Source organism: Canis lupus, chromosome 12, assembly GCF_011100685.1.
Source record: "Canis lupus familiaris isolate Mischka breed German Shepherd chromosome 12, alternate assembly UU_Cfam_GSD_1.0, whole genome shotgun sequence".
In the NCBI taxonomy this organism is placed as follows: domain Eukaryota; kingdom Metazoa; phylum Chordata; class Mammalia; order Carnivora; family Canidae; genus Canis; species Canis lupus.
This window is the reverse complement of record NC_049233.1, coordinates 44365148-44509326: the sequence shown is the minus strand read 5'-3', so window position 1 is coordinate 44509326 and position 144179 is coordinate 44365148. Positions and strand designations below refer to the sequence as shown.

Genomic DNA, 144179 nt, shown 5'->3' with positions numbered 1-144179 from the left:
GATAGTGAAGTATAAAAAATATAATTGGGAATGAGAAAAACTGGGCAGTCATTCTGTGCTTATATATTTCAAACACTTTGAAGAAATGAGATGATTACTACTCTGCTCTACTATATTTATAATGCTAGGGACAAAATCCAAGGCAATCCTTGGACTGTACTGAATACATCAGAATATATTCCATTTCAAAAGCTGTGCAGTGGGCTTGCTGTCAGTGTAATCATACAACAAGGAATATAAATGTGCAAAAGCATACTGTGAAAGTGAAGCTCTGTCAGTTGTGTAATCATACTCCAGGAAGATGATAATTTGGGTGTGTGTTGTTTTACTATAGCATAGGTTTTTAAAATTTCCAAGTTTAATGTACAACTGGTTTATTTTAGTATTTTGGTTTATTTCCTTAAAAATAAAGGCAGAAAAAGTCCACAAATGCTTCTACCTTGACCTCACCAACACCAACCACATCTCTAATTATAAAACAAACACAAATAGGACCTCTTTATGAAGTCTTGGTCTTGGAAGTAGGTAGGTCTCTTCCATGTCAGAAAAATACATCTTAATGTATGGTTCATCCAAAGTTTCCATTATCAAATGCAATCTCAGGCTCATATTTTAAAGTGATTTTTTTTTTGCTTTTTTTAATTTTTTAATTTTTTTAAAGATTATTTATTTATTTATTCATGAAAGACACAGAGAGAGTGAGAGAGAGGCAGAGACAGAGGCAGAGGGAGAAGCAGTCTCCATGCAGGGAACCCGACGTGGGACTCGATTCCAGGTCTCCAGGATCAGGGCTGAAGGCGGCGCTAAACCGCTGAGCCACCGGGGCTGCCCGCTTTTTTTTTTTTTTTTTTTTTAATTTATTTCAGTAAGCTCTGCACCCTACATGGGGCTCAAACTCACAACGCCGAGATCGAGACTCCCATGCTCTTCTGACTGAGCCAGCCAGGTGCTCCTCAGGTTCATATTTTACATCTAAAGGCTTGTACAAACACCCAAGGCCCCATGCAATCATTTCACTTGTCATAATTGATCACATTATCCGTAATTGTAATAAATTATCATATGACTTACTGGGAAAATGAATCAACCAGAAATACTAATGTCTTCTTTCAGTTCAATTTCATATTGAATCTACACCAGAGAAATAGGATGAAACGCCACAGAAGTCAGACCCAACTAGGCTGAACTTGCAGTGAAACATACAATAAACCTTAGGCCATGTACTCATCCTCATTAAATCTTTGTTTCCTCACCTATAGAGGAGGAATAATAAAAACAACATTCCCTAGAGAGCTTTGAATTATGAATAACCTAGAAATTGGTAGCACATGGTGCCTGGCACATAATAGATTTTCAATAGGTTGTGTTGTGGTTTTTTAAATCATGGTTTCATTTGCCAATCAATATTTTATACACCTTACTTCAAGTTTCCTCAGCCTGGAGCACACTTGCCCCTTTATACAGTGCCCGAATGAGGTAAACTCATCTTGGCCCTTCAATACCAGTGTCAGCACACCCTGAGAAAACTTTCTGACTTCCTCCCATTTCTTTAGGCTAGTTAGTCACTCTTGGGTCTCCTGGCTTTACATTCTAGGCATACCTCTGTCATTGTCTTTATTACTGCAATAGACTATTTATTACCCTTTTAGCTCCCCTACTTTTAATTCTCCCCTCTTGAGAAAAGAGATTGTGTCTTCATCAGTCTTCACATTACTATCTTCTAGCACCATGTCTGCATTTAGAGGGGAAGTAAAAATAAGGACTCTTAAAATATTTTAATTCACACAGCTAAAATTAAAAGAAAGTATAGGTGTTACTGGTGTTTTGATTAAGAATTCAGAAGGAAGTTTCTTATTATGCCAAACATTTAAATTTTTTGAAGTCCTGAATTAGTCTTATCTTTTCTCAAAAAATAGAAGTGTGGTGCTTTTTTGTTCACCTAAAGAAACTCAGGGGCACCTGGATGGCTCAGTTGGAAGAGCACACAACTTTTGATTGTTGCGAGTTTGAGCCCCATGATGGGTAAAGAGATTACTAAATAAAAAAATAAACTTAAAAAAATAAGAACCTCAGATTCTAGGTCTAGGGGAGGTTTTGGACTGCCATTTAAAAAAAAGTCAACACTGCCAGAAGCAAATTCAAGAATATGAAAAATGTAATGTCCATAATATATGTCCATATGTCCAAAGTTCATAACAGGTTCTCAACAAGCCTATGCATGAATAAAAAGTGAATGAGAGACTTTCTGTTTTAGGTGAAGTTAAGGACAGTTTGAAAGAAAAGTTAAAAAGCATTTGGTGATGAGTGTTTGCAAGCTGATCCTATGTATTTAATTCTCTGATGAACTATGTTTGAGAGTGAAGTATTGCTGGTTCCAGAATAGGTCTGGAAAGATGCAAGAATTCTCATTATCCACCCCTCCTTGAAGCCTCCCTTAATACACAAATGATTTATCAATTCAGATTAATTTCATTAATAAGCTCATCTTTCAAAATGGAAAATACCACTATGGGATGGGAAGAGGAATAAGAGAAACAATCATCTGAATGCTATAATCAAGTGCTCAGTTCAAATCAGAACCACACCTTGCTAATTAAGGTTGGAAGCAATCTTACACTAGAAGGAGGAAAACAATCTGACTCTGAAAGCCTCAGACTCTTAGTCTCATTCTCTATACTTTTGGTGCAGAACAGCACATCCAGCTTTTGTTATAGGAATCTGGAGAGGTGCTCTACTTCAACAGCCAAGAAACCTGGTTTCCACACCAAACACTTGCAGAAATAAAAAATATCTCATATAGTTTTTAACACAAACAAGCAAACAGAGAAGACAATTTTTATATATGAGTACCCCCTATGATCTAAGGAGGAAGTATTCTGGTAAGTGAAGGATTTTATTTGTGGAGCACAAAGCCATGAGTATGGTGACCTCTGGCTTCCTTCAAAGAGAATTTGAGGAGATGAGTGTGAGGCCCAGCTGGAAGAGTTTGCAGCACCCTCTGTCAATCTAAAAATGGAGATGTGGAGGGAGTTGAGGGTACCCAAAGGAGGGAAGTGCTGGAGAGAGGGGGAGTGGTTCAGAGAGACAACAGGGGAGACTGCAGCTGGCTACAAAAAAGACAAGAGGAAAATTGCCCACAGTGGAGAGGAAGGGAAAGGCTCTGAGCTCTCTGAAGTCAACCAGCTTCCCCATCAAGCCTGCAGTGAAATTTCCATTTCTCACCAATGTTTGAGGAAGAGGCTTTTTATTTGGAAAAATGAGGAGACTCCAGAGTTCTGCTCCAAGCCAGTCATGAGATGAGGACAAAAGTTGTCCACAGGGCCCAACCACATCTGTCACACAATTATTTTAGTCTTTTGGTTTGCTTTAACTTCAAAGGGGATCATCTAATTTTATCACTGATAGAGATGAAAGGAAAAGATAAATGAACCCCAACCAACATGGGCTATGCCTCCTACAGCAAACCCATGGCATGGTCAAAAATAGTGATGTTACTTGGAGTCAGTAATGGAAAAACTCTTCAGAAATCACTGAAATCGAGTTTATAGGGCCATGCTGTCACAGTCTCAACTGGAAGAGCTATACTGACTGAGCTGTAAATATTTTCCTTTGAAATCACAACAGTCCAATATAGGGTGTTTCTGTAGTAAAATCCTCCCTCCTGGCTGAGGAAATTGGTTGCCATGGTAACAGAGTTAAAGCAGCAAGTGGCTGAAAATCATTTTTCATTCCCAGCACGATTCCTTCCTTTTTCACAAAATAACACCAACACCCTGACAGACAAAATAACACAAAAGAAAATCTCTAACTGTGGACACTCTAGAATTCATAGGTACAATCTTATTTGCTCCATTAATCCATCTCTCCACACCACCCTATCATCTGATCCCTACCAAAAATATTTTGATTCATCCCATCTCCTACTATAAATCTCCTCTTCTCTTTGGACAGATGCGATGGTACAGTGTCATTCCATAGTTCTTCGCAAATGTTTACAGGCAGCCAGGAGCCAAAACAGGGCAAATAATGCTCCCAGTACCGTTTATACATACACACTGTGTCCATTTACAAACAAATCTAGCTGGATTCTTACCAGCAAAGATATATGCATTGACTTCCCCCCCAATCTGGCCTTCCTTACCAAGTTCCACATTTCATCTCAGAGTGGGGCCACTTTCCCTAGTCCCCGACTCCTAATTCTGGTGTTATCTTTGATTTCACCATCTCTTCTGTTCTTCAGGCCCCATTAGCTACTAAGTTAGTCAAATACTTCTTTATCATGTTGCTTGACTTTGACCCTTCCTCTGCCCTCCCTAGCAACTTTTCAAATGCAGGCACTTCATAACATACACTTTATGTACTGTTCTCTCTCTCCTGGCATCATATTCTTTTTCTTTTATTTTCTCTCTGACCAATTTCCTCACCTTCTAATTTTAATGTAGAAATCCAAAAGCATTTTTCTTTTCTTAGCCTTGAGAAACAGCGAAGTCCTTTAGGACAAGACCTGACCTTGTTGAGGAAATAATCTGAATCAGAATCAGCTGCTTTGGGGGAGAAGCACAGCCTGAAGGGCCCCAAGGTGAGTGGAACTGTTATGCTTGAGGTGAAGAGAAGAATTTGTTGGTTGCTCCAGCAGAAGAGGAAGGACATAGAGGCCAGCAAGAGAGCAGAAGGCTTTGCATCCCAGGGTCTCCCAAACTTTGGAGAAGCAAGCAAAGTCACAAAATGTTTTGGGGAAAGTAGATTTTGGTTTTGGTTTTGTTTATTTTGTGGGTGGTTTGTGTGAGAAAACTGGTGAAGGTCCTATGCTTAACATCCAGATTGACATAGCAAGATTCATGCAGCTAGTTGTCTCCTTTAGGCAGACAGAAAGCTGGAACAAAAAATATGATAAATGAGTAATAGGAAACTCTCAAAACCCTTAGAAGGGCTCTGAATTCTCATTCGTCATGTGTTCAAGTGTCAGATGTATGTTTACAGAAATATCTGAAGAATAGGAGGTCCTAGCTGGTGTCCAACTTACATTTTACTAAATTTATGTAATTTTATATCCTGTCTTTAATCTTTTCTGGCTCAAGGGAGAGCATAAAAATAAATAAAGTTCAAAGAATGTGAAAAAGGACACTATGTATACATGTGATTATAACCTTCTCAAACTATTCGAGGAAAAAATAAGGAAATATATCAAAATATCAATCAACTATGTTTGGTAGTAGGATTATGGGTAACTTTCTCTTCTTTTTTTCCAACATCTGTAATATGTTATATTACTTTAGCTTTACATTTTAAATAGGTAATTTAAAAGGCTATGTAATGTGAGGAAATGTTCAGAATAGGATGTTAAGTTTAGAAATTAAAAGTACCTGGGTATGTCTGCAATATAAAATAAACATACTATATATGTAGACAAGAGGTAGAAAGGTTATTCAAAATTGTCACAGTTTGATTTTTCTGGGAAACAGACTCTAAGACTGAGTTGGGTTCAAGATGTTTCTCAGGAAGCCCTTCAGATCAACAAACTCTGGAAAAGAGAAAGCAAGGAGGATGGGCAGAGGGAGAAGTCTAGATGAATTGGTCTATCAGAGTTGTCCCCTGGTGGGCCAGAATAGCTGTTCTGCATTCTCTCACCCACCTCAGTCCCTGGAGCACCTTCAGTCCCTGGGCACACTTCAGGGAGGGGTGACCTTGGGAAAGGCAGCTGTCAGCCTGCAGGGGCCTCCACCTGAGTTCACCTGTTGTCTGCTGATGACACTCCTAGTAGCTGAGCCAACAATTCCTTCCTTGAAGGAGCCACATATGTTCATATCCAGGACAGAAATGAAAATATTTTCTATGGAACGATAGGATAAACGTCATTTGAAATATTTTTGTAAAAAATCACTTTTAATTTTGTTACATCAAATTTGTATTTCTATAAAATGGGTATTTTAATAGTACTGATCCCCTAGCACTGGTGTGAGAATTTTAAAAGATAACAATTGTGAATATAATGCTTGACATAAAGTGCTTGATATTGTTCTTTGTCTCTAACTTTTCCTAACTTACACCCTGCTAAGGAGCTAGTCCTCTTCCTTTCATTCCTTGTATAACTAGTCCGTGCCAAACCACCTCTTTTTGCAGCTCTTCCTTATCTTTCTGCTTTCTGGCACTGAAAACTATGTAAAGGATGTGATGCTGAGTCATGCCAGTCACCTTATGAGCATTCAATGACAAGAGAACAATGGCAACACTCTAGAGATGGTGAAACAAAAGAATCGTCTGAGTCTTTATTGGAATTATTGAATTATCAAAAACCCTGACACCATCTACTTCTGGGCTTGTTATAAGCAAACAATAAATAGCCTCATGATTTTTTTAAAAAAATTTTTTTTATGATAGTCACACACAGAGAGAAAGAGAGGCAGAGACACAGGCAGAGGGAGAAGCAGGCTCCATGCACCGAGAGCCCGACATGGGATTTGATCCTGGGTCTCCAGGATCGCGCCCTGGGCCAAAGGCAGGCGCCAAACCGCTGTGCCACCCAGGGATCCCTAGCCTCATGATTTAAGCTACACTTTGTTGGGCTTTGTTACCTGCAGCTAAAAACATTTCTAATTCATATTTAGGAAAGTAGGGAAAGCTGGAAGATTGGAGGACAGAAATACATAGGGTTTATAAGCTGGCTTGAGTTCTGTAAATTGGAAGAGTTGTGGGACTTTGGATACTTACATAACTTAATGATGAGATCACTTCTGACTATGTCTATTTCCAACTGATCCACAGTTTAATTTTCTGAATACTTCTCTGTTCATGATACAAAGCAAATTAATCCTGTGCCTCTAAGCTAAATGGAACAGGTGTGTGGGGAAAGAAAGGATACTAATGAGATTTTCTGTGCGGCCATTGAAAAACAAACAAAAAAACCAATCCCTTCATTCAGTACATTGAGTATTCCCAGAACTTTTGTAAGAAGACTTGCATCCTGACAATTCCCAAATGTAAGCTGTTATTCTTTATTATCCAGTGAGTAGGGTTCCTGTGCAGTTATGGGAAGACATGGTAATCTCCATTCTTATGACCGCTGTGAAATGATTCCCCCAGTAACTGGCTGTGGACCACAGGAAAAGACATTCAGGAACTAGTTTAAATCACTTGCCAGAATTCTCTGAGCAAATAAGAACTGGAGATAGGAATAAACTTTTGTGCTTCCCAAATTTTTATCCTTCATCGTCTCTGAATGATGCTGCTTGGGAGAAGTAAACTTCAAGCTTTTACATTGTCATATATAAAAAGAGATAGCTACAAAAATAAAAGCTCCCTGATTTATCATTTTAGATGAGTTTCAAGAACTGTAGTTTTGAACTGGAACATTATGAAAAATAAGACTGAGCACCTGGACTGGCTTTTAAAAACAGAACAAATCCATTTCCAAAGGAGATGGATGACATTCTCCAAGATATGGATCACACATGCTAGTACACATTTGGAAATGTCAGTTATTTAGCAAGATGCTCCCCCAAGTTGGCAACACATTTTTGGTTATACTTCTACCCTAAATTCTGTTTTGGTATGGCTCTTAAGTTTATGTGGATGGCTGCACACTTGTCGCACTGAAATGATTTCTTGGCTCATGGTTGAGATCCCCCGGATTAGCAGAAAAGCTCTCTGCCATTCTTTGCTAGAATTGTGCTTCCCTTCTACATCTCAATACTTTCCAGCTCAAACATCCTGCACATCTTTCCAGAACTATCTGTTGGGTGCTTATATGATTGTGTGTTTATCTTTGACCCATCAAGTGCTTTGCATAGAAGTCCACACATACTCTGTCCATGTAGCCTGACTCTACTATAAGGATCTGTCTGCTTCTTTATCTCAGTGCATTAAGTGACAACAGAACTATGAGGGGCAATGGGGCAACTGGTAAGTTCAGAACAAGAAAGGCTTACTAGGAACTGAGTGCTCCTATGCTCAGACCCACTCTCATCTCTTTTGTTCATGCTTCACTCAAACCCTCTACTCATCAGAAATGCCTAGCATCACACACAAGGTAAGCAAGCACAATCCTTCCCTACTGGGTGCTTATGAGTTATTAAATCAGATTAGGTAATCAGAGCAGATAAAAGGCCTACACAGGCACAACCTTGCAAACCCCTCACAGATACATCAAATTCATGGTAGACTTTGAGCAAATGAGAACTTTTTAACCCCAAGTCAAAGAAGTTGGCATCGAAAACATCAGTTTAAACTGGGATGAGAAAGAGTAATAGTTGGCAGAGAGACAAAGTAGTTCCTTAAAGCTATAAGACACTTCCCCCGAGATTGTAAACTATTCTTAGAATTCCCATTTTAGTCTAAATGGAGGTATGACAACACCTGGCAGTGCTTCTCCAAGTGTGGGCTGAGAGCCCTTTTCTTCAGAATCACTGAGGATGGGAAGCTTCTTTAAAAAGCAATTTCATGGACACCATCCCAGAACTAAATCAGAATTTCCTGTGGGGTGGGGAATGCTGGGAGCGTGTATTTCAACCAGATCCCCAAATTTGAGACTCAAGATATAGGGAATATGGAATTTTACTAACATCATCTATGTTTCCCAAATATGCCTGGAACTCTGGGGCCTCTTGTCCAGTGCACTCCCAGGAGCCTTCCGTGGACATGCAGGTTCAGGAGGTCTGATGCTAGGCCCTAGGAACTGTATGGTGGACTAGAGTCCCAAATGAGTCCTGGGATGAGGCAAGCTTGGGGGGAAACTGTCATAGGAGATAATGGCTTAAGCATATGTCAATCAGACTCTATAAAAATGCAGGTGACACTTATTGAGTCCTTACCACTAAATACTACTGAATATTTTCCTACGTGATTCACTTGAAAACAATCTTATGAGACAGGTGATACTATGATCTCTATTTTATGGAGGAGGAAAATGAGACTTAGCAAAAGTCATTTGAGGTCACACAACCAGTGAGTGTTCATCATCTCTGAATGATGCTCAAGTCACAGGAGTCGAAGATTCTTGTTATTCTCCATTGGACCAGTCTGCTGTCTTGCTTTCTTTTTTTCTTTCTTTCTTTCTTTCTTTCTTTCTTTCTTTCTTTCTTTCTTTCTTTCTTTCTTTCTTTCTTTCTTTCTTTCTTTCTTCTTTCTTTCTTTCTTTCTTTCTTTCTTTCTTTCTTTCTTTCTTTCTTCTTTCTTTCTCTCTCTCTCTCTTCCATTTTAAAGATTTTATTTATTTATTCATGAGAGACACAGAGAGAGACAGAGACAAAGGCAGAGGGAGAAGCAGGCTCCCTGCGGGATGTCCAATGTGGGACTCAATCCCAGGACCCTGGAATCATGACCTGAGCCAAAGGCAGACACTCAACCACTGAGCCACCCAGGTGCTCCTGTCTTTCTTTACATACCAGGCAACTACCCACCAGAATGGAGTTTTCTGCTGTGTTAACACCTCAGAGAATCTCCTCTATGTGTTCTTACAATTTCTGAACCAGAACTTAATACTCAGGGGTATAAAATCTAGTCCTCTTTATTTTTTTCTAACCAAAGGCTTATTTTTAAGTTTTTAATTTTAGAAATTATTTTGCTGATATTCACATTATATATCAAATTCATTTCTTTATCAGAACATCACTTTCTACACCATTTGCTTCCCTTGACCTTGCTGACTTTTCCAGAACTCAGGATTATTACTGCCAAGAGGCTGGAACGGAAGTCACAAAAATCTCCTTCTGAGCAGCTGCAACAAAGATGCTTTGGTCTTAGGTGTTCTTGATGGTTTTTTTAATTAACTCTGCGTCATGTTCACACCTAAATTCCAAGTCAGGCTGATTCCTTGAGCTTGTGAACTCGTTTTTAAGTTTACAGAAGAAAATTTGTAAAAATCGGGATCCCTGGGTGGCGCAGCGGTTTGGCGCCTGCCTTCAGCCCAGGGCGCGATCCTGGAGACCCAGGATCGAATCCCACGTCGGGCTCCCGGTGCATGGAGCCTGCTTCTCCCTCTGCCTCTCCCTCTGTCTCTGCCTCTCTCTCTCTCTCTGTGTGACTATCATAAATAAATTTAAAAAAATAAAAATAAAAAAAAAAGAAAATTTGTAAAAACCAACCTACTTCAGGAAACTACTTCCTGTGGGCACACAGTGCTTGGGACCATGGCACATCAAAGCAAGGGTTGTATCAGGGTTAGAGAAGGACACGGGAGGAGGAAGAAAGGAGAAGGAGATAAAATTGGTCTTGTGTGAAGTTATGGATGTTTATGACATTTTTTCTCACTCAGATGCAAAGGTGGGAAGAAGAACTTACTGGTGGCTACAACGAATGGGCACAGCATGCTCAGCCTGATTTGGAGTATGGTCACCTTCCTGCAGGGTTAGGAGGTGCTGCACAGTCTCTTAGCAACTAAGCAATGCATCAGGAGTAGTCCCAATGGGCCGGAAAAACAAAACAGGAATTGTTCTTAAAAAGTGATTAAATTTTTGTCACCAGATGAAACAGTGGCCTGTTTAATTATAGGAAATGCTTAAGGCACCACTCAGAACTGCCTGCTTCAGAGTCCTTTTTGTCTGTTTTTTCCTTTAAAAAAAATTTAACAGCTTTATTGAGGTATAATTGACATAGAATACACTGCACATATTTAAAGTGTAGATAAGTGTTGGCATCTGCATACAACCTTGAAACCACAATCAAGATAGTGAGGTAGGCAGCACGAGAAAAATCCCCAGCCTTTCAGAATACCAGCCTGCCTTCTCAGGAGACCCCTTAGCAACCACTGATCAATCTGCTGCCTGACACTATTGATTGGTTTGTACTTTCTAATATCTATCATGACCCTATGTAAATGGAATCATATAGTATGTACCCTTTTTATCTGGTTTCTTCCACTCAACAAAATTATTTTGAGGTTTAATCCATGTCACTATATTAATAGTTACTTTCTTTTCATTGCTAATATTATTTATTTTATTGGTAGTATTCCATTGTATGGATATACCAACATCTTATTAATTCACCCGTTGATGGACATTTGTGTTGTTTCCGGTTTGGAGCCATTATAAATAAAGAGGCTATGAATTATTGTTTTCAAATCTGTGTGTGAATATGCTTTCATTTCTCTTGGGTAAATACCAAGCAGAGGAATGGTGGGATCATACAGTAGAAACATGCCTTTATTTTTAATAAAGTGCTAAACTGTTTTAAGTTGTACCACTTACACTCTTAGGTGTTGAATGCCTACTGCTACAGATGCCCAGCCCTATGTGAGAAGAGCCAGAGGAAGCCAGAGGATGTCCCTGCTGCTGTGAGTCAGTGCCTAAATGTTGCATTAGGTTCAAGGCAAGCGGTGGAACAGGAACAGGCTGTGGGCAGGGGAGATGGGGAGACAGAACACAGGCATTGGGCTAGAGGTGCTCTCACAGTATCTTATTTCATTTTCATACTCAGTGCTAAGTGCCATTGTTATTCTGATTCTATAGCAGCTTGCCTAGGGTTAGAGAGTTTGCAAGGAGCAAGGCTTAAAATCAAACTGTGTGTGTCTGACTATAAAACCCATGTTTGTTGCTTTTTCACAATGCCACCCTGCCTCCACCACAGCCTTGCATGACCGTGGGCTGGTGTGAGTGGAAAAGACAGGCAACTTAACGTAACCCAGCACCAGCTCAACAAGTGTTCATTGAACTAAGATATTCCAAACAATAAAAACGACATATGTAAGCACAGACCTAAAGTGAATGAACAGTGATTAGGGTTCATGGATATGGCAAGGCCAGAGCTGAGGGCAAATCCAGCTGAAGTTTGTTGACTACACAGGCATAGATGTAGTGGGCGTACATCTGCTCACTGAGCTCTAGAATGCCCAAGGAGAGCAGGAAGGCCATCTATGCTCAAAGTCTGCACACAGGAGTCACAGAACAAATGAAACAGCCCTGCTCACTGGGCAGGAAATGGGTGACAACTACAAGACTCAAGATAGATTTAGGTAAGTTGACGGTGAGGTAGAGCTATAAGTGAAGAGAGAGAATTGGATGCATCGGAGAATGTCTCCAGCCTTCTGTGGAGACTGTCAGAGGAAAGGACTGCCGTGCTGTTCTCACTCAACATCAGATCAAATGCCAGGCAAGAGAGCCTACTGGTGAGACAACATTTTTAAATGTTGTTCATGACCCTACACCTGAGGGACAGAATGTAAAGGGGACCCTAATGTCCCTGCAGGTGGGCACAGATCATACAGGCTGTCAGTTTCCTCCAGCCACTGGAGTCAAGTAGGGAAGTCAAAGAACAGCACCAACATTTATTAAGCACTTGACCTATTAACTTGCAGGTTGAAGTCACTCTTCACAGGCACCCTGAGGCTTTCTATAATCTCCTCCTTCTACCCCTGAGCAGGCTACCCTGCAGCATACTCTTGCCAATGGTATCTCTGTTGTTACAGTTAGTTTGGGCAGGTCAATGAATTAGAGTCATGTTATCCATTGGCAAATGCCACCATTCTAGCATCTTCTCAAATGTTTATTGAAGACCACCCATTCTTCAAAGGCGAATTTAGTTACTGGCATTTTCCTGTGTAAAAAAAAATATGGTAGATAAAGCATATGAAAGATACCTATTTTAAAATCCGTCTTCTGACAATGGCTGGTTCCTGTCTGTAGGGCATAATAGTTCCATGAGACTTCTTAGGCTTTTGGGGCTTATTTAAGATAATTTTTCTTTTAGTCCAACTCTGAAGAAGAACATTATCCTCATTAACAGCTCATAGGAAATTAAACACATCTAAATTCCAGGTACTATGGCTTAAATAGGAAAAAGAAAAGATTTGCAACTGATCCAATTTGAAGTAATTTAAAAGCTCAGCCAACATGATGGGACTAATTCAAATGTATAATAATTACCCACTTCTATTGAACAAACTATAGCCAAAGATGATGTACTTTTAGTAGACAAGCCTTCTCAAGGCTCCTTCATGGTGTCTGACAGAGAGAACACTAGACAGAAAAGATTTGTTAATCTTTTTAAGCAGGGTAATTTTTCCCAACCAAACAACTTTGTAACATAATCCAGAAATGTTTATTATCAATCTGAACTTATTTTCTTCCCTTCTTTTGTTTCTTTGAGTAATTTCTGTTCCGAGAGAATGCTCTTCTCATCCTTCTTTTGATCATTTTGACATTTATACACAGTTGGGAAGGAAACGTCATAAAACATGCCTGTCATATTTGAAGGGCAGTCATTTCACTTGTCCTAAATGTGGAAATTTTGTTCTCTAGGTAGGATGGTCCTTCTCAAGATGCAGACAGATGCAATCCAGTTGGGGAGATTGAGGTAGTCTGTGAGGAGCTAGGCCTTGGGCCCAGAGAGCTGCTCACTGGTGCAAACAGGTGCTAGAGGAAGATGCTGGTACCTTGAGACCCCCAATCCCACCCCATTGTGAACCAAACAGGCCTCTAAAGGAAAAACAAGACATACTGTATTTGTTAATTTTAAAATGTATTTAATAAACTTTTACAAAGAGCTCACTATGATCAGGCACCATTCTCATCACTTTAAAGTGATTAGATCAAAAACTCACTCATGAGATGCTCATAATCACCCTGTGAAGGTCATACCATGGGGTATGGTTTCACATACCAGTGTTCCTGTGTCTCCAGTAAAGTGTCACACATTTGTCCCAAGGATAAACCATAGATTCAAAAAAGTTATCCAACATTTTGAATATTTTAGAGCTGTCGTGGCTTGTGGCCAAGCATTCATATAAAGGAGCAAACATCCTTTTTGTGCTTAGTGCTGGTAGGAGATCCATGTAGCAGGTGCCATTTGTTTCATGTCTGCAAATTGCTCTGATGTAAGGCAAACATGCGGTTCTGCAGAGGAGTTGTTAACTCAGTCTTCATGTTTGTAGTGAAGTCTTCAGTTCACTGAGTTGCTGTAACACTGGGAAGTGGTACTTCTGTTGTTTGTTTGACTTACTTTTCCCCCAAAAAGCATTGAGATATGTCTGATTATAAAATTATTGAAGGCTTTGTCTCAGAGTTATTGTTTCTATTCCTCTAGTTTCATAATAACCTAGAAGATGCTTCATGGAATTTTCATTTCTAAAAAAACAAAACGTTGTAACAAATAATTCTGGGCATTTAAGAGCTCATCAAATCTACATTTAAAATATCTGATTATTTCTGCTTTAAATTCTGAGTTACAGGTCTGAAAACTAGCAACTCCACATTGGCAATATAGAGTGATGACTTGACACTCCATAATACCTGAAAATTTTCTGTTGAATAAGAAAGACCCAATTGGCAAATTATTAACATCTATAAAGTGAGGCAAACAAAGCTTTTGTCATTGGTTTCATTTATGGTTTTGCACAGTCTCTTTAAAAAATAGAGGATTCTCTATTATTCAGTTTCCATGTTTTTTTCAGCATCTTTAGACATGGATGTTACAACTATGAGTTGAGAAAGCAGATCTTCTAATCTTTTATGTCAGTACTCTTCTTTAAATATTTTATAATTTCTTATCTTGAAAAAGATTATTTTCTTTTTTCAAGTTTTTATTTAAATTCTAGTTAGTTAACATATAGTATAATATTGGTTTCAGTATAATTTTTTAATTTTACAATAAAATTATTGAACTCTACAATGGTTTTTTTTTTTAATTTATGATAGTCACACAGAGAGAGAGAGAGAGAGAGAGAGAGAGAGAGGCAGAGACATAGGCAGAGGGAGAAGCAGGCTCCATGCACCGGGAGCCCGACGTGGGATTCGATCCCGGGTCTCCAGGATCGTGCCCTGGGCCAAAGGCAGGCGCTAAACCGCTGCGCCACCCAGGGATCCTCCTACAATGGTTTTTTAAATAAAAATTTTAATTATAGGTTTTCAATACAATTTTTTAAATATTGCAAAATTTCGGGCAGCCCAGTGGCTCAGTGGTTTAGTGCCGCATTTAGCCCAGGGCATGATCCTGGAGACCCTGGATCGAGTCCCACATCGGGCTCCCTGCATGGAGCCTGCTTTTCTCCCTCTGCCTGTGTCTGTGCCTCCCTCTCTCTCTCTCTCTCTCTCTCTCTCTCTCTGTCTCTCATAAATAAATAAATAAGATCTTTAAAAAATATTGCAAAATTTCAAAAAACTTTGCAAAATTGCCTATATAATATGATCTCAATTATATAAAATTGTATGTGTGTGCATATAAATACATAAAATACATGTTAGAATGATCAATGATGTGTTAATGGTGTCTGTCTTTGAATGGTAAAATTCTTACCTTTTTTGCTTTTTTCCTAATACTTTGTGAATTGCCTAATTTTTCACCATGCATTATTATAGCATTTAAAAGCTATTTTTTCTTTGTCTGCTACAGGGAGGGAACCCCATTCCCAGTGGTAACTATGCAAACGCCTTGGATGCTGGGAAGGGATACATTGGTCTGGTCAGATGATCTGATTAGTCTGTCTGGATGTCATTTGGGAGAACTTGTCCATGCTAACAAAAGCCCACAAAGGACTTGAATATGAAAACATGAATATTTCAATTTCATTTACTGGAAGAACTCAAAGTCTACTGGAATATCATCTCATTTTCTTCCAAATCATAGAGCTGACCCAAGAATATGAGTTACAAAGTAACAAAAGACCAGAACTAGAAAGGAACTTTGAGATCACCTGGCCCAATGTTGTCATGTTACAGACAAGGAAATGGGGATCCAAGAGGAGGAAATATGTCTTCTAGGTCACAAAGAAGTCTCAGAGTGTGTGTGTGGAGAAGACCAGAGCCATCCAGGAGGCCTGGGACTGAGTCCTCATTACAGCCATGGTTTGTCAGCCCTGGAGAAACAATGTCTTATCTCTTAGTCCCCATTTTCCCCTAATTGACATTGCCAAACTTCCTGTAAGCTTCTTGTCACAGCTTCTAAGACTTCTGTCCACCCTGCTTTTAAATATGTTTCACTCCATAAACTTCTGCTTTCCTTCAGAGATGTTACCTCATTCTTACAAACATATTATATCTAAATCCTGAGGCAGAATGGCCAGCATGTAGGCCATGTTAATACTTCTTAGTATCAATTGCAGACTAAATCTGGTTTCCAGATTCCAGGGTTCAGTCTGCCGAACCCATCATTTCTATTCTTTCAATGCATTTGCTATAGGATCATCAGATGGGGTAGAGAGGGCAGTGACTTGTGCACAATAAGCAGTGAACTGGGAGGAAAGAAAGGAACCACTCAAACCTATTGAAGGTTCAGTCATTGCTCTAAAAAATTGCTTAAACCTACAGAATGTAAATCCAGACTATACTAAAGGTGGTTGCTTAGCCATTTCAAAATACTTTTGGAAATAGTTGGAGTATGTATTAGGGTTCTCCAGAGACTGGAGCATCTTAGATTGGAGCAACCAAGAAAAATGCAATGCAAGTCAAGCACTAGGATGGAACAAATCTTTATTCGCGTAGAGAAGAGACAGAGCAAGATTAGCTCCAATAGGGCACACTGGTTCCTCACAGCCAGTGGGCCCACCTCCAGCACAGCCAACACAGGGCAATTGGCCTATGAACATCCCCCTCCTGCCACACTAGAAGGACCCTGACCCATCCCCTGTGGAGTCTGAAATACTGAAAACTGGGGATGTGCCTGAGGGCCACTTCCAACACATTTAAGCAGAACAAAGGAGCACTCACAGAGCATGAAACAGGAAAGGTGCTCCCACACAAGGTGATGAGCCTGGTTGGGCTGTGTAGATTCTTCATCTCAAGGGCCCAAGGGCCATTCTTACTTAGTCAAATGGGGGCCAGAAGACTGCACGAGACAGCCTTTGCCAACATTTATTTTAAGAACTGGCTCATGTGTCTGGAGCTGGTGAGTCCAAAATCTGTAGGGCTGACTGGCAGGCTAGAAATTCAGATCAAGAGTTGATGTTGCAGTCTTGAGTCCAGGGCATGCAAGTAGGCTGAATATTCAGGCAGGGTTTCTATGTCACAGTCTTGAGCAGAACTCTTTCTTCTTCAGGAAACCTCAAGGTTAAGTCTTAAGGCCTGCAGCTTATTGCATGAGGCTTACCCACATTAAAGAGGGTACTCTATTATTTAAAAATACTGATTAAATACTGATTTAATCTACTGATTAATCACATCCAAAAAACAGCATCATAGCAACATGTAAACTAAATATTTGACCAAACTGGGCACCAAAGTATAGCAAACTTGATTTCTAAAAAATGCTTTGATAAACCAGCCATGTTTCCTAAATCACTGGCTTTTCTCTGGAAGAGTATCATTTATCACTACTTATGCTCTCATCATGCCATTTTCCTGCTAGAAATCATTTAAGGGGTCTCCACTGCCCTTAGTTATATACAAACTCCTTATCTTGACACATAAGATCCTCTGTGATGTGACTCAAACTTTACCCGACGTCAAGCACCCTTCCATAAGCAGCCAAACTACACCTGGCCCTTCCAGGCCACTCTATTTGCTCCCCAGCCCTGCCCATCAAAATCTACTACCTGACAAAGGCCAGTTCATATACCAAATCCACTCAAAATCTTGTTTGATGTTCATAATCTAAAAGAGTTCCCTTATATGTTTTCCAAAAAATAGGTTACTTAAAACTTTTATCTTCTAATATTTGGCCTTATATGGAAATCCTTTAAATGCATTATTTCCCTTCTAGGTGTAAATGCCTTGAGGACTAGAATCATCTCTAAATCCTGACAGAACAGGTACTCATATATTTAGTTAATTTCAGAGTGAGAAAAATAGAGAAGTAGAACAATTTTCTCATGGTTATCGAGCAGTATGTGAATAAACTTTGAGGTGAAAAAAGCAGAGCCCTGCTATAACTATCTGCCCCCTCCATACTCCTGCACTCTGCCATCTGTGGCCTCTTCATTCTCACATGTGCAAAATTCCAGCTGCGCTGACTCTGGTCTTGAACTTGGCTGAAGTTCAATTTATTGGCTTGGTGTGAGCTCCTCTGACCTTGGACTCTGCTCTCTCTTTGGACCTGTATTGAGCTTCCCCCTCCAGTGAGGCCCTACTTGGCATGCCAGACCTTAAAGGATTAGACCTCCTACCCCACCTGGATCCTCTTAGAGCTGAGGTGAAGAGAGGATTATAAGAATTACCTACAGCCATGGTTTGGGGGAGGGAAAGGAACAACGGCTCAGGAGAGAAGATCTAGGCTTGACTTCTGAATGTTATGCTTGCCAGCTGAGGAACTGGGTTAGTTACGTAATGTCTCCTAGCATCTATGCCCCATCCACAAAGTAAGAATTATTAATATAGTGGAGCTAATAGGGTTAGCGAGGAATAAATGAGATGTGGTTCATATTGCCTTGCAATATTTGCTATAGACCTGTTATTCCTGTGACTGGGTCAGCCAGGGACTACTTATTGCAGGTCCTTCATCCAAGAAATCCTTCGGATCAGGGACTTGGTCCCAATTTGCCAACCTTTCATCTGGGGCCAGATTAAGATCTTTATATAAACTGATGTAATTGTAAGAAACTCTAACACAATCTTCTTTTATTTCTTATGGCAAAAACTTTGAAGTTATTTTTGAAACAGAACATTCTCTGAGAATGTCAGGTTCCCTATTTGCTTTTGCTACCCTCTAAGCACATGGTGTGGTCAGCCTGCTAGTAAGCCAGCATGGCTGTCATCCATGTTCACATCCTGAGGTTTGGCTTTTTCCTGACTGGATCAGTCTAAGCCCCAATTTCCTACCACTCTGGTCTGACTTAGTTGATACTCCCTTCTAGAAATGACAAGGTAGGAGAAAAAGTCAACAAATGGCATGATATAGACAGGGAAAGAGATCTTATCTCCAAACCATTCATCTGAGAGCACATGCAGATGGCAAGCCAGTCAGGTGAGATGGGAGCAGATGGCTCATCCTTGGACTGTCTCTGGTTGAGAGAGGTGGCACTGTTCCTTTGTGTAAGACCTGAATGTCTCCTGTGCTGGAAGGCACCACCAGCCATTCCAATTAAGACAGGTATGCTCCACTATTTGTGCCCTCTTTTCCTCTCTTGCCTCCTTCCTCATTCCTGGAGTGTTTTAGTAGATAAGAAAACTGACTCCTCCATAGATGTAGTATCATTACCTTTATACCGCACCACCAATCCCAGAATCCCTCTGGCCTTAACTCCTCTTACCCATCCATGACCACTTTGAAAGAGATTCTATCTGCTTGAGAACCTAAGCTTCCATTCTTCCTCCAGGAATCCTGTTATGACTCCTTAAGGCTGAGTGAGGGATTCTCTCTCTGCCTCTCATTGCATCCTTTCCATATTTCTGATATAGCATTTATTGTAATGCACTTCAATTGTTGGTCTACTTATTTGTGCACATTAAACTAGGAGCTTAATTTTTAAAAATCCATTATATTGAGAGAGAGAAGTATCAGTCCAAAGTGAGCTCATATGACATCAGAAATTCTAACTATGAAGGGGATCAAATTGGTGGGTGACAATAAAGACTTCATGAACAAACTCTTCCTACTACTTCCATAGTAGCTGGGTGCATGCTGGAAGCAAGGAAACTCTTGCCATTTGTGTGGGTCTTGGCTGCATGTGCTTAGGAGGTCATCAGGTAGGCAAAATACCAGATAACTAAAAGAATTCAGTCCATACACTGTGACTTACAAATAAATTATAGAGATAGTGCTTTCTTATTTTCTTCTCTCTTACCTGCCATGTTGCCATGTAGTGTTTATGATCTCTGCAATGAATTATAGCATATAAATAAAATAGAAGATCCTTTTCCTTTTGCCTCTAAGATTGCATAGAAATTTGTTATGCAATAAAAACAACATTAACATTCTCTGAATACACCCCCCCCCCTAGAAAATACCTTCTGGGGCTTTCCAAGTAGCTCAGAAGCAGGGTTTCAAAATTTCCCTTTAAAGAACAACTTAAATCTAGTACTTCTCAGAGGAAATGCCAGCATCAATTTTTCTTGGCTTAATTTCATTTCAGGAATAGTACATTTTCTTCTCTGTCCTCTCAGGCTCTGCTCTCTAATCCCAGAAGAAAAGGAATCATGATAAAGCAGCCACAGTTAGTAGATATTAAAGCTAAAGAGCAAAGGTAATGACAAAATGGCCTTAACTACAGGTAGAGAAGCAGTATCAAAAAGAAGAAAATACTTTAAAAATTATTTTAAAGATTTTTACTTATTTATTAGAGACACAGAGAGAGAGAGAGAGAGACAGGCAGAGGGATAAGCAGGCTCCATGCAGGGAACCTGATGTGGGACTGGATCCCAGGACTCCAGGATCACGCTCTGGGCTGAAGGAGGCGCTAAACCGCTAAGCCACCGGGGCTGCCCCCCAAAAAAGAAGAAAATACTTCGAATAATTTTTCCCAGCAAAATTTGAAAAGTTAGATGAAACAAACCATTTTGTAGATAAATATGTTAGCAAAACTAACTCAAAGAAAAAAAAATAATAGAATTCTTGCTGTGGTTTGAATGTTTTTGTTTCCCCCAAGTTAATATATTTAAATCCTACCCCCAAAAGGTAATGGTATTAGCAGAGGGGACCTTCAGGAGATATGTAAGCCATGAGGGTGGAGCTCTCATGAATGGGATTAGTACTTATAAAAAAGGCCCCAGAGAGATCCCTATCCTCTTCCATTATGTGAGGACACAGTGAGAAGGTACTGGCTATGAAAAAGAAGAGGGCCTCTGCCAAAGTATTACTATGCTGGTGTCTTGATCTCAGACTTCCAGCATTGAGAACTGTGAACAGTAAATGTCTGTTGTTTATAAATGACCTAGTCTGTAGTGTTTTGTATAGCAGTCTAAATGGACTAAGAAAACCCTAAGTATACTTAAAAATATTAAAGACAATCAGGAATATAAAACCCAACCTTATGAGATGAGTGGAAAGGTGATGAAACCATTTACAAATGAGATTTACCAACTGTTGAAGGAACAGATTCCTGCCATATAGGCATTTTTACCTCAAAAAAAAAAAAAAAAGATGAAGTACTGCCTATTCCAAAACACATGTTATATGACCAGCTATTACTTTGATATTAAAACCAGGCTATAATGATTAAAAAATAAAAAAATAACATGCTAACCCCACTTATGAACTTTGACATAAAAATCCTAGATAAAATATTAGCCAAGCAAAGTCAATGATTAAAAATATACTAATAATTATCACCCAACTGGCCCCAAGAATTTAAGTTCAGAAAAAAAATTTTTTTAAATCTATGTCTATATTTTATCAATGATCCCATTAGATGATTAACAAATGAAAAATAATCAGATTGTCTCAGTAGATGGAGAAAAAAATGTTTAAAAAATATCTTATGATTTTTAAAAAAGAGCACATTTCTTTACAAACTTAGAATAGAAGGAAACTTCCTCAACTTAATAAAACTTTTAACATAACAATAAAATCACACTCAATGTAGAAAGGAGAATTAAAAACTCATCTGATAAAATCAATGTCACTAAACATTAAAAACAAAACTCTTTTCAAACTAGGAATAAAAAGAAATTTCTCTGACCTAATAAGATTAATAAAACTACAAATATCTTAACTAAGCAGGCTTAACTGGGAGAGATAGGGGTGATAGGAAACTGAGTTCCACCTGTAAAGTGTCAGAAAAATGAATAACTCCACCCAAGACACAGTACAGAAGCAGCAGTTTGAAAATTACCTGGGGTATAGTGAAGAAGATTTATTTACTAATCTCAGAATGTGGGCTGGAGGGGCAGGATTCTTCAGAAGTCAAGAACAAAAGTGTTGCAAGTGCCGAGGGGGGCGCTTGACGGGATGAGCACTGGGTGTTATACTATATGTTGGCAAATCGAACTCCAATAAAAAATATACAAAAAATAAAATAAAATAAATTTTTAAAAAAGAAAAAATCTGGAAAGAACACGAATATATGGAGGCTAAACAACATGCTGCTAAACAATAAATGGGTCAATCAAGAAACCATAGAGGAAATAAAAAAATACATGGATAGAAACAAAAATGAAAACATAATGGTCTAAAATCTTTGAGATGTAGCAAAAGCAATTCTAAAAGGGAAGAATATAGCAATACAGGGCTACCTCAAGAAACAAGAAAAACCTCAAAAAAAAAACCCCAACTTTACACCTAAAAGAGCTAGAAAAGAAGAACAAGCAAAGCCCAGAGCTAGTAGAAATGATAAAAGAGCAGAAATAAATGAAATAGGGACACACACACACACACACAAAAAAAAGATCAATGAAAGTAACATCTGGTTCTTTGAAAAAGATAAACAAAATTGATAAATCTTTAGCCAGACTCATAAAAAAAAAAACAGGATTCAAAAAAGAGGACTCAAAATAAAAAAGGAAAAAGGAAAAATAATAATTGATACCATGGAAATAAAAAGGATTATAAGGGAAAATTATCATAAATTATATCACAACAAATTGGACAGCCTAGAAGAAATGGATAAATTTCTAGAAATGTATACTCTTCCAAACTGAATCAAGAAGAACTAGAAAATTTTAATAGACCCATTACTATAATAAATTGAAACAATAATCAAAAAGCTCCTAACAAACAGAAGTCCAGGGCCAGATGACTTCACAGGTGAATTCTAACCAATATTTAAAGAAGAGTTAATACCTATTCTTCTCAAACTATTTCAAAAAATAGAAGAAGGAAAACTTTCAAATTCATTCTATGACCCTGATACCAAAACCAGATAAAGACTCAACAAAAAAGAAACTACAGGCCAATATTTCAAATAAATACAGATGCAAAAATCCACCATAAAATATCAGCAAATTGAATTCAATAATACATTTTTAAAAGTTATTCACCACAATCAAGTAGGATTTATTCCAGGGATGCAAGCATGTTTCCATATTCACAAATCAACATGATATATCACATTATAAGACAAAGGCTAGAAACCATGTGATCATCTCAATAGTTGCAGAAAAATATTTGATTAAATACAGCACCCATTCAAGATAAAAACTTTCAATAAAGTAGGTTTAGAGGGAACATACATCAACAGAATAAAGACCGTATCTGATAAGCCCACAGCTAGTAACATACTCAACGGTGACCTGAGAGCTTTTACTCTAAGATTAGCAACAAGACAGAGATGTCCACTCTTGCTACGGTTATTCAACATAGTACTGGAAGTCCTAGCCACAACATTCTGACAAAAGAAATAAAGGCATCCAAACTGGTAAGAAAGACGTAAAACTCACTAATTGCAGATGACATAAAGCTATATATAGAAAACTTCGAAGATTCTACCAAAAAACTATTAGAACTGATTAATGTATTCAGTAAATTTGCAGGAAACAAAATTAATATACAGAAATCTGTTGTGTTTCAGGGCACCTGGGTGACTCAGTAGTTGAGCATCTGCCTTCAGTTCAGGTCATGATCCTGGGATCCTGGGATCAAGTCCTGAATCAGGCTCCCCGGAGGGAGCCTGCTTCCCCCTCTGCCTATGTCTCAGCCTCTCTCTCTGTGTCTCTCATGAATAAATAAATAAAATTTAAAAAAAAAGAAACCTTATGTGTTTCTATACACTAATAATAACAAAGTAGCAGAAAGAGAAATTAAGAAACAATCCTATTTACAATTGCACCAAAATTAATAAGATACCTAGGAATAAGCTTAATCAAGACCTATACTCTGAAAACTATAAAACACAGATGAAAGACATCAAAAATGACACAAATAAATGGAAATAAATTCTATGCTCATGGATTGAAAAAACAAATATTGTTAAATTTTCCACACTACCCAAAGCAATCTACAGATTCAATCCAGTTCCTATTAAAATACCAATTGCATTTTTCACTGAACTAGAACAAATAATCCTAAAATTTGTAAGGAATCACAAAAGACCTCAAATAGTTAGAGCAATCTTGAGAATGAAGAACAAGGCTGGAGGCCTTGATTCAGATTTCAAGTTATATTATAAAGCTATAGTATCAAAACATTATGTTAATGGCACAAAAATAGACACGTACATCCACAGAACAGAGAGCCCAGAAATAAGCCAATGCTTATAAGGTCAACTAATCTGTGACAAAAGCAGTAGGTATATATGATGGGAAACACAGACTCGTCAAAAATGGTGCTGGGAAAACTGATCACTACGTGCAAAAGAATGAACTGACCACTGTTTTAAGCTATATATCATAATATCTCAAAATTGATTAAAAACCTAAATGTGAGACCTGAAGACATAAAACTTCTAGAAGAAAACATAGGCAGTAATCTCCTTGTCATCAGCCTTAGCAACACTTTTCTAGATAGGTCCCTCCAGACAAGGGAAATAAAACCAAAATTAAACTATTGGGACTACTGTAAAATAAAAGGCTTTTGCACAACAAAGGAAACCATCAATAAAATGAAAAGGCAACCCACTGAATGGAAGAAGATATTTGCAAGTGACATATCCAATAAGGGGTTAATGTCCAAAATATATAAGGAACTTACATAACTCAACACCAAAAAAAAAAAAAAAAAAAAAAAAAAGCAAATAATCCAGTTAAAAAATGGGCTGAGGACCTAAGTAGACATTTTTCAAAAAAGAAAACAAAATATTTAGATGACCAACAGACACATGATAGATGTTCAATGTCACTAACTAATCAGGGAAATGCAAATCAAAACCACAGTGGATATCATCTTACACCTAGCAGAATGGCTAAAATTAAAAAGAGAAGAAATAACAAGAAGTGTTGGCAGGATGTGGAGAAAAGGAATCCTCATGCGCTGTTGGTAGGAATGTACATTGGTGCAGCCACTGTGGAAAACAGTATGGCCATGTCTATGTCTTCCTCTGTGAGATTTCTGTTCATGTCTTTTACCCATTTCATGATTGGATTGTTTCTTTGCTGTTGAGTTTAATAAGTTCTTTATAGATCTTGGAAACTAGCCCTTTATCTGATACGTAATTTGCAAATATCTTCTCCCATTCTGCAGGTTGTCTTTTAGTTTTGTTGACTGTATCTTTTGCTGTGCAGAAGCTTCTTATCTTGATGAAGTCCCAATAATTCATTTTTGCTTTTGTTTCTCTTGCCTTCATGGATCTATCTTTCAAGGAGTTGCTGTGGCCAAGTTCAAAAAGGGTGTTGCCTGTGTTCTCCTCTAGGATTTTGATGGAATCTTGTCTCACATTAAGATCTTTCATCCGGGATCCCTGGGTGGCGCAGCGGTTTGGCGCCTGCCTTTGGCCCAGGGCGCGATCCTGGAGACCCGGGATCGAATCCCACATCGGGCTCCCGGCATGGAGCCTGCTTCTCCCTCTGCCTGTGTCTCTGCCTCTCTCTCTCTCTCTGTGACTATCATAAATAAATAAAAATTAAAAAAAAAGATGTTTCATCCATTTTGAGTTTATCTTTGTGTATGGTGCAAGAGAGTGGTCTAGTTTCATTCTTCTGCATGTGGATGTCCAATTTTCCCAGCACCATTTGCTCCGCATCACTTGCCATCAGGGAAATACAAATCAAAACCACAATGAGATACCACCTCACACCAGTGGGAATGGGAGAAATTAACAAGGCAGGAAACCACAAATGTTGGAGAGGATGCGGAGAAAGGGGAACCCTCATACACTGTTGGTGGGAATGTGAACTGGTGCAGCCACTCTGGAAAACTGTGTGGAGGTTCCTCAAAGAGTTAAAAATAGACCTGCCCTATGACCCAGCAATTGCACTGTTGGGGATTTACCCCAAAGATACAGATGCAATGAAACGCCGGGACACCTGCACCCCGATGTTTCTAGCAGCAATGGCCACAATAGCCAAACTGTGGAAGGAGCCTTGGTGTCCATCGAAAGATGAATGGATAAAGAAGATGTGGTCTATGTATACAATGGAATATTACTCAGCCATTAGAAACGACAAATACCCACCATTTGCTTCAGCGTGGATGGAACTGGATGGGATTATGCTGAGTGAAATAAGTCAATCGGAGAAGGACAAACATTATATGGTCTCATTCATTTGGGGAATATAAAAAATAGTGAAAGGGAATAAAGGGGAAAGGAGAAAAAATGAGTGGTAAATATCAGAAAGGGAGACAGAACATGAGAGACTGTAACTCTGGGAAACGAACTGGGAGGGGTGGAAGGGGAGGTGAGCAGGGGGTGGGGGTGACTGGGTGACAGGCGCTGAGGGGGGCACTTGACGAGATGAGCACTGGGTGTTATTCTATATGTTGGCAAATTGAACACCAATAAAAATTAATTTTATATTAAAAAAATAATAAAATAAAAAAACAAAAAGAAAACAGGATGGGATTCCTTCAAAAAATTAAAAATAGAACTATCCTACAATGCAGTAATTCCACTACTGGGTATTTACCCAAAGAAAATGAAACACTAATTCAAAAAGAAATCTGCACCACCATGTTTCTTTCAGCATTATTTACAATAGTCAAGATATGGAAGCAACTCAAAGGGTCCATCAATAGATGAATGAATAAAATGAGTTATCCATCTATCTATCTAGCTACACAATGGAATATTACTCAGCCATAAAAAAGAATGAGACCTTGCCTTCTGTAACAGCATAGATAGACCTAAAGGGTATTATGCTAAGTGAAATGTCAGACAGTAAAAGAGAAATATCATATTATTTCACTTATGTGTGAAATATAAAAAACAAACCAAATGAACAAAGAAACAAACTAAAGAACATACTCTTCAATACAGAAAACATACTGGTTGTTGCCAGAGGGGAGGTGGGTATGAGGACAAGTGAAATTGATAAAATGGGATTAAGAGATACAAACTTACAGTTATTTAAAAAAAGTCATGGAGATGAAAAGTACAGCATAAGAAATATAGTCAGTCATATTGTAATAACATATGATGACAGATGGTGACTATACTTATCGTGGTGAGCACTGAGTAATATATAGAATTGTTGAATCAGTGTTGTGTACCTGAGATCAATATAACATTGTATGTTAATTATATTTCAATAAAGAAACAAAAATTTTAAAAAGAAGTGCATTTTATTTTACAAACCAAAACAGTGATGTGTATATACAGGAATATATACAGACGACTGAAACAGAATATTCAAGAGAAATAGTTACAATTACTATGCGGCATGCATTCTGGTATTCTTCTATTCATCCCATTTTGTTAAAAAATACTTCCTGTTGCAACCCACAAAACTGATTCCATAACCACTTTGAAAAGCTCCACTATACAATAAGTTTCTTGATAAAGAGTTCTGAGCAGTAGCGTGTTAGTATGATAAAGAACAGTTTCCCCAGGTTGGAAGGGGAGTTCAGTTGTAGTGTTTGCCCACTGCTGTGGTATAAATATTCCTGTTGTGACCACTATAAGCCAGTGATGTGCTTACAGCCAGACTAACAAAATTCCCAAGGATTTAGCAATGGACTCTCATGAGTTGGTAAGAGGCAACCCCAGTACACTGATTGTAGGAAAACTGGTTACACGTAGGAAAAAAAATAACGGTGGACCTTGTATCACACCACATTTGAAAGTCCATTCACATGAGCTAAATACCTGAAATGTGAAGAACAAAGTTACATGCAAATGTGAAATGCACAAGTTAGATAAATAAAATACAAGTACAAATTTCTGGGTAGAAAAGGATTTTTAAATGACACGAAAACTACTACTCAAATTTAAATTTAGTAGAAGCTTTGACAACCAGAAGGTAATGCAACCAGGAAACATAATTGCAGGAACCCCCAGGCGGGAAAGCAAAGAGAGATGGTATTTTCAGAATCCAGGGCTCAGGCTGCCCAGCAGTCACTGAAGGGAAAGAGGGCCATTGGGCAGAGGTGTAGTCATTAGGGGGACCGAACAAAAGAAGCTAGGATGTTGGAGGACATAAAGCCCTGCTGGAGACCGCACCGGAAGCAGAGTACACAGGGAGAAAGAGCCTGGCTTCTCCCCTTCAATCTCCTACATGTGCTTCCCATTTGCTGAATGAAAATGGAAGGCAGCTGGCAAGGGACCTTGGGAAATGTTTTTCAGAGATGAGCTCCCTCCAGGATAGAAAGAGAGAAAGGTTGAGTCAGGACCTGACAGCAAACAGGTGAATAAAGGCCCAACACATCAGGGGGTTGCATATAAAAATGACACTGAGACTATTTAATATCCATCAGATCTGGAATATTCCTAAAGTCAGACAAGTCAAAAGCATCTTAAGGATACAGATTGAAGAGAACTCTCATACGCTGGCATTGGGCAGGGAATCTGACACAGTCAATTTTGAAAATGGACTTGTTTGCCTTGGCAAAACTGAAGGTGCACACACCCTCTGTGACCTAGAAATTCCACTTCTAGGTATGGATTCCAGAGAAAATTCTCATATGTATGAACAAGACTGACATGTACAATTAACCATTTGGGGATGGTAAAAAATTGGAAACCAATTAAATGTCTAACAATGGAAGAACTGACTTTTTAAATGTTATATATTTATACAATAATGGAATACTGTATCACAGTTAAAATGAATGAACTAGTGCCACATCTATTGATGTGCATTAATCCCCTAAACCGTGCTATTAAAGCAAAGCACGTAGCAGAAGACCATACACAATGTTATTCACAGAGTTTTAAAACATAAAGTATAATTATGTTCCATGGGTTATTGTTTAAGATTATGTACATACGCAGAAAAGTATAAAGACATACATGGAGTTTTTAAAACATATTTTGGATATTAACCCTTTATTGGATACATCATTTGCAAAGGTTTCCTCCCATTCAGTAGGTTTACTTTCAGTTCTATTGGTTGTTTCCTTCACTGTGCAGAGCTTTTTATTTTGAAGTACCAATAATTTATTTTTGCTTTTATTTCCCTTGCCTCAGGAGACCTATGTCAAAAAATGTTGCTATGGATGATGTCAGAAAAATGACTTCCTGTACTTTCTTCAAGGATTTTTATGGTTTCAAGTCTCACATGCTGGTCTCTAATTCATTTTGAGTTTATTTTTGTGTATGGTGTAAGGAAGTGGTCCGGTTTCATGCTTTTGCATGTTACTGCCCAGTTTCCCCAACCCTCTGTTGAATATACTGTCCTTTTCTCATTGTATATTCTTTCATTCTTTGTCAGAGATTAACTGACCATATAATTGTGGGTTCATTCCTGGGTTTTCTATTCTGGTTCATTGATTATGTGCCTATTTTTGTGCCATACCATTCTGATTACTACAGCTTTGTAATATGACTTGAATCTGGAATTGTGATGCCTCCATTTTTTTCTTTTTTCAAGATTACTTTGCTATGCTGGGTTTTTTGTTGTTGTTGTTGTTGTTGTTGTTGTTTGTGGTTCCATACAAATTTTAGGTTTGTTCTACCTCTGTGATAAATGATGTTGGTATTTTGATAGAGATTGCATTAAGTGTGCAGATTGCTTTGGGTAGTGTGGACACTAACAATATTTGTTCTTTCAATCCAGAAGCATGGAATGTCTTTCATCAAAACCACAAAACTCTTTCATCAGTGTTTTGTAGTTTTCAGAGTATAGATCTTTCACTTCTTTGGTTAAGTTTATTCCTAAACTGAACCATTCCTGGCTATCTCTGTTTATGAAGCAGTTGTAAATGGGATTATTTTCTTAATTTCTCTTTCTGCTGCTTCATTATTAGTGTATAGAACTGCAACACATTCCTATATATTGAGTTTGTACCCTGCAGCTTTACTGCCTTCATTTATCAGCATAGTGGTTTTTTGATGGTCTTTGGGATTTTCTATATATAGCAGCATATCATCTGCAAATAGTGAAAGTTTTACTTCTTATCAATTTGGATGCCTTTATTTCTTTTTATGGCCTGATGGGATGGGTGTGGCTACAGCTTTCAGTAGTATATTGAATAAAAGTGGTGAGAGTGGAGATACGTTTGTTAGTCTTTTCTGCCCGTGGATGCTGCCCAGTAAGCATCCTTAAAGTCTCCCCTACCACCACCATCATGTCTAAGTCAGAGTCTCCCAAAGAGCCTGAGCAGCTACGGAAGCTCTTCATCAGAGGTTTGAGCTTTGAAACAAGCAATGGAAGTCTGAAGAGCCATTTTGAGCAATGGGGAATGCTTGCAGACTGTGTGGTAATAAGAGATCTAAACACCAAGTGCTCCAGAGGCTTTGGGTTTGTCACGTGCGCCACCGTGGAGGAGGTGGATGCAGCCATGAATGCAAGGCCACACAAGGTGTATGGAAGAGTTGTGGAATCAAAGAGGGCTGTCTCAAGAAAAGATTCTCAAAGACCTGGTGCCCACTTAACTGTGAAAAAAGATTTTCGTTGGTGGCATTAAAGAAGACACTGAAGAACATCACTTAAGAGATTATTTTGAATAGTATGGGAAAATGGAAGTGATAGATCATGATTGACCGACACAGTGGCAAAAAGAGAGGTTTTGTTTTTGTAACATTTGCTGACCATGACTGTAGACAAAATTGTCATTCAAAAATACCATATTGTGAATGGCCACAACTGTAAAGTAAGGAAAGCCCTATCTAAGCAAGAGAAGGTTAGTGCTTCATTTAACCAGAGATCCAAGTGGTTCTGGAAACTTTGGTGGTGATCATGGAGATGGTTTTGGTGGGAATGACAACTTTGGTCGTGGAGGGACCTTCAGTGAGTGAGGTGGTTTCAGTGGCAGTTGAAGTCATGGTGGATATGGAGGCAGTGGGGATGGCTAAAACGGATTTGGTAATGATGGAAGCAACTTTGGAGGTGGCGGAAGCTATAATGATTTTGGCAATACCACAATCAATCCTCAAATTTTGGACCCATAAAAGGAGGAAATTCTGGAGGCAGAAGCTCTGTCCCCTATGGTGGTGGAGGCCAATACTTTGCCAAACCACAAAACCGAGGTGACTATGGTGGTTCCAGCAGCAGCAGCAGCAGCAGTAGCAGCTATGGCAGTGCCAGAAGGTTTTCATTACGCCAGGAAACAAAGCTTAACAGGAGAGAAGAGCCAGAGAAGTGACTGGAAAGCTACAGGTTACAACAGATTTGTGAACTCAGCCAAGCACAGTGGTGGAAGGGCCTCGCTTCTACAAAGACATGTTTTAGACAATACTCGTGCGGATGGGCAAAAAACTCGAGGACTGCATTTGTGACTAACAGTATAACAGATTATTTTAGTTTCTGTTCTGTGGAAAGTATAAAGCATTCTGACAAAGGGCTTTAATGTAGTTTTGTTTTGTTTTGTTTTTGCACCCATGCTGTTGATTGTTAATAGGCTGATCATGACACTGAATATGTGTGTATTTAAAAAAAAATGGTGAGAGCGGCATCTTGTCTTGTTCCCGACCTTAGCGGAAAAGGCTTTCAGTTTTTCACCTTGAGTATGATGTTGGCTGTGGGTTTTTCATTTAAGGCCTTTATTCTGTTGATGTACGTTTCCTCTAGACCTACTTTGTTGAGGGTTTTTATCATGAACGGATGTTGTATTTTGTCAAATGCTTTTTCTGTATCTATTGAAATGATACGATTTGCATCCTTTCTCCTAAGAAATGAGAGGACACAAACAGACATACAGATGGCTTCTTCAGAGAGCTTCTTTAGAAGTGAGGCCACCCTATTCAGAACACCTGGCTCTGATGCCCTGAAGTAGCTCCCACCAGTTGCGTGACTTCTAGCAAACCAACCAGACCACCTGAATTCTAGTCCCAGCTCCACCACTTCCAACTCACAACTTAGCTTCTGTAAGCCTCATCACAAAACCTCATCGCGTTTGTTCAAGTTAAATGAAAATAAGCACAGTTCCAGGTCTGTAAACTCCCTGAGACGGTTACCCTCTGGGCAGAACCAATGGTGCCCATCTTTTCCCAAATCCACATTCGGTCACCTTGCATTTGAAACTGACCATAGTGGAAAGATTTATACCACAGAAATTGACAGTTTCTGCATCCCAGGGCTGTTTGTTTTGAGAGCTGTTGTTAAACATTTATCAGCACCCCCTGCGAGTGTTGCTGGAAGTTGCTTTGTTGATTGAAAAGCACTATATACATATTAGCTACTACTATTTAAGATTTCATGACCAACAGAACAAAAAGGAGAACTTTTAAGGGTGAAAAAATCTCTCACAAGAATATTGTTCCACAACTCACGGAAAACCTTGTGCAGTACCCGAATTTAAGGCCTTCCCCTGCAATCCAATCTAGTGCGGTGGGGTTCCAAGGAACAGTGTTTTTTCCCGGGAGTCCGTTCAACTCAGTGGGGCAGAGCTCTAGGGTTTGGTTAGGAGAGAGCTGATGGGATCTGCAACATGTTGCTTTTGACTTTTGTGCTATGTTCTTCCTGAAAGCCCAGTGAGAACAGAGAACCCGATCTTTGGTTTCCTTTACCACTCCCTAACTGGGTGAGGGAGACTCCTTCTTCTAAAGGTTTATTGGGCAGAATTTCTACTACATCAAAGGTTTTGAATAATAAATTTAAGATTGAAAATGTTAAGTATATATATATTAAAAATGCCGCACTTAATATATGAAAGGTTAATGATAGAAATCTAGATGTGTAATGATTTCTGGAAATTTTTTTTTTTCTGAAAAGCACAAGAACGTGGCTGCTCTGAGAATTGCCTTGTGACATTTCTTGTATAAATAAAATATTAACTTGCTCAGAAAGTGGGAAATCCTCAGCATAACAAACACCTGAATATATTCTACTAAAAATTTCAGCAGCCTCTTCCCTTAGACGTATTTAAAGAGCAATTGCCGAACACAACCACTTTCCTCTGCATGGTCTAAATGCGAGGAAATGGAACTGTAATGAAGTCTACGCAGGCTACTTCAGCCAACACTACAAATAAAAACACCCCCTTTCCTGTTCTAATCACCACGGGCTGACATGGCTGATTAGGAATCCCCAACTCAGAACATAAGCTCTTTGAATTGGAGAAAAACTGTTGCCAGCTCATTTTCAGATTTACCTCCAAGGGCCCAGTTGCTATAAAGCAATGGACAAAATGTTCTACGTATAAGTGGTTTGTTCCTCCTAATGGCCGAGCTTACAGGAATTCTGGATGGTTTCTATTTGCCTTCACCATAGCAGAGTTATGATGCTCAGTATGTAAAGTGTTTTCCAGTGAAGCAGAATTGCAGGTGCTGCATCATGGCCCTAATTGTCGGCCTGGCCCCTCTAGAATCTAGTGTCCCCCAACTAGAGGTATCTTCCTAGAAGTGTAGTCATTTGCAGATCAACTTCACAGTCACCTCCTGTACTCTTATTTATTGTACATTTTTATTTTGGTCAAATCTAAATGTCTCTAAGCTTGTTTTTGCCCTAAGCACTAATAGCTGTGAGAACACACATGATTTGCTGTCACGCAGTGGAAGAAAATACTTGCAAAATATATCTGAGATGTGTGTGCACAGGGTATAGAAAGAATGCTTACAACTCAGCAACAAGAAATCTATCCAACTTAAAAATGGGCCGAGAGGGAAGGGGCAGGATGGCGGAAGAGTAGGGTCTCCAAGTCACCTGTCTCCACCAAATTACCTAGAAAACCTTCCAATTATCCTGAAAATCTATGAATTCGGCCTGAGAATTAAAGAGAGAACACCTGGAATGCTACAGTGAGAAGAGTTTGCACTTCTATCAAGGTAGGAAGACGGGAAAAAAGAAATAAAGAAACAAAAGGCCTCCAAGGGGAAGGGGCCCGCGAGGAGCCGGGCTGAGGCCGGGGCGAGTGTCCCCAGGACAGGAGAGCCCCGCCCCGGAGACGCAGGAGCTGCACCGACCTTCCCGGGCGGAAAGGGGCTCGCGGGGAGTTGGAGCAGGACCCAGGAGGGCGGGGATGCCCTCGGGCTCCCGGGGACACTAACAGACACCTGCGCCCCGGGAGAGTGCGCCGAGCTCCCTAAGGGCTGCAGCGCCCACGGCGGACCCGGAGCAGCTCAGGGGGGCTCGGGGGCGGCTCCGCGGAGGGGGCTGCGGGGCGGGAGCAGCTCGGGGGGGCTCGGGGGCGGCTCCGCGGAGGGGGCTGCGGGGCCGGAGCGCGAATCCAACAGCGCAGGCCCCGGAGCACAGGGCACCAGGACACAGCCCAAGATCCGGCCTCCCCCGGGACAGGCAGAGGCCGGGAGGGCCCAGGACAGCGAGGACGCTCCTGCCCCAGCTGAGCAGATCAGCGGCCCCGCCCCGGAGCCTCCAGGCCCTGCAGACGGAGAGCTCCGGAGTTCCTGCGGGAGCTGAATCCAGGTTTCCAGAGCTGCCCCGCCACTGGGGCTGTTCCTCCTGCGGCCTCAGGGGTAAACAACCCCCACTGAGCCCTGCACCAGGCAGGGGCACAGCAGCTCCCCCCAGTGCTAACACCTGAAAATCAGCACAGCAGGCCCCTCCCCCAGAAGACCAGCTAGACGGACAAGTTCCAGGGGAAGCCAAGGGACTTAAAGTACACAGTATCAGAAGATACTCCCCGGTGGTTCTTTTTTTTTTTTCTTTTTTTTTTTTTTTGTTTTGCTTTTTGATTTGTTTCCTTCCCCCACCCCCCTTTTTTCTCCTTTCTTTCTTTTTCTTTCTCTTTTTCTTCTTTTTTTTTTTCGTTTTTTTTCTTCCTTTTTTTTCTCTTTCTCTTTTCTTTCCTTCTTTCTCTCCTCTTTTTCTCCTTTTCCCAGTACAACTTGCTTTTGGCCACTCTGCACTGAGCAAAATGACTAGAAGGAAAACCTCACCTCAAAAGAAAGAATCAGAAACAGTCGTCTCTCCCACAGAGTTACAAAATCTGGATTACAATTCAATGTCAGAAAGCCAATTCAGAAGCACTATTATACAGCTACTGGTGGCTCTAGAAAAAAGCATAAAGGACTCAAGAGACTTCATGACTGCAGAATTTAGAGCTAATCAGGCAGAAATTAAAAATCAATTGAATGAGATGCAATCCAAACTAGAAGTCCTAACGACGAGGGTTAACGAGGTGGAAGAACGAGTGAGTGACATAGAAGACAAGTTGATAGCAAAGAGGGAAACTGAGGAAAAAAGTGACAAACAATTAAAAGACCATGAAGATAGATTAAGGGAAATAAACGACAGCCTGAGGAAGAAAAACTTACGTTTAATTGGTGTTCCCGAGGGCGCCGAAAGGGACAGAGGGCCAGAATATGTATTTGAACAAAATCTAGCTGAAAACTTTCCTAATCTGGGAAGGGAAACAGGCATTCAGATCCAGGATATAGAGAGATCCCCCCCCCTAAAATCAATAAAAACCGTTCAACACCTCGACACTTAATAGTGAAGCTTGCAAATTCCAAAGATAAAGAGAAGATCCTTAAAGCAGCAAGAGACAAGAAATCCCTGACTTTTATGGGGAGGAGTATTAGGGTAACAGCAGACCTCTCCACAGAGACCTGGCAGGCCAGAAAGGGCTGGCAGGATATATTCAGGGTCCTAAATGAGAAGAACATGCAACCAAGAATACTTTATCCAGCAAGGCTCTCATTCAAAATGGAAGGAGAGATAAAGAGCTTCCAAGACAGGCAGCAACTGAAAGAATATGTGACCTCCAAACCAGCTCTGCAAGAAATTTTAAGGGGGACTCTTAAAATTCCCCTTTAAGAAGAAGTTCAGTGGAACAATCCACAAAAGCAAGGACTGAATAGATATCATGATGACACTAAACTCATATCTCTCAATAGTAACTGAATGTGAACGGGCTTAATGACCCCATCAAAAGGCGCAGGGTTTCAGACTGGATAAAAAAGCAGGACCCATCTATTTGCTGCCTACAAGAGACTCATTTTAGACAGAAGGACACCTACAGCCTGAAAATAAAAGGTTGGAGAACCATTTACCATTCGAATGGTCCTCAAAAGAAAGCAGGGGTAGCCATCCTCATATCAGATAAACTAAAATTTACCCCGAAGACCGTAGTGAGAGATGAAGAGGGACACTATATCATACTTAAAGGATCTATCCAACAAGAGGACTTAACAATCCTCAATATATATGCCCCGAATGTGGGAGCTGCCAAATATATAAATCAATTATTAACCAAAGTGAAGAAATACTTAGATAATAATACACTTATACTTGGTGACTTCAATCTAGCTCTTTCTATATTCGATAGGTCTTCTAAGCACAACATCTCCAAAGAAACAAGAGCTTTAAATGATACACTGGACCAGATGGATTTCACAGATATCTACAGAACTTTACATCCAAACTCAACTGAATACACATTCTTCTCAAGTGCACATGGAACTTTCTCCAGAATAGACCACATACTGGGTCACAAATCGGGTCTGAACCGATACCAAAAGATTGGGATCGTCCCCTGCATATTCTCAGACCATAATGCCTTGAAATTAGAACTAAATCACAACAAGAAGTTTGGAAGGACCTCAAACACGTGGAGGTTAAGGACCATCCTGCTAAAAGATGAAAGGGTCAACCAGGAAATTAAGGAAGAATTAAAAAGATTCATGGAAACTAATGAGAATGAAGATACAACCGTTCAAAATCTTTGGGATTCAGCAAAAGCAGTCCTAAGGGGGAAATGCATCGCAATACAAGCATCCATTCAAAAACTGGAAAGAACTCAAATACAAAAGCTAACCTTACACATAAAGGAGCTAGAGAAAAAACAGCAAATAGATCCTACACCCAGGAGAAGAGAGAGTTAATAAAGATTCGAGCAGAACTCAATGAAATCGAGACCAGAAGAACTGTGGAACAGATCAACAAAACCAGGAGTTGGTTCTTTGAAAGAATTAATAAGATAGATAAACCATTAGCCAACCTTATTAAAAAGAAGAGAGAGAAGACTCAAATTAATAAAATCATGAATGAGAAAGGAGAGATCACTACCAACATCAAGGAAATACAAACGATTTTAAAAACATATTATGAACAGCTATACGCCAATAAATTAGGCAATCTAGAAGAAATGGACGCATTCCTGGAAAGCCACAAACTACCAAAACTGGAACAGGAAGAAATAGAAAACCTTAACAGGCCAATAACCAGGGAGGAAATTGAAGCAGTCATCAAAAACCTCCCAAGACACAAGAGTCCTGGGCCAGATGGCTTCCCAGGAGAATTTTATCAAACGTTTAAAGAAGAAACCATACCTATTCTCCTAAAGCTGTTTGGAAAGATAGAAAGAGATGGAGTACTTCCAAATTCGTTCTATGAGGCCAGCATCACCTTAATTCCAAAACCAGACAAAGACCCCACCAAAAAGGAGAATTACAGACCAATATCCCTGATGAACATGGATGCAAAAATTCTCAACAAGATACTGGCCAATAGGATCCAACAGTACGTTAAGAAAATTATTCACCATGAACAAGTAGGATTTATCCCCGGGACACAAGGCTGGTTCAACACCCATAGAACAATCAATGTGATTCATCATATCAGCAAGAGAAAAACCAAGAACCATATGATCCTCTCATTGGATGCAGAGAAAGCATTTGACAAAATACAGCATCCATTCCTGATCAAAACTCTTCAGAGTGTAGGGATAGAGGGAACATTCCTCAACATCTTAAAAGCCATCTAGGAAAAGCCCACAGCAAATATCATTCTCAATGGGGAAGCACTGGGAGCCTTTCCCCTAAGATCAGGAACAAGACAGGGATGTCCACTCTCACCACTGCTATTCAACATAGTACTGGAAGTCCTAGCCTCAGCAATCAGACAACAAAAAGACATTAAAGGCATTCAAATTGGCAAAGAAGAAGTCAAACTCTCCCTCTTCGCCGATGACATGATACTCTACATAGAAAACCCAAAAGTGTCCACCCCAAGATTGCTAGAACTCATACAGCAATTTGGTAGCGTGGCAGGATACAAAATCAATTCCCAGAAATCAGTGGCATTTCTATACACTAACAATGAGACTGAAGAAAGAGAAATTAAGGAGTCAATCCCATTTACAATTGCACCCAAAAGCATAAGATACCTAAGAATAAACCTCACCAAAGATGTAAAGGATCTATACCCTCAAAACTATAGAACACTTCTGAAAGAAATTGAGGAAGACACAAAGAGATGGAAAAATATTCCATGCTCATGGATTGGTAGAATTAATATTGTGAAAATGTCAGTGTTACCCAGGGCAATATACACGTTTAATGCAATCCCTATCAAAATACCATGGACTTTCTTCAGAGTTAGAACAAATTATTTTAAGATTTGTGTGGAATCAGAAAAGACCCCGAATAGCCAGGGGAATTTTAAAAAAGAAAACCATATCTGGGGGCATCACAATGCCAGATTTCAGGTTGTACTACTACAAAGGTGTGGTCATCAAGACAGTGTGGTACTGGCACAAAAACAGACACATAGATCAATGGAACAGAATAGAGAACCCAGAAGTGGACCCTGAACTTTATGGTCAACTAATATTCGATAAAGGAGGAAAGACTATCCATTGGAAGAAAGATAGTCTCTTCAATAAATGGTGCTGGGAAAATTGGACATCCACATGCAGAAGAATGAAACTAGACCATTCTCTTTCACCATGCACAAAGATAAACTCAAAATGGATGAAAGATCTAAATGTGAGACAAGATTCCATCAAAATCCTAGAGGAGAACACAGGCAACACCCTTTTTGAACTCGGCCACAGTAACTTCTTGCAAGATACATCCACGAAGGCAAAAGAAACAAAAGCAAAAATGAACTATTGGGACTTCATCAAGATAAGAAGCTTTTGCACAGCAAAGGATACAGTCAACAAAACTCAAAGACAACCTACAGAATGGGAGAAGATATTTGCAAATGACACATCAGATAAAGGGCTAGTTTCCAAGATCTATAAAGAACTTATTATACTCAACACCAAAGAAACAATCCAATCATGAAATGGGCAAAAGACATGAAGAGAAATCTCACAGAGGAAGACATAGACATGGCCAATATGCACATGAGAAAATGCTCCGCATCACTTGCCATCAGGGAAATACAAATCAAAACCACAATGAGATACCACCTCACACCAGTGAGAATGGGGCAAATTAACAAGGCAGGAAACAACAAATGTTGGAGAGGATGCGGAGAAAAGGGAACCCTCTTGCACTGTTGGTGGGAATGTGAACTGGTGCAGCCACTTTGGAAAACTATGTGGAGGTTCCTCAAAGAGTTAAAAATAGACCTGCCCTACGACCCAGCAATTGCACTGCTGGGGATTTACGCCAAAGATACAGATGCAATGAAACGCCGGGACACCTGCACCCCGATGTTTATAGCAGCAATGGCCACAATAGCCAAACTGTGGAAGGAGCCTCGGTGTCCAACGAAAGATGAATGGATAAAGAAGATGTGGTTTATGTATACAATGGAATATTACTCAGCCATTAGAAATGACAAATACCCACCATTTGCTTCAACGTGGATGGAACTGTAGGGTATTATGCTGAGTGAAGTAAGTCAGTCGGAGAAGGACAAACATTATATGTTCTCATTCATGTGGGGAATATAAATATTCCCCACATTTATATTCACTAATATAAATTATAGTGAAATATAAGGGAAGGGAGAAGAAATGTGTGGGAAATATCAGAAAGGGAGACAGAACGTAAAGACTGCTAACTCTGGGAAATGAACTAGGGGTGGTAGAAGGGGAGGAGGGCGGGGGGTGGGAGTGATTGGGTGACGGGCACTGGGGGTTATTCTGTATGTTGGTAAATTGAACACCAATAGAAAAAAAAATTTTTAAAAATGGGCCGATTTAAATGGACATCCTAACGAAAGACAATATACCGATGGCCAATAAGCACATGATGATATGTTTAATATTACCAAACATCAGACAGATGTGTATTGTTAAAACCACAATAAGAGGGATGCCCGCGTGGCTCAGTGATTGTCTGCCTTCAGCTCAGGGCATCATCCGGTAGTCCCAGGATTGAATCCCATGTCGGGGTCCCTGCATGAAGCCTGCTTCTCCCTCTGCTTGTGTCTCTGCCTCTCTCTCTCTCACTGTGTCTCTCATGAATAAATAAATAAAATCTTAAAAAAAAAAACACACAATAAGATAGCATGTGTTTTTTTAGATACCATACACTAAAATTTAAAAGACTAATAATTCAAAGTTGGTGAGGATGCAGGATAAACAAAGTCACACACAACACTGTATGTAAAATGGCACAAATACTTTTGGGGCAAAAAAATCCTGGCATTTTCTTCAAAGTGTGAAACAGTATATTCAAAAGCACAATAATCCAACTAGTAAATATTTGTCTCTACATTAGGCATAGAAATATATACAGAAAACAAGGTGGTATTTTGGTAAAGATTTACTTTTTTGAGGGCATGTAAGCAGAGGGAGGGGCAGAGGTAGAGGGAGACAAGCAGACTCCCCACTGAGCGGGGCTCTGTCCCAGGACCCCAAGATCAGGACCTGAGCCGAAATCAAGATTTGGATGCTTAACTGACTGAGCCACCCCACGTATCCCTAAAATAGTTTTTTTTTTTTAATTAAATATATAGTTACCATATGACCCAGTAATTGAACTTCTAGTTATTCATCCAAGAGAAATTTAAAAATACATGCACAGAAAGATTTGGACATGAATGTTCTGAGGACAGGGACTGTTCTGGGGAACAGCAAGCTTTTCCAAGTGACACCCCATTCTGAGAGCTGAGTGCTTGGGGGAGGGGGAGGAATCAGCTTAACGTGCCCTCTTGGCTTGCCTGGTATGGAGCCACTGCCTCACCGGTAGGATCCCAATCTTGGTGTGTTGCATCCTATGTAGAGCCTCCACACCACGAGTGGTGACTGGGTGACAGAAGAGAAAACCCATTTTTGCATTTTAGATCGCTCTGCCATTGATTTGAGGTCTGCCAAACCGGCAGCCCAGGGTGAAAAGATTCACCGGTAAGAGCAAAGCAGAAAGAAACCAAGAAATTGGGAATGGTTAAGGTTTGCGTTTCCTTCTTGTTACTAGCCAGAATTTTAGATATTATAGACCAGAGTCTGGCTCATCTGGTTCATCATCGATATAGCCCCAAACAGGCCAAGTTTGTATGGCAGAGGTGATGGATCATGGAGGGAGCAGAGCCTTTGTCAGCACAGTGAAGCTGAGCATTCTGGGGTACGAGAGCACCCTATACTCTTCTCACATTCTATCACATTAAGGTAAAAAGTAAGAGGCCACAGCAACATCCTCAAAGAACACAATGATCTTACCTTGGACAAGTTTCTCTCTGTTCTTTGTAGACTGTAGAAGGCGGGATGTTTCTCACTGAATGCAACAGCCTAACACTTGCAAACTTTGAATATGTTACATTAAATGGCAAGAGATTTTGCAGCAGCAAGCATCAGATTTTACAATTGGGAGGTTACTCTGGGTTATGTGGGTGGGCCCAATGGAATCACGTGGGCCCTTAAAAGCAGTGAGCTTCTCCAGCTGGGGCAAAAGATGTAGCAGGAAAACTGGGTGACATTGGGAGCCTGGGAGGGACTGAACCGGCCAGTGCTAGAGGAACCACATAGACAGCATGAGAGGAACGTGGGCAGCTTTTACAAGCAAAGACTAGCCCCTAGCTGACAGCTAGCAAGAAAACAGGGAACTCCATCCCACAACTGCAAGGAACTGAATTCGCCAACAACCTCAACACGCCTAGAAACACAATCTTTTCCAGAGCCTCCAGGGAAGAGCACAATTCAGTGGATGAGCTAATTTCAGCCTGGTGAGGCCTTCAGCAGAGGCCCAGCAGAGGCTCCTTATGCTCAGACTTCTTCTCACCCATAAAACCGTGAAATAATAAATGGGTGTTGTTATAAGCCACTACGTTTGTGTTAATTTGTTCTGGCAGCAATAGAAAACGAAAAAACTTTTTTTTTTTTTTTTAAGAAGCAAGCAAGCAAACAATTCTTAAGCAAAAGTGACTTTGAATATAATCCCCTTTCCTCATTGCAAACATGTGGTGTAGGAGTCTTGGAGTTCTTTGATCAAAAAAAGTTACAAAAAAAAAACAAAAGTTACAATCTATGCCCCTCAGTATAATATGGCTGTCTACAAAGGGAGACTGAAGCTTTATGTAGGGCATTTTCTCTCCAGGGCTTTCTGGAAGACTCAAGAGTGGAGAATGGATTTCAGTGAGATCAAGACTCTAACCAGGATACTGTCCTACTCCAGTTGAGGAATGACAGGGGAGAGTGAGCTAGTGTGTGGAAGTCAGGTTGGAGAGGGAGACATCCATACTGAATGGTTCTGGAAGGGCCGGAGAAGCAGAAGGTAGGTCCCAGTGAATCCAAGAATGCAAGAGGAGAAGGGGACTTGGGAAGAGAAGCCTACAGTGGGAGTTGAAGATGGGAGGCTATGGAACATCCATGTGGCACCAGGAGGTGCCTGGATATTGAAAGGTGAAGCTCGGTGATTCTCAATTAGAGACTCCAATTTGGGAATAATTAACGTATAGGTCCAGAAGATGCTTATGGATTTCCTTTTGCTTTAAAATACAACAAGAGGAATGAGGAAGAGATACATATAAAGAGTGACAAACAGGATTTTGTGCGCTTGAGGTAACTAGAAAAGGACTGGAGAGAAATGAGGTTAGAAAAGATGAGAAAACTGTTGGCTGAGGTGGAATTAATTGGTATATTTACAAATAAACTAAAAAAAAGGTATGCCCTAAAGAGTTCATGATCTCTCTTAGAGAAGAAAAAATAGGTGTTGGGGTGGGGCGGGGCGTGGGGTGGAGAAGGTAGAGAATGTTCCTGTTTGCCTCCAGGGAGCACTGCCAGTCAGGGCAGCTGGATCCTGCTGGGCCCAGTGAATGTCGATGTGGGTAGAAATGGCTGCAAAAGCTGGAGGCACAGGAAATGAGTCCCCCAGGCACCTGCACACGTGCAGCTTCATAAACCGGGAGTGTCATCTCAGGAATATTAATAGTGTGTTCCTCTTGAGTACATCATTCAGTGAAGATTTTAGCTATTTCCAACATCGTTTTCAGGGAATTTGGAGACTTCTCCCACTCCCTTTATTTCTCTGAAAACAGTGCTGCTGTATTGGGTAAGATGGAAAAATCTAAGCTCCTGCAGTAGCCACCTAAGCATTCAAGAGCTTCCTCATGAAATGCTCACTGTGACTTTTCTTGATACCCTTTGCTAAATTCCAATCTGTGAAAGTATTTGAAGGCTGCCTCTAAGCAGCAGGGGCAGACAATAAATTGCCTGCACACCGGGCTTCCTGCTGAACTGCCAGCTGTGGGGAAAGCAGCCAGCCAGGGAAGGTGGCATTTAGGACACAGTGTTCCTCTAGAAAGGCTAAAAAAGAATTAAAATTTAACTCATTCTAAAGCATAAATGATCATTTTAGGTCTTGGGACCAGATGCCACACTTTTGTGATCTTTCCTGACACCTCTAATTTTGGCTAAGAATCAAAATAGTTGTTAAGTTTCTCTCAAACTCTCTGACGCATCTAATGTCTAATCAAAACCGTATATGTGAAATGTCTCCAGGATCTTATATTGTTGCCTTTTAATTCCCTTTAGACGGATATTGTTGCATTTAAACACATTTCTACCACAAGAATTAAAAAGTACCTGAGTACTTTTATTCTACTCTGTATCACTGCCATACACACACACACACACACACACACACACACACAAAATGTTTGGATCACTTAATAAGTTATAACATTCCATGTTTTAATAGTAATACAAGGACATAAATGATCATTTCCTGAGTTAACAGTGCAATGTAAAATTTAATCTGTATTGCTAATAAGACATTGTACGGCATAGAAACGTGATCAAAATGATCATTTACTTTATCATGTCATAAAACACAAGAGCTTACTGTAGAACAGTGATACACTTTAAATGGTAAGGAAGTTTGTGACTCATCACAAAAGACTCCTGTATAGACTTGTTGCCATGATTGATTCCAGGTCAAAGATCAGTAGTAAAATAAGTTATGGTACAAAATAAAGTCAACAAGTCATCTATACTGAAGGAATAGTTGATTTCATTGAAGAAACGGAAACCTGGATTCTAGCTGACCTTTTAGTTGGTATGTACAAAAATGTTCTCTTAAAAAATCCTAAATAATCACAAATTTAGACAAAAACAGTTGAGTAAAGGACAATGACAGCTCTTCATTATGCTGTAAAACTATGGATCTCATCTTTGGAAAAGTTCAGATCCTGCAGCAACCTGAAAAACAAATACAAAGTACGTGATCCTTTGGGAAAATGTTTAAAAGAGGTAAGACCAAAGTTTACCATTATAACCATAGTGCTTTTCCATTTTCCCTGCTTAGTATGTACTTTCTTAAAACAAACAAACAAACAAACAAACAAAAAAAACATTTCTTTAAAAAAAAAGAAATTATCACTTCTAAAAAAACTAACATCATTTCTTAAGATCAAGTATCTAGTCAGTGTTCAAATTTTCAATTGTCTAATAAATACCATAATTATTTTTTTTAAAGATTCCATTTATTTATTCATGAGAGACACAGAGAAAGAGAGAGAGAGAGAGAGAGGCAGAGACACAGGCAGAGGGGGGAGAAGCAGGCTCCATGGAGAGAGCCCCACGTGGGACTGGATCCCAGGACTCCGGGATCATGCCCTGAGCCAAAGGCAGACACTCGACCCCTGAGCCACCCAGGTGTCCCTAAACACCATAATTTTAAAGTCAGTTTAATGCCAATTTAAAGTCTACTCATTGTGATTGGGTGATGTCTTTTAGGTATCTTTTGATCTAGAATATCCCTTCTCTCTTTCTCTCTGTCCTGCAATTTCTTTGTTGACAAAACCATATTTTTAAGTGCTGAGAATCCCAGAGTCTTCATTTTGCTGCATCTTTGTGGTATACTTTAATAATATGTCCCCATGCCCTCTTTTATGTTCCTCTGTCCTCTTTTTTTTTTTTTTTTTTAATGTTCCTAGTCCTCTTTTTTCCCACAGTTTAATAATTGGATCCAGAGGCTTTCAAATACAGGTTTGATTCTTTTTTGACAAGACTACTTCATTGGTGGTATTCTTCTGCCAGGAGGCACATAATACTTGACTGCCTCTCTTTCTGGATGCTAACAACCACTGCTGGTCTACATACATTTCCATTAGTTCATTAGTAACTGAAGTTGTGATACTACTATAATTCTTTCTTCATTTTTCAGCTCAGGAATTCTACAGAGAAAAACAAACTTCTGCTATATGCGGTTACCCAGTGGTACAACTCATACAAGACAGAATAAATGCCTGGGTTTCCCCCCCTTTATTCATCAGTTTTCAAAGTAAGGAACTGATCCCCTTAGCATTCTATTTTCATTCTCCCAAACTGAACAAGACAAGCAGAAATACTCTTAAGTATAATTCAATTTGGAAAACACTGAGACTGAAATCTTAGAAGTACCTCTGTTTAAAATGCTGCTGAAAACAGAGAAAGGTAAATTCCATATGATTTTCACTCATGTGGAGTTTAAGAAACAAAATGAACAAACAAAAAAGGAGAAAAAATAGACCTTTGAATACAGAGAACAAAAGGGTGGTTGCCAGAGGGGAGGTAGGTGGGGGGATGGGTGAAATAGATGAAAGGGGTCACAAGTGCACTTATTGTGATGAGCACTAGGTAATGTATAGAAATGCTGAATTATCATATCATATAATGTATATTATATGCGTGAAACTAACAACAGTGTACATTAATTATACTTCATAAAAAATGGTGAAAATAAAAACATTTATTTAGTACTTACTGTATATAGTCACTGTACTAAGCACTTCACATGCCTAAGTATTATTTTTTATTCCCTTGTACAGGTGAGTGCACTAAAGCTTATTAGAAAGGTTAACCGGCTCTAGGATGCCTAATTAGTGATTGCAAGATGACTCTTAAGTGGTAGAATTGGGATTCAAACTCAAATTAGAAGCTTCTACACATACATACATATTCAAAGTACCAGTATGGTACAGGAGTCAGAGGGCCAACCTGGTGTAGCTGTCACACCTCTCGCTGCCTGGATTCATCCTACCTTTCCAGCCATACGTGCTGCCCCTCACTGGCGAGTGGCTTCATTTTGACCACGCTAGTCTAGATTTTTGAATACTTGCATCCTCCATGTGTTTATTTGGTCCTCTGCCTACCCTGCCCTTCTCTGCCTCAGACTGGCAATGTTTTTGCCATCATTCAAAGAACAGGTCTTGGGCAGCCTGGTTGGCTCAGTGGTTTAGCGCCACCTTTGGCCCAGGTCGTGATCCCAGAGTCCCGGGATCGAGTCCCACATCAGGCTCCCTGCATGGAGCCTGCTTCTCCCTCTGCCTGTGTCTCTGCTGCGCTCTCCCTCTCTCTCTCTCTCTCTGTGTGTGTCTCTCATGAATAAATAAATAAAAATCTTTTAAAAAAATTAAATAAAAATAAATAAAGAACAGGTCTTCCTGACCATGCAGCTCCTCTCTCTCCCAATACACAGCCCAAGGTAAAAGTAAATTGCCTCTTCCTGAATTTTCATGACACTTTTCTTTTACTTTTCATAAGAGTGCTTATGATATTCTGAGTCATATTTTAGTTATCAGTGTATGCATCTGTTTCCACCACTAGACAGTGTCAGCTTCAAAAGCAGAGACTGTTTTATTGATCTCTGTAATAAACAAGTGGGTATTTAGTAGATGAAAGCACCTTTACTACACAAATAATTATCTTGCTCTTTATCTGTATTAAAATAAAATCCATTTCGGAGTCCTTCTCTGTTACCATATCATATAAATTTAACAAAATTTCACCAAATATGGAGAATATGTTTGAAATGTTTATATATATGCAGCAGACATGAGATTAACATGAGATTAACCTTGGAGGGCCTTAAGGAGTGGGCATCACAGAGTCACTTTTCAGGATAGCAAAAACTGTGACATATTAAGAGACCCATGTAACTGCCAAGTAAGAGATACACAACATCCATTAAGATGGTCAAGGCAAAAAAAAAATCAAAGAAACAAGAGTCCTAAATTAGGTGTCACAAGGGCAGATGCTATGAATTGCAAGTATAGGCACTCTTTAGAGATGATGTGGATTCGGTTCCACACCACTGCAATAAAATATTACAACAGGGCAAGTCAAATGAATTTTTTGTTTTCCAGTGGATATAAAAGTTATATTTACACTATACTCTAGTTCAGTAATTGTGCAATAGCATTACGTATAAAAAATGTATATACTTTAATTAAAAAACATTTGATGGCTAAAAAAATGCTAACCACCATCTAAGCTCTCACCAAGTTGTAGTCACTGATCACAGATCATCATAACAATAATGAAGAAGTGTGAAATAGTGTGAGAATTACCAAACTGAGACACAAAGTGAGAAAATGCCATTGGGAAAATATGGACTTGCACAATGCAAGGTTGCCACCAACCTTCAATATGTAAAAAATATAAAAAAATAAAAAAGCAACATCTACAAAACACAATCAAGGAAAGAGCAATAAAATGAAGAATGCTGTGAATCAGGCTAAATCTCACAAGGCAACTCCATGTAGCATGTTTGAAGGTGAGCAAAAGCAGACATCCCTATATAATGATCAGTAATACTCCTGAGTGGGATCCCTGGGTGGCACAGCGGTTTGGCGCCTGCCTTTGGCCCAGGGCGCGATCCTGGAGACCCGGGATCGAATCCCACATCGGGCTCCCGGTGCATGGAGCCTGCTTCTCCCTCTGCCTGTGTCTCTGCCTCTCTCTCTCTCTCTCTGTGACTATCATGAATAAATAAATAAAATCTTTAAAAAAAAAAAAAAAAAAGTAATACTCCTGAGTAATTCTAGGCAAGGCAATTAATGCAGGACAGAAAGATTAGTGCTAAGGTAAAGCTGAGAAACTAAAGCTGTAGAGATTACAGTCAATATTAAAATGTGACCTTCTATTCAGTTCCGCACACAGAGGCTCCGGTGTGTAAGGAAGTGTGCTAAGCCTTGGAATGAGAATGAGAATGGAATGAGAATGAGAATGAAGAGCCCACAAACAGCCCACCATTCACAGGAGAAAACAACCCATTTCTTTAGGAGGCTGGACCAGGGATTCATCCTCACTCAGGTAACTGTGCTAAGTGGCCTTAAAGACAGTCTCTTTCAATGCTGAAGACTACAAGATTCCCATCATGTAAAAGGATTATTATGCTGCGATCTATAAAGGAAGCATTAAGATTATATTATTATTATTTACTGGCAGTGCCAGTAAAATAGAAGAATGTATCTTTTAGCTTTTTTCTTTTTTAAAAATTATTTTACTTCAAACCACACTGTTAGTCTTCACTATCATTTTAATAGTTATGTTTTAGCTTTGAAAGATTAAAAGTTTAAATCATAATATTTTTTAAAATTTAAGTTGAGAGTACTTAAACAAAAGAGTATTTTTCTGAAGGTATTAAAATCCAGAAATACACTTAAATTTAATTAAAATACTTTTTAAATACAACATGGAGAGAAACACTTCTCAATGTCTTTATCTATTGAGGTCAATCTTTTTCTAAATTAATTCAATTAAAAAACAAAATAGCAAAAAAAAAAAAAAAAAAAAAAAAAGCAAGAGAGAAAACTATCCAGAAAATGAGAAAATGTTAGGTTCAGTCATGTATCAAATAAGGATGAACAGGGCATTTAAGGCAGTTGTATTTTAAAATCACCTAGCCACCCAATCACAGCGACATTTAACAAAATATTTTAAAGTTTCACTTTAGATTTAAATCAGAGCAAGATGAATTTTAAATAAGACGAACACTACCACTGATATTTCATTATCCATAGTCAACTCCTAGTCTTTGCTTATTTATGTCCTAGTCTCTCCTTCTGTCTTGCCATCTGGCTTTCAACTGCTGGAATTTACTAGCTTTTGTCTAATTGCAGAGAATGAAGAAAAGTCGAAAGCTACAGTGAGATGAACAATGCTTATTAATTACCATATGTTAGAAAGCTTTGGTGGAAGAAAAGTGGAAGAAAAGAATCCAATGTCCCACATAAGACTGTGGCACCAAACCCATGAATCTGTATCCACACTGCCGGTCATTAGCAGAGATCATCATTCACATCTAACCCCATGCATAATCCTGGCCTCCAACCTCTCACCTGCATGAAAGTTAAAAACTTTACTATCTTCTTAGGCTGTACCAGACTATTACAGTGTAAGTTTGTATGAATGGGAAGAACAGATAGCTAAGGCTATTGCTTTTCATGGAAGATTTTCATTTCACAGTGTTGGGTTTTCTTTTCCCTAACACATTGCTACTCACCTTATTCCTTGTTCTGTGAATGGTGTTGGGCCACAGATGCAGATGAGGACTTTGGATCTGTCTAAACTCCTTTTCAGAAATTCAGAAAGAAGACCTGGTGAAATGTGTCCCTGCTTGCCATTCCACTCAGAAGTAGGTGCTGAGAGAACAAATTCAACCTGGAATCTAAAGAAAAGAAACATTTTTTAAAAGTCTATTATTTTAAACATATTATTAGTATGTTTCAAGTTCATGAAAATGTTTTCTTTTGTTCCCTTTGAGAACAATTTAATACCTGAAGATTGATACACTGGCTAGAAAAGCACCAGAAGAGATTGTAAGCAAAAATTTAACAAAACCATATAGGTAACTCCATATTTACTAAGGATCAGCTTTTGCTACGGATAAGAAGAGTAATCTGGCATTATTTACTGAGTTCCAAGGGATCTCAGAGAACTCCACATTTCTATTAATAATCTGCTTGTATAAATCACAGTTCAGAGCAATTACCAAAGACATGTGCATTTTAATCTCCGACCTGAGCTTCTCCAAGGAGTTCCAGACCCCAGAGAGCCAATTTGACTACTTACTATTGCTGTCTCACTCACTTCAACCTCAACTTGTGATCTCCCTACCCTACACTTGATGTTCTCCTTGTGAATGGCACCATGGAACTTGGTTGCAAAGGCCAGGAGCCTGGGATTTATCTTCAGGATCTTTCTCTGCCTCACCTCCCATATGGACAACCTCACCAAGTCCTAGCTCCTAACTAGGTGTCTAGTTGTCTCAGTCTTCAGATGCTGCCCATCCTTGTTCTTCCTATAATGTTTCTATCATGCCCTACTCTTCGGTTCTCAGCTCAAGCATCATTTCCACAGGGGGAAGCACTGCAGGCCCATCAGTCCTCTGATATATGGGTTGGAGAAATGTCTTCCTTTCCCTTTTCTTCAGCTTGTAAATATGTGGTCATCATGACGATTATTCTACTGACGTCTGCCTTCCCTGCTAGATCATAAGGAGAAATGTCTTCCTTTCCCTTTTCTTCAGCTTGTAAATATATGTGGTCATCAAGACGATTATTCTACTGACGTCTGCCTTCCCTGCTAGATCATAAGCCCCATGAGAGCAAGGGCCATGTTTGCTGTGGCTGTCACTACATCCCTAGTGGCCAACCCACAGGAGGCACTCAAATACTAAGAAATGAAACGTATGAAAGAAAAAGTAAGAATTAAGATGAGAAAGAAGAACATCAAACTAAATCTCACAATGTAACTACAGGCAAATTTTTCCCAGATTTCTGTCATGTTAAGTGAACTGCTGGTAAAGGATCATAGTAAATTACAAACTTTCTCCAATGTAGCAAACACAATTAATTCTTACCATTTTTTTATAGCATCAGATCAAAATATTTTCTACATTTTTCCGGGGAATAACTGAGGTATTTTCTCAAGACTAGCAGAAATTAATCATCCATTCATGTCAATCTTAAGAAAGAGCAGAAATAAACATTTTCTCTTGTGAAGGGGCCTGGGGAGCCAAATAACAGAAACAAGATGTGGCTGGTGCTGCTGCCCTCACATTGCTGTGCTGCAGCTGAGATGAAGTTCCCCGAAACTGATGAGCACAAAGCAGCACATACCAACTCAGAGTGCCTGCCAGGGGTGAGAGAACCAGTCCTAGCTCTCACCCAGACCCCAGCCTCTCGGGCTTATTTGTCCATTTAGAACAAGGTGGAAGAGCCATATAATCTCTATAGAAATTCTGATTTTATATTTAAAAGCCCTACAGAGTTATGTTCTATTTCTTACCTTTGAGGCTCCCATGTAGTTTTAGCAGCAATACAATCTACTCTATATAAAACAATTTCCCCAAATACTTTCACTGATTTTTTCCTTGCTAGCATTTAAAATGAAGATAGTTTTGGATAACTTTAGCTAATTTCAGAATGTCATATTTGTCTACTGCTCCAAGAGGGCAGAATCCTTGTCTGCTTTATTTAGTACTGTATCCAGGCTTGGCTTGAGGTAAGTGTGCAAAAATGCTTGATGAATGACTAAAGAAATGTATTTACAAAGAAGGCATACTGGCCAAAACTAAAAAAGAACAAAGTCATGTTGGCATCTATGAAATCACATTAAAAAATCTACATGAATTCGTAAGTACATTTTTCTGGGAAGACCTTTCATTGGATTATCAAAGGAGACCCAAAAGCAGCTGCAGAACTACTATCTTAAGACATTTCCAATTACAAAGAGACAACTAGATAAAAGACAGCAACTGTCTTGTTAAATTAAACATAAAAATGTATCTTCTCTGGCTCTATTTCCAACAAGTCTGTCACTGGAATAAAACTACTAAGAAATATAAACCAATACTGGTATCCCTCTCATCTGAAAAAAAAAATCGTAATTTTCCTTTATACCGAGATGTTTAAGAGAAAAAAAACAAACCTAGTCATTGGCAAACTTTCTGCAGACATCTACTAACGGGTAGTAAATAACTATGATCCTAACATAAACAGTGTGAACGTCTTATGCATTTCATATTTGTTCACACACTGCCTGGTCCCCTGGCCATAACTTTTGGGCACTCAATGGAAAACGTGAACAGTCACCTGAATGCAATTTTTATGTGTATTGTAAAGAGGCTGATGTGCTGCTTTACAGGAACCCCTTTACAGGAACTAAAAGAGCTTAAACTGGAATAGGAACAATACCAAGTTAAGACTCAAGAATACTTTTAAAAAAGGATTCCTTCTTACCATATCAAGATATAGATGGTTACTATGGAATCCTCTCTTCTGGATTATTTTGAAAGAAGACCAACTTAGTATCTGAAATAATTAGAGCTTTGAGGCATAAGGGTAAATGTCCTAAAATTCCTTTCTGCCCTATGATTTCAAAATGCAGGAAAGGACCAGAAGTCTTGAAAATGTTACCTGAAAACAAATTTAGATAATCCATAAAGTGAAATCGACATAAAAAGAGAGTGAGAAAAAAAGATCTGCTTCTGGGGAATGCCTGTATTGTCTAAATGTCAATGGAAGTAAATAAGCTTGTGGAAAAAATTATTTTAGAGGAGACTGATAATGATCTGAGATGAAAAATCTTGAAATATAAATATATTTATTCAGTCTCAATCCTATGCAGAGCCTGCAGTCATCCAACAACCCATTCCCTCCCCTCCAGCCAATCTGCTTCCAAAAACTACTTCCTTCACATTTCTTAGACACGTCCCCTACCTTCCTATATTTACTGCCACAACTACACATCAAGCCCTTAGACCTCTTGTATAAGTAAAAGACTGCTCTAATACCACGAACCCTAATCTATCTGACACATCATTGCTATATTAGTTCTCCTAAAAACCCCAATCCCATCTTACAACTTATTGTTTACAAAGCCTCTGTGATTTGGCACTGCCTAGAGAAAAGTATTTCAGGGTATTTGGGGCCTAGATTTCTATAGATAAAGAAAAATACTAAAAAAAAAATAATAATAAATAAAAATAAATTTAAAAAATAAAGAAAAATACTAGATGATATAGTATTTGTCTTTCTCTAAGTGACTTATTTTGCCTACCATTATACCCTCTAGATCCATCCATGTTGTTGCAAGTGGCAAAATTTCATTCTTTTTTATGGCTGAATAATACCATATGATTTCACTCATACATGGAATTTAAGAAACAAAACAAATGAGGAAAGAAAAAAAGAGGAGAAAGAGAGATGAACCAAGAAGTTTGTCTTAACTACAGAGAACAAATGGATGGTTACCAGAGGGGAGATGGGTAGGGGGGTGGGGAAAATAGGTGGTGGGGATTAAGAGTACACTTATCACGTTGAGCACTGAGTAATGTACACAATTGGTGAATCACTATATTGTACATCTGAAACTAATACAACACAGTAGGTTAACTATACTGGAATCAAAATGAAAAACAATAAAAAGAAAAAGAAAAAAGCTAGAAACAGCAGGAAGACTTGCTATATGCTCACAGGAAAATAGCTCACAAAATAAATAGCTAGGGGCTAAAATTTCTAACATATACATATTATGTAAACGTATATCAAAATAAATCTGATGGAACACTATTAGTCTTCCAGATATTAGTGGTAATCCACAAGAAAAAGCTAACCTATCAAATGAATTTGGGACTACTGGGTTAAGAAAAGTTATAAATAGATTTCAAAATTTCTCAGAACCTTGAACATGCTAATTTCACAGCAAACCTTCAAAGAGGTGATATGGTACACATTGTTTCTCAAACTTATTCATTCACAGAGCCCTTTAGAGGGGATTCCATGAATATTTCAAAAAATACATTTCAAGAAACCCCAAATGAGGAACATCTGGGAGGAACAGAGTGTTTCAGGCTCCATGTTAGGGGCCCATATCCTGAGCACAGCATAGGCTAGAGAAAGAGAAAGGGGTTTGGGCACATTTTCAATTTACTTGTGCCTCTGAGGTCATCAGCTTTTGCTATCTCAATTGGACTGAAACACTGCTAGTCCTAATGCGGACACCAGAGTACAGAAACATAGCCAGTCATTACCTAGAGAGCCTGTTGGTAATAAAGGGAGATGAGCTTCCCATGTTCTTGGAGCTTCCCATATCCACTTCATAGATACTTATTTAATATATGAATTACACTTAAGGTCTCTCATTCCCTGATTTTAACCTATTCTGTTTCTTTGGCTGATAGTGATCTAAAAGATGATTAGAAGTGATCACCAACCACTAAGATTCCTTCTAATATAATCAATGGTTTTGTTTTTTGCAAAATTATTTCACATTTTTCTCCATTAGGCTCTGTATAGAGTTCAACAAAATTGGACTGTGCTCTTTTGGTAAATCACTCAACATACTGGTCCTCATGTTTTTTTAAAAGATTTTTATTTATTCATTTGAGAGATAGGGCGAGTGAGCACAACCCAGGGGGAAGGGCAGAGGGAGAGAAAAAAAAAGCATAGTCCCCGCTAAACAGGGGACTGTAAACAATGATGATGAAGCAGGGTTCCATCCCAGGACCCCAGGATCATAACCTGAGCTGGAGGCAGATGCTTAACTGACTGAGCCATCCAGGCGCCCTTGGCCCTCATGGCTTTTTGCTCCTAAATTCCTATTACCCAAATTACTTTTCCTGTTCACAGAAATGCTAATTGCTTCCCAAAGCCCAGTTCAAAAACCCCTTCTTCCCTGAAGCTTTGCCAACCCCGCACTCACAAAAACACTCTTTCCTCTTCCTAGACCTAACAGGATTTGTTCATCTCAACGCACAGACTTCACAGTTACTGCTGACCTTCAGAACTTCTCCACCATGAGGGTATCCTTACTCACTCTTTCCCAACATTAAGCACATTTTGCAAATAGTGAGCACACAAATACCTGAAGTGGTGCACGTGATCCATTGGTGCACATAACAGGGTACACAATCCCCTGTCCATTGTGGCCCACTTCTTTGCCGCTTGGGATTCCTTTCCCTCTTTCCCTTTTGCCCTAAATGTTAACCTCATCCTTTCTAAAGGAAAAATAATGACCCAACATATTAAATGTGTAGGGTATAATATTCTGTGCTGGGTACTTTCTAGAGGCTATTTGTCAAAATGTTACCAATGGCCTTGGTATTCTTTGACCTTATGATTCTTCTGCTGAATTTTTACCCTGCACAGAGAGGTACAGAACAACTTCTAATCACTATGCCCACCAGCGGGGGATTGGCTAAATACGTCATGGTATGCTTACATGACTGAATATAATGTAGCTATGAAAACTCATAGTATAGTGCAGGTTTTCCCAACTAGCACTACTGGCATTTGGGGATGGATATTTCTTTGTTGCGAAAGGCTGTCCTGTGTACTGTAGGATGTTAGCAGCATTCCTGGCCTCTACCAACCAGATGCCCTCAGTTGTGGTGATAAAAAAATGTTTTCAGACATAAATGCCTGTGAAGTCATGGGGATTAGGGTGAAGAGTTGACGTCACAGACAAAAATTACTCCAGATTGAGAACCACTGGTTTAAAGTATTCTATACACAGAATAGGTGTAATACACTAAGTAGAAAATGTAGTTATAAAATGTATAGTTAGTATGACTACATTATTTAAAAAATATGAAACAAAAAAGATGAGTATGCATAAGAGCATGCGTGTTGGGATCCCTGGGTGGCACAGCAGTTTAGCGCCTGCCTTTGGCCCAGGGCGCAATCCTGGAGACCCGGGATCGAATCCCACGTTGGGCTCCCTGCATGGAGCCTGCTTCTCCCTCTGCCTATGTCTCTGCCTCTCTCTCTCTCTGTCTCTCTCTGTGACTATCATAAATAAATAAAAATTAAAAAAAAAAAAAGAGCATCCGTGTTTGTGTGTTAGAGCCAGAGGTAGCTTTACTAAAAGAAGGTTATTTTCTCTAAAAATGACTGCTCTGAAGGGGAAAGAAAACGCTGGTTATATTTATATATTACGAAATATTGCCCAGAAGTCAATCTCATTGTCAAGCTATCCCACCCCTCAAAAATCAGTCTGCAAAAGCTGAGAAACTCACAGAGCTAGGGAATTCTGCTGAGATGGGACCTCATGCATAACACTGTGCAGTAGTCAAGAGAAAGATGAGTGAAATCCAATTTGCATTCTAGTTTACATAGTAATTAGCTACATCTACTACCATACATGTTTGCCTTCTGTTTTCTCTCAATTTTTTTAAGGAAAATAAATGTGTGGGATTTTGCTAGATTTGAAATGTTGTGAATGGAGTCTTACCTAACTGGAGTTAAGAGTCAAGTGTAATAACATATTTGGATAAGAATCAAGTAAGCAGTTTTCTGTTCAAATTTTATGCTTACTGGAAACTTGACTGAAACAGAAATATCCAAAAAAAGTACTTATGATATACCTGTGTTACAATTCTATTAAGTTTAGCCATGTAGGTAAATAAAGAGGTACATTCCTTGGATTGCATGAGAAAATAAGCCCACACAGTATGCCTGTATTATATGGGCACAGGGTAAAAGCTCACGTCTTTTTTTTTTTTTTTTCACATGTCTTTAATGAATAAATGAATGTTACAAATATGCTAATTCTGGCTAGGTACCTACTATCTCACTGGCTCCCATGCCCAAACAATTCTATGACGTAGGTATGGATATCCCTATTCCACAAATGGAAAAATTGAGGCCTAAAATGCTAACTGAAATACAGATGCGACCAACTAAAACAACCTTAGGTTAAATCTAGACTTTCACTTTCCTTTTCTGTGTGGGACTCAATAATCAATCAATAGTGCTACAAAACCCACCAATAAGCCCTGAAGCCAGGCTTCTCATAAAACCTCAGAATACGAGAACATTCCTGATAAACATGGCAAAGCCATCTCTACAAGCATAGCCAGCCTTTTTGTTTTCCAGTGAGGGCCTGACAGGAGTCTCCAGGGAGTATAAATTATATGCTAGAAGTCAGTGCCAACAGAGTGCTTCAAGCAAGGACAGCTATGTCTCTGGGAAGAGGAAGGAGGGGGTTAGTGAGGAGGCAGAGGGAGGGAGAGAGAGAGGGAGGGGAGAGAGAGAGAGAGAGAGAGAGAGAGAGGAGTGCACACACAGGAGCCCACAGCAGAGCAAGAAGAGAAAGAGAGGGCGCAGAAAAGGGGGAGATAAAGGCAGGCCAGAAGTCACAACACATCACTTCTTTCTGCAAGGTGGACAGTAGGCCTCATCTGGTGAGAGCTATTAGAGCCAGTCATCCACATGTGAAAGAAAAGAGGTCTTTCTCCTTGACTGTTCATCCTCAACATTCTAGCCTACAAGATCCACCAACCCAGGTTACTAGAGACCAAAACAAAACAAAACAGTGTTATGTTCAGAGGCTGTCAACACATTTCTTTATACCAAATACTTCTTAAATCAAGTTTAACTCCTACTGAAAGACTACAAGTACAATGTCTGTTCATTAAAATCATGGTAAATGGATCTTCTTATATAAGGGAACTATCTTAAAATATAACTTTATCAAAACACTGCCAGAAATATTAAAAAAAAAAAAAACCTCAAGTCAAAAAGCCCAGCTATGTTGTTTTAATTATTTTAAATGTTTGTTTAGAAAATGGGAGCTCATACAGGTAATACAGATATGAAACTCATGTACATAGAGTTCTTCTAAGCCACAGTTCAATTATCTGAAGCAGGGCTTCCCAGTTTTCAGAGTAGTTATACAATTTTCTCTAATTCTCGCATTAGCCTTATGAAATAAGTAGGAAAGGCATCATTATTTTATTTTGAAGATAAAGAGATGGGCCCAAAGAGCTAAGTAATTTTTGAATAAGTTTCAAGCTGGTGAAGAGTAGAATGAAAACTAGAATGTAGGGCTTCAAGCTTTTTGATTCATGCTGCTTCTAATTTTCCACTTTGAAAATAGTGAAAAACACACTTGTAAAACCAGGAATTTGTATTTCTTTAAACCATGCTTTGAACTGCCATATAGCTACCTAGATATAGAAAATACTCTTAGGTTTATGGTTTAAGTATGTAAGAAGACTAAATACCTCAAGGATAAATAAGTTCAGGTCATCCTTAACTTGTGAATGTTATTTATGAAGAGTAAAAGAGGAGGAGGGCTAGAGGAAGGAAAAGCCAGTGGTGGCCAAGCATTGCCTTAGATAGGACACTTCCAAAGTATTCACAAGAAAAGGGAGCCCCAGAACAGCTGTGTTTCTGATGTCTTTAATTCCAACTTTCAAAAGGTGTAGAGTTTTATCTATACTATATGATCCTCTACATATTTACCTCAGATATTTTGTGTGAAGTACTTATGAAGTCCAGAATCTCTTAAAAATAGCTTTAGAAACCTTTGGAAAGTATGACAGCTAGTCCCATTCACTCTTCTAAAAAGTTCCTTCAAAATTTCTTACTGCTTTTAAATCTGTTTACGGGACATGAGGCATATGCCCATTTCAATCATCTTATTTCAGCTGACTGTACTAGGGCTTTTTGCAATGAAACAGATTTCCGTGCTTTCTATTTCTACCACAGTTCAGCCTGACTCAAACTTTCTTCCATTGCCTATCCCACCATTTCCCAAAGTGTGCACTGAGGACCACAGCCATTAAGTGTTAATGTAAATAAACAAAAATGAAGAAAATCTTAACCATGTATAAAGAATCCCCCCATCTTGAAAAGTCACAATGGACATTAGCATATGAAAGGCCCTAAGAAATTCCGTAGTAAAGAAAAATATTTTTTGCTTTGTCCATCTCATCAAATTTATTTGATTTGTACCCACTATAACTAGAAAATCTTGAATTATCAAATTATCTATGCCAGATCATTTTCAATGAAACCCAACTTAGTACAGGTCACACAAATGTAAAACTCAGTATATATTTTATTAATACATATATGATGTCATATTAATCTTATCAAACAAGATTTCTTTGGGGGAGGGGTCTTAACATTATTTACATTGAAAGAATTATTGATTAGTTTATTTTGTCTTTGAAGGAGCTTCCTGGCCAATTAAAAACTCCAATCAAAGGAGATAAGGCCTAGACTGACTATACATTTTTAAATATTTAAATACAGAGCTATTACCAGTTTGATACCTTTTATCTTTAAATGCTAATTTCTCCAACTGGCTTCTCCAAATTATATCATCCTCTGTTTTATTGAAGAACATCAGCTTCACTTTCCTTAAAAGAAAAAACAACAACAACTCAAAAAGAACTATTTCGATTACATTTAAAATATGCATGAATGGAAGAGTCTAAACATAAACGGGCATGAAATGCTTCTTAGTGCCAATTAAGTAACAAAAAATATCAAAAATAAAAGAATCAAGTTAATAAGACAGCTAGGACTGGAGGACGTAGGGTAAGAAATGATAAATGAGGGAATGAGAATATGTCTATTAAGGTCCACTGAGTATTTAATTAATTTAGAATACCTTATACTAAGCTAACAGCTTCACAAAGGACAGTAATTAAAGATAAAATTACATACCTGAGACTGGGTATGTTAGTCAAAGCATAATTCAGTATTTTAACCATTGGTGTGAAGCCTGTTCCAGCTGCCAATAAAAAGAGATCTTCTAATTCTTGGAACTGGGATATTTTAAAATTGCCCTCAGGATTGCTTACGGAAACAAAATCTCCTAAACAATGAAATATAAACTAAATCAGAAAAAAAAATCAGGGAAACTGAGGTTAAGCTAGTTGAATTTAGAACACTGATGAGTAACAGGGTGAATGCATAACGTTCAGACTACACCTTAGTTTTTTAGATGTATAAGGAGTTTTGGGAATAATCATTAAGCCCCCAAGTATGTTCAGATTATATCATTCTAACCAAATTAATAATGAGGTTTCATTACACTCATTTCCCATCATCATTTTCCCAAACCACCTGGAGCCTCTAATTTACAAACTACTGACAAGTATTTAAGTATAAATTATCAGTAAAGGATTGATTGCTAAACTAAATTATAAGCACCTCAAAAGCAGAGTCCATGTATACCTGTCTAGCACAGTACAAGGTGGAGAATATACACTCACTACTTTCATATTGATTCTTAGCCTCAGCAACAAAAATAAGAGAGAAAATGGAAATAAAAATGTATTCTAAAGTCTTATGTTAGTAAATGTGCTAACATCACCTTCATCAAATCTTTGAAAAGACCTACTGATTAAAAGAACAGCTGTTCTGAATTTAATGCCTATAAAAACAAAGACCAGAAACTGTACTTAGAGCATTCTATCTAGAATAAGAATATTTGAGAAACATTTTTTCTGCAGTGCATTTGATATAATCACTATGTATCACTCATATAAGAGAACTGCCTTTAGGACATTTCAGAAATTTTCGATGTAATTTTAAAAATAAAAAATGCAGTTAAACATTTTAAAAACAATTTCAAATACTTTGCTTTATTATTTTTAATGCTCATAATATTTTCCTTCTTGTCTATAGTAAGCAGGATAGTAAGAATCTTTTAGTAACTGATGAATTAAGTATTAGAAAGGAACAGATGCTCCCTGTTCAAAAGGACCATAAGATCAGAATATCTTCAGGAAAAAGTCAGCTGATTGTTTACTAAAGATGCCTCAAAGAATGATGTTAACTTGATAACTTTTGTCAGCAGTCCAGTCCTTCGAATGTCAGAAAACTGATTAGACTCAGGCAAGGTACCTGATTTTAATCCAGTTCACAAGATAAAATACACCTGCCAGAATGGCAACTGATTTACAGAAGGCAACCCTCACCTCGTGACCTGAACATTACACACCCCATCCAGGGCATCCCATTCCCAGTATCAGAACATTTGGAAGTCCAAAACAGTCATATAACAGTTGCTCAATGAACATGGAATTGAAACAAAGAAGCGGATAATTTCATAGGGTAGCTCATTTAGGCCATGATGAGGCTTCATGAGTTATCACTACCATGCTGGTATGTCATCCTCTAAGTGACACAAATATTTGTACTACGTCTAGCTCCCCAGGATGAAGCTGAAAAAACACTCATCTAGTCCTTTGGGCTTTCCTTTTCCAAGCTCTAGGCTAATTCTCCACCCTGCTCTTCACACTATCTCTATCAATAGGTTATGAGAACATCAGTTTAGTGTCCGCATGCTATATTACAATCATGTCAGTCTACCACAGGATGAACCTCTCACCCTCACTAGATTTGCAGGCATTTCAAGATTCTTTAGGTTCACATTTATATTCAGTATTTTGATTTATGTAACCAAAGAGGACTAAACATATCCATTATGTATAGACTGGCTTAACTTTCAGAAATCAACAAACTTTCTTTATTTTCAAATTTTAGTGATCTACTTCACCGGTACCTGGATGTTACTGTGAATGCTGTGTTAGAAATAGGAAAAGCACTTTTACTGTGAAACAGAAGGCAGTGAAAAGTTGAAGATACAGAAAAAGGGTCAGAAATAAGAATAGGGGTCTTGAAATCTTAGTAAATTTCATTATAGTCTTTTTATTCTTCCAGAGCACATTTATTGAGAGCCTATTATGTGCCAAGTGCCATGCTAGGTACAGGAACTACAAAGATAAGTTAAGATGGTCTTTATCCTCAACCTCAAAGTTACAGTCTGTAAAGAAGGAATGTTATTTATTCTTATCCTGGAGCTATGAACAAAATGTTCTCCTGAGGGGCTCAGTAGAAGGGAGGCTTCATAAGGGACTGACATTTTGTTTGGGTCTTTAAAAAAAAGGCTCCTTGACAGGTAGAGAAAGGTAGAGAAAGGGGTGATGGGCGTCCTACGTGAGGCGCCTGCACGTACCTATGCATGAGGATGGCAAATTTGTGGGACTCTGAGCAGCACAAGCACTCTATATTTATACTAGTAGTTACTGCGAGAGAGGAAGCTGGAACAATCATGAAAGTCTGTGTAGGCCATGCAGAGGACTTAATGAGTTAAGTGATGGATGCCCATCAGAAATTTCAAAGCTGCAGAACAACATGATTAAATGTATCCCCAGGGCAGTTGGAAATGCAGATAAACAAAAAAGAGAAAGACATTGTTAGAGGCAACTGCGAGAGAACAGCGGTCATGAAAGAAATGATGAAGGCTTGATCTGACAGGGTGGCAGAAGGGATAGAAAAAAAAGAAAAAAATCACTGGGCGGCAGACTCACTAGAACTTAGTGGCTGACTGGACCGGGAGGGAGAAGATGGAGTCAGAGATGACTCAGGCCTGCAGACTGAGCCAAGGATGAACAGTGAGGCTATAAATAATAAAGATGAGGAATGTGGTAGTGAGGATAGGTTGGGTGGGACAAAGAGAATATGACTTTGGTAGTAGACATGTTGAGTTTAATTATTTGATAGACTCTCACGTGTACATAACTAGAGGACAGTATAACATGGGATTCAATCTAGAACACAAATGAGGTTTATAAAGAATACCAACCAATCTGAAGATGATCAAGCTCTGGTGTGAAGAGTCCAGCAGCATAGATTTTGATCAAAAAGTAGATGTATTTATTGTTGAGAACTGGTTCCTTGAGCTCTGAGAGTAGGAAATCTGATACAGGTGTATATGGCTTCACTATTTCAGTACCTAGAAAAAGTCATGACAAAGAAATTCAATTCTAAAAATTTAAACAGCTCTCAATAAAGATGAAACATTCTAATTTTATGATGCCAGCAGTACATATTTAAAACAGTATTTTTAATGTGTATATAATTCTAACTATATTTTCTATATGTAGTGTATATGTGTGTGGATATATATACATACACACACAAGCCTATGTGTGCTCAAATAATTTACACAAATCAATACTTTACCCATCATATAAACAATGTATTTTTATTAAGTGTGGCTTAAGATGATAGAGATTTATGGTAATAAATTTAGACAACCATCTGTTTTATTGGAACATAAACTTTATAATGGGCCTACAGAAAAAAAAAAGGAACCAAAGTTTACACAGAGATGTAAGAAGGTATTTACATAATAACTAATTATTCAACAAATTTTTAACAATGGTTACTGATGGTCACTGGGATCATTTGGGTTGAGAAGGGGAAGAATTTCACTTTTTACTTTACACATTTTGAATTGTTTTAACATTCTGATATGTGATACGTTACTTTGGCAACTGAAGGAAAATATGTTAGTCTGACTACTTCTAAGAATATAATATTAAGAAAACAGGATAAATTTAATAAGAATTGATGTTATATTTTAGCTAGCCAAATTCCAAAGAAAGAGGAGTCACCACACACTGGAAAGACCAACATTTTATATGTGGCTCTGTGATATATACATAATTCATCTACCTGTAAATGATAAGTCATCAACAATAACTGCACTAGGGAGGATGCCAGGGATTGAATGACAGCCTGGCAGTGGTGGTGATGTAGAGAGGAGCTCCCTAGTGTCATGGTAACATGCTGCACCTACCAAGTTCTGGCTGGCAGTCAGCTGGCCTGACTGATGTGAGAATGTGACCTTCTGCTGCTTTGAAAGACCAAGAAAATGGTAGATGTGGTGAAGAAGGGTATTTAAAACAAGTACATAAAGTAACTTTAGGATGAGAATGAGGGGGAAAATTCAGTCAAGAATATCTTCATAGAGCTTCTTATTCCAGTGGCATATGTAAGGAAATCATTTATGATCACCTACTCATTCTGAAAATGACACAATCTGACACGGTTACTAAGATATAGTTTATGTGTTGCCGGTAGTTGTCTCCCCAAAGAAACACTTGGGAACTCCCTCACCTCTTTCCTTTACAGTTTCCTGAGGAACACATTACAATGCTGATGGAACTCTCTTTCTCTGACAGTGGCAGCTTCTCTGTTCCCTAAAGTGATGAGGCATGGCTATGGCTCCCACATGGAGGAACACTGGATCTACAAACCTGGAATTGGGCTATCACTCACTCAGCTGACAGAAACCTGTATTAGTAACTTAAATGGTTACTTCCTAAAAGGACAGTACTGATTTGAAACTGCTCGTAAGTAAGGAACATGTTTCCCCAAAGCCTCTATTCACCTTACCTGTAATAGTTAGCTTGAGGTAAACATGTTGCCCAATGGGCACCTGAAGGTGAGTGCTTGGTGGCAGCATCAAGCAGAAAAGCTTCGTATCATGAGTAACACATTCCTTGGAAATTAACTGGCACTTTCTGTAGTTCAAACCTAGAAAGCAATTCATTTTCTTATTGATGAATAAATAAGAAGTAACACTAGACCCACTAAGTGAAAGCAGAGACCCAGCTTCTATGCTTTAGCAAGCTTGAATATCACTAAATAAAATGCCTGTTGTGCTTTAAAAATTTATCAGGAGTCTGAAAATCTTACAGTAAGAATTTCATTTTATTTACTGAAATATCTATTTTCTAAAACATACCAATACTTTTATAGTTTGAAAAACAAACTTTATTGAGTCTTATTTTCTCATGTTTGTAATTATAGCATATTAAAAGCATTACATTCTAAGAAGTCAAAACCTAATTCACCTCTCCATCAATTCACTTTTTAAAAATTTCACCTTTTAAGCTTTATATTCACAGCTATATAACTACATTACAAATGTGAAAAATATTTGATAATCAAAAAAAAAAAAAAAACTACATCCTAAAGTCTTTTCTTACAGAGTGGTCTTGGAATTCAAATATTTCAGGTTTAACAATATTAGTGCTATTAAATAATTTTAGAAAAACATCTTTGATAAATGCGGGAAAAATAAACATTCTATTTCTCCATGTGTATGAATGAATTATAGAGCTTTTTAATTCTCAAGAAATGATTAAAACAAAAAAATAAATTTTTATGTTTAAGAGTGTAAGTTTTCATTATCTGGAAAATTAATTTAAGTGAAAAATGAAAATTCCCAGTTTGTTCTACTAATATACAAATAAACAAAAGAAACAAACTGTTTCTATTCATACTGAAAATATTTGAAATTAATATCCCAAGCTCAGGAAATATACATTTGCATACAGAGCAAAATAATAGCATTTAGGTTAGAAGAACTTGTTACAGAAATTCCAAAAGCATTAATATTTTCATTTATAAAACTCTTGTGAACATAAACAGCATGCCAGACCAGACTGATGATATTGGCTTATTTCCTCTCTTATAAAACAGCATTTACAGAAATGATTAGGAATCAACTCTGATAATGTATTTCTTTTCCTAATTATCCTTTTTTTCTTAACCTAAAAATATTTAAGTAGGTACAAATTTACTCCAGATCTTAAATACCTAATAATCAATGGTTTGTGGAAAACTGAAATTCACTTATAATCCTAAGAAATCATTTTGGCCATGGTTTCACCCAATTCTCTTCCTCCCTTGTCCCTTTGGGCCCTAAAGACCCTGGTCACTAAATCTTTCCACTTGTTCCCATGGTAGCCCTGTACACACATACCTTCAGAGTGTAGCACTGTACAGCAAAACCAAAGGGCATTACTGAAGTCACCTCATTTTTAGTGCCAGCATGTAGCTTAGACCAGATTATAGCTAAAGGACTCATTTGTATATCCTAGAACACCTAATCCAGTATCAGACTGACAAAGGATCAATGAACAAAGTCTCAGCTAGAAGGAGAAATGAAGGTTCAAATGATCTCCTTGTCCTTTCCTTTCTGGGACCCAGAGTGAGAATATAATCAGAGACCCATATATTATATGTCTAAACATTTGAATATATATATTTACAAATACCACTTTCATGTCTGGGCCACTTTGAAAGAGATGAAAATAAGACAGCAAGATGCCAAAGCATTGCATGGTTCCTGAGTACGCACAACTTCATGTGTGCAGGGTAGAAGAGATAATTTAAGAGAACAAAGCACAGGGAAGTTTTCTTCGCAGTATTTCTCTATTTATAGTAATTTTGAATGCTTATTATAGGCAGCAAAGAAACATGGATGTACAGGCAAATGTTGGGGAGAAGTGTGAGGGTAGCTCTTCTTACACTTGCAAGAAGGTCTGTTCCATTATGAGCAAGTAGCTTGGCTGTGGAATCAGAGGCCCCACAAAAAAAAAGGCTGAATTAAATGATTGCTTACATTGTGTCCACAAGCATATTTATGAGCACAGACAGTACCTCAGAGTGTGTGTATGTGGGTGTGTGTGGGCGTATAATGTGTGTGGTGTCTGCAGTTAAGAAACTATGACTAAAGTATGAGTCAAAAAATAAAAAATAAAAAATAAAGTATGAGTCAAACCATGCAAAATTGTCAGCTTTCTAGGTTAAAAACTGTAGAATATCAGCAATTTTATATAGCTCAACTTAGATTAAAAAGACAAATTCAATACATATATTTAACATATAGTTTTATATGTGGCTGCTGACATCAAAATTGTTCAAAATTTTTAAAACTCTTCTTTATAATTTTGTATCTTGATATTCATTTACTGAATTATTTGTTGGTAAATCTATAAAACTAACTTTATCTGGTGATCTAAGTCCCCACAGTAAAGGCAACTGCAATTAAAATAAAATTTTAGGTTGGATACAGAAATAGTAACCCAATTACCTATCAGTTTCTGACCCTTGATAGACAAGTTCCTCAGCCACACACACACACACACACACACACACACACACACACACACACACACACAATTTACTCATCATTGTCACCTTTCGGGGGGAAAAATGGGAAGCATGCAATTTATAAATAGTAGTCTAGTTCCACTGATATAGCTTAAAATATCACATACAACATTTGGATTAAAGGTAAAAATAAAATAGTTTCTCCTCTATAATTATGTTCTTTGCTCTATTTTAATCTTTTGTAAAAGTAAATCCTAGATCTGATATGAGAAGGTTATCACATTAAAAGCTTTCAATTTACAGGGCGCCTAGGTGGCTCAGTTGGTTAAGTGTCTGCCTTCAGCTCAGGTCATGATCCCAGGGTCCTGGGATTGAGCCCCACCTACATTGGGGCTCCTTGCTTCTGCATCTCACTCTGCTGGCCACTATGCCTACTTGTGCACACTTTTTCTCCTTTTCTCTAATTAATAAATAAAATCTTTAAAACAATTTTTTAAAAAATTAAAGTTTTCAATTTACATGCTTATTTTCAAACAAAATTCAGGTAGCCAAGAAATTTCAATTAGAGGAAGCCAGCATTTTAGCATCACTAAAGTCAGTCATTTCAACATATTGAAAACCTAGGAATCACATGACAGACTGGAAACATGTGACATTACTGCCAGCAAGTTAATCATAATAATTTGATGATGTAAGTGTTCAGCTTTGCTAGTGAATAAAATAATCTACAATTTCTGTCATGATTTAAGGAGTGGAAAGGACAAAGAAGAAATCACCTTTGCTGATTCAGTCACATAAATAAAAGTGTTCCCTAAACTCTGAGTCATTTTCCAAAGTGGAAAACCCAATTCAATGAAAAATACTCGCATGGCTCCAATTTCAGACCAGAAAGCTAAAACTAGCTTTCTTGGTGGCTCATGACACAAGCAGAAATTTATGGCAGAGGCAAAAGAGTTCATTGGAAAGCCTCGGGAAATTACTGAGAAAACCTGAGTGATGCTCATTCTAACAATTTCCAAATGGAGGCTGCCCTTTGTTCTTAGTATTATCTCCTGGACTTGGCTTTTATCTGGTTTGCTATGATTTTTCAACCACTAGATTGATAATTTCAGGGCAAGAGGTTTCACTTTAATAATACCTCTTTTCGGGGATCCCTGGGTGGCGCAGTGGTTTAGCGCCTGCCTTTGGCCCAGGGCGCGATCCTGGAGACCCGGGATCGAATCCCATATCGGGCTCCTGGTGCATGGAGCCTGCTTCTCCCTCTGCCTATGTCTCTGCGCCTCTCTCTCTCTCTCTCTCTCTCTCTGTGTGTGACTATCATAAATAAATAAAAATTAAAAAAAAATACCTCTTTTCATTGTCACTGGCTTTATCTATTTTCTTCTGATCTGCTAGATCACACTATTATTCCTCTATGTTCTTGCTCCCTTCCTAATACCACAAAATTTGGACCTCTGCTCCTATAAAAGAAGTCTATTTGACCTTTCCCTACTTGTGGCTTACACTTTTCTTTCTCTATAATCTGCAAAATGCCTGGCACAATAAGTACCTAGTAACAATTTGAAGCTCTTCCTGGAAAACCCTTCATAGTTTTTTGTTATCTGTTTGAAAGTTATTTTCACAACATTGCCTGAAATTCACTTCTTTGAGGGAGTCATTCACAATCAAACTGATCCACATCTGTTAGCTTGGGGTTAGCTTAGAATATGCTCAATTTGTACTATAGAACTTGTTCTTGCTGGTCTTTTGCTTTATAAAAGTATTCTTCAATCTCATGTCAGTGTATATTCTTTCATTTGGGAAAATAATTAACACAGTGCTTACAACAGTCTTCTACTCACAATGTGTACTCAAAACAATGCTACCTGATACCTTTTCTGAAATCATGTATTATCCACAAATATAACTTTGTAATTTTAAGTAGTTATAATAATTTTAAATATTTAAAGATGCTAATACGAATATATGCAGTTAATTCCTTCTAACTCCCTTAAAGTAATAGCAAAGGTGTGTGTGTGTGTGTGTGTGTGTGTGTGTGTGTGTGGTTGTTTTTTGAGGCATAAGCCTGCAAGAACAGAAAGAATGGAAATAAGGAAAAGCAACAAAACTTTAGGAGCTGACAAGGCAAAGAGAGCCTGGTAACTGACTCAGCAGACTCCATAAAGCTGAATCTTAAATTAGAAATAAAGAAAGCCAAAACTCAACTCATTTGTAACAACAACAACAACAACAAAATCCCTGAAGGCTCAGAAATTGGCAGGACCAATTATCTCTGGATTATAATCACTCTGGAATCATAGTGAAGGTGGAGCTGAAACCACTTTCTGGATGAAAGTTCATTTAAGAAACCTAGATGCTACCACCCCCTATCTTTTCTGAAGTCTTCCCCTACTTAGTCTAGCCACATGACGGACTCTCTTCTATTCTGGCAAAGTATTAGAAAGGTATTCTCTAGGGTGGGTAAAACAAAGGGTCTCTGGATTGGGTAGATGTTATAGGCTGAGTTGTGTTCCTCTCAATTTTCCTATGTTGAAGCTGTAACCCCCAGTACCTCACAATGTGACTACTTGGAGATAGGTTCTTTTAGAAGGTTAATTAAGTGAACATGAGGTCATTAGTGTGGGTGATCCTAATACAATATGATTGATATCCTTATAAGGAGGCAATAAGGGGCATAAACACACAGAGAGAAGACCATGTGAAGATGGCCACCTATAAGCCAATGACAGAATCTTCAGAAGCAACCAACTTTACCAACACCTTGATCTAGGACTTCTGGCCTCTAGACTGGGAAAATAAATTTCTGTTAGCAGACCATCCAGTCTGATACTTTGTTATGACAGCCTTAGCAATAATATAGTATGCTAGGTAACAAACAAACAAAGGAAATTAATTTTACAGACACCCAGTTTTCTTTTCCCATAAGACTTCTGAAATTCTGGATGCAAAGTAGGAGACTGTCCACTCTCCAGACTCTGACAAAATAACTGTCATTGAATTTTTCCCAAAGAAACATTCCACCCATATAGTTAATATTAATGTTAATAAGGCACACACATATGCACAACGTTTCTGAGCAGCTTTTGCGAGTTCCACCCCCAGAAATAGGAGTAGATAGTCAAGGAGTAGATAGTCAAGGATGAGCAGACATTTAAAGAAACATCTAAAATGAAAGAATAAAACAAACAAACTTTGGGGATGGAGGTTACACAGGGAGAGGGAAACTCAAAAGCTCTATCAGTAATTATTAAAAAGATATCAGAGGCTATTAAGTATAGGATGCTAGGGGTACCTGGGTGGCTCAGTTGGTTAAGAGTCCAACTCTTGATTGTATCTCAAGTCATGATCTCAGGGTTGTGAGATGGAGCCCCATGTTGGACTCCACACCGGGTGTGGCACCTGCTTAAGATTCTCTCTCTCTCCCTCCGCCCCTGCCTACTGCTCTCTCCCTTTCTTAAGAAGGAAAAAAAAAGGAAGAATAGGATGTTAAAACAAAGGAATATAAATTAAAAGAGTTCTCAGAAGTTAAACATAAGAGTTGAAAATAAGTAACTCAGTAGAAGAGCTGAAAGACACAACTAAAGAAATCACCCCCAAAAAAGAACAAAAGGACAATCAGAAGTTAAACATAAGAGTTGAAAATAAGTAACTCAGTAGAAGAGCTGAAAGACACAACTAAAGAAATCACCCCCAAAAAAGAACAAAAGGACAAAATTGAAAGTATGAGAGAAAAAAATGAGCTGTTTAAAAGTTTAAAAGGTTTCAAATAAGAACACTTTTAGACAGCAAAAACAGACTATAAAGAGAAGGAAAATCAATATTTCTCAAAATGGAAGGTCATTAGGTTTCCACAATGAAAAGACAGCTCCAAGTAGAAAGAGCCAGCATGAAAAATGAAAACAGACCTACATTAAGGCATATCAAATTGTGAAATTTCAAAATTCTTGGAACAAGAAATAAATCCTACCAATTTCCAAAAAGAAAAAAAAAAGTGTACATTCATTGAAAATTCATCAGGTCGAACATTTATAAAAGGCATACCTTTTGGAAATGAATAAAGAAATGAAATGAAGAAGGAAATGAATTACATCCTTTAGGAGTAAATTGAGATAATGGCTGAGATAAGCAGAAAAATAATAAACATGTCTTCCTTAATATAAAAAAATGAGATGAGCATAAAAAGTATAAACTTAAAACTTGGTTGTGCACCTTTTATAAAAAGGAACTTGAAGGAGTAAATGGTTGAACAATCTAAGCACAAGTGGGCTTCTACATTCAGGTATCACTACCTAACAACTTTGTAATTCCTAAACATTGGATAGTAGATGCTGAAATTTAATCTCAATTAAAAAAAAAAGGAGTTTTCCAAGCAAGTAAAAGCTAAAGGAGTTCATCACAACTAAACCAGTCTTACAAGAAATGTTAGAGATTCTTCATTAAGCTGAAAAGAAAGAGCAGTAATTAGTAATAAGAAAATATATGAAAGTATAAATTTCATTGCTAAAGGTAAATATATAGTAAAGGTAGTGGTTAATCACTTATAAAGCTAGTAAGAAGGTTAATGACAAAAATGATAAAAACAACTATAATAATTATTTAAGGTTTATACAAGAAAAAGTTCTTATTAAATGTGACATCAAAAACATAAAACATGGGTCTGGGGGAAGAGGAAAAATGTAGAGTTGTAGAATGCATTTAAAGTTGTTATCAACTTAAAATAGACCGTTACAAATATAGATTTTTGTATGTGAGCCTCATGGTAATCATAAAGCAAAAACCTACAGTAGATACACGAAAGTTAACAAAAAAGAAATCTTCTAAGTGTAACACTAAAGAAAGTCATCAAATCTCAAAGGAAGAGAGCAAGAAAAGAAGAAAGGAACAAAGAAGAACTACAAAACAGCCAGAAAACAATGAACAAGATGGGGAAAAGTACATACCTGTCAATAATCACTTTAAATGTAAATGGGCTAAATTCTCCAGCCAAAAGACATAGAGTGGCTTAAAAAACAGGACCCATCTATATACTGCCTACAAGAGACTCACTTCAGATGTAAGGACACATACAAACGAAAGCAAAGGGATGGAAAAAGATGTTTCATGAGAATGGAAACCTAAAGAAAGCTGGGATAGCTATACTTATATCATACAAAATAGACTTTAAAACTAGGGTTGTAATCAGAGACAAAGAAGGCATTACAGAATGATAAAGAGGTCAATCCAACAAGAGGATATAACATTTGTAAATATATATGTATCCAACAGAAGTTAGAGTACCTAAATATATAAACCAAATATTAACAGACCTAACTGAAGACATTGACAATACTGTAATAGAAAAGAACTTTAATATCCCACTTATACCAGGAAAGAAATCAATAAGGAAACACAGGCCTTAAATGACACATTAGACCAGAGTGACTTAAGATATACACAGAACATTCTAAACAAAAGTAAGTAACAGAATACACATTCTTTTCAAGTGCACATGGAACATTCTCCAGAATAGATCACATGTTAGGTCACAAAAAAATTTTAATACATTTAAGAAGATTAAAATAATAACAAACTATAATGGTATGAAACTAGAAATTAATTACAAGAAAAAGTGAAAAATTCACAGATGTATGGAGATTAAACAGCATGTCTGAATAACCAATGAGTGAACAAAGAAATCAAAGGAGAGATAAAAAAAAAAAACAACTTTGAGATAAATGAAATGAAAATACAACATACCAAAATTTATTAGATGCAGCAAAGCAGTTCTAAGAGGAAGTTCATAATGCTAAATATCTACCTCAACAAACAAACAAACAAACAAACAAAAAAACTCAATTAAACAACTTAACTTCACATCTCAAGGAACTAGAAAAAGAACAAATGAAGTACCAAGTTAGCAGAAGGAAGAAAATATTAAATATCAGAGTGGAAATAAATGAAACACACTAAAAAGACAATAAAAGAGATCAATGAAACTAAAAGCTGGTTCCCTGCTAAGTAAAACTGACTAATCTTAAGCTAGACTCACCAAGAAAAAAAAAAAATAAGGCTCATATAGATAAAACCAGAAATAAAAGAGAAGATTTTACAACTGGTACCTGAGAAATAAAAGGATCATAAAATAATTCTATGAACAATTATACATCAACAAATTGAACAACCTAGAGGAAGTGGATAAATTCCTAGAAACATACAATCTTTCAAGACCAAATCATGAAAAAAATAGAAAACCTCAATGAGGGCAGCCTAGATGGCTCAGCAAACCTGAAGGCGTTTAGTGCCGCCTTCAGCCCAAGTTGTGATCCTGGAGACTCAGGATTGAATCCCATGTCAGGCTCCCTGCATGGAGCCTGCTTCTCCCTCTGCCTGTGTCTCTGGCTCTCTCTCTTTCTCTGTGTCTCTCATGAATGAATAAATAAATAAAATCTTTTTTTTTTTTTTTTTTAAAAAAAGGAAGAAAACCTCAATGAACCAATTAATAGAAAGGACTGAGTCAGTAAGTAAAAACCTCCCAACAGACAAAAGTCCAGGGCCATTATATATATCTTTACTGGTGAATTCTACCAAACATTCAGAGTAAAATTAATGCCACGCCTTTACAAATTCTTCCCCCAAAAAGAAAAGGAGGAAATACTTCTTAACTCATTTTGTGAGGCTAGCATTACTCTGATACCAAAACCAGACAAGGATACCAGAAGGGAAGAAAATTACAGACTAATACCTTGATGAATATAAATATAAAAATCCTCAACAAAATAGTAACAAACTGAACTCTACAATACATTGAAAGGATCATACACCATGATCAAGAAGGATTTAGTCTAGGGACACAAGAATGGTTCAACACCTACAAATCAATGAATGTGATACACTACATTAATAAATGGAATACAGAAATATGATCATCTCAATAGATGGAGAAGCATTTGACAAAATTCAACACTCATGATTGAAAATTTTAACAAAGTGGGTAGACAGGGAACACACTTCAACATAATAAAGGCTGTGAATGAGAAGCCCACAGCTAACATTACACTCAATGGCAAAAAGTTGATCAGGAACAAGACAAGGATGCCCCCTCTCACCACTTTTATTCAACATAATACTGGAAGTCCCAGGCAGAGTAATTAGGCATGAAAAAAAAAAAATAAAAAGCATCTAATTAGCCAGGAAGAAGTAAAACTGTCACCATTTACAAATGACATAGTTTTTACATATAGAAAACCCCTAAAGACTCCACCAAAAAGCTGTTAGAAATAATAAATGAAGTTGCAATATCAAATCAATATACAAAAAAATCTGCTGCATTTCTATACGCTAATAATGGACTACAGAAAGAGAAACTGAGAAAACAATCTCATTTACAATTGCCTCAAAAAGAGTAAAATACCTAGAAATACATTTAACTAAGGAGGTAAAAGATCTGCACTCTGAAACTGTAAGATATAGATGGAATAAACTGAAGATGACACAAATAAATGGAAAGAAATAATACGTTCACAAATTGTAGGAATCCATGAATATTGTTTTTTTTTTTTTTTTAAATGTCCATACTACTCAAAGGAATCTATAGATTCGGTGTAATCACTATCAAAATACCAATAGCATGTTTCAGAGAACTGGAACATTTAATCCTAAAATTTGTATGGAATCACAAAAACTTCAAATAGTCAAAGCAATCCTGAGAAAGAACAAAGCTGGAGGCACCACACTCCCAGTTTTCAAACTATACCACAAAGCTATAGTAAGCAAAACAGTATAGTAGCCATAAAAACACATTTGATCAACAGAACAGAATATAGAGTCCAGAAATAACCCTCCCATATATATATGTCAATTAATTTATGGCAAAGGAGGCAAGAATATATACAATGGGGAAAGGACTGCCCTTCAAATAAATGGTGCTGGGAAAACAGGACACTACATGCAAAATAATGAAAATAGACTATTATCTTATACCATAGACAAAAATTAAAGTAGATTAAAGACCTGAATGTAAGACCTAAAACTATATACTCCCAGAAGAAAACAGATGGTAAGCTCCTTGACATTGATCCTGGCAATGATTTTTTGGACCTGATATCAAAATCAAAGGCAATAAAAACAAAAATAAAGTGGGACACTACATCAACTAAAAAGCTTCTACACGGTAAAGAAAACCATCAACTGTCAACAATATTTGCATATGTCTTACCGAAGGGCTAGTATCCAAAATCTATAAAGAATTTATCAAACACAACACCAAAAAAACAAATAATCCAGTCAAGAAATGGGCAGAAGACATAAACAGACATTTCTCCAAAGAGGACATGCAAATGCCCAAAAGACACATGAAAAAATGCTAAACATTACTCAGTATCAGGGAAATAGAAATCAAAACCACAATGAGATACTATGTCACACTGGTCAGAATGGCTATAATTAACAACCCAGGAAACAATAGATATTGGCGAGGATGTGGAGAAAGGGGAACCTTCTTACACTCTTGGTAAGAATTAAACTGGTGCAGCTACTCTGGAACATTATGGAGGTTTCTCAAAAAGTTAAAAATAGAGCTACCCTACAATCCAGCAATTGCACTACTAGGTATTTATTCAAAGGATACAAACATAGAGATTCAAAGGAGCCCATGCATCCTCATGTTTATAGCAGCAATGTCCACAACAACCAAAATACGGAAAAAGCCCAGATGTCCATTGACAAATAACACACGCGCGCGCACACACACACACACACACACACATACATGATGGGATATTACTTAGCCAACAAAAAGAAAGAAATCTAGCCATTTGCAACAACATGGATGGAACTAGAGGGTATTATCCTAAGCGAAATAAGTCAGAGAAAGACAAATATCCCATGATTTCACTCATGTGGAATTTAAAAAACGAAACATGAACATAGGAGAAGGGAAGGAAAATAAAATAAGATGGAAATAGATAGGGAGGCAAACCATAAGAGACTCTTACCAAACAAACTGAGGGTGGCTGGAGGGGAGGTGGGTGGGGGGATGGGTATTTAGATGATAGGCATTAAGGAAGGCACTTGATGCAATAAGCACTGGGTATTATAGACAACTGATGAATCACTATATTCTACCCCTGAAAACTAATACAATATATGTTAACTAAACTGAATTTAAATAAAAATTTTTTTTGAAAAGTAAATTATCAACAAAAAGGAAGCCTACTGAAAAGGAGAAATTATTTGCAAATCTTATATGTAATCAAGAGTTAATATCCAAAATATATTTTAAAAAACTCATACAACTCAACAGCAAAAACACAATCTCATTAAAAAATAGATTAAAAATCTAAAAACAAAATTTGAAGGACTCAGACATTTTTCCAAAGAGAACACACAGATAGCCAACAAGTACATGAAAAGGGGCTCAACATCACTAACCATCAGGGAAATGTAAATCAAAACCACAATGAGCTATCACCTTAAACCTGTGAGAATGAAGTAACAAGTGCTTCTTCTGAGAAGAAATAACAAGTGCTAGCAAAGATGCAGAGAAAAGGGTACCCTTGTGCACCATTGAAGGGACTGTAAATTGGTGCAGCCACTATGGAAAACAGCATGGAAGTTTCTCAAAAAATTAAAAATAGAAGTACATGTGATCCAGTATTCCACTTGTGGGTATTTATCTAGAGAAAATAAAAACATTAATTTGAAAAGATATATGTACCCCGACCATGTTCACTGCAGCATTATTTATAATAGCCAAGATATGAGAACAATTTAAGTGTCCATTGTTAATTGAATGAATAAATAAGATATGGCATATATTATATATATACATATATATATATACACACACACACACAAAATGGTATGCTACTCAGCTATTTTAAAAAATAAGAAGGACTTGCCATTTGTGATAACATGGATGGATCTTGAGGATATTATGCTAAGTGAAACAAGTAAGGCACAGAAAGACAAATACTATATGATGCCACTTATATGTGGAATCTAAAAAACAAAACAAAACAAAACAAAAAACCCAAGCTCATAATACAGAAAACAGACTGGAGGTTGTCAGAGTAGAAGTGGTAGGGTGGGCAAAAAATGTGAAGAGTGTGAAAAGGTATAAACTCCCAGCTATTAAATAAATAAATCATGGAGACATAATATACTGTAGGGTGACTATAGCTAATAATACAGTAACAAATATTTGGAAAGTTTCTAAGAAAGTAGATCTTAAAAGAGCTCACAACAAGAAAAAAAGTTTTTGTGACTGTTCAGTGACAGATGTTAACTAGACTTAATTTCATAAAGTCTATAAATATGGAATCATTATGTTATATACTAGGAACTAGCATAATATTATATGTCAATCATACTTCAATTTGAAAAAAGGAGGAAAACAGATACAATGTTCTTTTTCAACTTCTTACAGGGAGATACAAGAGAACCTTTGGCTCATCCCAAAATGGCCTTCCAAAATCTGGTACAACTGCATCACTGATACAATTTCATGAACACAGAACTCAAAATAGTAGCACAGCATACCTGTATCTTTCTTTGGAATAAGTGAATTGTGATTCTCCAGGGGGTGACCAAGTCGTTTCCAAGAAGTATTCTCTTTTTTCTTTAGGACAATCTCTATTTTTCCCACATTCTCAATAACTCGCACTAAAAAGAAGATAAGTTCCATTTGTATTCAATTAAAGTAAATCTAATACATTTTAAAATCAATCTCAAACAATACAAATGTTGTGATCTGATACGAATAACAGGGACCATTAGTAAGTTAAGACTTTGTATATATATACATCAAAATTGTTTATGCCTTAAATGATTTTAAATCCAGCTTATTTTATGATTCAAATTAACTTCTTTCAAACTACTTTATCAAAGGCCAAATTAATACGTATTGCTAGTTTTCATTCAAGCTTAAATACAGCCATGGCAAGTAATTCACACATAGCTTAAAAAAAAAAAAGAAGGGGGTTGACATATACAAATTATCACTGAGTGGACCTATAAAAGCAAATTTAATTTATAGTCTTAACATTTCTTAATTGGGACCTGATGGGTTCTTATGAATAATTCAGTAGCTCAATACTGAGCCAACTAAACAAAGAAAAAGCCTCATGAATCAATAAAGTACATATGAATCTTAATTTAAAACCTTTTAGGATATCTTAAGTTTTTACTAAGTTCAGAATATACAGGTATAGTAATAAAATACAGACTTTCCTATACTGGTTATATTTTATGAGTTGAATATTCTTTTGAAGACCTAAAAATGTATTTTAGTTTATCTTTAGAAATAATATGTTCTTCCTCAAGGTAAATACATAATTCAGCAGCAATTTAACAATACCTTTTTAAAATAGATTAGTCAAATACATTCATTTCAATGAGCATTTATTTGAAGCCTAACAAATATAGAAACATGGTCCTTGATTTTAATTGATAGAATTTACAGAGCTTGCTATGGTATATAGGAAAGAGAAGGCACAGTACCGGCATAAGGTATTCTGACAGTACTTTAAAATAAGATATGATATATATTTTCTTAAAGTATATACATTTACACATGTGTGCACATATCTCTATCTATATTATGAAATATTATTCAGCCTAAAAAAAAAAATCCTTCCACTTCCAACAACATGGATGACACTGAAGACACTACACTAAATGAAATAGGCCACACAGAAGACAAATACTGCATGGTATCACTTATATGTAGAATCTTTAAAGAAAGAAAAGTCATATACTCATTAAAAAGAGAGTAGAATGGTGGTTGCTGGGGTTGGGGTTAGGGGATGGGGAGATGATAAAAGGGTATAGAATTTCAGTTAAGGTCTGAGGATCTAATATATAACTATGGTGACTACAGTTGATACTATTGTATAATTACAGTATGCTAAGACAGTGGAACTTAAGTGTTCTCATACACAAAAAAGTAAATATGTGAGGTGATGGATGTGTTAACTCAATTGTGGGAATCTTTATACAATGTATACATCTATCAAACCATCATGCAATTAAATATATTACAATCTCATCAATTACACATCAATAGAGCTAAAAACAAACGACAAAAAAAGAAAGAAACCACCATTCTATGAATCTTCTATTATTAAACAGCTTTGTGAATTCCACACTATATTTGTATATGCAGAAATATTCATTATTTAATATCCTGTCAACATCACACATTTAAATATATACACCTAAGAAAAATTTGTCTGATCTAGTATATTTCTACATGTTGCATGTCAGGAGGAGGACAGAACTAAAGAAGGAAGGGAAAAAGGAAAGAATACAAGAATTTTCTTCTAAGGAAATAAAAAGCAAAGGGTAAAAGAATTAAAGGAATAAGGAGGAAAAAAAAAAACCCGGGAAACCAGTGGGAGAACATATTTATAAAAATTATGTGTATTTGTTTATATAGAAAATGTCACCTTTGTTTTGCAATATAAAAGTATACATAAGAAAAATAAGACAAATGCTTATTTTCTCTTTCCCTCTGTCTCTCTCTTCCTATGTATTTATATATACATGTGTATGTATACACACAATTATTTTTGGTAGCTTACCAGAAAAATCTTCTTGAATTTCATGGCTTAGCCCTAGGAAATAAAATATGCTTAGTTAATAGCCCTAGGAAATAAAAATATGTTTAGTTAAAATACAACTTCAATTCATACAGTCTTTGAATACCATGTAAGATCATCTAAACAAGTTCTTAAACATACGATTTCAAATCTCTCAGGATAAGTAAAACATATTCTGATAGCCAAAAGAAAGAAATTGTACACAACCAAAATCTCCAATTATTTAAATACAGATAAAGTTTTTCAACTTTTCAATTTCTCTCCCTATTAAAGAGCAAATACTCAATTGCCCACAAGAGGGTAACCCACACTAGTCTAAACCTACAAACCACAAAGCGAGCAGGGTTGGTAAGGATACAATACCTGAAGTGCTTATTCTCTAATGTGTGCACAAGTACAGATGTACATACAGACCAGGCTTGGGGCTCAGTTCTTCCTTTCTTATGGTTCTCTAAGGTTGAATATTCATTCAGTTATTGAAATAAAATTATTGAGTATCTATGTGTTACTTTCTAGGCATTATGGATACAACAGTTAATGAAAGAAAAAACATTGCCCTTATGGAAATTGCATTCCAGAAGTGGAAGATGTAAGAAATGTTTTTATAGACAGCCATTCTAAGCCACTTCATGGTTATCTGGAATTTACAATTCTGCATTATTTTAGTTCTTCCAATCCAGTATCAGCATCTACGAGTCATATCTTTAACTGTGGAATTTTTGTTTCTTTTGTATTGGGTGTTACATATTGTTAGGTACAATATGAACAAAATCAGTAATAAAGTATTTGAAAAATAATAAATGGTGACACAGAGGTTTGACTTAAAAAATCATGCAGTGCTAATGAGTAACCTATACTTTTCTAGATATCTGAGTGTTTGGTTAAAACTCTCCCCTAAAGGCAATATATATTAGTATTTTATTTTAAGATTTATTTATTTATTTATTTATTTATTTATTTATTTATTTGAGAGAGAGAGTGAGTATAAGCTGAGAGAGACAGAGGGAGAGGGAGAAGCAGACTCCCCACTGACCAGGGAGTCAGATCCCAGGACACTAAGATCATGACCTGAGCTGAAAGCAGACACTTAACCGACTGAGCCACCCAGGAGCCCCTATGCATTAGATCTTATGTGAAGAAAAAACAGGACAGGTTATTACTTCTAGAAGAAAAGTTTAAGGTTTCAGTTTGATTGATCTACTGAATGGAGAATATAGGAAAGAAAAAATACTGAAAACTCTGATCAAATTGAAGACAAAAAGTACTTCATCGATACAATAAAGCAGTGAATAGAATCCTGAGTCAGCTGATGTCCAGGGAATCAGTCTGTTTTGCAAAAGTAAATGATATGTTCTTAATATAAGAATGCCTGCTTAAAACACAATTTTCTTGTTATTGTTTTTATTGGTTTCATCTCTAACTTCTAACCAGAATAATATTACTTTCATTAGAGAAGAAAAGGGTGAAATTCTAGAGTAGTTTGGGTGAAAAGTAGATTAAGAATCTGGTAGACCTTACAGTTCATGCTGCTTTGGTGTAGCCTCTGACTTCTCACGACAGAACTGGCAAAAAAAACCCAGGCCAATGGAACTACCACTTAGTGATGGCTGCTCAGTAGGAGCATGTGGCAAGCCTCCAGAGATCTGTTTGTAGGTGTCAAGTAAAAGACACTTAACAAAGCCAAGGCAACAAATTATTTCATATTATTGATTTCAACTGCATTCAATTCTTTCAACTTGGGAAAGGTGAAGTCATGCTGCCTTTTGCGAGCACTATCATTAAGCATAAGGAAAAAAACGAAAAAAGATCATCAAAAATGACAAACCAAAATAATATCAGATAAAATATTATAGCTACCTAGACTGTAGACCAAGTTATTGCCAAACTTAAAAGAAACTGGAGTTATTTCCATTAATAAAGAGTAAAGTACTTACCAATATGTATAATGTATGAATAATCCTTGATAATTGTTTCTGCTCTAAAGGAATCATCTTGATGATCAACTATTACTGAATCTAAATTAATATCCTTAAACAGAAGGCAAAAAGAGAAAGATTAAAAAGTAAAATTTTCCCCAAATTTCTACAACTATACTTTTAAGATAATCAATGGATGTTCACATGGTACTTCTGTATAGTACCCACAAGATAAATAAAGGTTACTCCTGTTAAAGCACATACTGCAATTTTAATTATACATTTGTCTCTGCTTAATATCTACCTCACCCACTCATCTCTAAGCTCTAAATGTATGGGACTGTCTAGAATATTGCTTGGTATCTAGTAGGTGCTCAATAAATATTTGTTGAATAAATAATTTGGAAAAAATTTAGAATCAGACCAGCAGTCAAGATATGTTCATTCATTTTAATCTTTCTACTATTACACGATGCTGGACAAATTACACAACCTCTGACTTCAGCTTATAAGAAAAATTCACTAACAAATGTTTAGATATCTCTAATTTCTACAGAGCATCAGTGTAAGTTATTTTGGTACCTATCATTTATACCATATTGACCACATTATTCCACATAGCAATCTTCCCCCTTCCCTGTCATTCATCCTCTGTGCCTAACTGATATTACCAAAGGGAGTAGACCCCAACCTCCCTAGCTGTTCCCTCTTGGTTTTGGACTGTGTGATGAGGAAGCGTAACGAGAGGGAGTGCAAGTGGTTCAAGCAGTGCCTCTAGCCCTCTGGACTGTATCAGGCAGAGAGTCTGCTCATATCATGCTGCCACAGTCAGTGGAGCTTTCTTACTACAGAAGTGGCATACAGTCTCAGAAATTCCTAGCTGCCAGAACTTGTCTTTAAATCACATGATGCAAAAAAAAAAAAAAAAATTTTCACATGATGCCTCAAATGTGGGAACCTTGCCAATTGCTGAAAGATGTATTTGGAGATGTTGCAAGTTGCCTGTTATTTATCTGATCTCCCAGACAGACTATAAGCCCCATAAAAGCCAAGTATTTACCTATCTGGCTCATCATTAGGTCCCTGAATTTTCAAATAATGTTGCAAATAAAGTAGAAATTCAAGATACTTAATAAATTATCTCCTTAATTTTAGTTTCATGAGGGCATTTGAATCCCATTAGTGGTTTAAGCTTACTAAGTCACAGTGATCCATCCAGTCTCTACGGTCTCTCAAATCCCAATTTATGCATAGGAAATTAGTTCTTCCAATAAGGTTAACTGGGATTCTCACTTTTGTTATCCATGCTTAAAATATACACACAAAGTATATAAAATATTTCCTAGTTTAGCTTTTTTAAAGAGGCTATAGCATGGTTGTTAAGAGTATACACTCTGCAGTCAGCCTGTCTGGGTTCAAAATGCTAGATCTGCCACTTACTGTGTGACGCTGGGTAATTACTTAATCTTTCTGTTTTTCTCACCTATAAAACAGAGATAGCAAAAGGATCTACCCCACGAGTTTCTGTGAGTAAATAAGTTAGTAAAAGAAGAGTGCTTAGAATATAGCTAACATTATCGAGCATTTACTTTTTTTCTGATTTTACAGTTTACCTTCTGTTTAGTATATATGACAAGGGTGACTAAAGAGTCTGTCTGGAACCAGTCATAGCTGTAAAATATTAAAATAATGAATAATTACATCAGCAACCATGTACTAACATATATTAAATCATTAAATATAGGATTTAAAAATATATATGGTTTAAAATATATAATATGACAACATAAGTATATAATTTTAAATATATAGCTTAAAGTCTACAGTAAAAATATATTTCTCTAGGTAAACTTTTTTTCTAAATAATGGGGGGGTTACCATTATATAAGTGATAATTATTTCCGATTTTAAAATGCCTATACTAAAATGTATTCCAACTTGGATTAATACAAACAATACCCTTGACAAGATATTTTTAGAAAGGTTACAAATTCTACCAAAATCTTTTATAAGAGCAATAATATGGCATATTTTCTTAAGAAGCATGACAAAATCTATGTGCTTATTACCTTCACTTCTTCCTGTCACAAATGTTATTATTCAACATAGTAATTCATCAAGGTCTTTTAATGGTTCAACAGTAAAACCTAAGGTAAAACTAAGTCTTCTGTTCTGTAATAGCTGTTCATCAAACTGATATTGTTTTTGCACTTATTACATACATTAGGACACCCAAAGGTAAATCCTGAAGGTTTCCTTATGCTATTTTTTTTTAAAGATTTTATTTATTTATTCATGAGAGACGGAGAGAGAGAGAGGCAGAGACATAGGCAGAGGAGAAGCAGGCTCCATGCAGGGAGCCCGACGTGGGACTCTATTCCTGGTCTCCAGGATCATGCCCTGGGCCGAAGGCAGTGCTAAACCACTGAGCCACCCGGGCTGCCCTTTCCTTATGCTATTAAATTAACACTGTACATGAAATATTTTAATAAATTTAAAACATGTAGTAGGATGCTGCTGTTATATTACAGACTAGCAGTGGAGAGAAAGGTAGAAAAAGAAAAAAAATCACAAAGAGTACTTATTAACTCTGAAGACATTTGAAATGTTAACATTAACAAAAATACAAATGGATCAAATAATTTACTAAGACAGTGGCTATGCAATGCATTTTGAAGAACTTCCACTAAAAACTGATAAACAAAAAACACAAAAACAGAATATAGCAGTTGGTATGGTCATATGATGGAAAGCACACAAAAAATTCTTTTGCAGAATATTTAATGACATAGGAAACTGCTCATAGAATACACTGCAATGCCAGAATTATCAAAATAGAATAATATGGAAATAGGTGTTATATGAATCAAACTGGATGGAATAAACCAAATATTAAGTATATACCTAAAGCTGATAGATTACAACTGATTTTATGGCTTGTTTTGTATTTCACTGTATTTTTCAAGTTTTCTATCAGGAATGGATACTTTGTAATCAGAAAAAATATTTTTGAATAGTTTTTTAAAGCCAAAAATATTTTTGAAGGTTTGTTAAGTTTTAATTTTTTAAACACAAAGATTTAAACACAGAAGTCTTTAAATTGGATCAAACTTCAAATATACTAAAAATTCACATTGATAGAATAGCTCATTCTCCTATAATACCTGATAAATGGGACACTATAGTTTTTGTGTCAAAGAAGCATCATTAATATAGTAAGCAATAACTCAAAGTCAGAGCTATTTATTCTTTTTAATGTGTATTTTGGTAAAGAACTGATTAAGCTTTTAAAAAGTAAAACAAGAATGCATACCTTGGAGAACCAGGACCTTCTTTGGTAAGTGTATCTGTCACTTGGGTCTTGGGAAGCATGCCTTCACAAAGAAAAACAAAACAGCTATAGTTCTTCTAGATAGCATTTATCTTTTTTCTTTTTAGTAAACTTATTAAAATATCATAAAAGGACATACATAGATCAGATGTACTACATAATGAATTTTCATAAAGTAAAATATACTCTTGTAATCAGCACTCTTCTTATCCCCTCTTCCATTCACCACCCTCCCCCTAGGGTAACCATTATTCTACTTTTAATATCATTAGTTTTTGCCTGTATTTGGCTTTTATAGAAATGTAATCATAAGATATGTTTTCTTTTGGTCTGGCTTTTTTTTCATCCTGTATTACAGGCATTATGTCAAATAAGCATGATTGATAGTAAGCAATAAATCAAATCTGGGTTTTTGAGATTTTACCCATGCTGTTGAATCCAACAATAGTCTGTTCCTTTTTATTACTAAATATTACTATATTGTATAAATATACAAGAATTTATACATTTTTCTATTGATGGACATATGGGTTGTTTCCAGTTGCTATTAGACATTAATGGCACTGTTATAAATATTCTTGTTCTATGTACATGTGCATTCTTAAAGAATGTATATCCACATTTCTGGTAAGTTATTAGGGTGCGTGTATGTTCAATTTTGGTAGAAGGTGCTAAACACTTTTCCAAAATGGTTATACCAGTTTACTTTTTCCCAAAAGTGTCTGAGAGTTCCAGTTGCTCCACAACCTCACCAACAGGTGGTGTTCTGTATTTTTCCATCTGGGTCATCGTTGTGGACATGCATCAACATAGCATTTTAAAAGCCCACTAAAACTGGTTTTCAAATGAAAACTCAGACGTGGAAGAATTCTGGAGATTCTGTAAGCATTAAGTATTTCCCTCCCACAACAGGAGTGCATTGTTTGTATCTATAAAGTTTAGCTTGGAAAAAAGGAGGACTGTTGCTAAAAGACTTGAAAATCACTGTATCAATTATATTTCTATTCCTCAAACTGCAGGAAAACAAATTTTAGGAGTAGTCTCTGTTAAGTCTTAGAATTCTCACAATAGAAGTCACGTAATTAAAAAAGTCAGAGAGGGGAGGAACCTTTAGGATAGACAGGCTATTTTAGAGGTTTTCAGGATTCTTTCTGGCTGAGAAACTTCTGTTCAAAGCCAATTTAAGTGCAAGCACAGGATATCGAATAGCCATATTTTGGGGGTGAGGCTGATCATGAGCCCTGAGCTAGGGCCTTACTCAGTTTCCATCTCTCCCTATGTAACTTTACAGAACACAATTAGCTTTCAGATAAACAAAGGAAGTCTCAGAGATGTGATATAACAAAGCCAAAGTTATGAACTAACTAATGGTGAACCTAAAGAAGAATGCTTTACCAGAAAACTAAAAGTATAACAACAGGACTATAATAATTAAAATGTATTTTTGTCTAAAGTGACAAAAAATGAGAAAAGATAACCTTATTATATTATTTGAAAATCACTGGAAAGATATTTTACTAAGAGATTAATGTCATTTTGCTTTTGGAGGCCTTATAGATATATAAATAAAAAACAAATATATCACAACCTAACAATATGGATAAGAAAAAGCTATCAACAGGATTCACAGATTGTTAGTCAATTTTGATCTTATTAGGATCTGATTAGGACCAAGAAATCTGGATTTCAGGTGTTAGCACTGTGATGTTATAAAAACCACCATTTTTGTCTCCTCGAATCCAAACTAGTAAAGAAATCTGCCCCGCAATCTCATGAGAGAGCAGATGAAATAATTTCCACGTACTCAAAAAAAACTATACGGTATCATACAAATATAACTTTTTAAAACAGAATAATGTAATAGGCTGTGAAATGTGTCTCAATTTCAACATTTAGCAAGCAAAACAAAACAAAACATCTTATATATACTTCTAGAAAAGTTGAATCTATAGCAAATGTAGGTGGAATAAAATAATTAATTAAAGGTAGGTGGACTAAATGAACATTCTCCTCCCCCAAAAGTGCTGCTTGATGACTGATGTTAACTAGAAGGGATCAGGTCTCTAGTGGAATACCATAGTAGTTTATCTCATTCAGGATTTAAAATAGCTATTTGAATAATGACATTGCAGGCAGACATCACATCTGCAAATACACAGACTTACCACATAAACTTAAATTAGCCAAATATTAGAAGCAGGTAATAAATATAAATATACAATCTTATAGAATCCAAGATCATAATAGGTTACTATGCTGGCCAGATTACTGAAGAATAATCCATTCTTAAGATTAAGACTACCTTGAACTGAGGTAGTAGTTAAATGTAGTAGATTCAGAAGTGGGCAGTAAGAAAGTAAAGGTTCTAGAAGCCATCTGTGGTGGGAATGGTAATGTCCAGTCCATAAGTAATGAGTCTTTAAGTGAAGCTTGTATGCCTATCTCAAAAGAGTCAATCATCATGTGAAACCTAAGATCAGTCCTTCATTGAATGTAGTGCTAAGCTATCAGACAAAAAGCTTCTGGTATTAAATCATAAACTGCAATAAGTCAGTCTGTAATATAAACTATTTTCTCAAGTTAAAAAAGAAGAGGTAATCTGGCAATCTAGTTTGTAGCTGAATTTCTATAAAATTTTTTTGCAAATATGGAGAAAAAACCCATTTCTAAACATATCTTAATAAGATAGTTCAGAATAGCCCCCAGTGTTTCCTAAGAGTCAATACTGACCACTACATCATACTTATTTTGTTTTTTTTTGGAGTGGGAGCTAGGTAGGGGGTGATGGACATTGGCAGCCGTAATTCTGAGTCATACCAGATGGCTGAGCCAGAGTTGCTGAGCCTGGAAAAGCAGCTTAACAGGCTACTCAGCATCTGTGTGCAAACACCAGCATTGAGCTCCATGCCTGAGGATATGACTTGTTCAATCTTTACTTCTGTGAGTAGAATAACATCACTACAAATATTCAGGCCGCAGGCAGATGAACATATGTTCAGGGATGTTAGAGGAGGGATTACTTACTATAAGAGTTATGGCTAGAATAAGGAATCAATAAAGTTCTGCCAAATCCTCTAAATTTAGGCAAGTAAAGGCATCTTTGGATAAAAAAAAAAAATCTCAATGCTACCCCAAGTAACTCTGTAAAGCAATTTTGTATGGCAATGTAACTTTTGCGAATATGATCCATTTTTTACCATAAACATATATGACTTACCATTTAAGACTTTCTTTTCTTCATGATAGTCTGTATGGTAATTTTGAAAAAAAAGAAAAAAAAAAAAAGAGCCACGTAACTATACTATAACATCAAAGAGAGTATCAGTTAATATTATATTTGAAGATAACAGCCCTTTTTTGGAAGGGTTTTCTTTAAAGGTCTGAGTAGAAAAGGCTAATAAATAGATGGCCTATGTTTGAAATAAGAAAATTTCATCTCTGAAAATTACCAGACTATTTCTTCTCCTAGTATTCATCTCCCATTTCACTGATCTTTTTTTCTACTTCTTTGAACATCTTTCCCCTAATATCTTGGTTAATTTCTTTAGAAAGCATACAAAAACCCAAGTTTTGTCCAGGTTATCATATTCTAAAGTAGTCAAAAGTATCCATTATATGTAAGACATACATGTTAACAATCTAAAGAAAGACACCTTATTATCTATCTTAATCTATGTCAGTAAAATAATTATCGTTGCTCCAAATTTAAATGGCAAAATAATTAAAATATTAGACTTTCACTTGTATAGACAATGTAATACAATTAGTGTTACAAACCCAGGAAAATTTAACCGGTATTTTCTTTCAGGATGGCAGCCAAATCACAAATCTACATTGTATTTTGATCATCACAAGTGCTACACCATATGGTCAAAATAAAACCCTGAGCAAGTTAACAGAGTTAAAAAAAAAAAGAAAGAAAGAAAAAAAAAAAGAATGACAAGCCAACAAAATATACAGGTAGTAAACTGACATATCAATCATTAAGGTAACCTGTTTTAAGGAAAAAGAAACTAAACTACTTCAATGAAAGTTTTGAAATTTTTTACGTTCTAATTTTCAATCAACCAGAGATCCCATAATTACCTCCACCACTTCACCCAAGTATCATAAAATAGTCATGATTAAGGAGGCCAGATGACTATTCTTTTTATTCTCCTTATTTTACCAAAAAAAAAAATTCATAGCTGAAAGGAATCTTAACAACATACATAAATTACCATCTGATCCCCTCATTTAAGACTGAAAACCAAAATGAAATCCATAGCTCTTCAGCAACAAAGACTGGACTTCTCTCAAATTCAGCATCGTATTTCTTACTATGGCATTGCTAGTGCTAATACTTCCCGGAAAGACAAAAGACCTAAAAATCATCTAAATTCTACCTCCAAATGAGCTTACAAACCTTACAAACTTTTTAAGGGATCACCGATTGTCCCTGCTTGATTGTTCACTTTCATCAGTGGGTTTCATTTATCTTTCCTACTGCAGCTATGATTGTTTTATCTTAGAACAAACAACAAATTCATAGATATAAGTAAATTAAATCTATTTTCAGTGCACCATATAGTTGGCAGTTTGAAGAATCTCATCTATCAAGTCAAACAATTTGTTTTTATTTAAGAGGATCACAGATTTTAAAATATTGCCCCAGGTAATTTGTTTCCAGAGGAAAATGTACATTTATCTTATATGACTTGCTTTCTGCCTGATGTGAACTGATTGAACCTGTCAGAACTTTCTGGATCCTACTAAATCAGTAATTTTTTTCCTGAGTCTATTTTTTAATACAAAAAGTACCAGCAGGAAGAAATCTTCTATTAAATGATCTAAATTAGGGACGCCTGGGTGGCTCAGAGGTTGAGTGCATCTGCCTTTGGCCCAGGGCATGATCCCGAAGTACTGGGATGGAGTCCCACATTGGGCTCCCTGCATGGAGCCTGCTTCTCCCTCTGCCTATGTCTCTGCCTCTCTCTGTCTTTCAGGAATAAACAAATAAAAGCTTTTTTAAAAATGATCTAAATTATATTTAAAAACTCTACTAGTCTTTTGCAACTCTTCTAAAAAACTGAGACACAGAAATGAGACTATTTTGTATTATTAAGTATATTTACATCTGAATCATCTTAGTCACATGAGACTGACAAGAAATCGGATATTCTGTCTAGATAATTCATTTCATTATTTAGTTGCTCCATGGCCAAGAGAACTTGTATTTTCTCACAATGTTGGTTAAACTGCATTACTCTACTAAGAGTCTGTTTTCTGGAGAGATCAGAGTCATTGTGAAAGCCAGCACTGCAATTTATAGACTGTACTCTATTCCTTTTTGGTAAGAGGGTGGGTGAGAATTTTTAATTGTGACCCTAATCCAGTTTACCTCTGTTGAGTGGAGCCACGGAGGACTCCTCTAGGATAAAGAAAGAAAAATTGTTTTACCAGTATACTCATTCTTTTAATAAATATTTATTGATCATCATCTTAATAGAGATTTTGATATAAAACCATTTTGGTAAAATGTTAGGAAAATATGGATATAAATTGTTTGCTTACTGAATTACTAAAATTATCCACAAATTTGGAAAGATCCATAATGAAAGTAGTAACATGGTTACCTTTGTGTGTGTATGGAAGGGGGAAACAAGTAGATGGGAGACAGGTATTAACAGGGGCAGAAATTAACATTTCTCATACTTGAGTCATGTGAATGCATTACTTATTCAAATAAATTAAATAAACAGAATTAAAAATAAAATGTTGATACATTCTTTTAAATACATATGATAAATGCTTTAAAAGAGATAAGCAGAAGGTAAGGTATAGAGAAGCATAGAGGAGGGTATCTCTACTTGGAAGGAATTTGAAAGGACTCTATTGAGGAAGTAATATTTTAGCTATGTATTGAAAATATGTAGGCATTTGTCACAAGGCTCTGAAGAAAAGTATTCTAGGAAGAGAAATGCTAAGCATTTATAATTGAATGTTTTACATGTAGCTACATACCTCATCTTCTTACTTCAAAAACCCTTTGGATTTTGGGTTGGATAGCTTTGGGCTAGATAAATTCTCTGTTGTAGGAATCTATCTTGTGTATTGGGCTGGATTTGGGGCTGATTAATTCTTTGTTGAGGGGGTCTACCCTGTGCACTGTTAAGGGTATGCAATGGCATCACTGCCCTCTCCTCTAACCCACTAGAATGCAAGTAGCACCTAGTTTAGTTGTGACAACCAAAATGTCTTGACGTTGCTCCCTTGAGCAAAATCAATCTGTTAAGAATCATTGATACACACACACACACACACACACACACACATATGTGCAAAAGTAGGTAACTTTAATGAGGTGATTCTCTGCCTTACAACATGAAGCATCCATGGTTCTTTAAATAGCAGGATTCTCCAATTGAGTAACTATATCCCTTAAGTAAATATACATATAAACCTCAGTATCTTCACTTTCATTCTTATTTAAACATTTTTTGTAATTTTTTCTTTGTTTCAAGTTTTTATTGAAATTCCAGTTAGTTAAAAAAAGGGGGGGGGGGGAAATGGGAGGATGAAGGAGGGTGAAATTCTATTTAGTTAACATATAGTGTGTTCATCTTTTTTTTTTTTTTTAAGATTTTACTTATTTGAGAGAGAGAGACAGAGAGAAGAAGTAGGGCAGAGGGAGAAGCAGCATCTTAACTTTTCAAGTGAAGGTGTTAGAACACCTCTAAATCTCTTCCATCTCTAAGCAGTCTACACTGATCTATGGATCCAAGTGCTTTATAGTCAATAACTGCTTGAGTGAGTGGGTGTAAAAATGAAAAACATAAAGTATTAGAAACCATGATAAAGCAATGAGAAATTAAGAAGAAATATTTCTGACACTACCCTATGCCACTGGAAAATATGACCATTTTTAAAATATGACTTCCATTAAAATTTTTTTCCATTAAAATTTTTTAAAGTATACTTATGATCTAGAGCAGTGCTGCCCAAAAGAAATATAATGCAAGCCATAAGCATACTTTTAAATTTTCTATAACCACATTAACAAAATAAAATGGAACAGGTTAAATTAATTTTAATAATATATTTTTACTTAACATAATATATCTAGAACATTATCATTTCAACATGTAATCAATGTAAAATTTATGAGACATTTTACATTCTTTTTTTCAACTAAGTCTTAGAATGCAGTATTTTATACTTTTAACACATCTATATTTGGACAAGGCACATTCTAGCACTGGATAGCCATAGATGGTCTGTGCCTACAATAATGGCAACAGTGGATTAACATAGGGCAAAAAACAAGAACATTTTTTATCTTTGCCAGAGAATGAAGTGTTCCATCCACATAAATAAGTAATCAAGAACTGAAGCTTACCTTTACAAGCAAGTTTCTCCTTTTATTCATTATTGATACTTTTCTAAAGCACAATACGACCCATAATACTTTTTAAACAAAGGATTATTTTAAAAAATCACTGATTCTTTGCTTCATAAGGATCTACAAGTACTATGTTTTATATTCTGATGCAATTAGCTTCTCTGTTTTCTTCCTAGACATCCATGCATTTCACCACTGCTACACTACAAACCACCAGATAAACTAAAACCTATCCTTCCAGAACTGCCCAGCTGTAGATGCTCATAGAATGCCAATTCTGGATACCCCTGCTTTGGGGTCTGGCAGGCTACCTACCTAAAAGAGGGTACTAGGGATCTTATATTGAAGGAAGCCCATGCATAAAATTCCTCTTCAGCGTAGCCAGTCTCCCCATCTTCCTCCACAAATCCTCATATTGGCAATAGTCTCTCTCCACCTACTGTTCCCACTTCTCTGGTTTCACGGTCTATTCCTACTTCATCTGTTTTCATCCTCTGTTCCCAACTCATCTAGAAAGTTCTAAGTGTGGAGTGAACACATGCTCTGATTTGCCAGAGTCGCAGTTTATCCCCCATCATCCCAGCACAATTACTAACAGAGCCTCCCTGCATACTCAGAACTGCCTCAATCTGGACAACTACAACATTAACCCATTCTAGTAGTTTCTATTGATAAGGCCAGCTGAGTTCAATGATCAATCCGTGGCCAGAGATGAAAGGCACAAGTAGTACTTACGTTACAGTGGTATTTTGCCTTAATTATTGTGAATATTCCTTATTTCTGACACATCAGATCTTACTCTTTAGTTACTCTGCCCCTGTTTATATGCTCTACTCCTGCTGGTTAGCCTGCAGTTCAAACTGTATCTTGCTAGATCTTAAGTCTCTATGGTTAAAAAACAAACAACAACCAAAAAAACCCTGATCTCCTTACTTGCAATCAACACCTTGCCTACTAGTAAAATTCTTGTCTTTATTTCCTAATGCTTTGCAAGTTGTCTCATCACTACCTGCTGCTGGCTTTACCCTAGCAAGACACTGACACTCTTTATATATATAAACGCTTTATAATGAAACACAGATTCACAGCCCTAATCTCACAGGCCAAAGCAATAATAATGATAGTATTTTCTTTTTCACAGAAACAGAACGATCTTTCAGGTGAAACATGTTAGGGGTAAAAAGGCAAAAGGTTCAGGGCTCGTTTATACCTAGTAACTGTAGGGATATAAGAAGGAATAGGAAATGTAAGCAGTCTCAGGCCTGAAAGAGTGGAGGGGCAAAAGGTGCTCCCACAGAAGCAACCACTTCTACTATCTCTCTGCCATCTGTTGGCAACTTCTTAGTGCTAGATGGTCAGCAAACATAACTTCCCTGAGCCCTCCCAGTGATGTTAGGATGTTTCGTTCTTCAACCTTATTTTACTGCTGAGGAAAACTCAGATCTGTTAATTGATGCCAAAGAACATAACAGTTTATGAGTGGCAGAGATGTGATCTGAACCTATGTTGGCGTCTATGAAACTTGCACTCTTTCTGCAGATCCTCTGCTGCCTCAGTCATCAATAGCAGGGCTGGGAACAGGGTTAAAAAGGAAACTTAATAATTTACGAATATATAATATCTGACTCTGTATCTCATTCTGGGTGAGAAACATGTTTGCGCTCCCCTGAGCCAGGAGGAGGAGAAGGAGAAAGAATACTCATTATAGTTTATTTCTTTATGATTAGGATTTAATTAGAAAGCCTGTTTCCTCAATCCCTCAAACTCTCCTGATTTTGGTTTTGTAGTTGTTTTAGTTTTCTTCCTGGTCTCAACTACCTGTATTTCATCCTCACTGTAACTGAATGATTTTAGGTTGCCAGTTATTTTCTCTCAGCATTTCTAAGATACTGTTCTATGGTTTTCTGGCTTCTACTGTGGTTCAAGTAAATAAGCTGTAGCAGCTAATAAATTATATGAGTTAGCTGTCACTCCAGCAAGCACTGGTTTGTTGGTACATCTGTCTCTCTTGGCTGTTTCCGTATCTTCTCATTGTCTTTAGTGTTCTGCAGTTTTACTACAAAGAGTCTGTTGAAATCTAAGTTAAAAAAGGCACAGGAGTGTCACACATCACTGCCAGGTTAGCACCAGCACCACTCACCTTTCGGAATAGTAGGCTTAATGGCCATTCTGCCAACCAGGCATTCTTTCAGCATGGATTCATAATTGACCCAACGATGAACCTAGGATGGGATATAAATGACAAAAAAGAAACATGACTCACACTCCATGAGATGATCTCATTTTATTTGCAGCAAAACTAAACAATCTTACACTGCTCTGAAAAACTAAGAAGCAGATTCAATCAGCCAATAATGGAGTGACAGGGAGGCAGTATACATAGGGATTCTTTAGACAATGTTCTCTAAGTGTTGTCTATAGACCTCTGGAGGTTCCTAACACCCTTTCATATTTCCATGAGGTCTCCATTAGTTTCATAATAATATGAGATGCTTTTGCCGTTTCCACTGGTGTTGACACTTGCACTAATGTGGAAAAAGCAACAGTGGTTAAACTGCTTGCATGTTGGTATGAATCAAGGCAGCAGTTTCAATCTTTATATTCTTCACCATCACATATCCACAGGGGTGGGGTGGTGGGGTGGGGGACTGGCTTAAGAATATCCTTCCTGAAGGGGCGCCTGGGTGCTCAGTCAGTTGAGCATTTGACTCTTGATCTCAGCTCAGGTCTCGAGCTCGGGGTTGTGAGTTCAAGCCCCGCACTGGGCTCCACGCTGCATGTGGAGCCTATTAAAAAAAAAAAGAATAACTTTCATGAAGTAGAAGAAATTATCAAATTTTCTAAAATCTCAACGCTTGAGTATAGGTCTTGTTTACATTCTGTGTGACAAAATGAGACATTCTCAAAAACACTCCTGCTGCAAAGTAAGATGGTCACCTTAAGGAAACACACCTACACAATTACTTGATTTGCAAATTGAACTGAGCTTTTTTGTCTCAGAAGGCCATCTATGTGTAAACGAAAAAGACTGAAAAACAAACTGGTTATTCAGACTTGGATAACTGACAGACATTTGCTTGAAAATGAACAGACTGAGACTGTCACTTCAAGGAAAACAACTGACTGTATTTGTTGCCAAGCTCACCAGTGGGAATTAAATTTAAATATCCTCTGGAGGACGCTTTCTCAATATATATTAAAAACCTAAAAATACGCAGCTCTTTCACTAAGTAATTTGTGAATTCACCTAATATACACATATACACAAAAATGCAGGTACCAGGATATTCATCATAGGACTACTTATATTAGCAAAATACTGGAAATGACCTAGATGTCCAATTGTAGAAGACCAGTAAAGGAAAACTAATATACTATTCAACAAAATGATAGCTCATTAGTAAAATAACCAGGTCAAATAATACTGACATGAGAATCTTCATATATGCTCCTAAGTAAATAAATATATACTAAAGTAGCAAATCCATAATATATAATTATAAATGGGCACTCATTTGTTAATAAAAATTAAAATTCCTTTTACCAAATATTTATGGAACATCCAATGACATATAAAGCACTATCCCTGGGGCTATAGGAGTGGGTAGAATTTTAACAGATAAAGGAAGGAGAAAGATATTCAAGAAGGCAAAGGTAGGACATTTGTTAATCATGGAACTAGTGATTTGCTCAAAGCACTTCAGTTTGCTCAAAGCAAACTGCACATTGAGAATATTTGCCTTTAGACAGTCGTTTAAGGCCTCAAAGTCCACGCTAATGACTTTCAATTTATCCCACTGTTAATGATGCACATCTGAAGAGTTGTAGGACAAGGTGCTAAGATGACTGTCTTTTTTAAGCAATACTCATCTAGCTGTCATGTTATTTACATTGGTACTGAAGGCAAAGATATGAGGACAGTATTAAAATAGCAGGGTCAGAGAAGGTGATAATGACTTCATCTAAGGCAGCAGGAAGAAAGAAAAGGATGTAATGTTTAAAGACAGCATCACAGAATTTCATCAGTGACTGGTTATTGGTGCACAATGAGGAAGGCAAAGATTACTCAAGTGGCTTTGAGTTCCCATTACCAGAAACAGGAAACGGGAAATAAAAGGAAAGAAGATGAGTTGATATTATTTGAAAGCAAAATGAGTTGAAGTGCCAACGGGTAATCAAATTGCTCATTAGGCATTTGGAAATACAAAATAAGAGGTCAGAAGTGGAAGTAGAGACAGAAATTTGACAGTAAAAAGATTATTTAATATTCTTTGTACAACTCAAATACTAGCCCTGAATAAATTCTCAAATATTTAAAGATACAAGAAGCTTCACCACAGTTTCTAGAATATAAAGTTGTTTACTTCTGTGGTAAGTGAAAGTCTTAAACAAATATCACTGTTTCTGTTGAAGTCAAAGGAAATGCAGCAATCTGGTAATTAATGTACTGTTAAACTGCTGAAGAATTTAACAACATAGCAGTTCTTGTGATTTCTCCAAAACTTAAATAAGGTTTATTACTTAAATAAGGTCCCTGTACCTCACAACACTGAGGAATATAAAGACTAGATTTTACTGGATGAAACCTCTTTTTATGGAAGACTATACTCAGTATCAAGAGGTTACAGAACAGATATAAGAAGAAAGTATGTCAGATAATTTTTCATGCAAATGTTCCCAAACTTTTCTATTTAGCTTGCACTGCTGGACAATAACAAATACCAAATGACAACAGGAATTTGCCTTAAATCAGCAATAAGAACCTCCCAACGAAACTGCTATTATGACCAATGGCCAAACACAACTTTCCTCCAACCCAGAAAGAACATTAACAGCAAATGGGAATCTGCTATTTAAGCAGATGCACCTCAGTATCATTAAAATATAAAACAAACAGTATTTCTGGCAACCTGCTTAATAAGTAAATCCTAAAATGGATGAGAAGGTAGGAGGAACAGAAATCAAATTATATTTGATCAGAAGTCAACTCGGGGTGCCTGGGTGGCTCAGTCATTTTGAGCGTCCAACTCTTGGTTTCAGCTCAGGTCATGATCCCTGGGTAGTGAGATCAAGCCCCGTGTCAGGCTCCTTGTTCAGCAGGGAGTCAGCTTGAGAATACTCTCCCTCTGCCCCTCCACCTACTCATGTGCACTCTCTATCTCTCTCTCAAATAAATAATCTTTAAAAAAAGTCAACTCTAAAAATAACCCAATCTCACTCCAGTATCTCAAATGGTAAAACTCTAGTGCCATAACATGGATCGTCATCACTAAAATACAAAATAAAGCATATGTGAGACAAAGCCAAATTTCTATTCTTCTCAAGATTGTTGTTTCACAATAGTAGTAAACATACTCTATGTAACTTTTAAATAGCATAAGAGCTAATGTTTGGTTTTAGTAAATATATGGGGAAAGATGACTAATTTAAATATCTTTTGAAATATACATAAGCTCTGCTATCGCTCTAGGAAATAAAAATTTCTATTCATTAATCATCTAACTTTCTACATCATTTGCAGATTCAGCATAGCAAGACGGGCTGATTATTTAACACTCCCCAAAGGAGAAAAAACTAAGCGCAGAGAAGCTAAGTGTCTTGTTCTTTATTCTAATTGTTACTGCCTCCCATAAGTCAATCATCATAATTCTCAAAGATCAATCAAAAGTAAGTAAACAGATGCCAGCAGAGGAAACAGCAAGCACTTAAGAGTAGACGACCAGATACAGATTTGAAACCATCTCTAAATTATAACAAAATAATTAAAAGGCAAATTAAACAAACAGTTGTACTTATGAGCATCTTCCTACATTTCAAAATTCAAGCAACACATATGAAATTTGTGCAACTATTTTCTTTTTCTTCTACAACCATCATACTGCTAAATCTAAGAGAATTCTTCTACTGTAATACTATGATCACCTTCACCACCTTACCTGATCAAAGAGATCAGTACCGTCGGATCCTGCTGCTCTCATGAGTTCATCTTCTCCACCAGGATGATATTCCATATACGGGCTGACATTATAAACAAACCCTATATCAAAACAAGGGGAAATAATATCTTAAATGAACTTCTTAAGAGTTGTACAAACTATAAATATAAGTTTCAAAAAATCTTTTCACTTTTCAAATGTGTCCTACTTAACAAATCATTATTATTTCAAAGTATTTAGTACATACAGGGTATAAAACTTCACTATACTCTCAAGCTAACAAGTTAGCCTGCCAGTTTCATGGGTCCTGGGCAGAAAACATCAGACACAAAGGATAATTTAGTATTTACATCACTAGCAGTAGCAGTGGCTATAATATCAGCATTTGCTGGGTTCCCTGAAGACCTATGTGAAGAGGGCCAGACAGTACCTATGCCCTCAATGCACAGCATGAAGGGAGGGGAACTCTTAAGTTTAGGAAAGTTGAATCTTTTATAATGGGCAGTAAGGAGATGCACCCTTTGTTCTGGAGGGTGACATTACCTTTATTATACCAAACAGTAGGCAAGCCTGTCCATTACTCTAGAGGAAGTCAGGAGTTCTACTACCCAAGGTTGTTTACTATGCAAATATCCCTGAAAAGATTGTCCAGCACAAAGACAGCCAGTGTTTCTGCTTATAAGATGTGCAGATATCTGAAAAACCTATAGAGAATTGCCTCCTAAGACAAAGAAATAATGAAACACTCATTATTTCATCTCAGTGAACAATGGGCAAGCAGGGGTGACTGGGCCACTGAGGCATGCTCTGAGAAAGGAAGCATAATCCTTCTCTGCAGTTGTCCAAGGAACAAAGATTATGGTTTAGATCTTAATAATCCTTTTATCTTCCTCAAACATTTACTTTATCTGTTCATACATTTAAATGTATTTTTATTTTTTTTTTTAAAAAAGGGAACAACAAATGGAGGAAAATTTCTTAATGAACAGCCCTCCCAAGGAAATGAGTTGCTTTTTAATCCTTTACTTGAAAACTAGATGGTAGACAAATCCAGCCCTAAAGACACCTCAAGAGAACAAGGACAACTGGTTTTTCTTATATCCAGGACTATTCCCTCTTTATGTTATGACTCCCGTGAATTTAAATAACTTCAGGTAACTTAAAATATTCATTCTATATAATAATCTTTAGAAGAAAGAAGAGATTGGATTTCAGACCCAAAAAGGTACTGTCTTTTTTCCACAAGTTTAATTTTAGAGAATAACCAACCAGCTATATTTCTTTATAAAATGGCTTAAAAGCAATTTAGGCAACAGACAGAAGTAAATTCACAAAATCTCTCTTTCAGCAGTTCTCCAAATAAGTCTGAGAAAAAAAAATCCAAACAACTGGTGGAGTTCCCTCCTTTCTTCTTCCCTATCCACCTTCCCCACCAAATTTGGAAGGAAATTTTCCTATTGTTTAATGCTTAAAATCCACAGACCACAAATGCCAGAGGTAATGATTAGGATCAAAATTATTCTCAATGGGTGTGGGGTTTGTTTTTGTTTTTTGTTTTGTTTTGTTTGTTGTTTTAAGACAGAATGCCTTCCAAACAAAGGAATTCCAAACTTTCTCTGCAAGCAAACCTGGACTAGAGTTTCTCAAGAATATGAAACTTAAAATACACATAGAAGGTTCATGAACCTTCTATAATGGAATGTCATGTGTTTTAGCAACCAGTAGAAAGATAAACAGCTTTGCCAGCTATCCATAATCAGCATATAAAGCTTAAAACATCCCACAGGTGCTCTCCTTGACCTCACAACTCTTTTTTTTTTTAAAGATTTTATTTATTTATTCATAGAGACACAGAGAGAGAGAGATTGAGAGAGGCAGAGACACAGGCAGAGGGAGAAGCAGGCTCCATGCAGGGAGCCCGATGTGGGACGTGATCTCCAGTCCCCAGGATCACATCCCGGGCTGCAGGCGGTGCCAAACCGCTGCGCCCCCGGGGCTGCCCCCTCACAGCCCTTTTGATGGACCCTTATCCTCTCATATTCTCACTCCAGATTTGAACAGCTTCCATGCTCTTCAAATGGACAAAACTGGGAATACCAATAAAATCCCTCACTCTCAGGAACTGAGACTATTAATGTTTCAGTCCAAGAAATGTTAGATCCAACCACACTTGGCAGTGTTAGTAATTTTTTAATTATGAGATGTAAATCCAGCTCCCAAAATGCAACTGCTGTTTTTCTTTTTCTTCCTCTATCTTATCGCCTTTCTTTTTCCTTTTCGAAGGCATTTCCTAACAACTAAAACTTAACTGTAGCAAAAGAACATAAATGCAAAGAACCTAACTTTATGCTTTTCTTTCATGCTTGATTGTATTCTATTTGTACTATACCCAGGTTTTAGACAGCAGTCTCTCATGTCTAAGCCTCTAGCTTCCTATGGATTCTTACCACCTGGTTTTTAGAAACTAATTTTGCAACTTTCTAAATTTTGCAATGACACAATTAACTTCTTCCCACAGTTCTAGATGCTCTGCTCCAGTATGGCAGATCTATACAACTGACTGCCTGTTAAATATAAATAGATAGTATTTAGGAATCCACAGGCATAATCTCAATTTAATTCTAGGTTATTAATAAATTCTGCAAAATCTAAATCCTAACAATAACATTAAGAACAAAAATGGGCAGGAAGAGATTCATAAAACACCAATCCTGAATGTAGCAGAGGATTTTGGTGACAGCCCAACTGGTGCTTTTAGGTTATTTATATGGGTCACCTTCAGTTACACAGAGGGCTTTAGGGAGAATATCTACTGATCTATCAATCTATCCATCCACCCATCCACCCATCCATTCATCCATCCCCTCCTTTATACTGATATTTTTTGTTTTGTATTTTGTTTTATAAACTGTAACCCAGAGTAGATTGAAGGATTGACTGAGTACTGTTAAGAGCAAGTTAATTTCACAATAGACATACCAATCATAGTGTGGTACACCCTAAACTTACAAAGTGTTATATGTCCATTATATCTCAATGTAACTGAAAAAACTGATAAAAAAAGAACTTACTAAAATTAAGACACAACAGTTTTATTAGGAACACATACTCTAATGTTTAAATACATCACTTTTCAAATGCTCTAGCAACATTCAGAGGTGGGTTTTTTAGCTAAATTGTCCTAGCTGAGCTGCAGTGAAATTGAGAGCACACTTTCAGAACAACAGCCACACTGAGTTCTTTAGGCAATGTACTGGTAGTACCTGTTCTAATATTTTCATACTAAATTATCTCTCATGTGTTATATGTCTGGAACTCCAAGCTCTCAAATATGTTCTTAGAATAAAAATTACTCCCTTTAAAATGACCACTTAGTGCTTTGTATCATCAGAAATTACTGCCAATTCAATCACAGAAAGAGTCTTAAGACTTGGAGAACTCTAAAGGTAATGTTTAGTCTGATTTCCAATCCAATACAGGACTTACCTCTATAAGATCTACAAACAGATGATCATCTAGCATCTGCTTGAATAGTGCCAGTGTCTAGGAACTCACTGCTTATTTAAAGGCTTCGTTCAAGGATCATTATCATTTTTCTACCTAAAAACTAATGTTGCCATTTTACACAGAAAGAACTCTTCTCTATCTTGGTAAGTGCTGCCCCTAGTTTTTCACATATACGTTTTATATTTGTTGTAATTTAAACCCTAGCTACTACTGCTAAAGACTAAGGCATCTTATAACAAAATATTTAAGTTTGTTTGTAGAAACTTGAAAAACCCACAACAAAATGTGTAAAAGAAAAGAAAATATACCACTTGCCTAACCCAACTAACAAAGTTACTGTGATTGAGCAGTAAATGTCATCCTGAACTTCCTAGCAGCCATGGCTAAAAAAGAGACACTAATAACACTAGCTGCATTATCTGATTTTAAAAAGTATTAAAAAGAAACAAAGAGGACTCCTCAGTTCTTTAAAAAGGGGAAACCCCCTCTAAGCTTTTGATGTTGATATGATGAGTCCCTGTACAGGTCACTGACCATGTGACAGGTACTATGACTTACCAATATGCAGAAACATTCTTCAGGTAGTATTCCTAAGTTACCGCTAATGTACTTTCTGTCTCTTGAGACTTGCAAATTTGGGGCATTTCATATAAATGGAACATATAACACATGGTATTTTGTTTACCTTCTTTCACTTAGTATAATGTTTTCAAGGTTCATCCATGTTGCAGTATGTATCAATACTTCATTCCTTTATATGGCTGAATAATATTCCATATATGGACAGAGCATACTCTGTTTACCTGTTCATCAGTTCATTGACATTTAGCTTGTTTTCACTTTTGGGTTATTATGAATAATGCTGCCATGAACATTCATGTACCCATTTTTATGTAGACATATATTTTTATTTCTTTTTGAGTATATACATAGGCGTAAATCTGCTGGGTCATAATACAATTTATGTTTAACCTCTTGAGGAATTGCCAGAATGTTTTCTATTCTCAACAGCAATGTGTAAAGCTTCCAACTTCAGAGCACTCTTTTTAAGCCACCACTTCAACTTCCCATAGACAGAAAAAGCCTTTTGCCACCTACAGACCCCAAATCACTTATCTCAGATAACTGAACTCACAACTGGATTGCAGCAAGCTCCAACTCATTCTCAACCCCAGCTCTACATCAGACACACAAAGTTAGACTCAAGTAACATTTACACTTACTAATCTATCTCCCAGATAAGGTTCCTACAATTTTTCAGGTTAGGTAACCACAAGAGAACCATAATAATCCACTGATAAGGAGTGAACTACATCCTCATGGTTCAGGCCACACACCCACTGATAATTCCTCATTTTCTTTGCTCTATCTTATGTCAGAGAGTCTCAAAGCATGATCCAGGGCTTCCTAAGGGAGCTCAAAAGTCTTTTGGTGAGTGGCCCAAGGCCAAAACATTTTTGTAGTAATACTAAGATGTTATCCACCTTTTAAAAAATCTTTCACATGTGGTAAGATTAAATGCAGAAAGTGATAGAAAAATACAATTGTCACCTTAGCCACACTTTAAAGAGATTAGCGAAAATGTAAGATGATGCCACTTCTCTATATTTTGTTTTGGAAAAACAAAACTCTCTTGGAAAAGAGAGTTATTTTTCATAAAAATATCTATTATTTGTGATAACATACAATACATATAGTGAGTTTATTGTTTTTATTTTAAAGTGAATTTTTAAATGTTCTTTAAATATCTTTTTTTTTTAAGGTGGTTTAATTGGGGCGCCTGAGTGGCTTGGCTGGTTGACTGTCAGACTCTTGGTTTTGGCTCAGGTCATGATGGTAGGGTAGTGAGATCAAACCCCATGTCAGGCTCCGTGTTCAGTGTGGAGTCTGCTTAAGATCCTCTCCCTCTCCCCACTCACATTCTCTCTGTTTTTTTTTCTCTCTCTCTCTCTCTCAAATAAATAACCAAATAATTAAAATCTTGGGAAGAAAGAGCTGCCTCTTAAAATTTCATAATTTTCATTTCTGAAAGGTGAAAGCATCAATAGATATAACCATAAACAAAAACTCGTTAGAGGTCTTCAATAGTTTTTTTAAAAAGAGTAAAGAGATCTTAAAGCCAAAAACGTTTGAGAACTATTGCTATAAGTGAAAGTGGCATTTTTGTAATCAGATTTAAAAATAATTTTTGTTTAAAATTCAAACATAGATTTAACTCTAAAGTCCCACATTATATTCATTCAACAAAATTTTTTTTTCAAAAATTCATTTAATGCTTATCATGTACATGTCAAGTATTATACGACTACATTGCAGTATTACTATTTATTTCACTATTTGCCACTGTTCATTTTGTTTTAAAATAAATGAAGGAAAAGTAAAATAATTCACATAATAAATTAATTCCACATAATAAAATCATAGTATATTTCCCTGTATTCAAATACACAGATCCATTTTTGCAAGTACCATGACCAGTTTGCCATCTTGTGTTCAGTAAAGAAATAGCACATTATTTTAAGTCATTTATCTAGATCTATCAACTGCTAAGAGAGGGTATTAAAATATGCAACAATGACTTTGAATTTTTATTCTACATTCAATGCTATCAATGTTTGTTTCATGTATTTTGAAGCTTCGTTAAAGCATAAAGTCTTCATAATGAACTGACTTTTAACATGATGAAATGTCTTTACCTCTAGTAAGATTTATTTTTGTTTGGGTAGTATCTTTTATCTAATATTAATATAGTCCAACCTTATTATACTTACTGTCTAGATAATATACAGTTTCCTACACATATACTTTCAACCTATCTGTGTCTTTATATTTAAAGTACATTCTTTTACAGAGCACCTAAATAGACATTTCTACATTCTTCTTCATCCTTATCCTCAAATTTTCTTTTTCTTTTTATAAGTTTTATATCTTATAAGTTTTCTATCTATTCCTCTTTCCCTACTTCCTTTGAGGTTAACGAAGTATTTTTTATTTTTTTTTTATTTTTTTCGAAGTATTTTTTAGAATTTCATTATATCTATTGACTTTTTAGCTATTCCTCTTTGTATTATTTTTAAAGTGACTATTCTAGGAATACAATATATATCCTTAACTTTAACCAGTTTACTTAATATTGTACCCAACTAGATGTTAAATCGTAGAATACCTTAGGAGTTTGAGATTAAAAGCATTCTTTTGTCTCTTATGCTCCTAAAAAGTTTCTAAAATGACTGTAAAGGATAAATAACATTTTTAGTATATGTGCTGCCAAGTGAGCACATGTAAAGGATAAATAACACATAAAACCAAAAAGACACAGAAATCAGAGGAGATGACAGTAATAAAGTTTTGGAAGCCTGAAAGCCAAATGGATGACTGATAACATACTCAGCAGAATGAAAAAGGTGAAAATAAACCCTGTGTAAGTTGAGGAATCTATAAAAAGCCAATGTGTGCAACAGAACCCCCCACCTCCCAGAAAAAGTATAAGAGTCAGAGATTCCAGGTAGTTCTGAAGTTAGGGGGCAGGAAGGTCTCAAATTCAATGTAAGAAGAAATAGGAGCCTTAAATCCCCTCCTCTCTTCTTTCACAACCAAGCAACCCGCCCCTTCCCAACTCTGCAACACGTGTAGGGTTTTTCTCTACAGAGGATAAACCAGAGAAACCTTATATGGAAGGAAACACACTTGGGAGTGGTGGAGAGGTCTAAACTAAAAACCTAAAGTAGGAATTAACATATCAAAACATTAACATCCAGGGGACCTGGGTGACTCAGTGGTTGAGTGTCTGCTTTTGGCTCAGGTCTTGATCCTGGGGGTCCTGGGATAAAGTCCCACAACAGGCTCCCCATAGGGAGCCTGCTTCTCCCTTGGCCTATGTCTCTGACTCTCTGTCTCTCATGAAAAGATAAATAAAATCTAAAAAAAAAAAAAAAAAAAATTAAGATCCACCTCCTACCTACCACCATCCCAGCAGCTCCCATTTCCCAAATAACCTTCAGAACACTTATTTGCAGACGATGGGGGGATTCCAGCCCAAAGACTTATATACAGTCGGTTGAGGACACCTGCCAGTGCAGCCAACCAATGCAAAAAAAGAGTTCTGCCCACATGCATGGAGCTTCCATTTAGCTTTCTGGTCTATCACTCTCAAAATAAAAGGACAGACATTTGAAGAAAGGCTCTAAAATTAAGATTAGTATCTAAGCAACTTAAATTGTCAACCTCTGGTGCACAATTTTAAGAAGAAAAAGATGAAAAATGAGGCCAGTACTACATCACATAAACTAGAAAAGAGCCAGGTAAAAACTGTCCTGAATACAATTTAGAGCTTCTAACTCCACCAAACAATTTCTTCAATCATGCTGAGTCTAATTTACAAAAGAGCTAAGACAAACTGATCTGAATGGCTCAGTGTGCGTGGGAAAATTTAAATAGAATGTAATAAAGGTCTCTATGCACTTCAGAACATCAACAGGCATAATTATCAAAGATAATCCTATGGACATTAGTATTAGGAAAAACAGCCCTGACATTTAACTAGGAAATTGATTCAAAAGGAAATGGATTAGTAAAAGCATTAAAATTTTATCAACAGTCTCAGGAATCATTACTCTAAATGTTTTGAAAAAAATTCACAAACCTCTCTTAGGGAGAACAATGACCAAACATCATTAGCAATAGCCACAGTTACTATATACTTAAAGTGGATTTACAATTTGTCAATATTAAGCAAGACACCCTCTCTCTAAAAGATTAGTTTTCCATGGGATTATTTCCCTCTGTCTGCCTATGCCTTAGGTCTACCAGTGACCAGCATTTGACTGCCTTGCTATTAATTACTTGGGAGAAAAAAAAGTAAATATGTCTTTGTGCTTTGGATTATTTTCTTATTTTCCAAAACAAGTCAGCTACAAAGCTAAGCTATCATTAGTTAAGCGATACTAATGAACTTCAAAAGTAAAAAGTCGTATAAAAAATTTATTCCTACCCTTAACAAAAAGAAAAAGCCAGGGCCACCTGGGTGGCTCAGTCAGTTAAGCATCTGACTTCAGCTCAGGTCATGATCTCAGGGTCTTAGAATCGAGCCCAGTATTGGACCCTGCCTCAAGGCTCTGTAAACTCTGAAGTCAGTGGGAAGTCTGCTAGTCCCTTTCCCTCTGCCTGTCCTCCCACTTGTGCTCTCTCTGTTTCCCTCTCTCAAATAAATAAACGAAATCTTTAAAAAATAAAAAGAAATTAAAATGAAAAAAGAAAAAGCCAGACAATCCATAAAAACCACCAGTTTTTGAGCCCATCAGGGACTTGAAGTCATAAGGCAATCAATAATCTAAAATCCAGAATGAGAAGATCCTCTGAGGAGATGGGATACATGAATTGTTTCATCTTTGATAGAACATGGAAAAGAGACATTTACAAAACACCTGAAATTTTAACAAACTCTTAAGGGCCAAATGTGTACTCACGTCAATTTAGAACCCCGGAAGCCTTAGACACAGGATTCTGTACCCTCCCACAATTTTCTTTTTTACAGTTTTCTACCTCATGAGATGCTCATGAGAAGTACTATGAGCAGGGCAGAGCTGAGAAAGTAAAATTGCTGGTATTGGTGTGTAATGCCTGCTCCAAGATTTGAGGGTAGAGCAGGAGTACCAAGAAGTCTATGTATACTTTTGGACTACCCAAATATAAGGTGATTATCAGCTCCCAGTGGGGCAGAAGCAAGAAGTTCACCCATGCTTCAGACTGAACCCTCACCTGCAGCAAATGTTGTCCATTTGCTGGGAAGGTACAGTCAAGCCTCTCATCCTTGAGCCCCTGCACCGATACCAGGAAAATGTTAGCAGGGAAGGAAATACTCATCTTCCTTTCCTCTGGTCTGACACTAGGCAAATGCAAGATAAACACTGGGGGAGGGACAGAAAGCACATTCATGCCCAGACTCTGTGCTGATACAAAATAGATGTCTTCTAGCACTGGAAGGGAAGCAGGAAAATTGCTCAGGCTGTCCCTGTCTTCCTCCTCCCCTGCCAATACAAGGCAAAGCTCAGCTGGCAGGAGGGGAGGGGATGGGGAGAGGCAAAAACCAAGAAACCTGCCTACATTCTAGATCTTGCATGGAGTAGGTAGGAGGCAAAAGATAACCTCCACTGGGGAAGTGATACAAGCAGGGAAAAGGTTCAGCCCCTGGGGCTCAAGTGCACAGGACTTGCCTAAGACTGAGGCTCAAACAGGAAAAGGGTTGCAAAACCCTTCTGCCTTGACAAGTCTTGCACCAGGTAACACGCAAGAGCAGTCCACCATGGGGAGAGGGGAAGAGCACAGAAGGAAATCCTGCACAGATACCTAGGCAAGCTGTCAGCTCAGAATAGAATAGAAACAAGGAGAAAATCCTCCAACACTGCAGGCTTCGCTCTAAAACCAAGTGAGCAGCAACCCACTGCTGGAAGAATTTGAAGTCTGTGGTATACTGATAATAACAATAGCAACAATAAACCTCAAAACCAGCTCAACTACTACCCAGACTGACTCAATCAGACTGTCTGCCAAAAAAAGTGTACTCATTTCTAAGCATAAATATCTTAGGTTCTACTGTTCACCTTATGCAATGTGTAACATTTGATGAAACATTACAAGTCACACTGAGAAAAAAAAGACAAAAGAACCTGCTGTCAAGAGAGAAAAACAGTAACACAACCAGACTTAAGATGATGCATATACTAGGACTATTACACAGGGACATAAAAATTACTATAATTAATATCTTTTTAAAAATCTAGTAGAAAATGTGGATGATATTTAACAGAAAGGAAATTTCATTAGAGACAGAAACCATAAAAAGAAGCTTAATGGAAATACTACTACATTTTAAAATGGGACTCAAAAATGAATAATGGACCATGAATCTATATATAAAAGTTATCCAGAAATAATAGTTTCAAACTGATTAAGGAACTCCAGAGGCCAATAATCTGGAAACATCAAATATCATGTTTCTGAACTGGTTACTATTTTGTGAAATAATTAAAACCATACTGTGGTTTAAAACTCCTACAACTATAATAAATAAATAAAAATAAAAGATAAAAGATAAAAAAATAAAGCTCCTACAACTATTGGGACACCTGGGTGGCTCAGTGGTTGAGTGTCTACGCCTTCAGCTCAGGGCATGATCCCAGGGTCCTGGGATGGAGTCCCACATCGGGCTCCCCACAAGGAGCCCTTCTTCTCCCACTGTCTATGTCTCTGCCTCTCTCTCCATGTCTCTCATGAATAAATAAATAAAATCTTAAAAAAAAAAACCCAACCTCTACACCTATCAAAATATATATACAATTCAAGGTACATTTACTATAAACACTAATCAGGAACCATGCCCTGTGCTAGAAGCTAGGGGTAGGGAGAGAAACAGTATACTAATATTCCCGAATTAAATTTAAATAGGAAGAATACTAAAAATAGTCAAAAAATGTTACAAATGTTCTAACAGAAGTCCAAGACCAAGGGCTAAGGAAGCAAGCCCAGCGAAAGAAACACAGTCTGAGAGGGCCAAAGTCACATGTTGATGAAAGGAAGAAACTGTTGGCAGAAAGAAAGGACAGAATTGAAGGGTATTAAGCAGTGCTGGACAGGCTACTGTCCACGGTCATGAGGCTGGAGAGGACTGATGAGAACACACAGAGACGACTATAGGGAAGAAAATGTCTTACAGACAGTGGTATCTTTGAAAAGAATGTGTCTTTCCAATACCAAACAAGAGAAGAAAGAAGAAGACACATATCACTAACTTCAAGCACCTTCTATTCAGGTAAACACCGACATGTGTGCACATGACCTCTGTCTCTCACACCGCCACACCCCCCAAACTTTGCACATGCTTCTTCTGGAGCCTGGAGTGCAGTTCCCATTCTTCTTCGTCTAGTTAACTCTCCTTTAGGTTTCAGATCTCAGGTCAATCTTCTGCAGGCAACTCAGCACAGCGTACCTCTCCTTCACAATATTATTTATCAGACTTGATTAATGCTTTTGTGTTCTCCACCGGATTGTAAATTCCCTAAGATCAAAAGTCATCTCTGTTTTATATTTCCAGGTTATCCCTAGAACCTGGTAGAGTGCAGGACAAGAAATATTGATTAAATGAATAAACCAGGATAGAGGAGTTCAAGCCTATCTTCTCTATTTCTTATGAATGACAACTACACACAGGTACCAAAAAAAGCAAAAGCTATGTTTCATTAAATTACCAGAGATAAAAACTGTCTCAGGGATATCCTATATGATTGTTAATTAACACAAAAAGGAAAGGAACTACAAATAATAGGCACCCCATGGTAATTCCTTAATGAATTAATTTATATATGGCACTCAAAGTGAATTACACACAAATGCTAAACTGGGATTCAATCTAGAGTTGAATATAATAAAACAGGAGGCAGTATACTGTAATAGTTTAAGCATAAAAGCTTAGAATCAGGTAGTTCAGATATTCACCAAAAATATAACAAGATAACTCCAAATTATCTCCATAAATACATTGATGCCAACGCTGCAGGAAAATGAGTCTTAAATTAGCGACCTTCCTAACTATGATAGTAGAAATTAATGAGATAGAAAATGGACAAGCAGGAAAGAAAATAAAAGTGAAAAAATTAGTAAAGTTAATAAAATTCTAGTAAGACTGATCAAGAAAAAAGAGAGAAGCCAAAAATTAGCAATATCTGGACTACAATGGGTACCTCACTATAGAACCTAAAGACATTCCTAAGGGAATGTTGTAAACTACGTTATGTCAATATGGTCAATAACTGAGATTAAAGTTAACAAATTCACTGAACAAACATAATTTAGAAAAGTTGACATAAAAACAAAAGAGAATTTGAATAGCCCTCCATTGTTTTGAAAAATTGAATTTATAATTTAAAAAATTCCCAAAGAAAATTTCAAAATGTTGGCTGAAGTTTATAAACCACTGGGTCAACCAAACAAAACCCCTGTGGGTTACAGATGACGCCCCGAGGCCACCAGGTTTTTTTGCTCTATTGAATTTTTAGTGAATGAAAGGAAGGTACAGACCGAAGAAAACTTAAAAACAAAAACAAGGAGAAGACTGACCATTCAGGAGATAAAGACAGAGTAAAAGTAAAAGAAAAGCAAATCATCTTGGATGTCAGAAGGATAGAACAGATAAAATCAACAAGGATGAGATTATCTGTATTTAATAGTAAGAAAAAGGCAATAGGAAAACCTATGGATCAAATTAGAAAATAAGGGGAAATGTAGCTGTAAAAAAAAATGTTGATTTGTATTTCCTAAACAAGCAAGTGATAGCAGAAGAGAGGTGCTCAGAAATCCACAGTCAAGAATTAATGAGGACAGGAGCACCTAGGTGGCTCAGTGGTTGAGTGTCTGCCTTCAGCTCAGGTCATGATCCCGGCGTCCTGGGGTTGAGTCCTGCATCAGGCTCCCCACAAGGAGCCTGCCTCTCTCTCATCTCTGTGCCTCTCATGAATAAATAAATAAAATCTTTGGGGGAAAAAGAAAGAATTAATGAGGACAGTAGACCATGTACAGGAGAGCTGAGCTACCTATAACAACAGTATATCATTGTTCAGATACACTCTGCATAACTGTGATAATACATTCCATTATAAATTAAAAAGTTAGCTCCCAATTTGAAAAGCTGTTCTTAGAGGAAAAAAGTTTCTCTGCTAGAGGCAAATAGTACTGAAGTTTCTCAAAATAAAAGTGAGGCAAGGAGGTAAGGAAACCTAAAACAAAGAGCCTCTTGGAAAAATCAGCTCTGTTCTTGGTGGATTTGAATCTAACCCAAAAAGTATATACAACTCACTTTATTTCTCGAGTATAAATAAAAAACAGCCTAGTCAATTCTCCATTTTCTCAGCAGTCATGTTCTACAAAGTCACTGTGAACACCAAATTAGCAGATACTGAACCATTGCTCCTAGGGGAAAGGGTAGCATGTGGTTTCTGCAAGCCTCTGATTACATTTTTGTCAAACCGCACATAACCACGGTGCTTAAGGTGTGTTTCTGTTTAAAGACACCATATTCAATAGGTAGTGCTGCTTCATGAGTATTTAATTCACAGCCAACAGCACTGCACTGATGCCAGAACAAAGTTTATCTAACATAAATATTTTCTCTGTAGCCACATCACAGCCTTCAGCACTGTCCTTGAGGGCCACTTTAAACCAAAATCACCAACAAAAAGCACAAGATAAGAAAAACTTGGCACTAAATAGACCTCAAAGAAGACACATCTTTACAGTATGAGAGCAGAAAGACGAAGGCAGAGCATCGCTTTGTTCAACCTCATGTAGGAATGTGTGCTTGGGCCAAACAAATTTTTCTCTGCCCTATGCATGTCTGTAAATAACTATGAAAGCACTGTATTGATTTTTGGGGTTACAAAGCAATTTTAGTGAGTAGGCAAATTTGTAAATTTGGAATTCATGAATAATGAGGATTGACTGTATACACAAAAATTTATAGTACCATCCTACAAAGTAAATTTTAAAAAGGTTTACTGTAAATGTATCTAGAAATCTAGGAATTTGGATTAGAAATATAATAGGACTAAATGCTACTTCTCGGAATCAATTTGCCAAGATTTTCTTTTCTTTCTTCCTTTCTTTCTCTTTTTTTTCTTCCTTTTTTTTTTTTTTTTTTTTTTTTTTTGAGAGGGAGAGAGAGGAGAGAGAGCACATGCAATGAGGAGAAAGGGTAGCAGAGAAAATCCCCCAGCAGGCTCCATACCCAGCATGAAGCTGAGGCAGGGCTTGATCCTAGGACCCTGAGATTATGACCTGAGCCAAAATCCAGAGCCAATACTCAACCGACTGAGCCACCCAGGCGCACCAAACTATTCTAAACAGTAATGAAACATGAAAAATAAGGTCCCATTTGAAGTCACTTTTACAGTGATCTTAAGCAGGCCTCTTCAATTTACTAGTACATCAGCATTAGGAGAAATCAAAGCATGTTTATTTCTAAGTTATAAATGAAATCCATTAAATCCCTTATGAGCAACTTAATCTGCTAAATTATTTTTAAGATTTTATTTATTTACTTATTTGAGAGGGAAAAGAGAAAGGGTGCACACATGTGCATGTACAAGTGGAGGGAGAGGGAGAAAGAGAATCTCCAGCACACTCCCTGCTGAGCACAGAGCCAAACTTGGCACTCAACCTCATGACCCTGCAATCATGATCTGAGCCAAAACCAAGAGTCAGAGGCTTATCCAACTGAGCTACCCAGGTATCCCAAATTTGATCAATTTTTAACAGAGCAGCCAATCTACTGATAGTAATCAACTTTTTCTAAATACCATTCATTCAAATAACTGTTAGTATCAGACTAACATTCCCGTCTGAGATCAAAGGCTGTATATCTTGATGCCAAAAAATGATTTTCCAATTTAATATATCATTACCCATACGGACTACATCCTACAATAAATACAGGGGAGAAACAATGTCTGATTTAGGCTCTACAGAGCTCTCACAGATGAGTGATTTAGATGTTTGCTCAAAGTTTCGCATGTTTGTAAATCATCTTTAGTTTTCAAGAAAGAACAGCAATAACGGAGAAAACTATAAAATTCTACATCAATGGTAAATTCAACAAGATTTTTGAAAAGGCATTATCTCTCCTATCCATTCCCTCAACATTCCAATTACCTCCTACTGCATTACAGTAATTAAATACTTAACAGAAAATGGTGATTATTAAGTGAACAAATTGGAACCTCCATATACTGCCTTACAGATCATTCTAAGCCAGTGCTCACAATTTAGTTTATGTCTTACAGTCTGCTGCCAGCCAATTGTTCTTTCCACACCATCATTTTCAGGAATGTGACTAGACTCAACATACTTGAACATGTGGATAAACACTAATATATATTCAAAAAAAGAAAATAAAAAGCAAATAATGTCTATGATAGTAGCCATAAAAACCCACACCAAAGTGTATATTTTCTAGGTTTCTTAAAAAGATTGTGTCTATCTTAACCCAATCAGCTGAAATTTCAACAGACCTAAAACTGGGGCAACTGTTAGACAAATGAAGAATTTAGTATTTTATCAAGAGGGAAAAATGATACCATGATACCATGTTTCGCTGTGGTACAGCTTTGCTAAAAAATTAAGCCTAAACTATCTCTGACCTTGGAAGCTAAATTTGGCATCTTTCCCCTTTTAAGAAGCTATCATTTGTATTTTTAATTAGAGCAACTAATAAGAAAAAGACAGTAACATGTAATCACATGCTTACTTTAAATTACGACTGTCTTAGAAATTACCAGTGTTCTGTTTGTCTTACATTCAACCTACTTTCCATTGTCTTGGTTCCTCCAATACCACCTGAACTTCTCTAAGGAGCTATAGGCTTTTTGTCCCATTTAATTCATTACACCTACCACTAAACTGATGTTTCCAAGGCATATTCTAATCACACTGTCCCCATATTCATAACCTCCTAGAGCTCATACTGTCATCTAAATTAAGGACATATTTCTGAGCCTAGCTTTCAAGGTCCTTTACAATCTGACCTAGCATACCTTTCTAGTCTTCTTTATAACTCTCTAATAGTTAACCTAAATTCCAGAATATATCTCAAGCCTTTCTGCTTCCATAGGTTAGGCTTTTCCCTCCACTTTGATGTACTCCCTCCTTATTTTCTGATCAAAACCTGTCCACAACTGCCAGGCTTATTATTAATAGAGTAGAACACATTCTCCAACAGACACTTTAAACAAATTTATCCTTAAATCAATCATCTTACCAGAAAAGGTGCCATACATTAAATCCTTATAGGAGATACATAACCGGGAGCAGGATACATCGAACATAGCACACCTAGTCCCTTATACCCATCAATACACCAAATGAATAATAAACTATGACTGTCTTATATTAATGCTTTATTTATCTAACATCACTAAGATACTGAGGGTTCACATAAGTGAGTTTTCTGAAGAAGTGGCTTCCTACTATACAGAAACAGAATTCGTGTGTCTACAGCCTGGACCAGCTGAGATATTCTCCTGGGACACTGACCGCCACTTTACCCAGTCTAGCAGAAAACACTCACGTAGAGGATGGCAGTCATTTTCTACCAGGTACTTACATCTTGTAAAACAGGTGGGCAGCATAGAGAGAGCACAAGGAAGGCATTAAAAACCTGTAAAATGGCAAAAGAAGGGGCGCCAGGGTGGCTCAGTCAGTTAAGTGGCCTACTCTTGATTTCAGCTCAGGTCATGATCTCAGAGTCATGAGATGGAGCCCTGTGTCAAGCTCCATGCTCAGTAAGGAGCCTGTTTCTCTCCCTTTCCCCCTGCCCTGCCTCCCTCTCACATGTGTGCACACTCTCGCGCTCAGATAAATAAAGAAATCCTTTTTAAAAAATGTTTAAATGAATACAATAAAATGCCAAAAAGAGTTTTCTGCATCTAGCAGAATCCTCATTCCAGGTTGTGGGTACACAGTTGTATTTCCCTGAGAAACTTTGGGGAGTTGAACAACTGTTCTTCTGTCTTAGAACAAGCTATGCCATCACCGGCTGGAAGAGTCCACTCCTTTGCCACTGAAAAAAATTTCAGTGTTCTACTTGTGTCTCTTATGGGTTGAATGGCATACCCTCAAATTCATATGTTGAACTTCTACCCACCAGTAAACCAGAACACCACCTTATTTGGATATGGGGTCAATGCACATATAATTAGATGAGGCCATTCTAGAGTAGGGTAGGGTCTTAATCCAATATGCCTGGTGGTATCCTTGTAAAAATAGGAAATTTGGACACAGACATGTACACAGGGAGGATGCAATTGAAGCTTAAGGCAGACTGGGGTAATGCTTCTACAAGCCAAGCAACTTCAAAGATGGGCAGCAAACCAGCAGAAGCCAGGTGAGAGACACAGACGGATTTCTCTTTCATAGCCTTGTGAAAAAGACAACTTGATCTCAGACTTGAACCTCCAGAACAGTGAGACAATAATTTTCTATGGTTTAAGCCATCTAGTTTGTGCTATTTTGTTTCAGCATCCCTAGCAAACTAATAGTATCTACTGGTGTCTTTGCATTTATCACATCACCAAACTATACCATGACAACCACACACCTCTTTAAGTAACAAAACTTCTTACAAATGTTAAGCACATTCATTCAACACATATTGATGATCTCTATGTGCCAGGCACCAAGGACAGAGCAGTATGACTAACATGGCATGGTCTCTTCCCTCATACAGATTACAGTGTAATCAGGACAAAGGACAACATCCCACAATTTTACAATGATAAAATTACAATTGTATAATGGCAATGAATGACCAACCCTTTAAACTGAAAATAGTGGGTATACCTAACAATGTCTGGATGACTCAATGACATCGCTATGGAAGCCAACTGTACATTTCCATGTTCTTTGTTGCTTTTGTTCCCATCTGAGATGTGAGGTTGTTGATTACCATGAGGTCTGCCTTCACCAACTACTCTCCTATATCTCTCTACTCACTCTCCAACCCACTCATTTAATTTAATTAATTTAATTAATATTGCTATGAAATTTACATTAAAATAATAAAAATTGCTTCATGTGAGAACTTAACGATTTGGCCTAAACACAGATCTTCTGATTTACTTGTGATGCTCACAGACATTTTTTCTGGCAAAACACTTTCTCCCATTCACAAAGACTGTTATCAGGCACCAAGGTGGGCCATTACTATATGTAAACTGGAGTGTTCCTGAATAATTGCCTGGCAAATGCTTGTTTTCTTTCAAAGGAACTACAGTGCAGGTATGGTACGTAAACAGTTACCTAAGAAAGAAATACTGTCCAAATTCAGAATTATATACTTTGTAGCCCAGTGTAAGGCATATTTTGTTATCTAATTGTGAATCGTATCACCAAATAATATGATCATGAGGTCACAGCATTACAACTTGTTGCTGTACCTAATAAATACCACGTACCTCTAATGCATATCCAACAATCGTCTTTTGTGTTGTGTCTTTTAAGTTCTTCCTCAGTTACTTCAATTAACCTGCCTTTTAATCCTGTTAGATCCTTCCCACTTTTGGTGAGGCGAATCCAATCCATAAGACTTCTGCCCTGTTTTAGGGGGACCTAAGAAAGGAAAAGGAAAGAACTCAATGTGGCTTCTTGAAGTCAGCTGCTTTCCCCACTCCTACCGCTGCTTCTCTGAAGGCTGCTTCATTCTCTTATTCTCATTCAAAAAGATAAGAAAATTCAAATCCGACAATTCTACATTTTGTTTTGTTTTGTTTTACAGATTTAGGTGGTTGTCAAAATCATCTCCATTGTATCAGAATTATAAATAGAACAATATAAACTATCTGGACTATGAGGTAGGGCTTAGAAATGGTGTCATGCAAATGTTCATCATAATGGTATCTAACAAAACAAGAAAAAAGAACAAGAACAAGAACAAAGCACTGAACCTGGAGTGAGAAAACAAGTTTTGGTCCTGGCTCCACTCTGTCACACATGTTGGAGTTACTTAGCAACTTGGACCAAAATTTCTTTACCTCAAAAGTCACAAGAGATTTAATAGAAGAAAATATAAATGGCCAGCTAAAGTTGATTTTCTGGATTGTCAATATACACAGGACATTAGAAAATCATAAGGCAGCAATCTGTTTTCTAAGAATTCACTAAGAAACAAAAGTTATCAAATAACGGAGGAAAAAAAAAAAAAAAACTGTAACACTCGAAGGAAGGTTTGGCAAACTGGCCCGTGCCTGTTTGTCTATCACCCTGGAGTTCAGAATCATTTTCACAAGTGGAGTGGTGGTAGTGAAGAGACTCAGTAGTCATGGGGCCCTCAGAGCCTAAAATATTTATTATCTGGCCCCTTACAGAAAAGTTTACCTATCCCTGAACAGAAGATTTAGTAAAGGATGTTTGATTTTGATAGCTTTTTCTTTTCCTTTTTTTTAAGATTTTATTTATTTATTCATGAGAGACACAGAGAGAGAGAGAGGCAGAGACATAGGCAGAAGGAGACCCAGGCTCCCTGCAAGGAGCCTGATGCGGGACTTGATCTCAGACCCCAGGATCATGCCCTGAGTCGAAGGCTGATGCTCAACCGCTGAGCCACTCAGGAGTCCCAACTTTTTGTTTTTTCAAAATATGCTTTAAATAATATGCTTTTGGATGAGAGATATTACTAATATTTTAACAGTTAAGAACAGTTAAGATAACCTTTCAAAGATGGAATTGAGCTACTGTCTAAACTTATAAGCAGTTTGTAACATAGTACCAGAGGAATATTTAATGTAAAAGAAGGCATGTTCAAAGAAGTCTATTGCTACAGACTGAATGTTAGTGCCCCTCCAAAATTCATGTTGAAATCCTAACCTCCAGGGACATCTGGGTGGCTCAGTGGTTGAGCATCTGCCTTCGGCTCAGGGCATGATCCCGGGGGTCCTGGGATCCAGTCCCACCATCAGGCTCCCTATAGGGAGCCTGCTCTTCCCTCTGCCTATGTCTCTGCTTCTCTCTGTGTGTTTCTCATGAATAAATAAATAAAGTCTTAAAAAAAAAAAAAGAAAAAGAAAAATCTTAGCCTCCAGTGTGATGGTATTAGGAAGTAAGGTCTTTGATTGGTGATTAAATCATAAAGGCAGCACCTTCACGAATGCTACTAATGCCCTTATTAAAAACACCTCAAAGAGTTCCCTCATCCGTTCTGCCATGTGAGGATGTGGGGAAAATATGGCTATGAACCAGGAATCAGGCCTTCATCAGATACCAAACTCACTGGTGCATTGATCTTAGGATTCCCAGCCTCCAGAACTGTGAGAAATAAATTGCTGCTGTGTATAAGCTAGCTTATCAAGCTTATGGTCCTCTGTTAGACTGAATAGACTAAGATATTTATATACCTCACTTTCTGGAATCTCATCTATCGTAGGTATTCATTTATCCCCTAAATAACCTAGTTAATAGGTGTGTGTTAACATTGCAATTTCACATTCCTTCCTACCAATCACATCATCCCATTCTTACCATCCCTGAAACTCTCTAGGTCGCCTGATCTCAATAAATGAAGTAAAATATGAGAATATGATCTTTCCCATCTCAAACCAAAGTCACTCACCTCTCTTGTCTACGTGGATTCCATAATCCACTGGATATTTACACATAGTCTTCCAAAACTGTAAATCTAATCATGGGCCCTTCCTCCTTCAGTGGCTCCCCATACTACCATATAATAATATCTCTAAATTCCCTAGAGTGATTTACCAGGCCCTTTGTATCAATCACTGTTTACCTCACTAGCTCTGAGTCTTAATTTTTGCTCTTTCCTATTACATGCTTTAGCCAAACAGGAACTGATTCCTTGATTGCTATGAAATATCTGCTCCTTTGCCTGGCTCAAGGACCTCCCTCCCACCTCCCAGACGCACACTATCTCCTCCAAGAGACTTCTCTGACTCCAATCCCTCTGTGGTCATAACACAGTTATAGTACTTAATGACATTTATAACTATTTATTAGTCTGTACTGCCTATTAGACTAAACTCCTTGGAAACTGACACTCCATCTCCAGCATGTGGTAGGTTCTCAAAAAATATTTATTTACTAGTGTTAGTAGAAATAGTAGCTATCCTACATACAATGCATACTATGCATTAGACGCTGTCCTCAGAGATTTACACAACAATCACATAACAATCCATAGAATATAAATAAAAGTCTAGGGACGCCTGGGTGGCTCAGCACTTGAGCGGCTGCCTTCAGCTCAGGGCGTGATCCCAGGTCCTGGGATCGAGTCCCGCATCGGGCTCCCTGCATGGAGCCTGCTTCTCCCTCTGCCTGTGTCTCTGCCTTTCTGTGTCCCTCATGAATAAATAAATAAAATCTTAAAAAATAATAATAAACAAATAAATAAATAAAAGTCTAAGAGCAAGTAACACAGTGAGGACTTACCACAGACCAAGACTGTGCTAAGAGAAACATTATCTCATTTAATCCTATGAATAGTCCTATAAAATGGGTTCTATTATTCTCATTTACACCTCAGGAAACCGAAACTCAGACACTAAGTCACGGAAGCTGGGAAAAGAATCTGGATCTTTCTCACTCAAAAGTGTGTGCTTTTAAATATAGTCATATCCTCCCCAACTAGCTTCTATTTTTTCAACCTCTACCCATTTCATACAATCCTGACTCAGGTTCTAACATGTGTAAGATTACCTCACTTTAAAATTCTGAGTTTCCCTTTGAATTGTGCAATAATTGTATTTTGTTCTCTTTTTGGACCCAAAGGTTCAACTTTACCATCACCACCTGTGGACCTTTTGTCTTTGCCTCTGAGCTTTCTTCTTTAAAAGGATGCTGAGAATGTGGTTTTTAGTTTTAATACAGAGGACCAGCAGCTCTTATATTTTAATTCAGATTCTTTCTCCAGAAAGTCTATACTATTTAGCCAAGCATTTAGTTCAAGGAGAGAAACAGGTCAAACATCAAGAAGGAGGGGACAGGGGGATCCCTGGGTGGCTCAGTGGTTTGGCGCCTGCCTTTGGCCTGGGACGCGATCCTGGAGTCCCGGATGGAGTCCTGGGATTGAGTCCCGCATCAGGCTCCCGGCATGGAGCCTGCTTCTCCCTCTGCCTGTGTCTCTGCCTCTCATTCTCTGTGTGTGTGTGTGTGTGTCCCATGAATAAATAAATAAAATCTTTTTTAAAAAGTCTTTAAAAAAAAATACATCTGTGTTCCACCTGTTGCCAACAGTAACCATGTTCCACAAAAAGTTAGGAGTATTCTCTTAGCTTCAAAGTCAGCAAAGGGATACCAATAGAAAAGACATTGTGATAAGGACAGGTAGCAGAGGAAGAAAGGCAGCGTGACTTAGAGAAGCGTCCGCAAACCCACCGGAGGATTTTAGACATTTGCTCTCGCTCCCCGCCCCCATCTTCCCTAGCTCCAGGAGTCCCCACCTTTGGAGGATGGTCACTGGTCAATGTCGCCACTGCCCAACCTTTCCCTTCTCCCACAGAACCCACATCACTCACAACTCCTTCGGGGAGTGCAGAACAAAAGACCGGAGACGAGGCTAGACTGAGGGAAGGAAAGCTAATGAGAACGGAGTGCCTAGGATCCCCGCAAGCACGGTGCTGGCCCTGTCCTATACAACTCCGTTTAATTCGCGGGAAAAGACTTCACCAGAACGGGCTCTGGGGACGGGAAAGGAAAGGGCCAGCAGGTGTGAGAGAGAGACGGGGGTTAGCGGAGTTGGAGGACTGCAGACGGCCGGGCATCAGAAAGGGATCGCCAGCAAAGGCAGGAGGCAGGAAGGCTAGAGCGGAGGACAGGAGGCGGAAGAGGGGGCCGAGGGAGAGAGTGGACCGTTCGGTACGAGGAACCGCCGGCGGCAGACGAGCTGAGCACGACGCGCGGTGTCACCCGCTTACCTTGCTACGCCCCCCGGAGGCGGCCCGCTGCTGCGAGCTGGGGGCCGGGAAAGACTGGGAAGGGACGTTCAGCATCTCGGACCCCTGGCCCGGGCCCTGCCCGGGGTCTCCCGCCGGACAGGATCGCTCCGCTCCACCCCTCGGAGGCCGAACCTCCCGCTCCGGCTCCCAGGCCGGGCAGAGGCCAAGCCCCCGACCCACTTCCGGGGTCGCCCGGGGTGAGGCGCGCCGTGACGCAGCACGTTGAGGCCGTGAAGGGGGCGGAGCCAAAGGACGAGCGCCGCGCCGGCAGGGGCGGGACCCAACCGGAGCGCGTGTGCGGCGTTAGTCCTGCGGCCCGAATTTCAGCACCGCAGAGAGGTGACAGCTATTCCGCGGGAGGATTAGAGACCGAGGGAAGCTGTTCCTTAGCCTTGGTGCTGACAGAACCCGAGCGTGACTTCTACAGACTCCTGCTAACCCGGAGCACGCGCGTCGTCTGTCGTTAAGCCCTACCATCACACTACTTGAAAAATGGGGAGAAAAAAAAACAAAACACTATCAAAGCATTTTGATCTCTCTGCCACTCTTCTCCTCTACAGCACCCGGCTGTACAGGAAAGAAAACGTTTAAGAGTTACGGCGTCAAATGCAAACTGCCACCCTCCGGAGTGACTAATGAAGGAATTAAAAAAAAAAAAAAAAAAAAAAAAAACTTAGTGAGGTCTCCATCCATCTACTCCCAAGTTCTTCCTCCTCATCTCTCTGTCTTCACTGAAAGCTACAGGGAATTGTGTACTGATACAGCCCATCCCCAAATGTAGTGACCGACAGCTATGTCTAAGAGTCAGATAGGTTTAGTTTGAATGGATTCTTTGCATTTAATAAATGAACAGCCTTAGGCAAGTTAATTTAGTATCTCAAAGTCTCATTTTCCCCATTCTGCCTAATCGATTTAGGTCTCAGTAAGAACGAGATGAGCTGTCATATGTCAACTACCTAGTATAGTCTCTGGTTCATAGTAGGCACCCGGGGACCCCTGGGTGGCTCAGCGGTTTAGCGCCTGCCTTTGGCCCAGGGCGCGATGCTGGAGACTCGGGATCGAGCCCTGCGTTGGGCTCCCCGCGTGCTTCTCCCTCCTCCTGTGTCTCTGCCTCTCTCTCTCTCTATGTCTATCATAAATAAACAAATCTTTTAAAAAAAATAGTAGGTACTCAATAAAGGTCAGTGGCTCATCATATTTTTCCGACATATTGAGAGAAGCTCAAATAACTGTGCAGCTAAAAACAAGTCCCTAATGATCCAGATCCATATCGGTGATGTGGTGTGGTTTTTGTGTTTTGCTTTGTTTTGTTTTGTTGCATATCTCTTGGGGGAAACACATATCCTGAGTGTCGAGTCCAGTGAAGGGAAAGTTTTCAGAAGAAATAGAGTTCTAAATAATTCTTCCCATCCATTATTATTACTTTACCTGACTCTGACACGTGATTTGAATTTGCTCTACTTCAACAGCCTGGTCCTTAAAGTGCCTGTAAATCAATGTTTGTAGTATCTTTTCAGTTAGAAGGAAAACCGTGTGATCTATGTAGCCATCAAGTAATAGGCATTTCTTTGCCAGGTAACCATCTCTGACCTTCACCTCTATCCATCATCATTCTGGGATACTAAGAAACGTTTGCAATTAAAATGCTTATTGTATGACTGTATTTGAACTAAAGAAATTCATGACCATATTGGGTTACCCCTACCTTGCAATGTGCTCCTGTTTTCTCTGTCATTTAATGATGATGTATTCTTTTGTAAGTCTACATTTAAAAATGCTAATCACGGAGAATTTATCTCACTGGAAAAAGCGTCCATGACAACATCAGGAGCAAGGAGCCAGAATAAAGGAAAGTGACATTGTTGAATAATGTTTCATATTTGCAGAATGTCTTAGCTCTCCCATGGACAGAAATAGAAAAGATCAAATTCTAACCTTTTGACTCCCCTTTCTTAGACTCCATATGAGTCCTGCTCACTTAAACATTTTTTTTGTTTTAATTCTGAGGATCTCTCAATGAAGTGCTCTAATTATTAAACACCAATGCTATTTTACTACTGGATTTAAGGACAGCAGAGGAGTATTAATGTGAGTATAACTTGTTTCATCATTTATTAAAAATTCCTAAAATTTCATAGCCATGGCATGAATTCCCTTCTCAATTATGGTCAATGATTTAAAGTGTTTTTCACCATCTGCTAGCAAACACATGATATTGTGTGATTGGTAGCATAAGGTGATTTTCTTTATTAACTAAAAATATCCATTTGCAATTACAATATCTAATGGAGATCAGTAGAAAATGCAAGATGTTACAAGATTCAGTCTTGAAAATTAAATATTGTCATTCTTTGCAAAGTTTTAGCTAAATATTTGCAAAATTATAACTAAAATTAAATTTATAATTTGATGAAAAGTTCGAAATTATCTTTTGTAAGCCCCAAATGTTTACAGTCCAATCAAGACATCCATAAATGGCATTTATTTTTAAATTCCAACATTGAATTATAGTGTAGGGGTAAAAAAAAGCCAAACTACTATAGAATTACAAAATATTTCATTTTATTAATAATTTATATACAAATAAATTAGTTTAAAGGATTATGATACATTTGTACACTAAATTTAAGCTTTGAATGTCATCACAAGTAACTAATTAGATTAATTTTCACAGATCAGCTCCTCAATTTCATCTTCACTATCAGAATCTTCATAAAATGAAATTGTGGCTTGAATTGGAAAATTTTTCAGAAGAGCTTCTGCTTCTTGATATAAGTAATCATAACACTTTGATTTTGGCCAAAATAGTCTGAAAGAAGCAGACAACATAATATGCTTTATTTTTTTTCACATTCAGAATCCTTAAACTCATGAAATGTTCAAATTTTAAGAGCTCCACATACTTAACAATTGATGTATGCCTTTACATAGTTTAAAAAGATACTATCTTCGTTGTCATGGGAGTCTACTCATCAAAGTATTAACAACTAGTTAGTCATTTTAAATCTTTATACAATCTATAAATTGGATCAAACAAATTCACACAAAACCCTTTGTGATAAATATTTAGCTTACTTTGAGTATTATGGATATATTTATTCTTACAATATACAAAAGGTTTGTCTTCCAACTTCCAAATTCCTTTGGGGGAAAAAATGAATCCTACTATTACATTAAAAATTCTGACAATTTTGAAAAAAAAATTCTGACAATTTTGTAAAGATGACAAAATATTACCTTCCAGAAAAGCAGAAATCACCTAGTGTCTTGCTTAAAATTCAGATTTAGTGGCTAGTTACAGATGTACCCAATGTAAATTTAGACAAAAACAGGGCATGATCCCGGAGTCCTGGGGTTGAGTCCCACATCAGGCTCCCCGGAAGGAGCCTTTTTATCCCTCTGCCTATATCTCTGCCTCTCTCTGTGTGTCTCTCATGAATACATAAATAAAGATCTTTAAAAAAAAAAAAGAAAAGTACTAAAAACAGTATTTTTTTAAGATTTTATTTTATGTATTCATGAGAGACACAAAGAGAGAGAGAGAGGCAGAGACAGGCAGAGGGAGAAGCAGGCTCCATGCAGGGAGCCCGATGTGGGACTCGATCCCAGGTCTCCAGGATCAGGCCCTGGGCTGAAGGCGGCGCTAAACCACTGAGCCACCTGGGCTGCCCCAAAAAACAATATTTAAAAGTTTTTCTATGCACTCACACCAGGGCTATAAGAAGTCTTTCTCTAACTCCAACCTTGATCCCATCTCCCTGCCCTTCCCCCATCTAACTAAATTTGAAAATACCTTATTGAGATGTTAAAAATAATACTGGCTTTATATAATTTGCATGTAACACAATTACCTCAGAATTTTATTTTTGACAGATTTTAATCTTGCCATCTGGTCTTCTATTATTTTTCCTCCAAAGTAAAGAAAAGAAGGATATGCTGACTCGCCAACAACAGTGTGGCCATTCTAGTCTAGGGTAACCAGCCCCATGTGCCCATTTATAAGAGAGAGGTTTTAACAAAGAGGTTATATTATGCTCAGTACACTTCATTTTAAAAGGCAGAAAAACAGGTAATGCAGTTTATAAATGTTTCTAGCGAAATGACAAAAAAAAAACAAACACAAAAGTTTCTAATTTTGGTGCCTAACTAAGCAACCATCCATAATTCAGTCATTCAATAAATATTTTATGATCTCCTGTGCCAGACATAATTCATAATTCAAAGATGAAAAAATTCTCCCTATCCTCAGGAAACTGACAATTAAGTAAAACGAATGAGAAATACACCATACTACTCAAGAGAGAAATTAATAAAAATAAAACTAACCTAAAAGAAGTAAAAATAAATGGCTACAGTAGTTCAGAAAAGAAAGGGATTTCTTATATAGGAAATAATTGATTTTCTAATGCTTAAGTAGAACTGTCAAACCCAAAGAATGTTGTGTAATTGTTACCATACTCTGCCCAGAATCTCTTACTGACCATTTTTCTTTTGGGGACATCATACATTCCTGAATTCTTCCCTGTCCTGAGTGATTCTTCTCAATCTCCTTTGTGGATCTCTTTATCTCAGTATATAGATTAGTATTGGCCTTCCCTAGTGTCTCATCAAGTGTGATCATCTCTCCTCTCTCATTCCCCTGGAACACCTGATCCATTGCCAAGAGTTCTTCAACCATTCCTTTACTGAAGACTCCCAACTGCCTGTATTTCCACTTCAGTTCTTGACTCTGGGCCCCTTACACACACACACTCACACACAAACACACACACACACACACACACACACACAGCTCTTTACTGGACATACCTATTTGGATAGCCCATAAGACACAATAAATATGATATATAAAACTGAACTTGTTATCTTGTTCCCCAAATCTAAGTCCTAATTTCCACTCTGTTAATACAGCGTTCATCTGGTCATCAGCCACAAATTTGGAAGCCATTCTGTCTTTTTACCTGTTCTTTACCTACCATATCCAATAAATTATAAACCTAATCTATTGTGTCACCTAAGCGTTCCCCAAATTCACCCAGTCCGATCCCCACTTCCAATGCCTTAGAATGGCTCTTTATCATATCTTGCCTAAATTACAGTAACTTCCAATTTCATTCTGGTTTTCTAAATAAGCCTATACACCATTTTCTTAGTGCTTTTCTGAAATATAAATCTGATCACACTACCTTTGACTAACTCCCGATACATCCACAGAATAAAGTCCATGGGTTCCCAGTGCCACATTCAGGAATAGGGCAAAACTCTATACCAACGGGTACAAGATCCCACCTATGGCTTACCTATCAGAATGACCACAGCTTCATGCGCCCAAATTCCAGCTCCTTGATGCTCCGGTAGGGAGCCATGTTGTTCTCTGACCCTGTATCCCTTTTCCTATAGTATTTCTTCTGTCCCCTTTTCCCCCACCTACCATCCATCTAGCTAACTTCAAGACTCAGCTAGGACCACATCCTATCATACACCCTTCCCGGATCTTTCCCCCACTCCCTGGGGCAGAGTTAGGTACTTCGTGTCCTGCACATACTGGTAAAACCGCTGTAACTAAACTATTACAACACTTGCCAAAGGGGTGTGATTATGTTTTCCTGTGTCCACCCCTAGTGCTAGCACATGGTAGGAAATTAGTCAACATGTATTGACTTCTACATGCTATTTATAAACATATACATAGAAATATCATACAGTTCTCCATTTCACAGCTCTCTGAAGCTAACAAACTGCAGAATGAACCCTTCACCTGAATAAGAGCTGCAAAGAATTCTACAGAAAGGCCAACTTCCTATGGCTAGGAACAGTAAACTAGCTTTTCCCTGTGGTGTCCCTCGATCCCTTTTCCGAAGCTTAGTGATCTTTAGGATTTTCATTACACTCCATTTCCTCTGACGAGTCAAGCTCGATTTGCTGTACAACAACAACTCTGAACACCATTCTTCCTCTGGTTTGCAAGAGAATAAGAACACACTCTGCCTGTTGTGAAGTCCGTTTCTTGAGAACCCTTCAGCATTAAACAAAACAAAACAAAGAAACTGGTGTGTAGACACAATATGCCATCGGTTTACTTTCACGATGCCACCCACTTCACCTCCTTATATTCTCTCAGAGTTTATTGAGTGTGCACTGATTAACAGTTCTTCATGAATTTACCAATTCAAGGAGTAAAGGACCTCTGGGATCCGTGAAGGCAGATTTTACCAAGGGGAAAAAACAAAACAAAAAACAAAACAAACAAACAAACAAACAAAAAAAAAAAACAAAAAAACAAACGGCAAGGCCAGCCCTGGAGCCAGGCGATGCGATTCCGGGCTCTACCCTGGGCTGGAAGAGCAGAGACCTTCCGGGAGGCCTGCAACTCACCTGACTGGATGTCTGTATTGAGAAAGCTTTCCGGAGGCTTCGGTCACCCCGGGGCTGTCCGGCATCTGGGGACGAAAGAAGATGAATCGCAGTTATCAGTCACCTTCTGGAAATGGGGGAAAGCGGTCTAAGCAAGCGTTCCTCGCGCCTGCGGGGAATGCGACCCCGGGGCTCTCAGCAGCCTCGCTCCCGGCCGGATCCGGGGGCCCCGTAGCTCGGGGAGACACTCGCGCAGCATCGGGACGCACAGGGCCTCCGGGAGGGCCACGGGCGGCCGCGCATCTCCCGCGGGCAGGGCAGACCCAGTCCCGGTGGCTCCTCTGCACCCCCTCCGGGGGGGGCGCGGCTCACTCACCGCCTCCGCCGCGGGTGGCGGCGCCCCCTCCTCGCTGGAGCCTCTGGCGTCAGCCCACGGTCTCCAGAAGCCTGCGGATCTGCGGGGTGGGGGGCACGAGGCGCGCGGAGGAGACGCGAGCCCAGCCCCGGCCGGAGCGCCCGCCGCCGAGCGCGGACCCCGGGCGGGTGCGGGGTGGAGAGCGGAGGGGAGGAGCTGCGGGGACGCGGGCGCCGGGGCCGGGGAGCGGGAGGGGGACGGGGACGGGGACGGGGACGGGGACGGGGACGCGGACGCGGACGGGGACGGGGACGGGGAGGGGGAGGCGCGGCCGCCGGAGTGCGCGCCCCCGCGCGGCGTCGGGCGGTCGGGCCCCGCGGGCTGCAGGCGGCGGCGGTGCGCGCGCTCGCCGGGTCCGCTCGCCGAGGGTCCCCGGGTTTCCATGGCGCGGCGGGGCAGAGCGGGAGGCGGCTGCCGGCTCGCGGGCCGGGCCCGGGCCCTGGGCTTTATATCTGCAGCCCCGGCCGCCTGCTGCCTCCCGACGCGGCCGCTGCCTCCCCGCCCCTCTCTCCCCCGCGAGCCGCATAAACAAAAAGGCTGCGCGTGAAGGCGGGATGGGCCCGGCCGCGGGTGCGAACGCGTGCAGCTCCCAAATGGCTCGGGAATGGGTTGCGCCGAGCTGGCGTTAATCGCCCTTCGACACATGGCCGCGGGGGAAAAACAACATTCGCCCGAGCAGCCAATTTCCAAGAGTCTAGGAGGAGATAAAATGAAGCGATTCTGCACATTTTGTGTATTTCTGCAAAAAAAAAAAAAAAAAAAAAAAAAGGCCAAGTGGCTGGTTAATTACTTGACTCGAGGCCTTTTGGAATGGGGTCCCTGCAGCAAGCTCTGCATCCCGTCTGCTCCAAGCCGGGATGAGGGCTACATTGAAAGGAATGGCCTTAAGTCCCCTTTCTGGCAGAGTAAGAGCTGCCAGACTCCTTACCAAAGGAAATTTTTGTTAATGCATTGACAGACTAGGTCCTGCCCATTATTATTCGTAGATAATTTTTTAAAATCACACACAAAAAAAATGAATTGTACAAGACTGAACGTTCCAGCCACCAGAGCGGAAGACTGGAGTCGTGTGATTCAGGCATCTAGCTCTCTATTATTTTCTCCTATCTTTGTGTTTTTTCCTGATTATCTTATCAGTGTCCCCTGAAGAGAAGTCTTGAATATCATATATAGACGTCAGTCACTACTTGGCATTTTGTCACTCAATGATAATTAGAAATTTTTTTGTGGAGGCAGGGTGTGTGTAGAATGATGATGAAATCTTGAAAAGTTATGGGACAAGTTGTCAACCTCTCCGTGACCCTCTTTCTCTTACTTAAGCTAACTCTCACTTATTACAAAGGTCCTTGTATGAAAAGTGTTATGCTTCAAAGGAAAGATGATGTATAAATGCCATAATTTTTCTCAAAATGTCTTAAATAATAGAGTTGAACTTCTTAAGAGTTTCAAATAAAAGCTTTTAATGTAAGCAATAGTGTCTTTGCTATTCATTCAGTAGTTGTGTAGGAAAACAACCTAATTAATATTGAAGGATCTATAATGATTGGTTTGTTTCAGATAATGAAATCAGTAAGGATAGGTACCTAATACATGTCTCGATGCCCTAGAATTATTACTGGCTAAATAAAACAAAATTTACAGAATGCTTGCTTCAAGGCTTCACACATAAGAAGCTCTCAACAAACTTTAAGCTATTTTTAAAAATGTAAGCCCTTAACAGATGTTAAGCTATCTGATGAAATATTTCATCATTTGGGTTTCATAAAAATCTTTTAAGGTGTTTGTAATATGGTAAGTACTGTGCTTTCTGGATGTAATGGTGAATAAGATATCGGCTCCACACCCCATCCAACATCCTCAAGAGGGTTACGGTCATTGTGATCTATGACCATCACAATGACCACATAAGCAAAGATTTTTTTAAAAGTGTCACATTCAACGACAAAACCACATTTTAACCTGAGAAGTGGTACAAGAGAGGGAAGTCTATTGGTAAGTCTATTTGGGACAGCCAGGAAAACCTTTTTAAAGTAAAAGAAACCTAAACTGGGATTCTAGAAAGATCAAGAAATAGTGTAGTCTGTGTACATGGTGCAGGAGGGGGCAGAGAAGGCACAGTGCTTCTAGGGAGTAGAAATGGCTGGAGCAGTGATATGGCTGAGGAGATAGAAGGGCTTGGGCTAACAGGAGCCTAATATACCATAATAAAGCATTTCAGCTTTATTCTGTAAGCACTGGGAAATATTTTAGGCAGGAGAATGGAATGGTCCAAGTTAACATTAAATAAAAGTCTCTCTGGCAGCCATATGGAAGACAGATTTAGGGAAGGCTAATATTGGAAACAAGATCATTTACAAAGTCATTGCAATAGTTCAGGCAAAAGGTAATGAGAAGATGTATAGTAAGGATGGAAAAATGAAATAACATATCTGAGGGATACTTAGGAAATAGAATCTACACTGCTACTTAAATCATAAAATGTGTGTGGGGGGGAAATAAAATAAAATGTGGGGGAGACATGAAAGTAGAAGCTATATATGCTCCTAGGTTTCTAATCTGGTTAAGTCAGTAAATGATGGTGGCCCAAACAAAGACAGAGAAAACAAGGAATATAGGAGAAAGAACAGATGAGATGCCTTTAGGTTGCTTTATTCTGTTAATAGTGTGCAAAATAGTGAAATAATAATGAAATAGTGAAAAAATAATGAATTTGGTTTGGGATCTTGAATCAGTCAGGTCAAGCTGGGCTATGCAGCAATAACAAAGAACTCAAAACTCTCAGAGCCTTAAAACATAGAGGCTTATACCTGACTCATGCTGTATTTCATTTTGGTGGGTAGGATTTACTCTAGGTCATCTTCACTTATGAATACAAGCTGATGGAATCTCTTTCCACTGGAACAGTGCTGTTTGTCATAACAGGGGGAGGGAATAAAATTAACAGATTTTAAAAGACTTAGTAACATGTAGGTGGAGAAGCTATACAAAGGACAATCAGAAATATGAGGTCCAGAGTTCACTAGAGAGTTTAGGACTAAAGATTTAAATGGGAGTCCTAAGAAAAGAAGTAGTAATATAAAACAATAGGGACTGATTCATTTTCCCAGGAAATTTTGTAGCTTCAGAACAGCACCAAGGACAGAGCTCTGAAGAGCAACATTTGATTGTAAAGTGAGAAGAGATGCAAAACAAAGCAAAGCAAAACAAAACCTCCCTGAAAAGGAACGGTGAAGGTAGGTAGTACAAGGTGTGTTTGTAGATCAAGTATGGTAGGACAATGGGATAAAAGAATTCCAACAAAGAAGGAAATGCCTAAGAAATTAAGTGCCACCACTGGGTCAAACAAGGATGTGTATTCATTGAATTTGGAAATTAGCAGCCATGAGTGACTTTTAAGCAACATCTCAAGTGTATGGAGATGAAGCTTTTTTTTAGTGAGTTGAGCTGTAGGGGTGAAAGAATAAAACAGTAAATTGAGACTACCTTCTTGAAAGGAAAAGAGAAAGAGAAGAGGAATGCTGGGTCAGTAGGGGGGTTTTGTTTTTAGGGTGCAAGAGGCAAAAGAATATAAGATGAAGAGATGAGGCAGGAGCAGAGAGGCCTCTAGAGAAAGGGGGCTAGACGATGGTTCCAGGTCCCCTCGATCAGTAGCCATGGGGATGATTCTCATGCAGTTGGAGGATACGCACACCAGTGATTACTCAAGAAGCAAGTTTAATCAAGGTGACTAGATCTGGCATGAGGAAGAAGAGGAGTAATGTGATGGTGAGATATGAATCTGAGAGAACATAAAGTATCTCAAAATTGTGAAAAAATGCGTTGCTAGAAAGAAAAAGGGAAAACCCATTAACAAAAAAATATGGTAAAATATATACTTGATCAAATTTAGATAAACTAAGAGATAGAAATATGTATTGCTGGAACTAGACCATGTATATATTTACCTATTTGTTCCACCTATTTATACAGATATTGAAGCTCATTTCCGGTGTGGCCAAGACCAAAAGAACTTATTTATGTTACATTTAAAATTTATTTAGAAATTTATATGGGTCCCACTTGCACATTTAAAAAATGTGCTTTTTTATTAAGATATAAGTCACATAGAATGTTATATTAATTTCAGGTGTACAATATGATGATTCAATATGTGCATATATTATGAAATAATGATCACGGTAAGTCTAGTTAACATCTATTACCACACACCGTTACAATTCTTTTCCTTTGATAGGGATTTTAAGATCTACTCTATTAGCAACTTTCAAATATACAAAAGATTATTAATGACTTTAGTCACTAGGCAGTACATTACATCCCCAGGACTTATTTATTTTATAACTGGAGTTTTATACCATTTGACAACCTTAATTCATTTCATGCACACCCACCCCCTTTACCTTTGGCAATCACTGATCTCTTCTCTGGATCTATGAGTTAGGGCTTGTTTATATGTTTAAAGATTCCACATAAAAGTGAGATCAAATGTTATTTGACTTTCTCTGACTTATTTTATTTAGCATAATGCCCTCAAGTGCCATCCATGTTATCCCAAATGTCATAATTCCCTTCTTTTTTATGTAATATATATGTTACATTTTCTTTATCAATTCATCTATTGATAGGTTGATGATAGCCATGTCTTGGCTTTTAAAAATAATGCTGCAATGGGAGTACAGATTTCTTTTCAAGTCAGTGTTTTTGTTTCCTTTGGATGAATGCCCAGATATGCAATTGCTGGGTCATATGGTAGCTCTATTTTTTATTTCTTGAGGAACTTCCATATCATTTCTCATGTGGCTGCACCAATTTGCATTCTCACAAACAGTACACAGGTGCATCCTTTTCTCCACACCCTTGATGTCATTTGTTACCTCTTGTTTTTTTGATCCTAGCCATTCTAACAGGTGTGAGGTGGTTTTGATTTTCATTTCCCTGATGATTAGTGATATTGGGCACCTTTTCATATACCTATTGGCCATCAGTACATCTTCTTTGGAAACATATCTATTCAGATCTTCTGCCTATTTTTAAATCAGCTTGTTTGCTTTTTTGCTATTGAGTTTTAAGAGTTCTTTATATATTTTGGATGTTAGCCCCTCATCAGATGTCTGATTTGCAGATATTTTCTTTCATTCAATAGGTTGTATTTTCATTTTGCTGATGGTTTCCTTTGCTTTGCAAAAGCTTTTTAGTTTGATGCAGTCCCACTTGCTTTTTTTAATTTTTGCTTTTTTTTCCCTTTGATTTTAGTGTCCAATCCAAAAAAAAACTCATTGTGAAGACTGATGTCAAGCATCTTACAGCCTATGTTTTTATTTTTCTAGGCATTTTATGTTTTCAGATCCTATGTTCAAGTATTTGACATTTTGAGTTGATTTTTGTGTGTTGTGCAAGATATTGATCCAGTTTCGTTCTTTTGCTTGTGTCTGTCCACTTTTCCCAACATCATTTATTAAAAAGACTGCTCCTTCCCTATTGCATATTCTTGCCTCCTTTGTCATAAATTAATTGAGAATAAGTGCAAGGGCTTATTTCTGGGCTCTCTATTCTGTTCTATTGGTCCATATGTATGTGTTTATGCCAATATTGTATTAATGAGTACAGCTTTAAATTTGGTTTAAAATCAAGAAGCATGATATCTCCAACTTTGTTCTTCTTTCTCAGAATTACTTTGGCTATTCAGGATCTTTTGTGGTTCCATACAACTTTTATGGTTGTTTGTTTGATTTCTGTGAAAAATGCCATTGGAATTTTGACAAGGATTGCATTGAATCTGTAGATTGCTTTGAGTATTATAAGCATTTTAACAATATTAATTTTTTAATCCATGAACAGAGAATATCTTCCTATTTTTTTGTTTCTTTGTGCTTCAATTTATTTCATCAATATCTTAAAGCTTTCAGAGTATAGATCTTTCACCTCCCTACTTAAATTTATTCCTAGGAATTTAATCTTTTTAACACATTTGTAAGTGGGAATGTTCTCATAATTTCTCTTTCTTATAATTTGTTATTAGTTTATAGAAACCAAACTGATTTTTATGTATTAATGTTGTATCCTGCTACTTTACTGAATTCATTTATTAGCTAGCATTTTCTGCATAGTCTTTAGGGTTTTCTATACATCATGTCATCTTCAAATGGAAACAGTTTTACTTTTTCCTTTGCATTTTGGATATCTTTTATTCTTTATTTCTTTATTTGCACCTAATTACTCTGGTTAGGACTCCCAATGCTTTATTGAATAAAAACAGTAAGAGTGGTTAGTCTTATTCTTGATCATAGAGGAAAAGCTTTCAGCTTTAGACTATTGAGTATGATGTTAGATATGGGCTTGTCATATATGGACTTTATTATGTTGAGGTATGTTCTCTCTATAACACTTGGTTGAGAGTTTTTATGATAAATGGATGTTGAATTTTGTCAAATACTTTTCCTGAATCTGTTGAGGTGATATGATTTTTATCCTTCGTTTTGTTAATATTGTATATCATATTCATTGACTTACAGATGTTGAGCCATCCTTGCATCCCTGGAATAAATCTCACTTGGTTATGGTGTATGATCCTTTTGATGTATTGTTGAATTCAATTTGTTGATCTTCTGTTGAGGGCTGTAGCTTCTGTGTTTATCAGGAACACTGGCCTATAATTCTCTCTTCTTATAGTATCCTTGTCTGATTTTGATATCAGGGTAATGCTGGCTTCATAAAATGAGGTTGGAAGTGTCCCTTCCTCTTCTATTTTTTGAAAGTTTGAGAAAGATTGGTTTTAATTCTTTGAATGTTTGGTAGAATTCACCAGTAAAGCTATCTGCTCCTGCACTTTTATTTGTTAGGAGGTTTTTGAATACTGATTGAATCTCCTTACTAGTAATTGTCTTGTTTGGATTTTCTATTTCTGCATGTCTCAGTCTTTGTAGATTGTACATTTCTAGGAATTTATCCATTTCTAAAATATATACTTTATGTAACATATCAATATGCTTTTCATAACATACCAATAAGGTAGACTTCTAGGATTAAAAATATACAAATATAAACTATAAAAAAACTTCATTCATTCAACAAGTATTTATTGAACACCTACAATGTTCCAGGTGCTATTCTAGGAGGTTGAGATATGTCAGTAAACAAAACAGACAAAACTCCCTTCCTTCATGGAGATTACATTCTAACAGACATCTAAGCCACCAATGTTTGTAATTTACTAAAAAGAAAGTATTACAAACTCATCTTACACATGGTGCCTATGTACCTAACAATTTTTTTTAATTTTTGGATTTTTGTATGGCTATAAAATGAGAGAAGGGAAGCATACTCTCGAGAAAGGATGCTAGACAATGGTCCTTGAGGAGGATGGATAGAAAAATCAAAACCACATAAAAACAATGAATATGTTCTTCTCTATTACCCGGAAAATAATATTAAATGAAAAGGTAAATTAGAGCTTGAACTAGGTTCCCATTTTGAATGTGACTTGATGTTGCCCCACCCTTTTCAATGGACACAATGACCTCAACTAGGGTATGACTTAATCTCCACTTAGGGACTAAGGTGAGAAACAGAAGTGTGAAGGAATGAGGGGAATATAATGACTCACATCTGCTATTGCCACCATGTGCCTCTTGAATAAATGTCAGTTTTGCTTGTATGAAACCAGACCCAGTCTGTTTATACACATCCTTTTTTATCTGTGATTTTATGAACATTATTTAAGGAAAGTTATAATATATGCCTTATAAGCTAGACTCCTTTTTAAAGACTGTACCTATAAAATGTGCTCCTTTCTAGGATAATTACTCATTTGTGCCTGAATGCCAACAGTCAAATTTATTAATTTACTTATTTTTGGTATTTTATTTTAGTTAGGTAATTATGTTTTCATAAAAAAAAAAAGATTGTGAAAAATCCATTACAGGGATGCCTGGGTGGCTCAGTGGTTGAGCATCTGCCTTTGGCTCAGGAGGAAGTCCCAGTCTGGGACCGCACCGGGCTCCCTGTGAGGAGTCTGCTTCTCCCTCTGCCTATGTCTCTGCCTCTCTCTCTCTGTCTCTCATGAATAAATAAATAAAATCTTTAAAGAAAAAATCCAATACAAAGGCCTACACATAATATGTATGAGGGATCATTTTAGAGTGATGGAAATGTTCTACAACTGGATCACCAGAGTAGCTGCACAACTGTAATTTACTAAATGTCATTAACTTGTTCAGCAAAACTGGATGAATTTTATGGTGTGCAAAATATAGCTCAATATAAAAACTTTAAATATGACATTAAAGTATTGATTCCTAACTGTACTCAGTCTGGGCTTGAGAAAGTAAACACTGCAGTCAGAATCAAGCCTATCAAATCAGTGTTTCTGACTTGGATTTTTTTTAAATATACATCTTTGATAGAAAAAGTGGTTGTAACAATGTTATAACTTTGAAATTTGTTTTAAAGCATGTGTTACATTTACACTGGTCTCTGGACAGTTCTAGGTAGTTTTATTACCGTGCAGTCTCTGCAAGGCTCCACATCAATGCTTTGATTCATGGTGATCAGAGCAAGATCTTTAGAAAAGGTTGTATTCGGTCTACTGTAAGGACTTAAGTCCTCCAAACCTTTGAGTACAGTGACAAACTATCTGTCAATAAAGTCTCCGCTATTGCTGATTTGTCAGGAGCCAGGCCCTCACAGTGAGGCCATTATAAAAGAAATATTTGCATCACTTCAATTTGAAATTGAACTAAAGAGCAAGTAAATGTTTTCAAGCAACTATGATTTTTATATTGCATTACTAGAAAGTTAAACACATGAATGGGTTCTAAGCCTGTTAGTAAGCTAAAATACTCCTTTTCCCTCTTATAATTGGATTGAAACTTACGGTCAACACTTTATGCCAATAAAATCTTATTTGAAATAATTGATCTCATAGAGGTCTCTTTTCAGTTTGAGGATTAGACTCTTTGTGAAAGGTGGCATTTCCAAGCTTCAAGCATTTGAGGATCTTCCCAGGTTTAAGATAAAGATAACAGTCGTGGTAAAACTGACTTAGAATTGAGCAGAGCTAGCGTGTGTTGTTTTAAACCAAGAAGGTGCTCACAGATGGCTCAGAGAGAGATTTAGCAAGTCTGTGCTAATCACACTCATACATGGGAATATCTCCATTGAAAACAGCCAGATTTCATTGTGCTCCTCAAGCAACTTTCTTACGTGGTTAATAACAACAATACAGTATAATATTTAATGGCCTAAAAAACAATATACTTTATATTATAATTGGATGTATGTTATTAAAGCCACAGTGAGAGTTTATGAGAGGTGGTTCCAATTCAAAGTATATTGAAGATACAAAGTATTTGCAGAAGTTTAGCTATGGACAAGTAAACTATGCAGAGTTCCTTCCTTATGGCTTCATTTCTAGACATTTCTAAACTTCTTTGCTAGCCCCAAACAGGTTAATTTCTCCTACCTAATAAATTATATAAAATAAAAACACAATATGTAAAAAGTGTATTCACTTCACATAAAAGGAGATTGATCTGTCTCATTACAAAACTGTTTTTAAAAAAACAAAACAAAACTGTTTTTTACCATGTTTTGTCACGTCTGACACTTTATGTTAAATGTCATTAACCATACAATTTTAATATCCTATATTATTAAATATCAGTGGCCAAATATGATAAACACCAGAATTTAGTTTTAATTTTTCTTTTCTTTTTTTTTAAAGATCTTATTTTATTTATTCATGAGAGGCACAGAAAGAGAGAGAGATGCAGAGACACAGGCAGAGGGAGAAGCAGGCTCCATGCAGGGAGCCCGACGGGGGACTCAATCCCGGGTATCCAGGATCATGCCCTGGGCTGCAGGCGGCACTAAACCACTGGGCCACCAGAGCTGCCCTAATTTTTCTTTTTAATATACAACATAAAATAGAGAGATGATTCAGAAAAGAAATTAAATTCAATTAAACATTTATTGATCAGCTACTATGTGCCAAGCACTGCATTAAGCATTGAGCATATAGTTTGAATAAGACCAACATGTCTTATTTTCAGTTCTCATAGTGCTTGTATTCTGGCTGGAAAACAGAAAATAAATAAATAAAGGAGATAATCACAGATTTTCAAGAGTGCTACAGACAGAATTTAAGACGGATTTAATACAAAGTAATTGGAGGAAGCCTCTCTTAAACAGGGTGGTCAGGGAAGGCCTACAAAGAGGTGACATTTATGCTGAGCCTTGAATGAAAAATGAGACAGGACCATTTCCTAAATGATCTATAAATTATTTCTGCTATATCCAGACCATACAAAATCATAGCAGAAAATACCTACCTGTTCTGATTGGCTCATGCTATTAGTGGGAAACCAGACAGCTGATGTGTGGGTCGTACCAGAGAAGGAAAGATAAATTGGATAGTATTTTTCTGTATTCGTTTCTGAGTTTTAGTAATTACTTAGAAAATTACTTAGAGAATGAAATTTATTTTCCTTAAATATGTAAATGACTCCCAGTTTAATCAGGAGCAAAATTTTAACTGAAAGCATTAAGTTTAAAAGGTGTCATAGTATAATATGACAACAAGCAATATGTACTTGATAATTTAAGTAGGGAAACCAAAATGTAGGGGTATGAAACTGAGTAGAATTGACTTTTTGCTAATATTGAATGAAATATATATGGGGATTTATAGAAGGTTACAAACTCAGAGTGAACTATCAGTGAAGATTTAAGAAAGTGAGACTTTTGTATATCTTTAATGTTGCTAGGCATCCATTAGGCTCTTAACAATGACTGAATCATTGAAAGAAGAAAAACAGACAAATGCAGTCTTATAAAACTTGTCTGAATTTTATGTTATCCCATAATAGTCTTGGTTACTACAATGAGACATTTCAGTTACCACGATTGTGCAAGAACGTACTGGTTGCCTATCCCATGGCCATCCCCCACCCCACCTCCTTCATTCTTGTTAAAAGAATCCTAATTATGTGCAGATATTAAGAAATCAAGTGCTTTGGGAAAAACTAGTCTCTTCCTCAGTTGCAAGGAGAGAATCGTGATGTGATCTTGCCGGTGATTAGTTTAGGCAGTCATATGATCCAATTCTGACCAATAATATTTTTAAAATAGTCTGTATTATGGTGGCAGAGTGATTTTGGGAAAAGTTTTCTTATTGCCTAAAAGAAATAGGAGGAAACACATCAGTCCTCCATGTTCTAATTCTCAATCTTGTATTTACTTTTGATACCAAAATCTGGGGCTCATGAAAGCTTATATGAGCTAAGATCCTGAAACAAACATGTTGGAAAGATGTTAGATAGATTCTGGGAGCATTTTGATAACCATCTGTGGAAATATCCAACATCCGGACTTTGAGTATAAGAATGTGAATCTTCTCATTTGAATTTTACCCCCTAAAAAGGTGTTTTAGTTATTCGTAGCTGCATGTATCTTCATCCAGTGATGAGTTCTATTTTCAGGTAGTATTCAATAGATTAACTAAACATAATGTTTTGTAATCCAAATAGGCAGTTGATTTAAGTTTTTAATATAGGTATGCCAAAGTATTCTTCCCAGCAATGGGATGTGGTTCCACAATACAGTGCTCCTTGAGTAGGTAAATACAAATTTGTTGTCATTATCTCACTGATCCTTAAAATCTTTATTGTAGAGAAAGTGCTATTAAGCTGTTCTGTCTTTTGAAAGTTTACCCTGAAATTTAACAAGCAGGGTATCATCTAGTAGTTCCTAAGCCTGTTGACCTTAAAAAAAAGAGCCAATTAATTATTTGACTAGCAAAATGAGTTTCTTTGGGAATAGCAGAGAATTGCAATTTGAGGCAAGCAGGTCCAGAAAACAAAAGAGAGGGGCTTGCTTTTGTAGGGGAAAGGAGGAAGCTGGGAGGGTCTGTTACAACTTCTCCTTGGCTGAATGTAGTAGTTTCCCATTGGCTGAGCTGCTCCTAGGTAAAAAGAAATTCTCCTATCCTCTTGCCTCCTATGGAAAGTAAGCCTCTCCCTTTAGGGAATGCAAGGTATGCTTCTTATTGCCAGTAGTAGTGCTTGAAAGCTCTCCCTCTAGGCTTCCTGACTCCATTTTATTTATTTATTTTTTTAATTTATTTATTCATGACAGATGTACAGAAGAGAGAGGCAGAGACACAGGCAGAGGGAGAAGCAGGCCCCATGCAGGGAGCCCGATGTGGGACTCGACCCCGGGACCCCAGGATCGCGCCCCGGGACAAAAGCAGGCACCAACCCACTGAGCCACCCAGGGATCCCCCCTGACTCCATTTTAAACGAGGCTTTCATTTACTTTCACAAGTCTTTTAGCATCAGGACCCCTTTAAACTCTTAAAAATTGTTAAGAATAATTATTTCAAAATGAAAAGTTAAATTAAAATTATTCAGGACCCCAAAGACCTCTAGCTTATGTGGATCGTATCTATCAATATTTAATTTATTAAAATTTAAAATTGAGAGCATTTTAAACTATGTATTTATTAATTCCTTTAAAACAACAATTACCCATTGCATATTACCATAAAATATATATCTACATAAAAATGACTATACTTTCTAGAACTAATTTCTTTTGCAGATTTCTTTAACGTCTGCTTAATGAAAGATGACTGGATTCTCATGTCTTTTCTGCAATCTGTTGCAATATGTTGTCTTGGTTGAAGCGCACGGAGAAAATCCAGTCTCAAACAGATATTTCTGGAAAAGAAAGCATTTTGTGAACCCTTAACTGCATTCTAGAGAATCCTCAGGAGTCCTGCACACTTAATGAAGCACCGATCTAAGATAACATAGACTCTGCTGACCTGACAAGACTTTGAGAAGCCATGGTGTTTTGTTTTTCATCAGCAGGTACTTAAAAACAAACACTGACAGATTAGGAGAGTTAAAGCAAATTCTATATAACCTCAGGAAAACTTTACACTCCATAATCATAATAAATGTAGCTGGCTCATTCTATTAACCAATCAAATTTTTCTTATATTTAAAAATTATGGAGGCAAGTGTGCCTGGGTGGCTCAGTTGGTTAAACATCTGCCTTTAGCTCGAGTCATGATCTCAGGGTCCTGGGGTTGAGCCCCCCACATCAGGCTCCCTGCTCAGCGAGGAGTGTGCTTTTTCCTCTCCCCTCTGCCCCGCCCCACCACTCATGCTCTCTCTCCCTCTCTCTAAATGAATAAATAAAAACTTTTTAAAAATTACTGAAGGTAAATTCAGGAGAAGATTGAAATGAGAAGACGTGAGCTCGAATTAACTATAAAATGCTGTGTCTGATAATCATTAGTGTTCTCTAGTAATTCTGGGATGTTCATCCTGGATACATAGCAGGATGCACTTCCTGTCCCAGAAGTCAGGTGTGGCCATGTGACTTCTTTGGCCGGTGATATATGAGTGGAAGTGAAATGTCTCATTTCTGAACGAAGCCATAAAAACCAATAAGCAATTTTTCATGTTCCTTTCCCTCCTGTCTAGATCGAGAAGATGCCATTAGCTGAATAAGAAAGATATGGAGAAGGACTCTCTGCTGAAGTAAATCTTTGTGGTTTTAAACTAGTGAGATTTGGGAATTGCTTATTCCTGTGATATAACTAAACCTATGTTGCCTAAATTTGCTTTACTTTATGATTCATGGGATCCCTGGGTGGCGCAGCGGTTTAGCGCCTGCCTTTGGCCCAGGGCGTGATCCTGGAGACCCGGGATCGAATCCCACATCGGGCTCCCGGTGCATGGAGCCTGCTTCTCCCTCTGCCTGTGTCTCTGCCTCTCTCTCTCTCTCTCTGTGACTATCATAAATAAAAATAAAAAAAAATAATACTTTATGATTCATTAAAGAACAATGCCATGAAAGGAAATAGTGTAGTCATAAAATTCTGTCCTTAATGAGCTGGAATTACTAGATAAGGATTGTATCACTTTTGACTAAGGTTTATAGAGAAAGAAAAACATTTAATGTGACCTTTGTAGCAAATTGTAATAATCAAAACAATACAAAATTGGGATGAATTACTAATGTTGTTACAGGCAACATTTTGGAGTTATTTTACAAAAAGAATTTTCATTCATCCACAGAAATATTCATCACCTAAAGTTATGTGACCACTCTGCTAGGCTCTAGAGAGAGACACTGATGGGATCCACTCTCATAAAGTGAATTATTTCCTGAAAACTTTATAGAAATTATTGGTCTAAGTCAGGCCTTAGCCCCTTATTTAAGAAAAACAATACCTTTTATTTTATGATGCATAATAGAAACTTGAATTAGCAGTGACTTAAACAAAGTGGATGTTTATTTTTTTTTCTCTCATAGATTTCTCTCATATAGAATAGCTTACTACATAGATTCCAGGGTTGTTATGACAGCTCTTTTTTTTTTTTTTTAAGATTTTATGTATTAGAGACTGCAAGCAGGGGGGAGGGGCAGAGGACTAGGGTGTGGGTGAGACAGTCTCAAGCTGACCCTGCACTGAATGCAGAGCCTAATTGGGGGGATCGATCTCACGACCCAGAGATAATGACCTGAGCTGAAATCAAGAGTCAGTCGCTTAAATGAGTAAGCTATACATGCACCCCGTGACAGCTCTTTTTTAATGAGGGATCTACATGGTTTCCTTTTGTCTCTTTGCGTCATCATCCCTAGGAAATGAACCTAGCCTTTGTTGCCCAAGATAACTGCTAGAAATCCAGGCATCAATCTACACTTCAGGGAATATTATGGTAGAAGAGACAAAGAAGAAGGGTAAAAGGGCCAATGATATCTTTTAAGGAGGTGTCTTGGAAATTGCTATATATATATATATATATCAATTTATATATATATATATATATATATATATATATATATATATATATATATATATATATATAATATTTGGTCTCTTTGGTCAGAATTTAGCTACATAGCCACACCTGGCTGAAAGGAAAAGGAAAGCTAGGAAACATTTTATTGTGAGCAAACCAGCAACTTTATCCCTACCTAAAAACAGGGAGATTTGTTACCAAGAGAGAATGAATATTGGGGTGATAACTAACAGATTATGTCCTACTGTTCTACATCAGGTACAACTTAAAACTATCCACAAGAAATTTTATCAGAAGAATAATTCATAAAACAGTTCTTCATACTTACAAGTTCAATGGATTCTGGGAGCCTTGAACTTTCTTGCTTTTGATCATAGCACTGGGTATAGTTTGAAAGCAAGTTTTCTCTGAGTTTGCAAAGGTGAGATGACAGGATAAATTGGTTTATTGGGATCACCCTTAATCATTGAATGCTACCTGGAGGATATTGTATCCAGGAGGTGATCTTTTGGCCATTATAGTATATTTATTTTTTATGACCTTTAATTATGTATCATTTCAAATGTATGAAAAGATCACAAGGACTCCTATATTATATGCCCTTTACCCAGGGTCACCAGTTGTTAAACATTTTGTCCCACATGATTTATTGTTTTCTTTGCCATACACCCCCTTACACACACATATACACACATACACAAACACATAAAACATTTTTTCTCAATTATTTAAGAGTAAGTTGTAGACATCATGCTCCTTTATGCCTAAATACTTTGGTGTGCATATCCTAAAACCCAGGACAATTTCTTTTGTAACCACAGCACACTAACAAAATCAGGAAACTACATTGCTACAATAACTATTATCTCATCTCCTATCAATATCCAAATGTCACTAATTATCCCAATAATGCCTTTTATATCTGTATTTCGTTTCCAGGCCTAGGATCCAATCCAGAATCATGCACTGCATTTAGTCTGCATGTCTCCTTATTCTCCTTTAATCAGTGGTAGTCCCTCAACCTTGCTCTGTGTTTCGCTTTTTATGAACATTGACCAATTATTTTGTAGAATGCTCCACAAATTGAGTATATCTGATGTTTCCTCATGATTAATTCAGGTTATACAAATTTGGGGGGAATAACTCAGCAGTGATGTTTTACATCTTGCAAGGCATCCTAACAGGTGGTACGTGATGTGACTTTTTTTCATTATTTGTGATATTAAACTTAATCACTTCCTTAAAGTAGTATCTGTCGGGTTTCTCCATTGTGAAGTTATTTTCCCTTTGTAACTAATAAATCGTTATGGGCAGATAGTTTGAGATCATATAAATACTCTGTTTCTCATCAAATGTTCGCCACTAGTTTTGGAATCCACTGACGATTCTTTCCTAAATTAATTGCTATGATGACAGTTTCAAAGTGACAACTTTCTTGCTCCATCATTCCTTACACCTGCATTTTAGGCCATCATGTTTTGATGTTTTTAAAAATCCAGATATTCTATTATTCAGAATTCTGTTTGAATTCCATGTTGGCATGGAGCAGAAAGAGTAATCCATGGTTTTGTAAACAAAGTGTCTTCCTTTAGGCTTCTATGACACATTGCCATAGACTAGTGGCTTGTAAACAATAGAAATGTATTTCCTACAGTTCTGGAACTAGCAGTCTAAGATCAGGTTGCCAGCATGGTTAGGTCTTGGTGAGACCCTCCTACCGGATTGCAGACTGCCATCTTTCTATATCATCACATTGAGGAAAGAGGTGGAAATCTCTCTGGGGTCTCCTTATAAAGGCACTAATTCCATTCTTGAGGACTCCACCTTATAACCTAATCACATCCCTAAAGCCCCACTTCCCAACAGCATCACATTTGGGGGGTTACGATTTCTACATATTGAATTTTGAGGTAGCACAAATATTCACTCCATGACTGGAAGTTCTTGAAATTCTGTCTTGGAGCACAATGTGATTTCAATGGATGTTGTTGTTGTTGTTGTTGTTGTTGTTTTACAGAAAATCCTCGTAAGTCCTAGGCATATTATAACTATCAAAGGTTTGGAAGCATTTTAAAAATTCATTTTAGATTAAGTAACTGACGCACTGGGAAATTAAGTGATTTGTCTGAGATCCCTTAGTGGGTAACTGTTAGAGCCAAAGTTCACACCCAAGCAACTCAACTCCAGAGAATGTGCTCTATCACCATCCTGTTATAAAAAACCAACAAGCAGAGCTGAACACTGGAAATATTCACTAGAATGAATAGTATCTGGGTTGGTGGTTTATTGAGAACAGGTTTCCTTTCCTAGGCTGGGGTCTATGGTCATGGATTCATCCTTTTGACAATCCACAGCAAAGG

General features: G+C 37.6%; 1 protein-coding gene and 1 pseudogene across 2 annotated transcripts; one reads left to right on the top strand and one right to left on the bottom strand.

Moving 5' to 3' along the window:
• The first annotated feature begins 30357 nt into the window (after positions 1-30357).
• Positions 30358-31920, top strand: LOC119876893 (annotated as a pseudogene).
• An 11589-nt stretch (positions 31921-43509) lies between these two features.
• Positions 43510-120440, bottom strand: CYB5R4 (cytochrome b5 reductase 4). 2 transcript variants are annotated; one of them, XM_038554645.1, is made up of 16 exons: positions 120214-120440; positions 115747-115900; positions 97244-97344; positions 93448-93529; positions 87144-87173; positions 83909-83969; positions 82209-82266; positions 80614-80707; positions 78662-78694; positions 76620-76742; positions 63594-63734; positions 61996-62145; positions 59067-59217; positions 58670-58756; positions 49106-49270; positions 43510-44037 (listed from the first exon to the last, which is right to left on the bottom strand). In XM_038554645.1, the coding sequence occupies exons 1-16, from the start codon at positions 120286-120288 to the stop codon at positions 43983-43985; spliced, it is 1560 nt and encodes a 519-aa protein (XP_038410573.1). In that variant the 5' UTR covers positions 120289-120440; the 3' UTR covers positions 43510-43982. The 2 variants fall into 2 exon arrangements, with proteins under 2 accessions (XP_038410573.1, XP_038410574.1); XM_038554646.1 differs by lacking the exons at positions 115747-115900; positions 120214-120440 and adding an exon at positions 113898-113957.
• Positions 120441-144179: the final 23739 nt, after the last annotated feature.

Excerpts from the sequence above, each read along its gene's own strand:
- CYB5R4 (XM_038554645.1), bottom strand. The coding sequence starts at position 120,288 with ATGCTGAACGTCCCTTCCCAGTCTTTCCCGGCCCCCAGCTCGCAGCAG. Across the intron at positions 63,735-76,619 it reads TATTCCAAAGAAAGATACAG|GTTTGAACTACAGAAAGTGC; the intron begins GTATGCTGTGCT and ends ATTGCTTTCTAG. Across the intron at positions 44,038-49,105 it reads TTCACAGAACAAGGAATAAG|GTTGCTGCAGGATCTGAACT; the intron begins GTGAGTAGCAAT and ends TTTGTTTTTCAG.